The sequence below is a fragment of the Macrotis lagotis genome, chromosome 2, assembly GCF_037893015.1.
Source record: "Macrotis lagotis isolate mMagLag1 chromosome 2, bilby.v1.9.chrom.fasta, whole genome shotgun sequence".
Classification (NCBI taxonomy): domain Eukaryota; kingdom Metazoa; phylum Chordata; class Mammalia; order Peramelemorphia; family Peramelidae; genus Macrotis; species Macrotis lagotis.
The window spans coordinates 199,037,719-199,181,195 of NC_133659.1; the positions used below are offsets into that span (position 1 = coordinate 199,037,719).

The following is a 143,477-nucleotide window of genomic DNA, read 5'->3' on the forward strand; positions in this document are numbered from 1 at the left end:
ATTCTCACTACCTGAAACTGCTCTCTACAAAGTTACTAACAATTTCAATGGCTATCTTCTGTGGTATCCTTCAATAACTAATCACCTCCTCTTCCATATTCCCAAGACACTCACTGTTCTTGTCTGATAGAACCTTCCAAATCTCCTTTGCTGGATCATCATCTAGTTCTTGAATTTTATGCACGGTGTATCTTAGATCTCTTTTCATGTCTTACTATACTCTGTGATCTCAACAGCTCCCTTGAGTTCAATGATCATCTTTTGGAGATTATTTAATACTCATATATTCACTACATATTCAACCTTCATCCCTTTCATGAGCTCTAGCTCTCCCTCTCCTCCTCCACCCCTAACAGATGCTGTTGAAAAGTTTTACCTGGATATCCCAAAGGAAGTTAAAACTCAACATAATCAAAATATAACTCAATTATACAAATCAATTTCTCTTCCTAATTATTCTATTCCTTTAGTGCTGTAGTGTCAAACTTGAGAAAAGGGGGCCATAAAACGATTCCTGCAGATTCAAAATTAACTTAGAAAACTTAACCTTTTTTATAACTTAATGTATAATGTATTTTAATTTTGATAAACATTTCCTAATTACATTTTTTTTAGGTTTTTTGCAAAGCAAACCGGGTTAAGTGACTTGCCCAAGGCCACACAGCTAGGTAATTATTGTCTGAGACTGTATTTGAACCCAGGTACTCCTGACTCCAAGGCCCGTGCTTTATCCACTACACCACCTAGCTGCCCCTCCTAATTACATTTCAATCTTATTCAGGCAGCACTTCGGAGTGTTGTAGGCTTTATGTTTGACACCTCTGATATAAAGGATGACCCTGTGCTTTCTTGTCAATTATATTTGCAATGGTTATCCCTCAACTTTTCTCTATCCCTCATGCTATCACCACCAAATTCTCCTCTTCAACTCTTACTGGGATAATTGCAGGAACCCTTTAATCCATCTCTTTCCAGTCTCTCCCCCTGCATATTCCATAAAGCTGCCAAAATAACCTTTCTAAACTCCAGGTTTGATTGAATCAACCTCCTGTTCAAAAATCATCATTACTTCTAGGATGAAATAGAAACCCCTCTGATAAAGTCCTTCACAATCTAGCTCCATTTTATCCTTCCACATTTACTTCATATAATACCCTCTCCTCCCAACCCTACATTCTAACCAAACTGGCGCATTTGTTGTTCCCCATGAAAGATATGTCCTCCATGCTTTGACAATGGTTATTGTCCTGTTTCTGGGAGTGCTCTCCTACTACTCAACTTCTTAGAATCCGCTAGCTCTATTTAAGGCTTAAGTGGAGGTATTCCCACATTTCTGAGGCCCCTCTTTATTACCCCACTTGTTAGTGCTCTTCTTCCAATTATTTTCATAAAATATTTGTTTGCATAATGCTTTCCTCCATCAGAATGCAAGTTCCTTGAAGACAGGGACTATTTTGTCTGTTTTCCAGGAATCTAGTAGGTACTTGCTAAAAAGTTTCAAAATCTTTTCTTTCAATTTTATTACAGATTTATAGATTATATTTGCTATCAAAGGAATTTTTGGCAATATCAAGGAGGCTGAAGTCTAGGGAGGTACTGGGAAGAGCAAAATGTCTCTAAAACTGTACTACTTTTCTCTACTCTCCTGGGAAGTATTTGCTTACATCCCTTGTGATTGACTTCTTTGAAGATCTGAAATCATCTCTCTTCCTAGGGTTCCTTCCCACTAAATTCTTTTCTAAGTCCAGGATGACTTCCTCTCTAGAAATTGTTTCTCTTGGGGAAGCAGGATAATCCAGTCTTTTTTTTTTTTTTGGCAAGGCAATGTGGTTGTGACTTGCCCAAGGTCACAGAGCTAAATAATTATTAAGTGAGGCTAGATTTGAACCCAGGTCCTCCAGGACCAGGGGTCTAATCTATGGTGCCACCTAGCTGCCCCTAACCTGTTTCTCTAGCTCCAATCTCAGTACTTTTAAAGGCAGTTTAGTTAGTGCTTTATATTTTCATATCATAACCATTTTTAATTATGGAATGTATTCTTATACTTTACTATTTCTGATCAAAATTTGTCATTTTAAAAAGGTTATATTTTATCCCTACACTGGTAGAATAACTGATTCTAAAAAACAAGATTCTTAGAAAAAAGGTCAAGTAAGGGTGGCAAGTGGTACATTAACATCTATTAATTAGATTTAGCATTTTGTAGGAAAGGAACAGCTTAATTTCATCACTTTCACTGTGACTCATTCTAAAATACAGGCAGGATGGTGTTTCTGCAGCTTTAACAACTTGATTATAAATTGTTTTTAAAAGTAATTTATTTGAATTTTTCACATCCTTTAATGAATTGCAAATATATTAACAGAAAAGACTTTCCCCCCCAAAGACTGTACAATTTCTGAAATAAGTCAAGAAAAGCAAAAAGTAAAGACACAAAATTACATTGTTTCAATGCAAATAGTACACATCACACCCACACTTGCATCCCTCCCTCCCACCCTTCCCACCCCCCTTCCATCCCTCCCTACCCCTGTGTTGTCATGTTTTGTATTAAGAAAATGAGTCACCTTATTCCTCAGTGAATACCCATACTATGCTCTGGATCAGAGACCTCCAAACTATTTTCTTCCAAGTGTTTTTAATAGACTATACTGGTTATCACTGAGTTTTTTTGTTTAAGGTACAACAGCAGCATGGTTCAAAGGTTACTTTTAGCTCTTGGAAAAAAATAAAATTTCTTAAGTAATGAAGTATGGAGAAAGAAGGGACCATCTTTCATTGAGTACCACCATCTACTTTAGAAGAATTCCTATCCTTCTAAAATTCCAGAGTTAAGAACCCTTTCCAAGGCAATTTTTCAAAACTGAATTCCAATGCAACAATTTTTAACTTCTGAACAAAATTAAAAATACAAATAACAAAAAAAAGGAAACTGTCAAGGTATACTTAGTAATTTAGTTTAAAAAAATTTCTTCTAAATGAACTATAGTTGTTTGAGACAACTTTTTGTTCAATAAAAATGAGTTTCTTCTTTGGGTTTTTCCTCCCATAACTCCTTTTTCTACCTAATATTTGAAGGAGGAAGGGAACTAGGGGTAGGGGAAAGAATTAGAAACTGTTGCTGGGTGAGGAAAAGCTCCATAGAATGAAATGGCTTTGAAAACTGGATTAAGGAAGAAAATTAAGATTGATCCCAACAAAATTTTTGGATTCCTTTCCACAGTCATGGTTTGCCCTTAACAATGACCATTTTCCACTCATCTCCAATGGACTAGCACCAGAAATATTTCTACCTTTGGTGTAGTGGATGTAAACTTCCAATACAGAAAGGTATCCAATTATAGCTTAGAAAATAATGTTACTAATTTCACTTTCTCCAAACAGTCCAGTGTGGGGTTGTGCAACAATACCCCTGTTGAAAACTTTCTATGAAATGCTAGATGAGACAGCTGGTTTAAGGCTGGGCAACTGGGGTGGGGGTGGGGGAAAACTAAACTAAATTTAAATGCCACAAAACTACAAGTGGATAACAAAATGCAATACTCTGCTAGAAATCCAACCAGCAGCCCTTGGGAAATTTCAGTGGTGCTCCTTTCATTCAATCTGGGTTTCCTCATTAATTTTCTCAAGGAGCTTATGCTTATATGTGGATCAAGTAGAACTATTTGATGAAATACCTCTCTGGCACCAAATACCTTCATCTAGTACTCTGACTTGCATTAATTGGCAATAGGATTTAGTGCGTGTTTAAAAGAGCAGATGCATAATGAATGACAAGTCTACTCATAATCTAACATTAATAAATCCATAGATTAAAATTTTTTTCCTATCTCCTATAATCCACCTAATTTTCACAGTTTGGTAAGCAAGTACAAGTCAATGGTTGATAAGTTCTTCCTTCATCAAAATAACCCAAAACTGTATCTACTCCTGCCGTTAAGAAATTGTCATTTGATATACGCTATGACAATGGCACTAAATAAAAAAAAAGTTACTTAAGGTCCTCTAAAAATTACATACATTAAAATAAAGGAGAACACATGTTTAAAGACTAAATAGGTTGTTGTGAAATTTCAATCATTCCCAATTTATTGTGCATAATTGGTTCTTTAAAATTCTGTAATATTATAAACTTATGTCCATTCCCCAAGGACACCATCAACCTAAATTGCTGTACATTACTCTGACACAGAAGAAAATTTCTGTCACCTTCATACAGTCTGGCTTATATTTAAACTAAAAATTTCTAGTGGCCTAAATCTAACTTACAACAAACCAACAGTTTGGTGACCTATGCCATTGAAAATGAATTAGAAGCAGAGAACCTTAAAAATGGATACTACCACAACCCAAAATTAATTGCACATTCTTGCATCCTGCTTAAACAACACTTATAAAAGTTGAAAGGATACTGTCTTGAACAATATAGATTCAAGTTTATGGTAAAGGTTCGAATTATATTAAGGCTTCCACTGTCATGATCCCTTAGATTCTAGATTGATTTAGTGTTTGTATACTGCTTATTATTGTGAATTTTAATTCCTATTTTAGGGGACTTGGTTTGATCTTTTAATAGGCAACTACCCTATCTTTGAATGTTAAAGGTGATCCCACAGGGTTTAAGAGGGTTTAAGAGAAGAGGTGACAACCAACTTTTAGTCTATAATACCAAAACAACAGTGATTGACACTTTGAAAAGAGGTGAATAAATTGAAAACTCTTGGTTAGGTATAAAAACATTTTGTAAAAGTTGCTGTTCTGGGACACTCTCCTCTTACCAAGAGCAAGTTTACACTGTATGGAGGGACATTTTATTCTTACACAACAAGTGTCAGGATTATGCCCATTATATTTGTTTATAGGAGACACTGTAACTTTAAGGTAATTTACATTCCTTGGCATTCAAGTTACTCTGTAATAGGCAATGTCTTTTATTGTTCCATCTGGCACTTGCCAACACCATCCTTGAAGAACCTGGAAATGAAGGTCAGTCACTCCACTTACCAAGAACACAACTAAATTAAGACAAGTTTCTGGAGAAAGACCAAAAAATTCTGGTTCATCACTATTTCCCTTAGCTAATGGTTCCCTTAGGGCAAAACACAACTCTTCCTTCCATGATAGCTTTCCAACAAAGGGAGGTTAAAAAAAAAATTAGAATAAAAACAAAAACAAAAAAGACAAAAGAAAAAAGTCTTTCCCCCACAAACTGTCGTGTTCATATACGTGAAAGAGCCAGTCTTGGTAGCAGATGAATATATTGCACTGCCATTCATTCATTCTGTTTACAGTCTGGGTCCGATGAAAATGGCAACTTCTGGTGTATGTGATGGACAATGACAATGCTGGCTCAAGATGTGAAGACTCAGGACATGGAGGGACAAGAAAAAATAACAGCACTAGTCATACATCCAGGTGCAAATGTCTGGCTTCCAGAAGTTTAAAATTCATCACTTTCTGCTGCATGGAGTTGTGTGTCATCTGCGTCTGTCATGCTGCTCTCTTGGGATTCATCTGTTCCCACTTTAAGAAAAACAACAAAAAAATATCATGTGGTCAATAGTAAGCTATCCAAAGGATATCAAATCAGGTGAGCAATATTAAATGCAAACAAAATGAAAGCAACAAAACCCTAAACATACTTAAATGCCTATTACCTTTAAACTTCCTTGCACAGAATTAGAGAATTTACTAAGCTATCCTCAAGGATAACATGTCAAAGAAAGTTGATCTTTACTGTGAAATAAGAAAGGTTAAGGGGTTTCAGGAAAATAAAATGTATAAAAACACTTTTCTCTTGTCAGAGATGAAATCTAAAGCTTTTTACTTGAATGTCTATTAAAACAAACAAATATCAAGGAATGCAAATTCCTGCTTATTTAGTCTTCACCTTCAAAACAAATTCTCCTTGGGAGACATATCTGAGGTTTCTGGGGTTACCTGTCATAACAGAAGGGAAACTATTAAGAATGAAATAAGGTGAATTTATAATAAACATTGTTTAAATAAAAACCATTTAACTTTCTATCAACTGTATATTTTTTTAAACAATGGTATTTTCATACAACTCTCCTAAGATAATAATAATAATAAACAATTTTATATGCCTTAAATTTTATTAAATATTTTATCTCATTTGTGCCTTATAATCAATCTGTGAAGTAAACAGTGAGAGAAATGCTTTCTCTAATATTAATAAGTAATTACTGAATTGGGACCAGGATTATTTTAGAAGCCTGCAAGCTGTTCAGTCTTTGAAAGACACTGTTGATAATGAATTTAAATTAACTTTTTCCTCAATGTTGTTCAGACCCTATCCAGGTGGAGAAGTCTGTGTGTCCTACTCTAGTTTGGTTGAGAAAAAATTAAATGATTAGATTGCCCAAGGTTGGACAATTTAAAATGACATAATCAAAGTCATATCCCCAGCCCCTCATTAGAATAGGTCCACCACTCATTCATTCTTTTCATTGTTAACCAATCAGAGTTGATGGTCATCTTTAGGAATACTCCCTTCTTCAAAAGGTATGAACTATGAACTGTGAAACAATCATACCATGATATTTGAGTTTCCCCATTTTATTGGTAAGATGCTAGCATTAATAAGAAAATGATTAATTATCCAGAAACTGTCTCTTGCATTTTTAAATGTCATAGCAGCAGCATTCAGAAATTAAGTTGTTTGTCCAACGTCACATAAACCAGGAAGCATAGATTTTCTGATTCCCAATTCCAATACTTTTCCTATTTCATGTTGTGTAATCATAATACTGCAAACTGAGCATATAAAATTATTCCTAACCTCATATAGTTTATGATTTAGTTGGGAAAACAGTGCATATATATTTTAAAAAATGAATACCAACACAATGTCAAAAGAGTGGTATAGATAATAAATGTTAAAGGAATACATTTTAATAGGAATAATTTCCATAATATTGTTTTTTTAGACTTGACTGAGTTATTATTTTAAAATTCCAATTAAAAACCAATTTTGTAAATGCTATTTTATATCTACTATTAGAGATAGCTACCATAAAAGTTAAAAACAAAATAAAGCCATTGTCTGCCCTCTAATTAGGGATACAGAATCTCTTCTTAACTGAATTTTTTAACTTGGCTGTTTTTGAGCTATTTATTAATGTCTGTCAATTTACACAGTAGTACTTCAGAGTAGAATATAATACCCACCATTATTTGTACTACCAAAAAAGTTGGGTGGAACTTAATAGATGATTTCATGTTGAACTTCAAATGAAGTTTAAGGGTATTTTAAAATTAAAATACTGGCCTAAAGGAGCAACTAAGTGGCTCAGGGTATTGAGTGCTAGACCTTGAGTCATAAAGACCTGAGTTTAAATTTGGATTCATACATTTATTAGCTGTACAAGTCTGGGCAGGTCACTTCATCTTGTTGCCCTGCATTTTAAAATGTGCTGGAGAAGAAAATGGTAAACCACTCCAGTATCTTTGTCATTAAGTTGGATATGACTAACAACAAAAATTGTTCTAAATTTAAAGGTATACTGCATGGATAGAGTGTTGGGTTTAGGTTCAGGAAGACCTGAGAACAAATCTAGATTCAGACCCTTCTAAGCTATGTGTCCCTGGGCTAGTCACTTAAACTCTATCTGCTTCAGCTTGATCAACTGTAAAATGAGGAAAATAGATTAAATGTTGATAAACTTCCTCTCTTCCTTCTCTCCTTTTCACTTTATTCTTGTTTATATAGTATTAAGTCACATAGGCATTTCAATAAATATTTCCTCAGAAACATGCTTTTTATAACTTAAATAATTCTCATGAATTTTATTAAAAAGTGTATATATTTCAAAGAACTATCACTTTTACTATCTTAATTTACCTCCTTAACATGTCACAAAGCAAATAATTGAGGGAGCAAAGGATCTAATCCACATTTCCTGATTGATAACTTCACATTTTTTCTACTACTATATCTTGCTAAAATATCTACCTTGCAAACATTTCCCAGCAGAGTGAAATCCCCTAGTAAAATACATGATTCTAGTGAGAAAATTTTCATTTTTGTCTCTGTAGCCCCAGAATCTATCATATTGTCTTGGCACATAGTAGTGAATTAAATGTTGTGGAATTGAGCTGCTGGAATGAGAGAACAATGGCTGAGATTTACTTTGATTTACACAAAAGTCATGTCAGTTCTATGGATATAACCATAATGGTTGTGATTTTTTGTTTCTATTTATGTTTTTATTTTTCTATTTATAAATTTGTATATATATCTGTGTGTTTAATATCCATGTTTTTCTTGCTATAATAGTATGTCCATTCTTAAATTACCCCAATGTTGATTCCCATGTGATACACCACATTTTTTTTGGTTCAGAGTTAGAAATACAAACCTGATTCATATGGATAACACTCACTGATCTGTTCTTCTTGAGTTATGGGTTCCTCATCATCTGGAAGGTAACGCTTGTCAATAGCTTCTTTAATCTGATTGTTAGCTCCTTTAGGGTCTAAATCCATTGCCCAGGAGAAATTCATCAAGGCCAGATGAGTTTGACCTAGCTTCTTGTAAACCTAAAAATAAATATTGAAACTACATTTTTCATTATGTTGTTGGTTTCAATTGTAAAGGACACAATTTTTAAAATTTAAAGTAATTTCCTGTTATATATTCTAAATTGTCAGTGATCAATCTGAATGTGTTTTTACATTATAAATAAATTCATGCTTTTTTTTTCTTTTCAAATGCTATTTTCCAAGTTCAAGAGATCTTCCATTAGGGATTATTTTCAGACTTTGAGATCTTCATTTCCTATAATCTTAGATCTACAATACAGAACATGCTCTTTTGCTGAAACAAAAACCACCATGCAAAAACAGAGGACAAATTAATCTCACATGACTTTGGTTTTCCATACATTTGATTTCACTTTAAACTTCTATATCCTCTGCTCCCTTAATGGAGTCTTGATCTTGTGAATTTCAGTTGCTACTTTAACCTGAAATTATCAATATGTTTGATTTAGCTTTGAACACTTTGGCATTGGTAATTTTACCAGCTATCTTTCAGTGTTTTCCAGCTTGGAGATTCCAAATACTATATACAAAAAACTAGAAGCAGAAGGTTTTTCATGAATGTTATTTCAACTATAAACTTACTGTTTATGTGATTGACTAAAGAGTGCTATCTTAAAGCAATTATGCTTCTTTAAAAAAAAATGATCATAATGGATAAAGGTATATTTTGATGTGTCTTATTTTATTCATAGCTTTTATTATCTTTTGATATACTTGGTCATCTCTAACTAAGGAATTATAAAGCAAAAACAAAAACCCAACAAGGACTTTTTTAAAAAATATAATCCAATGTACACTTCTTGAGTCCTTATTACAGAGCAGTGTGTTAGATTCTAAGGATATTAAGATTTAAAAAACAAAAACAAAAGGTTCTTACCCTTATGGAGCTTATGTTCTGAGGAGGATGAATGGACACATGTACATAAATAGTACAGACAATACAAAGTATGAGCTATATCTATCTGAAGCAAGTGAAATAATTTCCAGCTGAGGGAATGGGAGAGAAATCTGGGAAGATTTCATAGAGGAGGGAGCAATTCATGTTGATTTTGACAGAAGAGGTGTAAATATGTCAAGTATATGAAGTCTACCAAGTAATCATAATGGCTAACAGTTACAATTAGGATAACAGTAACGAAGAATTCCAGGAATCTACAGAAGCCAACGTCCAAAATAGGATACACCAATAAAACCCTTGGCTTCAGATGTCTATACAAATAACAATCCAAAATTGCTCTTATTACAAAGAAAATTTGATTTTATAACAGTGAGATATATAAAATAAGACAATATTCCAAATCTAATAGCTTCGTCATTCCAAACTTCACAACCTTTTTTTACATATGTTCCAAACACTTTCTGATTAGACTATTTTAAAGCATTTTATTTAACTGGTTTCTCAGTCTCAAGTATCTCTTTCCAATCTATTCTCCAAGAAGCTGCTAAAGTGTTTTTCCTATAAGGTACATGTCCCCGGTATGTTGCCTGGAATTATTTAATTGTTTAGTTATTTTTTAATTGTGTTTGACTTTGTAACCCCATTTGGAATTTTCTTGGCAAAGATACTGCAGTGGCTTGCCAGTTCTTTCTCCAACTCATTTTACAGATGAGGAAGCTGAGGTAAACAGGAGTTAAGTGAACTTGTCCAAGGTTACACAGTTAAATGTCCAAGACTGGATTTTTAACTCAGGAAGGAATCTTCCTTTTGTTGACTGACTGGGTGCTCTCCATGACTGCCCTGACTGTGCAACTCTGATACATTTACTCCCCCAAATTTCCAAATGTAGAGAGAACCTTACTTAAGAGGAGAATTGGCTCTTGGGTGCAATCAAGAACCATGTCAAACCAGAACATATGGAGGTCACTATCTTCAGAGGGAGGATTCTTCCCTTCTTCACTCACTACTCTCTCTGAGAGTGGTGAATGCAAACTTTTGGAGTGCATACAGATTCCTTATATAGTATATACTTCCCCTGATATGAATGTTCAGCTCATTGAACAAAGTTCTTTCTTTTGTTCTATCTTTGAAGCAATCATATAATTTTGATGCATGAATGGTAGTTGAAGGAGAAACGATGAATATGATAAATTTGATGTTTGTCCTTTGTTCTTGAAGAGGACAATGACATAAGAGAGGTGATGCCATGCATGACAAACACATGGACTGGATTTGAAAGAGTGGGGGGGCTGTGTTAAGTCACTTCACTTTCTCCTCCAGAGCCATCTGGGTCCAATGGCCAGGAGATGTTAAGTGTCTGAGGCGGGATTGGAACTTGTCCTACTGACTCTAAGGCTAGCACTAGCTGCATGATAAATTTAGAGAAGCATGGAAAGGTCTATATAAACTGTTGCAAAGTCAAGTAACCAGAGCAAGGAAAACAATATACTCAATAACTACAACACCTACAACATCTAAACAGAAAGAATACAAAAAAAAAAAAATCAAAATTAAATGTTACAAAATTACCAACAGAAGAATGAAAAATGAAGAGATTCTAACCATCCATACTCTTGAAAAGGTAGAATACATACAAGTATATACATAGCACTTATTTTCAGATTTTTTTTTGATGTACTGATTAGTTTTTTGCTGAAATTTCTGCTTTTTTTATATGAAATAGTTCCTGATGAGGGGGAGGAAGGGAGGTACTATAAGGGAAGTTATGGTACTATAAAACAAAAAAAAATGCAATTTTACTTAAAAACAAAAACCAAGTACATTAAGCTCTTTATTCTATATTTTTGATCAACTATGTGATGGTAATAATGTACTCTTCTGTGGAACATCTTTTATCTCTAGAAAGATAAATGTCATTCAAAAACAACAGTTTATAACAGAGGGGGACAGAGAAGGATGGCAAACACTCAAGTTAAGAAAACTCAGCAATTGGGGAGGAAGATGTGGTAGGACTGGTGCTGGAGAAGGAAAAGAAAGTCAGATATAATCTAATATAATCTGTATTTCAGGAAAGCAAATTCCAAAGGCTTCAGAAAAGAATAATAATAATTTGAAGATTAAATGATTCTATTGAGGAGTAAATAATGGAACTAAGGTCAATGTAGAAATACAGGGAAATCATCAACCAATTCAAGTTTTTAAGACTTATACAGAAGATGAAAGCAAGAGCAGTTAAGAATGTATACAAAATATGACAGCTACATAAGAATTCTTTTAGGAATGCTTAAACTCATCATGAACTGAAGCTGATAAAAAGGTAAATTTCTTATACCCTTTGACTAGAAGCAAAGAAGGAAACAGAAGAATGGGATTTCACCTACTAGTCTTTTAAATGCTTTGAGGTAGACTCTTCTATATCTAAAGCGCATGTCAAGACTATGCTCAGACTTGTCTATCACAAACTGTAGAATAAAATAGCCACTTCTTATCTAGGCTTCCTATTATTTCTAATCTAGCAATTAATTATTCCATGTTAGTGAGGATAAGATCCAGAATAGATTTTTCCGTTTAAGGCATTCTCCCTTACTATTATTATGCTATGTCTCCATCCTAGGTTTATGATGTTTCCTTAAATCCTCCATTATTTCCCTCTTTCTCTCCCTCTGAAGTATTCTCTAATGACAAAATGCCTCCAGTTTTTCTCTCCAATGATCTTTGTGGTCTACCATCCTTCCTCCCTCTGGTTCTCAGATGTCCTCATACAAGCATACCTTAGTATTGGCTCATCTTCCTTATTACATATCCCATTTCTCTTGATTAAGTTGTACTTATGAGAAACCATGATCCAATAATGAGTTTTATTCTACCATGTCCCAGTGATACTAAGTCAAATTCTCCTCAAATGAAGAATTCTAGTTGTTCTTAAACAGAAAAATTTAATTAATTTTTACATCCAGAACGATTTCTACAGTTGTTTATATGAATTTCTTTTTTTTTTGTATTATTAAAGAAAAATTAAGATAGTACAAGGAAAAACCAAGAAAGTATAAGAAGAAATGGTCAAAGAGCCACAAAATACAGCTTCAAGCTAAGAGAGAAAAAAAAAGAGAAAATGATTTGGAGATTATATTGCTGGGTTAAATAAAGTGACTTTAAAAAAATTTCATAAGCCTTCTGACTTTTTTGCAATTGCTTCTGTGGAAAATCATTGAATTTCAATGCCTTCAACTTTTGAACAAGCAGGTACATACTTCCATTCAACACTTATGTCCTGAGTCATATTATCCAGCTTACTGAATTTTTAACTTGTTTTCCAGGTATTTTCTATTATAGTTGTTAATCCAGTCATTCATATCTTTGGTGATAAGTTGATTATTTGTGAACACAAATGTCCTGATTTTGAACCTTTGCTTTTAATTCCTTTAGCAGTTGCTTCCCACAATGCTCATTAGTTTGTCACTCAGAATGTGAACCACTTATATTTAGATCATGATTTGATCCCCATTAGAAAACAATACCTCCTTCTGCCCCTTCTCTTCCATAATTTTTGCAGGCCCCTTGACATATACAATAAAGTCTAATCCTTGGTGTGGTTGCCTTCACTTGATTTCCAGAACCTCTAGTCTCCCAATCATAGCAATAGCCCCTTGGCTTGTGTTTCCAATGTTTTGGTGGAAAAAAGAAAGTGACTGACCTTCAGAGACTGTGAACACTCTAGTTCTCAACTGTTGTTTGGACATTTGTGTCCTGTGATCTTCTGAGTATCTCAACTATTACTCTTCTTCCTTTATTTTAAGTTACCCTCTAGGATGCCTAAATTACTTTTACTCATTTTTGTTAGGTGTACTTCATCTCTGGCCAGGAATCTCTTGTCCCAATATTTTAAGCTCTGGTCCCAAAATCCAAAAACCTACACTGCCTAATTACCCAGTTGTTCATCTTTCAAAATAACCTTTCTTGCAACCCCTGCCTTCAATGTATTGTCAATATTGGGTACGGTAAGGAAAATGTAAGTTGTGTCCCCATGGTCTTCATTTTCAAATTCTATATCCCCAATTACAGTTCAATATGTATGAAGGCCTTCGAGGCAGGCACTTTCAAGAATTGGCTGTACTGTGATACATATATGCAATATAAATATATAATTAATAGTACAATAAGAAATTATGAATAAGGAATTCAGAAAAAGATTTTGATTAATATTACACTGCAGAGCAAAAAAAAAAAGGGCAAGGATGTGTACACATACACATACACTCACCCACATATTGCAATGTAAATGAAAATGACAATAAAAGGAAGCTGAATTCTAATTAACAGAATGGTCCCAGACAACTGACAATAAAATGCTTCTGTGTTCACATTAGAGAGGCAATGGACTACCAGAGAAAAATATTATAGACATAATCAGTTTTAGTTACTCTACTGGGTGATTTTACTTAATTGTTTTCAATTGTTAAAGAGAAAATTATATTTTAAGATAGGTAGAAGGGAGAAGGGTATGAGCAGAAATGACTAAGATAAAAAACAAAAGGTATCAATAAAATTTATATTAACAATACCTCTTATGTCTGTTAAAATCATATAAGTTTCTATCTATAAGAGATGTGACTAAGGCTATGATTCTATTATTAATTAATCATTTACTATCAGCTGCTCTGTTTGGTTTTGATTCCATAAGTTCAACATCTGGAATCATCATCTTGAAAAGTTTCTTCAGCATCTTCAATTGTCTTTCATCTATGTTTGGAGAACTAAGTAATTAACTCCTTCATTATAATGCATCCCTTAATAGAGGGTTCATAATTTTTCAGTTAATTTCATTTACCATCAGCAGTTCTACTTGGTCTCTCTATTAGAATTACCCTCCCTCACCTTATAATCCTTTTTTGTCTTGTCTTCCCCTAGTAAAAAAGATCTCTTCTAGTTCTAAAGCTATAATCCATTGATCTAGTATAGGAGCTGCAGATGATTTGGGCCTTGAACTGAACAAGAACCACATCCGACAGCATAATGCTTTCAACAATGTCAATTTGCTTGCACACATACACACAAAATCTTCAAAAAATGTTTTTTATATCATTTTCATGTCTAAGTATATACTTCTCCAATTTTTTCTTGTTACAAAGAATAAAAATAAAAGAGGTAAAACAGTTTAGCAAAAGTAACTATTGCATCAACTAAGTTGAGGATGTGAAATATTCTATATTCATAGTTCCCCTTCTTTGCTAGGGGGAAAGAGATAGACTTCTCATTTCTTCTCTGGGAGCAAGCTTGTAGCACTCAACTTTTATTTTTTGCTCTTGCATTTACATTTTTGTACTCAATTGTGTATATATTTCTGGCATTGCTTATTATTCCTGAAGTATACATGAGTTCAGATAAGTCTTTTCATGTTTTTCTAAATTCTTGATGTTTCTAATTGCACAGAAATGTTTCGTTACATTCACATATCAAAACTGTTTTGTCATTTTTCAATCAATAAAAACGACCACAGTGAGTGTGAGTGTGTGTGAGTGTGTGTGTGTGTGTGTGTGTGTGTGTGTGTGTAACTGGAAAAAAGAAATAAATATACAGAAGGTCACATTGGTACCCACAGATATATTAGAAAAAGTAGAAGATTTTCATTGCAATGGGCAGATCCAGATTGCACTAGATGAGAAGAAAGTATTGAAAACACTCACACCAATGATACATGAACCTTGCTGAGAAAATAAACACTGATACTCTCTGTATGAGGCAATAAATTACACTGTAGAGTGGAAAAGAAAGGATTTTCATAAGCACAGGCAACCCTAATTATACATTTTTTAATACTACTGGGTGACTTGGAATTTCACTTACCCTTTCAAGTCAGCTGAATGATGTTAGGAACATATCTGAGACATTTCTTTATGATCATGGTAAATATATCTAGTAGATCTCATATTCTAAGAAAGTCACAAGTATTTAAAAAATTGCATCACCTCAATATAAAATTTAGCTAACATTAAGAAGTATATTTAAGGAGATACTTCATCACAATGAATTCTTAGGAGCCCTGCTACTACACAGGTAAGCAAGGCTCTGAATATGAACTCAACAACTATGTATACAATTTGAGGATAAGCCTAGCTAATGTCAGAAACATTCATCATCTAAAAAATGATGGTCACAGTAACTGCTGAAGACCATCTCCTAAAGTAATTTTAATGAAAGATGTACTTTGATCCTTCATAAAAGTATTCAAAAGTATTTAACAATCATAAGCAAGGACCCCAAGTACCTTGACAAATAGGAAAAAAAAATTCACCAGTTGAAAATAATTTGGCAAAAAGTTGGTGAAGAAAGGCTAACTTTATCTTTTTTTTGGTAGGGAAATTGTTTGTGCTATTTAATTGGATTTGTTTTTGTTCATAAACTCATTAAGCAATTTGCCAATTGTCAAATGGTCAGTATATATCAGAGGGAAGACTTTAACCTTCTGGCTTTCCAGCTCTGAAAGCAGTTCCCTATCCACTAAGCCATGGTGCTTCTCAAATAAGTAAAGGTAGATAATTATGAGATCCAGTAGATAGCAAAATCATAAGTTAGGACCTCAATATAACCTGGGTAGATCTAAGGAACTCAAGAAACCAATAAATAAGTCAATTATCTGATTAGAATTTTGGATACATTAGGAAAAAAGTACAAACAATAAAGGGCATTTGAAGAAAGGATTGAAATTAAATGGGAATAAAGTAATTCAATCATAAAGAATTGATAGGTCAAAAATAAATCATAGAAACAATAGGTAATTTCATCTAAGATAATGTCAACTATAAGACAACGTGCTGAGATGAAGCCAAAGTAGTTCTTAGAGGGAAATACATCACTATAAACATTTTCATTAACAAAAGAGAGAAAAAAAAACCCAGATCAATGAAATGAGTATGAAACTAGAAAAAAATTAGACAAGCGACAAATCAAAAACTTCAACAAATACAAAACAATTCAGAAAACCAATAAAGAAATTAAAATTGAAAGCATAAAGAGTAATTATTTTAAAAAGGGGAAAAGATAATCCAGTAAAACTATTAATTCATTCAACTGTTTTTTTTAAAAAAGTGGAAAACCAAATTAGAAACTATTTTATCCAATTTTAGCTGACAAAGGTGATAGATAAAAGGGATGATTATTTACAAAAATATAAAATATGCATATTAATAAGAAATGGAGAAGTAAAACAACCCAGTCTCTGAAAAAGAAAGTGCACAACTCAATAAGGAATTCCCAACCAAATTCTACAGATCAGATGGATTTACAAATTCCATAAAAAAAAAAGAAAAATCAATTCCAATATTACATAAACTGGGTACAATGATAGGGAAAGAAGAGATCTTAAAAAACAAATAATAGTCCTTATCCCTAAAATAGGAAGAGATAAAGCATTTTTTCCTTAGCCCCAGTCCTGAATCACTAAGTCTCTATTGGGATATTTTAAATGGGATATCTCTTGACATCTCAAACCCAATACAGTCAAGTGAAGCACATTATCCTTTTTCCAATCACCCAAGTATGGAGTCATAATAGCTAGCATATAGCTTTATATTTTCAAAACACTAAAATATCACCTCATTTGATTCTCACAATTACCCCTTTTTAAAAATGAGGAAACTAAACCAGAGAGAGATTAAATGACTTGCCCAGAGTCACAGTCAGTAAGTGCCTTAGGTCATATTTGATTCAGGACTTCCTGACTCTAGCTCCAAGGTTCTATTCCTGGTACCATCAAATGCAGCCTTCCTCCTTTTTTCCTACTCTATCTCTAAATCAGTCACCAGATCACATCAATTCTACTTTCACAACCTCTCTCATTTACTTCCTTCTCTAACCCTGCCAGGCTTTCAATGCTGTGGCTAGCCTCTTAACTGGTCTTTCTGATATCTCCCCTCATGAATCTATCTTGCCCACAAACACCAAAGTGAAGGCAAAGGTCTGATACATCTTGTTAACAATCACTGATCAGCCTATCATTGTTAGTATCAAATGTGAACTTTTCAGTTTAGCATTTAAAACCAGAAGAACCTGGTCTCAATATTACTCACCTTCACTAATTCTATGGTCCAGTAAAAGTCTTTCTGTTCTTCCTTACATATAGCATACAATGCCACTCAGGATAAGCTGATCTTATTCCCATGCTGCTTGATTCAGTTTTTGATATCTACTATCTAAAACTCCCTCAGTTGCCTTTCCCCTTTAAATGGAGGGCTAGAGCAATCCATTCCTTTCTAGACTCAGATCTGAACTTAACCCTAACCCATTTTTCAGCAGTTAAGTCTTCTCTGCTTCAACTTCAAGGGCCATTATGCCCCTAAGTGCCTTGCATTCCCTTACTTTTCAGCTTTCTTTTATGTATTGTCTTCCCCCATTAGATTGTAAGCTCCTTAAGGGCAGGGACTATCCTTTTTTTTTTTATTTTGTATCCTAACCACCTAGTATAGTCTGGCAAATAGTAGGTACTTGATAAATATTTATCCTACTGAGCTGCTGGAGACTCTTCAAAAATTATCTTATATTTATCGTGTAATGTGTTTTTGAATATTTATATGTGTATGTACTGTTAATCCAAAAGAATTTAAGCTCCTAGAGACCAGAGACCTTAATGTCTGATTGGCCTTATTGTGTAATGTGTTTTTGAATATTTATGTGTATGTACTGTTAATCCAAAAGAATTTAAGCTCCTAGAGACCAGAGACCTTAATGTCTGATTGGCCTTGGGCAAGGCTCTTGCCTTCTCTGGGTCTGATTTTCCTCATCTGTGAAATAAGGGTTTTAGATTAGATGATCTCCAAGGTCCTTCATAGCTGTAAAGTTTTAAGAATTCTAAACATATTCTGAATTTCCTCATGAATAATTAGCTTCATCATGGTTCAAAGGCAGAAAAGCTAACTTTCTTTAATCAACTAAGAAGGCAAATTGCAGGGGTATCAAGAAAACTCTAAAGTACCAAGAGATTAAAAAAAAATTCTATTATTCTAAAATTTTATTGAGTGCCTGATATATGTAGACTGGGCTGAATCACCTTAGAGGTCAGATTCAGAATTCCAAAGTTAACCCACACTCTCTTACTGAGTGTTACTGAGTTACATGTCACAACTCTGAGTTTTTAGTTTCTGCAGTTCTACCAACAAGGGGATTGGACTAGATGATCTTTAAGAGCTTTCCTAAAAGTTTTCCTTTTCTAAAATTTCAGTTTTATGATCCAGGCAAGACAGGTTTTAAATCTCCCAACTATGATGGGAAAATGGAATTCTAAATTCTATAGTACCATTCCCCATTCTCCACCTCCTCCCCTCCACATCTCCAAGAAATACCACTCTCTCCTTCTTCTACCACATTAGTTATCCTAGGATTGGCAGAAACTTTCTAAGCTCAGAAGGTCTGATGGCCCTGGGACCAATGAGAGGAACAATTGAATGTGGCAGTTACAAATGCAGGTTGTTGGCAAAAGAAATTTCTACATTGAAAAGGACAGCCAATAGAAGGGAACTGACTCAATTCTAACCACGTAACCATTAAACAAGTATTTGGACAATGTAGGGATAAGGTGAAATGAACTCTCCAATTTTGTAGTTTTGAAAAATTCCTTTGCATTCTGATGAGGTTTAAATATTAACCTTCTAGCTGATTGTACTAGAAAATAAAAGGGATTGCATCTTGTTCTAGAATTTTGTTAATGTGACTCTTTGACTTTGCCATCATATTTTAGCAGCCTTTTTCTCTTGCAACTCTTGAGATTTAAAGGTTTAAAGACACAGTCGGGACTCCTTATTAAATTGACCTTGTAAACCTTTACAGTATCCCTTTGTCACAAATTATGACAGTGAAAAGTCTACTGAGCTTGGAAGAGACCTGGGTTTGAAAGTCAATTATGCTTACTAGGCATAACCTTGGGTATGCCGCTGAGCTTTGTTAAATTTTAGTTTTCTTCACCTATAAATTGGAGATAGTAATGTTTTGTGAGCTGAACACATTGTAATATTTTTGCAGTATTTGACACTTGTCAACACTGTTGAGGATAACATTGCTCTCTTGTTTTGTTTCCTACCTGTTTTGATCACTCTGCTCAGATTCAGTTCGATCATTCTATCATGTCCCCCTAAATACATATACCACTAAAACTCTTGGGAGTCCAAAGTACCATTTGGATTCTTCTCTTTACACAACAACTAAGACTCACAGGTCCATATACCAAGGCACTATCTTCCTGCCTCTGCCCTTTATCTCTTTAGAACCTCTAGTTTCTTTCATGTACCATCTTATACATGACACTCTCTGATCCTCAAGCTATCAAACCCTCCCACATCCCAAATTGTAACTCTTTGAATATTCAGGTATGTGTGTACAAGTTGCTCTCTCCTAACTAGAGTTACTTGAAGGCAATGACTATTTTACTTTTGTCTTTGTATTATATATCCAATATATAAGGCTTGCTGATAGAAAGGTTGAGAAAAGTGCTTTTCACCCCTTAAAATGAAATAAATTTGAGATAATGATAATGATGGCAATGTTATCACTAAAGTTCTTAGTTGATAATGCAACTAAATGTCACATTCTCACACGTATTAAACATATAGCCAAATTTTCAAGGTTAAGTACACCCTATTATACCCTAAATTTTCCCTTATCTATGATTTCTTATTTCCCTTCTCTTTCCAAAATCCCTAATGTGGTACATTTCTGGTTAATGAAATATATGAAGTTGCATAAAATAAATGATAACAAAAAGCTTGGTAAATCTCAAACCATTGAACCAAGTAATATTCTTCTTAACAATCAAAATGCATTTGCTGCACTAACTCTAGTGAAATTTTCTTCATTTTTCTTTTCTACTGAAATGCCTTACCTCTTAAAAGTACTCAGTTTACTTCCACAATATCATCCAGATTAATCTGCTCTCTGCATGCCAATCTCCAAATTAGAGATATAATTAATTAGGTACTTGCTTATATGTTTTGGTTGTGTATTTTTTAAAAAGATTTTTCTTTTCCTCTACAGATCTGGTCAATCTCCATCTAAAAGTATAAGCTCCTTAAGGGTGAGTGCTATCTACTTAGTTTGTATTTCCCCAGAGTACCTAAAACATGGGAACATGTTTTTGTGAAAATCTTATTCAGGATTATGGCTCCAACTTTTACCTTTCCTATTAAGAAGTAAACGAGAGACTCTTTGGGAACAATCTGTTTCAATTCTTCAAGTTCCTGTAAAGCAGACTGAAAGAGAGAAAACACAATTAAAACTCAGAACAATAGATAAAATGCTACAAGTTCTGAACAAGCAAATTCCTATTTTATAGATTTCTAAAATGATTTTAAACTCTCCAGGTGTACTTCAGTACTCCAATTCTGAGAACTAAATGCATACATCAATAAAGTCAACAAAGAAAAGGAAGGTTCTCAACTAAAGAACATTATTAACAAAATAGAAAACAAATCATTGGTTCATCATTTTAGGTTAATATCCTTTCGAAACTACTAATATTCCTGTTCTAATATGAAATGAATTTTATTCCTCTGTAACAAATTAAAAGTGCTTTCACTATTCCCCTACCCTAAACTTAAATTACCCTGGTATTCCATCTTTAAAGGAAAAAGCAAAGTGGTAGTTTCCATGTAGTTTTTTTAAATGTCATTTTTTAAAAAGTTTTTTTTGTAAGGCAAACAGGGTTAAGTGGCTTGCCCAAGGCCACACAGCTAGGTAATTATTAAGTGTCTGAGAATGGATTTGAACCCAGGGACTCCTGACTCCAGGGCCAACACTTTATCCACTATGCCACCTAGCTGCCCCAAAATGTCATTCTTAAAGCTGTTATTTTGTAGATTTTTAAAAATATTATTAGTCTTTCTGACATATAAATAAATAAATATATATCTTAAACTACTTGGAAAAACAATAAAATAAAAAGTCTTGTTATCTAAAGAGCTTTAGAGTAAAAGAGTGAATAAAAAGTTGAAAGATGGAAGTGAGTTGGTATTTGTAGTTGAAAGAACACCAATGAAAGGCAATGGCCAAGGACAGTGAAGATATCAGGTAGTTAATAAAAGTGTCAATGAATTGGAAGGTTGACTCTGGAAGGAAGCAGTAGTAAATCTTGCAAAATATACTATACAAATATACTATACACACTATGTACTCAAATACCTGCTGAATGAATGAACATAAAAATACTATATTTAATAACAGATTTTTGATAAAGTGTTAGTTTCCCGCCCCTTTTAAGTTCCATTCCCCTCACTCTCAGAGGATCTATATTTACATGAGGCTGATATGCACACATCAAATATTTAAAAACAATCTTAAGAAAATAAAAAGAGGCATTCTTTGATTTTTATAGATTTTAAAATTATGATTACAGAAAGGTCATTTAAAATTAAGAGATAGTAACCTTTGTGTTTTCCTTGATTTGCAGTGCTTTTTTTCCATTTTTGCAAGGCAAGGGGATTAAGTGACTTGCCCAAAGTCACACAGCTAAGTGAGTGCTAAGTGTCTGAGGCTGGATTAGAACTCAGGTCCTCCTGACTCCAGGACCAGTGGTCTATCCACTATGACACCTAGCTGCCTCTTTTTTGTAGTGTCCTTAGGGGAAAAGGGTGGGGAGTAGCATGGGATTTCATTGGCATAGGGACAGCTAAGTGGTGCAGTGGATAGAAAATTGGCCCTGGAGTTAGAAGGATGGGAGTTCAAATCTAGTCTTCAATACTTGACACTTACTAGGCATGTGACTTTGGGCAAGTCACTTAACCCTGACTGCCTCACATCCAGGGCCAACTCCATTCACCTTGTTGCATATCTGGACCCAGATGGCTCTGAAGGAAAAAGTAAAGCTGGTAACATAGTATAGCATTCCCTCACTCAAATCCAATTCATGTACTTGTCATAGCATCACCTCCCAGATGTCATGAACAAAGGACAAACACCATCAGGGAACTCTAAGTTAAGATAATTTCCTCTGCCCAACCAAGCTGGCAACATCTCTGGAACCTACAGTCTGACATGCTGAAAGTGACATTTTAAGTGTTAGAGAACACACAGCCTCCTAGGCTGACACTCTTCACTTCATCAAGTGAGACTGGCACTTAATAAGCATTTGCTGATCTGAATGATCAGGTGTGTGTGTGTGTGTGTGCGCCTGCGCATGCACATGCACACATGCTAAATAGCAGGTCAATGCATCTCTAATTCTTTCCCTCTTTCTAATTACTAGCTGGTCTGTAGGGAATCAAATCAAAGGGAAGTATGGGCTCCATGTGCCTGTGCAAAGGGATGGAAGATATTGATTTTCAGAATTGTTCAGGAAGGATTCTCTTGCTCCCTTTCTATTGCAAAGCAGAAGCAGAATATTGGAATGTGATGCTTTGGAGGCACAGAAGATGAAGAGGATGAGAAATAAAAACAATGTGCTAGTCTCTTGAAAATAACAGAGGTCAAACCTTATTAAATTACTACTGAAATTATTACAGGCTATTTGATATCTTCATATTCTAAAGGAATCTTCAACAAGAGATCTCAGTCCAAACAACGCAATACTTCAGAAATCAGAATTTTCCTTCTTCTGAATTTAGATTTAAAAATGTGTTCAAACTCAAGAAGCATGCATTTGAATGTACACCTAAGATAGACAGGCATTGAAGAATATCCAACAGCAAAACCAAATCATCAAATTTTAGTTATTAATTAACAGGAAGGCCAGTTTCTTTTACATAAATCTCTTCTGGCATAGACTCAGATTCTGTTCTTGTCAGTATAATAATAATAATAATTTGAAATAAAAGCAAACTTTTTGAGAAATATAGGTATCTAGTTAGAGAAAATTTTATAGATTTCAAGTTTTGCAACTGAATGACTTGATAGTCTGTTATTTTTCAATATATACAGCTATAAGGTTGTGCTTATAATAGATTTACAATAGATAATAAGGATATTTTATTTAAGCACTTGAGATCTGAAGGTATCATTTTTTTATCAACATCATGCATTATTACAATAATTACATATTTTGCAAAGTACTTTCCTCCTAATAAACATGTGAGATCAGCACTTATTAAGTTCCATTTTACAGATGAGCAAACAGATTCAGAGAGGCTATCTGACTTGACAGAAATTATAAGTGGCAAAAAGAGGTTTCCTGATTCTAAATCCAGGTTTTTTTCTCATTACATTATATTACTTCTAAAAAATATTACTTAAGTTCTTGTGAAATTCTAATTCTACTGTTCTAAGAAAATTCCATCTTTAATATTTAAGGGTATTACAAGTAGGTTTGGCTTATAAAAGAAAATGTTTTAAGAACCATCTTGCAAAACATATAAAACAAGATGAAAATACTCTTACAATTACTCCCCCTAGTGGAAAGTAGAGCCCTACAATGAGAGAATAAAATTTTAGAATGAAATCGTTAAAATTTTGGGTAGGATATTCCTGGGACCAACAACTTTTAATTGAAAGAACAGTTTGAGGCTTACTAAGCTTGGGTCCTTTACCTCTGGTTCATTTGACAGTTTTTGATCATCTGTTTTCTTAACTTTAGTTGATATTGGTGCATATTGCCAGGCAAAATATATCTTCATGACATATAGTTAAATCATAAGGGAGTGAAAGGTTTGAGATTGTCAAATTAGAGGCTATTGTCTCTAAATAGCCATATGACCACTGCTACCAACACTGTTGGTACAATATTCCTGACAAAAAGTTTCTGGAAAAATTTATTAGGGCTGATTTAATCCAGAAATAATATTTTCATACTGGTGTCATATCTTAATTTTGTTTCTCATGCACAACAAATTAAATCTTTCAACTGAATAACTATAAAAGAAAGATATGTTTTTGAGGAAAAAAAGAAATCCTCACTGAAACATAAACTGAATTAATGGTTCAAAAATACAATGATATGAGACCAAAAAATATGGTAGATCATAGTGTCTAAAAACCTCAAAGAAGAAGTACATTTTATTATATTTTATAGGAGAGGATTCTTTCTGGTTAAAAGTCGGATTAGATGGCTTCCAAGGAACCTTTCAGCTCTCAATTTCTATAATTCTGAAGTAGAAAAGTAATACTTAGATTTCTGAGAAAGGATCAAAATTAAGCAGGAAGAGATAGCAAGCCTGGTATGTCTAATATGGTCCAGAGATAGTCTCAAAAGAAGAATCTGAAGGAGAGGAGAAATATAATAGCTAGACAAATAAGAAACTAGTCTATCTATAGTTAATTCCTGGCTATGAGATTTCACTTTCTATTAAAGTTGTCATCCATGCCTTGTCATAGCAAAGAAGCAACCTGGGATTCTCAAAGTTATGCTAATTGAGCACAAATTCCTGTAGGTCCTACTTAGCTTGATCACAGGTTCAGTTACAAATTGACTAGCTTAAATCTAAGTGTGCCTCTCTCTCTCCAGAGTTGGTCAACAAATGTTGATAATTTTTGATGAGAGCAATTCATGAAATTATCCACTAAAGAGCAAAACAATTTTAGTTTACAACAGTGAAAGATATGCTAACATGAAATAATCATGGATTCTCAAGGTATGATACTCAAATGTCTTTAGATAGAAAATTCTTTTCAGTAACATTTAATATTGTAGGACAAGATAAAAACCAATGCAACAAGAACAGGAAAGAAACAAATTCTAGGGAGAGAGATTTAATTAAAATGGAGGTCTCTGGCTCCTCTTCTGTGCACTGAGTGTTTTCACTAAGAAACTTATCTGAAGCCTCAACTTTGCTACTTATAAAAGACTGAATCAAGAAAAAAAAAAATTGTGTTTAAGTCAGGTGTTAAGTTCTCTTCTCCACTTCTTTTCTTCTCCTCCTCTTCCCTCCATCTCTCATTACAACTTTTATCAAATTTTACCCTACAATTTAGCACCTTTTTGGGAAAAAAGATATACTTCATTATTACTCTTGTATTTATTTCAAGGCTTAAAAGTCTACTACACATCTACCTTTACTTGATTTATGACGGTTAATATCTCAAGGATAAAAAAATTTGTTTTATCAACTTATAAGCATCTGTGGGTGCACCAAAAAGTGAAACAATAAAAATGAAATAAAAAGAAGTCTAAAAATAATTACCTATGTAACAAAATGTCTAATGTTAAGTACTGAGAAAAATTGTAATCCTACATCTCAGAAAGAAGACAAAGTCTAATTTACTTTGAGATTATGAAAAGAAAACCAAACTTAAACTACAGAAAGTTCAGGCTAGAAAATAAAACTAATCAATCAATGAGCATTTATACCAGGTTTTATATAGAATTTTATACTAACTACACCCAGCTTACCTTATATTTTTCATTTGCAAATAAAACCGAGGCTCTGTGGAATTTGCATAGAGGATTCTTGGGATCAATAATGATGGCTTTGTTCAAGGTATCCAAAGCCTTTTCAGATTTTTTTAGTGCATGCTGAACCTATAAAAATATTAAAAGAATATAGTTTTATGCTGTTTTGATTTTCAAAAGAGTATACAATATAATGTAACCCTGAACCAAATGTATTATACAAGAAATGAACACCCATACCCATACTTATATTCATACCCATACCCACACGCACATCCATATCCATACCAGGTAAAAATGGAGCCACCTTGTACTATTTAATCAGACAGATTAGATATTATTTACTGGCTACACACAGAATTTCTAAATACCCAGATTGTATTTGCATCAAAGACTATGTTTGTGCCTGCTGGGCAAGCATCTATTATCTTAGACTATATAAAAAAAATGACATTTGTTTTCTCTTCACAATTCAAACTCCCAAATTTTAGAAATATCAGTAATGATACTAATAACTTTCTCTTCTAAAATAATGTGAAATTATGTGTATATATAATATTGCTTGTATGCAACAATTTTTCCAAAATGAAAATAAGCTTAATTTCCTTGATTTTTCTTTAAAATGTCTAGTGTAGTCTTTACCAGTCCCTAACAGCAATGTTACATGGCCAAAGGATTTTAGGCAATGTCAGGATAGGCCACTGTCCATGCAAGAATTCTAGTTTTTATTCAGGTACAGTGCTACATAGAAAGATCAGAATTACAGAAATTGAAAATTGAAAGTTATCTAATCCAACTCTTAACCAGAATCATCTCCTATAAAATATCCAAAAAGCATCATCCAGTCTCTCCCAAAAGACCTCCAATGAAAGGAGAAATTATTATCTTTTGATTTCCCTGATCCTAAATACTAGGTATTTGAAAAGAGATAAGCAATCTACTCTCGGCTACACGAGGTTTCTGATGTAAAGAGACAACAGATTACTACAGCTGAGAAGTCAGCAGACATCTGCATCACCCTTGGAACTTACATAGTGCACTACAGAGAGCAAGCAGCCAGCAAGAGTGTGTGTGTGTTTGGTTGAATTTGTTTAAATGAATTTCCATTTTTTAAATGGGTAGGGGAGAGAACAGCAATTTTTATTCAAATAAAATGTACAAAATACAGTAAGAAACATCCTGCCTATCAGGATAAGATGATCAGCTGAAATCACCACCTGAACTCAGTTTTTGATACATCACACTCAGCTGCCTCTTCCTTAAGGGGATGAAGGGTGCAGGATTAAATTTCTCCCAAATCCTTCCTTTAAAGAGGACTCAGATCTGAATTTTCCAGATAACTCAATGGAACATTAACACTCCTATCCCCCCAACATTAAGCCAACTTCCTTTTGCATTGTCTTAAAGGCAGGGACTTGTCTTTCTCATTTGTATCCTCAGTGCTTATCACAGTGCCTGGCAAATTTAAAGTGCTTAATAAATGTTTACTGAATTGTTCTGAAACAAAAAGCTACTTACAACTCCAATATGACATAGTAGAACTGAACTCTGAGGGTTGATATCAAGTGCTTTCTGAAAATGCATTTCTGCAAGGCTGAATTTTTCTTGTTTGTAATAAATCATTCCCAACCCATACCTGCAAATACAAAAGAAAGTATTACTTCATCTCAACTGCTAGGAATTTTTAGAGGTTAATCTTGCTGGAAAAAAAAAATTCATATCCTGGGACTTCAATGAAAAGGAATTAGTCAGTTGCAAAACACTGGTGATCTCATAGGGAGGGTAAAAAGCAAACTAGGAAGGTGGTAGTTAACTAATTTAGAAATATCCTGGGGGTGGCTAGGTGGTGCAGTGGATAGAGCACTGGCCCTGGAGTCAGGAGTACCTGAGTTCAAATCGGGCCTCACACACTTAATAATTACTTAGCTGTGTGGCCTTGGGCAAGCCACTTAACCCCATTGCCTTGCAAAAAAAGAAAAAAAAAGAAAAGAAATACACTGTTAGTAGAATCCATGCTGTTAGGTACTTGTCTTCAAAATGTTATGAAAAATAAAAAACATGGCTAGAAAATACTTTAACAAGGAAGCAAAGGTGTTGGAAATCTACTCTTATGTTTTTTTGCCTTCCACAGCAATGTAGTTACATGACTATATCATATAAACAGTATTTGCTGTGAAAAACAACATAAAACAACCAAGATCAACCACCTTATGAAGTTAAGGACCACATGGAAAGATAAAATTGAATCAATGAGAAACATATCATTGAATATTTACAATATCATCAAATTATAACAAAATTTTATTTAACTGGATTATAGCAATATCTCCTATTATCACTTAGTCCTTTAATTCAATCAGGCCAAATAGTAAGTAGTTGTCTGACAAATAGCGTGCTAAGGAAAGCAAAGAAAAACAAAAATCTTTTCTTTTTTTTGTAAAAAAATAAGACTCAAAATAAATGTTTCCCCAAGGAATATCAAAGAAAGGAAAATTATGGATGACATAGAAGTAAAAAAAATATTAAATGACACTGGCTGAAATAACATCAGGGATGTTTTTCTATATAGTTCAGTTGCCATTTATCCAGTTGGTGAATTACCTAGGTCTTTTGCTCCTTTCTAGTTGTTTCCTTCTTACCTCTCAACTACTGGTCCTTCTAATGCTTTAATAGAAGGGGAAAATGGAAATAACAAATTTATCAGTTATTAACAGTCCTATTAGAACTATTGAAACAGGACACTTGAAATAAAAATTTGATAGTTATGACTAAGCTCAGGTAAAGGGTTGGTTTTATATGTGCTTCATATAAAAAACAATTGGTTAAATATTTAACCACCACCAAGTATAGCAACTTCCAGAAATAAGCCAACGGAAAACTTTCCAAAATATCAATACTGTCATTAAGATGTTTTAGTATTTACTTACCATGCATTATAATGTCTAGGATTGACTCTGATTGCATTTCTAAAACAGGCTAATGCTTTATCTAGTTCTTCAGTTAACACGAATTCATGCCCAAGCAGTGTATAGGCATAAGCATAATTTGGATCAACTTGGATAGCTCTCTGGAAGAATTTAATTGCAATATCATGCTCTCTTTGCAAACTGAAACAGTTTCCTGCAGCACACCAGGCCTATTAAAACATAATAAAAGATATCTAAGACATTTGTTTATACAACAGAAATATCTATACTCAAAAAATCCTAAACTCTTTTTATACCATAGAGCAAATTCAATTAATCATTCTGAATGGTTTCCTTTATCCTAGTGCATCTGTATGAGTGTACTGTCACTATACTTTGCAGTTATTACTGAAATATAAAAATGAAAGAAGAGAAGAAAGAACAAATAGTTAAAAAGACATGTGTTCCATGAATGAATGAGTAAAGGGGCATTTCAATCAAACATGTTCTGTTTCAAGAAATATCTCATTCACACCAGTAATATTCCAGTCAACTCTCATGATTAATAATGAGATTTACTGATTTGATGAGACTTCATGTCAATAATTTAATAGTACCCATTACATGAAAGATTCAGAGCTGGAAGGTACCACAAAGACCCCTTCTCCATTTTAGAAGTGAGGAGACTAAGGTCCAAGGAGATTAAATTATGTGCCTACAGTTACATAGAAAGAAGTAGCAGAGGTAGGATTTGAGTTTGTATGTGGGTGGGACCAATAGGAAATAGCTACTGGCCTCCTGTCTCGATAGGGAGATTCGACTATACATATGAAAGTATCAACATCAACATGCCTCTGGTGAATTTTTATCCATGTCAGTTAAGTCCTTTGAAAGAACTGAAAGAGCAACATCTTTTTGAAGATGCCAAAGTGTTGTTGAATAGATTTCCAGGCCTTCTACTCGGTAATTTTCGATCCGTCTCACTTCTGAGAATATTCGTTCTGCCTGAAACAGGAATGGCAATTAGTCAGACAGAATTAAACAGACACCTCAGTGCGTACAGAGCCCATGGCCTACGTTGTCCTGGAGCAGTATGTATGGGTACTTCTTACATCTCAAGCTAAATAAGGTCTAATGGAAGGAAAATCTCTTCACTCACCCTTGTATCCCTCCCAAACTGCTTGGCACAGCATGCCACAAAAGGAGACGTGGAATAAGTATTCACTGAATGATGTACAGGAAGGACCAGAAGACAGGAATTTCCCATCTATCCTACTCTTCTGTGGCCCAGAAATTTGACATTCTTTCCCTGAAGTCTAAGATTTCAAGTTACATTAAAAAGAACACCTGCCTCTTACTTCAGTTATCTTTCCTAGGATCTTAGCAATCCATTAGGGTGCTAAGCATCCTTTGTGCAACTATCTAAATAATATTCCTAAAACATAAATCTGTCCATGTTACTTTCATGATAAAAAATTGTCCTGAGATTGTTGCCTATAGGGAAAAATACTTCTTAGCCTGGCATTCAATGCATTGCACAATGTCCTTTCCTACCCTTGTTTTACATTACTCTCTTTCATATACTCCATGTTCCAGTCAAACTGGACTGTCAGTTTTTAACAACAATAACAGAATTTATAAAGTGTTTTTAAGGTTTGCAAAGGGATAAGGTGCCAGGTTTGGAGTCAGAAACACTAATATTCCTGAGATCAAATCTGGTCTCAGACACTTAACCTGGACAAGTCATTTAACCCTGTTTGTCTCAACTCCCTCATCTATAAGAGACTGGAGTTGGAAAAGACAAATCACTCCAGTATCTTTGCCAAGAAAACCTGATATGGGTTTTCTTAAAGCACTCTGAATACCTTTTTTTTTTTATGCCTAGACACACTACTTTGTATTATATTTAACCTATGTATATGTTGCATCCTCTTCTTCATCAAGAATAATTTAAATTCCTTGAGGGTAGGGAGTGTATAACTTATTTTTGTGCCTCCAGCATCTAACACCACAATTCACACATGGAAGTCATAAATGTTTAATTACATTAAAAATATATTCAGAATGAAATGTCAAATTTAAACAAGAAATATTTTGACAATTCTGAATAAAATATCAGAAAATAAATAAAATCTATAAAATGAGGACTAATCTGCACTGTGTATTCAAAATTAGTGATACAATGATTAACAGCTCATTCAGTGAAATTATTTAGGCTTTACTCATGTCAGCTACCAATAAAATGTTAAAATTATAAGTTTTCAGATATGTCATTTTATTTTAAAATGGAAGATAAGTACAATGCAAACCTAAGGATTGTCTTGGTAACTTTTGAAGGAGGCAACCAATTCTGATAAAATTGGTTATCAAAAAATTACCATGGAATTAACAGAAGGATAAAAAGCAATGTTTTTAGATATTGACTAAAACAATTGTTCCTAAGCAGAGGTAAAATGAAAACCCACACCAAGAAGATTTCATTAAGAATATACAAAACAAACAAAACCCAAAATTAAATATTTTAAAGCCCAGACCACAATCCTTTGTGTTTTGTATGTATACCCACATATGGACCACATATGGACCACTAGGTAGTACAGTGCACAGAATGCCAGGTCTGAAGTCCAGAAGAGTCCTCTTTCTCAATTCAAACCTGGACTCAGAGACCTAATAATGTGTCACCCCTAGGGTAGGCACTTCAATCAGTTTTCTCCTCTCTGAAATGGGAGGCTGAAGGATATGGCTAGAGCCCCTCCAGTACCTCTGCCAACACAGCTGAGAGGACTGAATAGCACAAACATGGATAGCCTCATTTACAAAAGCTGCTTAGCTGGTTGATCCTAAATGCTCCTAAGGGTTTCTTCCAGGTCCAAGTGCTATGATTCGATGTATAAAGTTAAGACTCAAAAGTTTGCTCTTGATGTTTTGCTATGGCACACTATGTTCTCTAAAGTTTATTTATATGTCATGTGATCATATATATGTAAAATATAGCAAACTGGGTAATTTGACTATCAGTTTTAAATGTCCTAAGTTTAAAAATAAATTAATTAGTACTGGTACTAAATCTTTTTGGGAGAAGGACAATAAAGGAAAGAAAAGAAATTTTATTTTTGGTATATCATTCTCTTTGGTTAAAGGATGCTCCTTCCCCCCCCCCCATCAAAACTAATAAAAAAAGGTGGGGGGGGCTGGTGATGGTGGTAAAAATATAGCAGTAAAGATTTTGATCATTTTTTCATACTATGTATCTAACATGCACAACTTACTCTTACATACCAGAAACTCACTCTAATAATCAAATTTGCATAAAGGAAATCTTTAGAATATCTTCTTTATCCCCATGATGTCAGCAGTGTAGTTGATGATCCATCATATTTCATCTACTTTACAGGGGGGAATAATCTCAGATCAATGCAAACTGTGTAAGTCATTTAACTTCTCTGGGTCTGAGGATATTAGTATTTACTCTTTCTATCTCATTTAGCTATAAAGAAAAGTGCTTTATAAACCTTAAACTATATATTAGTTATAATAGATTGTCCTAGAAATATGTAATTTTTTCATATCTCTGCCATATACAACCCCCAAAGAGATAAACTATTCAATTTTTCAAAATAAGAAAATTTTCCTTAAGTTATAAATGAGAAAAATCATAATACTGTTGCAATGACATTAATATTTTAAATATTTCAGCCATATCCAGGGACAAAGCTGGAAATTTTCACTAGCCTATAGAAGTCTCTGTGTATCTATATGTGTTGCTATACTTACCTGCATGTATTCTGACAGTTCAAAGTACGCTCTTCCAATCTGGCACAGTACCCAACCAGTATTATAGTGGTGAGAAGGGAGGTGGCTCAGTATGTTTATCGCTTCTTTGCAGTTATAAGAACACAAAGCTAAGTAACCTTTCCCCATATCACGAAGAAGGCTCATCAAACCTTCTAGGAGAAAACAATACAGTAAATAAAAGAGCACAACAAAACAGTACATGAATTCAGCTACTATGAATTGAAAAGCCTCCTGGTCTTTTAAGGAAGAGGCAGCCAAGTGGTTCAGTGGACATAATGTTGAATCTGGAATCAGGAAAACCTGAGTTCAAATTCAGCCTCAGACACTTACTGAGATAATCTGGGCAAGTCACTCAACTTGTTTGCCTTAATCCACTGAAGAAAGAAATGGCAAACCATTCTAATATCTTTGCCACAAAAATCCCCTGGATAGTACTGGTGAGCAAAGAGTTGAACACAATTGAATGATTAAACAACAATTTCTAATGAAAGAGTAGTTATGGAAGAAATTTGGTATTTGAATGAAAGAAGTATAAATAAAGTTAAAGTGACAAGTGAATCTCTGAAGCAAATATAAAGACATTATAAAAGACTTAAAACAGACCTGCTGCTGCTTTCTGAATTGTGAAAGCTTGGATCTGTGGTGTTACTGTGGATATTTTTCCTTCTGAAATGATAGAAGAGTCCAATTTTGTAATTTCCAGGCTATCATTTATATTTGGTTGAGTTATTCCTCCTTTATTAGTCTTGCTCTTTGTTTTCCTGTTTGGAATTTTAGGTGGAAACTTCATTTTTAACTTTTTACTGTTTTCCTGCAAAGAGAGGCAAAAACAAAATGATTTTTTATTACACCACAGTGTGGTTTGTAGGCTTTAGCTAGCAAAGCTTAAAATTGTATAAAGACTTTGGGGCACCTGTATATTTCCTAGATAAATGGAATACAAACAGATGTGCATATGTAAACAAACTATATATAATGTTCTATGAGTTAAATGGCACTGGCTACAAATTTCTTCCTAGGACTGTCACTGTTTTTTTGTGATACAAAAACTTTTACATACATTATCTCTCAGGAAATAAGCTTTTTCACAAGGATTTATATTCTTTAGTCACTAATATCTAAATGCCCCAAAAGAGATACTTAATAATCAAAGTCATTATTATTAGTCAACAGCAGTATAGTGATGGTAAGTATATCATAAGCTTGAATTTATTGTTCAAAAGAATAAGAAAAGCACATGAAATATCACATGGGTGCCTAAAGGCAAATGAACTAACTGCCAATATTAAGTGACTTTTATTAAGAAACATACAGTAGGGGCAGCTAGGTGATGCAGTAGACAAAGCTCTGGTCCTGGAGTCAGGAGGACCTGAGTTCAAATCCGATCTCAGACACTTTATACTAATTTAGCTATGTGACCTTGGACAAGTCACTTAATCCCAATACCTTACAAAAAACAAAAAAGAAGCAAATAGTATTTCCTCTCTAGTTACCATAGGATGACTTATAAAGGACCCAACAAGGCTTATCAGTCTTTAAAACCAGGCTTGGCAGTGCACACTGCTGGTACTGGGAGAGGTTGGTAGAACTCTTGAGTTTGAGGGCTGGGCTATGTACTAAAGACAATAGTTGTACTGAAGACAATATAGTCTGGTATGAATGTGGCTAGTCCCCAGAAGTGGAACGGGGAGAGAGGGATATGGGGAGGTCTTCAGGCTGTTTAAGGAGCAACAAACTAGATCAAGGTAGAAACACAGAACAGGTTAAAGTTTTCCTATCAGTACTGGCAAGGGCCTGTGAATTATAGCTTCTGTTCCAGTCTGGGTAAGACTTGTCTCAAAAAAAAAAAACAAACACCAACCAAAAAAACTCAGAGAAAGAGTAGGAGATAATCTGGAAGTTTTCAGAAAGATTTTAATTTCCAAAATGATCCCTTAAGGAAACAATTATCTACTAGAGATGGAGATGGAGGGTTCAATGAACAATGCAGTGTAAATATTAAATCAGATACCTTGGTTGTAGAGCTGTCACTAGTAAAAAGTCGTGAGCTTCTTCGAGGCAGTGCATTGGGTGGAGCAGCAATAGTGGGGCTCAATACCTGAGGTGTTGTACTATTAAAAAAAAGTTTATTAAAGAAATGATATGCTTTAAAAAATACATCTTAAAAAATAAAATGCTAATTATTATTTCAAGTGAAGAGATATCAAGAAAATCAGATATGAACTAAAGAGGTGATGACTTTGGTTTTCTTCCCTACTTCTAAGAAAGTGCAACATTTAAATTTATGTTATAATAATAATAACAGCAATCCTTTATTTGAAATTGCTAATCTAAATCTCACAATATGCACTTAAAAACTCTAGGGCAACAAACTCATTCATAATCCATTTTATCTTAATATCTATTTTCAGCATAGTAAGTCTAAGGCAGTAAGAAAACACCTGGGCTAAGAATGTAATCTAAGCTTGTTGCTAAGATAAACACTAATGTTAAACATGTACATCAACTCTTCAAAAGAATTCTTCAATCCACACAAACAAATGCATCACCATAAGGCTTTTTAGTAAACAGAAGATACTAGACTAGGAGTCAGAAGACCATACCAAGCTCACAAGCAAGCTAAGCTTGGGTAAGCCACTTAACTGCTCTGAGCCTCAGTTTCCTCATCTGTAAAATGAAGATGCCTCATAGGGTTTGCATGAGGATCAAATGAAATAATATACGTGAAAGAACTTTAAAAACAACCAAGTGCTAGATAAATATAAGTTAATATTATTACTAGCCAATCTGACATATTTTCACTCTATATCAAACTTCAAATTACACAGGGAATCAATGCCTTGTGAAAAGCAAACTGAATATAGCAAATATTCATGCCTTGAGAACCCTTTCTTATGAGACTCTATGCTTTGTTCTAGGGACACAAAGATGAAAAAGGACACAATTCCTGCTCTCCAAAGAGCTTACAATCTAAGTACATTATGTGTAAGTTTATGGTGGCAATGGAGGGTTGGGGTGAGAAGAAAAAGGAAAGACAAGACATATACAGATAGCTAAATGTCTAAGAGAAGAACACGGGAAAGGTAAGAGTGATATGAGAGGAAATGAGGAATCACTTCTAACTTAAATTATAAGGGAAAGATTTACAGAAAAGATGACAGTGAGAAGAGAAAAAAAGGGTACTGGAAGGGAAAGTTGGGGGGGAGGGATTTTTATTTCAGGTCTACTGAAAAACAGCAGTCAGGTCCTTTGGACAACATGATGGCAACATTAAACCTATGGAGGGAATTGATTGTAGCCACAAAATCTCTCAGAAAAAAGAAAACTGGTAAGTGCTCAAGAGCTAAGAATGACACCAGAAAGTGAGAAAAAATGTAGAAAGAAAGATGGAAGAGTCATTTCTATCTCCTTTGGAAAAATAGGGACCATTGAGAAATAGATCATTTTTCTTCCTACCTCATTATCTTGTCCTTAGGAATCAGGAGTGTCAGAGAAAGTCTAGAAGACTAGAATAGATTATGGGTACAAGAAACGTAGCCCTCATCAAAAATATTTTTCCTATGCCATCATATGATTAGTTATTTGTTTGGGTTGACAAACTTCCTTTCAGAGGCGGACATCCCTTGGCAAGGTTGAACTTCCTGGTCTGTCCATCTTCAATAATAAATGATAGTGTTTTAAATCAGACCTCCAATCAGAAAAAAAAAACTTTCTGAAAGTCTCTGACGACTGGAAATTTTGGAAGACTAGGTCATTTTAGGGAAAGGGTAAGAGGAAAGGAGTTTTTTAAAAAAGAAAATCTGGGAAGGCAGGTCATGAAGAGGCTATTTGTGAAAAGGGATGAACAAAAGGAGAACACTGAGGGGTGGGGATTGGAGGAAGGGTGCTAAAACATGGAAGGTACCAAAGAGAAATGTCTTCTGCTTGGTTTTGTCCAAGATGCTGTGGTTACAAAGTTCCTGGATTGCACAGGAAAAAAAAAGATCAGCAAAATGTCAGGAATTTAGCCTATAAATATGATGTATGGAGTGAGTGAGTTGAAACATTGGTAATGCTTTATCAAGTGCAACCATATGAACAGAATGTATAAATAGGATTCTATATAACTAAAGTCCTATAAATAATACTAAATGATGGGTGACAATATTGAAATCAAAGTCAGGTTCAAATTAACACCAAAAGTCTTGGCCAAGGTAACTTCACAGGAGGAATATCGTCCTAAACAACAATAAAGGTAATTCATCTTTCCCTAATTCTCAAAATGTGCTCTCTTGGATGTGTACACCAATTCTAATTTTTTTCCCCCCATCACTGGAGGCTACAAGAAAAATCAGGATACTGCTCAAATCCTGGAAGATGTGCTTCAAAATTTCTGCTTTCTTTGTTAATGTCCTATTTCTATGGCTTTTTAATAAAGTTTGAAATGCTCTTACAAACTGTCATTAGATTTTCATGTAGAAGGAAAAAAATGCTTTGAGGGAAATTCTGAAAACAGCTACAGGACAATTTATGCATAGAGGAAAAAGTAAGCAACTTCAAATTGTCTTGGTAATTTTTTTTTAAAAGAGAAACTTGGGCTATGTGAATCACACTTAATTTTTTCCAATTATAGGAAGAGAGAGAGTTAGTAATTAAGCCTTTAATTTACTTTCAGGTTGAATTTTTGATAAAGGTATGATTGTATTTTTATACAGTCCTTATAATCGAGGCACAGAGTTAAGAGAGACTTTAGTTCAAATCCAGTGTAACAGCTATGTGGCTTAATGGTAAGTTATTAATTTATTTGAGTCTCAGTTTACTCATCTGTAAAACTGGCATACTAAGATCTTGTACATTGCCTATCTCATAAAGCAGTTATGAGGTCTAAATATTAAACCTGATAAACTTTAATGTATATAAAAATACCAGGCATTATTACTTTTATTATAGTTATGTCTAAATTTAAAATAATGCTTATTTTTTGAAATAATGGGTATGTCATTCAATTGTTGTATATTTGTATTAATCATATTTATGATTTATTTGTTGCTAAATCAGGAATGTAACTCCCATTCAAGTTCTTTTAAGGAAATTGTTTTCTTATTCCTGGCACAGATTTCAGAAAACAAACACAGGGAAGAGTAGAAACTGCCAAAAACTGACCCTTTAAGTAAAACAGGGAGAAAATATTTATCTGGGCAATCTGAAATGTTTACTTTGGTTATAAATTTACCTGATGATTAGCCTAAAGATATTTTAATTAGTTATAGCCTTTTATTTTTAATTGCAATAGGCATTCAATGAAAAAAAGATTGAAATACATTAGTCTTACAAGCTCAATCATTTTCTGAAGCAAGGACTGCATAGTTTTGCTTCAGATTCAATTTAAGTTATATAAAGATGCATAAAAATTCAAGCTGGGCAATTTTACATTTTAAAAAGTCATCTGTGGATTCTCAAACACTGGAGAAGTCAAAACCTATTCTAGATCAAGAAACTATGAAAAACCATGGTTCCTCAGGGTGAGAACTGCAAAGAAAACTATACAAATGTAGGAGAAAAATACCAATAAATACCTTGTCTGTGGGCCAGAACTTTGTGTTTGTGCAACAAGGATTGGAGTTACCTCTCGACTATTTCCACTCTGTGAGAAGACAGACTTTGTTCCAGCTTGGCTGATTCTGCCAACAGACTGCATAACACAAAATTTTTATGTTTGCTATTGTGGCAATAATTGCACTGTGAATCACAAACTTAGTCATATATTTTTCCAGATACATGTACAAAGGTCTCATAGTATATATGACCACTGCTGTAGCTTAGAGCATTAAATCATTATTTTTATTTCTCCTTAGCCCAGACATAGATATTATTTTTAATCCCTGATTAACATATTTTCATACCAATTCTTACATCAAATACAGAAAAAAGACTCCCCAAATGGAATCTATACATATTAATCATGTACTTAGGGTAAAAAATTCCTAAACTAGGGACAGAATCATCAGACCCAATCCCTGCCCTCAGGGGACTTACAATCTGGACATGGTGACTATATACATAAAAAGATAAAGAATAATACAAGAAGTATCTGCTAAGGGCCAAATAAGTAGAATTAGATAATAAGTATTACAGAAATTTATGAATTTATGAACGATATCTCTATCCCAATACTTCCTAATTTCTGAGTAGCATTGCTCCTGAACTTATCCACTGCTCTCCAACATCTCCAATCTCTCTCCTTCCACTGACTCTCCTAGATTGGAAAAAACCTTCACTTGACCTTGCTGTTCTCTCTGTATATATTCTATTTCTAGACTTCCTTTCACTGCCGAATTTCTTTAACAAATTTAATAAATTTGCTACATCCAATCCCTCTCCCTTCTCCCCACCTTACCCAATTTCCCACTCCTCAATCCAACCTTCTAAAATTTAATATTGACTGACCACATTAATTTAAAGGTTCTTTAAAGATCAACTTTTGGTTAAATCTAAATGTCTTTTCTATGTTTCCATCCTGCTAGACCTGTCTTGGTCAATGTTTGATACTGCTGACTCTACCCCTCTGCTTCCAGACCCTCCCTATAATCTTCTGGAAATACTTTCCCATCTTTACTTTAATAATGACATTATCTTTATTCTTTTTTTTCTTCCTGAAGATACCACCTATTCTTCAGCCATTTGACTACTATTTTTCTTCATAGAACTTATTTGTTCGCATGGCTTCCCCAACATTTGCTGATAATTCCAAATGGTTACCACTAGGCTTGACTCCTTTCCCTTATTTCCAACTACCTAATAAACACTGGGATGTCCCAGCAACACAAACTAACCATATTCAAAATCAAATTGTTTATCATTCATGGTTAAACCCTAAAGTCAAAATTGACTTTCTTTCGTCTATACCCTGCCACACACTTACTATCAGATTGACTATTTTTATTTTTTTAGGTTTTGCAAGGCAAATGGGGTTAAGTGGCTTGCCCAAGGCCACACAGCTAGGTAATTATTAAGTGTCTGAGACCGGATTTGAACCCAGGTACTCCTGACTCCAGGGCCAGTGCTTTATCCACTGTGCCACCTAGCCACCCCTGATTGACTATTTTTAGTTGTCTTCACTTGATGGCCTCTACTCAGGCTTGCTCAGGATCAACTCACCAAGATAAGAAGGGAAATAACAGTAACCAAGGTGCTGTTCCCCCTTTTCTTCCTTAATGACTTCACTACCTGAAATCTGATCATGTTTCTCTACATTTTTCAACTCTTAGAGGTTTTCTATTTGATGACTTTCTGCATTGACTTTGGAATTCCCATCATGCCCGACCCTATATTCCTTGATTTCTATTTATCTGGTCTTTGACCTATTATTTTTTTGACTCTATACATTTTACTTCCCAATTCCCAATTTTAACTCAATCCCTTCCATATGTTGCCATTCATGGCCTGCCACGATACTTTATCTTGTGACAAATCTGTTACTTCTTTTTTCTGAATTTCTCAAATTTAGATTATTCCTCTTCACTAGCTTCTAAAATACTATCTCTTTACTTCTACACCATTGCTATTACTCTGCCTAAAACAGTAATTTCATCACTTCTCTTCTATGCTACCTTAAAAAAAAAAAGAACCTAAACACAATTTAAACACTGATTATACTTTCAATTTTACCAGATTTTTAAGGCTATCATGATCTGGTGTTGTTACCCTGCTTACTCAAACCTGTCTTACTACTATCAAATTCAGGGCATAGGAAAAAAAAAACCTGTTTACCTAAAATGTCTATTAATTTAAAAATACCAAAACTAAGTACGATTACTTTTAATTAGATGTTCAAATTCATATAGGTCTACAAAAATTAGTTATTAATTTTGTTAACTAAAATGTATTAACTAAATTTTAATAAAAAAACTAATTTACAATAGCTTTACCTTGACCTGACTACCTTATATTTAAGACATACATTCATCCCTTGTACTACCTTCTTTCTTTCCAAATCTTAGCAGTTTCCATGAAGGCTAATCTTATCTTCTAAATTATAATCTAACTTCTTTGGGAAGGGACCATATTTTATATTTCATCTATATACTCAAAGTTCCTAAAACAGCATGAATTAGCACAATCATTCAAAAATAGTAAGAATACAATTATAGGCAATTCCTTCACATTCTTAAAGGGTTTGTTATCACCATCTAGACTACTCCCTAATACTAGAGGACCTATTAATGCATATGAGCTCCTTGGAGCTTTTTGAAAATCTGTAAGTTCATAAATGGAGAAGGGAAGAAAAAAGTGAAAACTAGGAAGAGTTTTGGGAAGTTAAATCCATGAGTAAAAATCCAGACAAGGACAGCTTACCTGGATGGTAAACAGAAACTCCTCATACCATTTAAAATTAGGCTTAACATTGAAACTTTAATTTCACTTAAATTTCACACTGACAAAATTAAAGATTCATATGGGTTAAAGATTAGAAGTCATTGAGGCTAAAAATACAGAAAAAAGACAGTCATTCACAATTTAATAATAAATATTTGAGCTTTTCTCTAATTGGAGACTAGGTAAAAAGGTAGGATTCTTGGATAAAGATAAGGTTTTCCTAGATATATGAGCACTGTCCAAAAAGTTGTAGATACAAAAACAAAAGAGAAGACAGTCCCTGCCCCCAAGGAGCTTACATTCTATGGAGGGAGACAACAAATAAAAGTGTTGGTGTACTGGGAAGAAAATTTTGATTTAGAAAGTTAAAGAAATGGTGAGTTAAGACATAGGGGAGTAGACTGACAAAGTGGGGACTAAAGGCAACAAGAGGACACTAAGTACCTGGGAGAAATGGGTAGAGAAGAAGTAGGAAGATACCAAAGCTAAATCTAATCATTTAATTTTTCTTTTCGTTTCTTTTTTTAAAGGACTATCCATGTGGTTAGGAAGGAAGAAAGAATATCTTTTATTTTCTTCCATCCTAGGCGCAAGAACTTCTTGTCTCTAGGACTCCAAATTCAGAATTTATTACCACAATTGAGCTTGATTACAGGTTAAAAAGGGTTTGGAGGGACTTATTTATGCAGGGAAACTTAATCAAGTAAACACAGTTTTCTATGTGAAAATGCAGAGCAAATTTTTAACAATGATCTTAAATGAGGAACTTCTGAAACACAACTCATTTATAAACTTAGGGACTTAGTAATTGATTTTAATTAATGAACAATTAATTCTGAGTTAATTCTTTTATATATTACAAATTTTCCCTTTATAAGGTAAAAACATTCATGTATAAATACCTATTCTTGGATTTATAATGCTTTATTTAGCCTAGAGAATGGCCCTTGACATTGTATGAATAACTCTGATGACCTTTCCTATTAACTTCAAAAGTTTCAGTACTCATTATGAGTTAACTTTAGACTAAATCTTATCATTTTTAGATTTGGAAAGGCTTTTAGAGATCAAATTCAAACTCCTCATTTTACAGATGAGAAAAACTAAGGCCCAGAGAGTTTAAATCAAACAAGTATTTATTCTATTTTAATTTTGAACACCCTGCTCCATAGGAATCTTAAACTCAACATGTCCAAAAGAGAACACATTGTTTTTCTTTGCTAAACCCACCCTTCTTTCAAATTTCTTTATCATTTCTGAGAGTAGCACTATTCTTCTACTTACTCAGTTTTGCAACCACTTTCACTTAACCCCCATTTATCAAATTTATTGCCAAATCTTGCCATTTCTATCTCTACAACATATCTCACATATGTAACTTCTCTCCACTCACACAGCCATCACCCTCGTACAGGCCCTCACTCTTTACCTAGAATATTATAATAGTCTTCTAATTGGTCTCCTGGCTCAAATATAGCCTCTTTCCAATCTATCCCTTCACACAGCCGCCAAAGTGATTTTCCTAAATCTCTTCCCTCAATAAATTGCAGTAGCTCCTTCTAGGAACAAATATTAGTCACCTGGCATTTATTACTCTCCTGCAAATACGCCTATGGCCCAGCCATACTGGTCTTCTTGTTGCTCCTTACACAGGATGCTTCATTTCTCATCTTGGTGCTTTTGCAGTGGCTCGTCCCCATATATGGATTGCTCTTCCCTGTGTCTCTTAACATTCCTGATTTTCTTTAGGACTCTGCTCAAAAGCCACTCTTTAACTTATAAGAGGTCCTTCCTGGTTACCCAAGCTGCTGTATTGCCCACTAAGGTTACTTTGCTGGTATTGTTTATGTACATATCTATTCATATTATCACCCCCATTAGACTATAAACTCCTTAGGACCTTTTCTTTGTGTTTCCAGAACTATGCCTGGCACAGAGCAAGTGCTTATTAATGTGTGCAGGTTAGTTGATTAGCTAAGAACACAGTTTTTCTAAGTCCTAACCCAATTCTCTTATCACTATTGGACTGCTATTGGGTTTTGTAAGGGTAACAAATTTTCATATCCTTGTTGAATACAAGTTATGAAACTAAAAGTGTTCAAAGTATATACTTTCATGTGACAACTCACTAGTTATATGAGTTTTATGAGAATTCTTTCATATTCCCTAACATGAGATGTATTTAAAATTATTTCCTTCCTGAAGAAAGAATGGAACATCCAAGAAATACATAATTTACAAATACATAAAGATTAGTAATCAATTTTAATACCTAAAATTTTATTAATTTCTAATAAAAATATAAAACATGGGATTTATTATTTGCAATTAATTTTTTAAGTTATAGAGGAATTGTTTTATTTCTATAAAACTGATGAAAATACTAACAGTAGGCCAAACTCCTGAAGAATAATTTGCTAAGAGTGACATTAAGAGCATCAAGGATCTCAAATATAAGTTGAAAAAAATCTGGATATATCAATTAATGAATTAAAATTAATGAGCTGTGTGACTGTGGGGTTTTTATTTTAGACACTAACAATTTATTTAGCTTTTATGAGTATGTTAGTTTAATTGATAAGAGGAATTCTGACTTCAAGATCCCAGGTCACCAATGCCTCACTCAAGGCAGGCCTCAGACCCTTTTTTAGTTGTACATTCCTCAAGTTGTATATTCCTTGATGACTAGAATATGCAAATAAATTCTTTTTAAACAAGATCAAAACATCATTTCAAAGACAAAGTACCTTCTTTGAGGGGGCTCCTGTAGATGGCACATCAATTACAGAAGATGAGTTAGTGTAGTTTTGTAGATATGATCCATCTCCAGGACTTGGAGTTTCAAGTGGCAGTATCCCAAAACTGAGAAGAGGTTGAAATCAAGGTGTTAATAAGTCATCAAGTCATACATAAAGCAGCAGTACACTTAAATTAAAAGATGTGAAAGGAAGAGAATGGCTAACTAATCTGAGGGACAGAGGATTTAAGGGGCAGCTTAGCAGTAACTAATGACTGTGAATCGAATTCTACCTAAGACTAAAGAATATAGCAAGAAAATTAAATTTGTGTAGCAATTATTTACATACAAGTTTAAAGAGATTGAGAAAATCACTTTCATAAAAGATACTCTATTGATGGGAACAATTTTCAAGTCATTGGTATTAACTGAACTTCAACCTTGTACCAACATTCTCTTAATCTCTTTGGGAGAAGACAATAGTGACTTTCTATTTCAAGGATGTGTCAAAATTACTATTTTTCACACAAACACACACACCCACACCCACCATGGGTTTCAATGGTTCTCAAACTCCTTTCTTCTTTCTTCAGCATATTTTGACAAAAACAATTTGAGAATTATTTCCCCTATTTAGCTATTTCAAAGGTAGAGCACTTTAAAAGGTTCACCATGATATACTAAATATATAGTTATAGGCATATATTAGAGTAACAATGAACATGAATTCAATATCTATGGCATACTATTAAGAGTATTTTGCTTCAATTTTTAGTAGCCCTTAAGTTAATTACTATAGTACAGCAAAGTACTGTTTACCTTACCTTGGAGTTAAAGGGCTAAGAGCAGCTGGTCCTCCTAATAAACTCCGCCCAGTTTTTGGTTTATTTTGAGCCTGTTTAGACAGTATGGTAGTTCCTGTTCCAAGGGGGACAGTGTCTGGTGAAATTACAGCTGAATCAATATAAGACACTGAGGAATCTGTGTTCAAGGAGTACTTAGAATTGGAGGATTCTAAATTCAGTCTGTTCAATTCCTGAAACAGAAAATTTCTACAATAAAAACAACAGATATACAGGGTGTTTTAAATGTTTTGCAAACAAGTTTGCAAAGCACTTTACATAAGTTATTTTATTTGACAATAAACCTGTGAGATTCTAGAAATATCATTTTCATTTTAAGAATAAGGAAATCAAGCTTTCATGATTTGTCTAGGATCACCAAGATAACAAATATCAGAGATGGGACTTGAAGCTAGATTTTTCTGATTCTCAGTCTGCCATTCTGCACACAAAATTAGACTTTCCTTCTTGTCAATATGTCAACTAACATGTATTAATAGGTTTGTGTCAATGATTCTAATTTGCATAACATTAAAATTTGAAAAGAGCAGTGTTGGAAAGACTTACAATTGTATCTTGGGGTGTTTCCATTAGAACAGTCTCAGGCTGTCGGTGATATAAATTGTGATTAGATACTAGGGTTGTGCAAGTGTTGGGGAGACAGCTGCTAAAGTTCTGTAATGATGTTAATTTAAATGTTTGGTCAGGATCTGGCTTTTCACCTGTGAAGACAAAAAGACCGCCCCCACAGCAAGGTTATTAAAATCTTTTCAAACTTAAACACAAATTACTTGAATTAATATCTAAGAAGTACATAAGCTTAAAATTCATTGACCATCGCAAATGATTTTATAATTTTCCATCTTAATCCAACCCCACCCTCATCTTTCAGTTGCTCAGATTTGCCTAACATAAAGCTGAAACTAGATTACATGAGACTATTTTACTTTTCTTGTACTTCAGAGGGAATAGGGTATACATAAATGTAATAAAGGTTACCTAGTTCACAGCAAGAAATGTAATCATTCCTAAATCCCATGGAGAGAGGTTATTATGATGTTATGAGCATATCTACAGCACATGTCAAACATATGGCTGCAAATAGCCAACACACTCAATTTCCCAAAAGGGATTAAAATATAATTAAGAAATATCAAAAATAAAAAATAAAAATAAAGGCTCACAGGTCGTGTTACATACAATTTAGTGGCCCCTGTTTCCATTTGAGTGTGACTACACTGATTTACAGTATGTGCTTGTCACTGGTTTTCGAACCATCCTAAAATATCTTCTCTCCCCACTTAAAGCACTGGCTTGTGCTTAATTCTCATAATGGTATCAGTCTGATATTCTGTGAACATATTTTATTTAAAGTTAATAAGTACACATCTTATCAGTGCTATATTCCCAATATTCAAATGTTAGAAATAGTATTGTAAAAATTAAAAAGTTCTAAATGGTAAAGATAAACAACTTAATATTTCTAATAAATTTATCACCTAAAAAAATCATAGATACTCAGAAATATAAGTAGGGTAAACTCCCTACATCAAGTCATAACAAATATTTAACCCCAATTGATGATAATGCTTTCAATCTTGTCTCAGTAGGACTTTGGAAAGAAATTTTTCCTATAGGTAAATATTTTTGCTCTTAAAAAAAGAAAACGAAAATGCACAGGGGAAAAACAAAAAACCCACCTCTACAAACCTACCTATTTCACATAATGACTCAAAAGGGGACCAGAGGAAAGGATTTAAACTAAGGCTCTTTTGGTAACATTCTGATCCTTTGGCAAGCCGATCTGTCTTGCTGTAGAGAAAAACAAATAGTTTAAACAAGAAAGAGAACCCAAAACATTTAGAATAAAGATAATTACGGAATAGAAAAAGATACACCTTATGTAAGCACAAAGGGTCCTCTTCCTCACTGCTTCCCTGAAGTGTCAATTCCCCCTACTTATCACCCTTCAACTATGACTCCAATAGGTCAGTTCAAACCAGCTGTCAGGTGGAAGCACACATACACCTAAATTAGGAGAAACTTGAATAAAATTAAATGAGCTATCCACCTCCTCCCTGCTATACAAACTGCTAGCTTTTCTTTCCTATCACATACCTAACAAATTCAAGTTCTGAAGGGAAATAATTCATTGATACCCAAACCTTATTTTTAACTTCTGAGAAAGAGTAGTGCCTATTCTTAAAGTGCAATATGTTTCACCTGACTTTACTGTGAATCTAAAAGATCTTTTGTCACAATTGAACATAACACTCATGAAAACTTTGTTTAAGGAAGGGGAGCAAGCACTTCTGCTGTCTTTACAAATTAGTTGTTAAAAGATCTAGAATACAGAAAATCTAAGACAATGTTTTGTGAGATAACTTATACAAATAAGTATTTTACAAACCTTAAGGATTACATAAACATTAGTTATTCTTATTGACCAGATAAGGACTTTAGAAGGAGAGAAGGGTTATCAAGAAAAATTAATATGGAAATGATTCTTGAAAAATTCCAAAAGAAAAATTGTCAAGCTGTTAGTTGAAATTTATAATCTCATAAATGGTCATCATGCCAGAGACGGTATCACACACAAAATAAATGCTTGTCAATGAGGTTATTTTTTGTTATATATTTTATAAATTGATATAGTTAAAAAAAAACTTCACAAAAGCAAAATAGTAAAGGTTATTTTGAATCCCAACAATACAAAATAACCACAGAATAATAGGATCCCACAAAACAGAAACTAAAAAATACAGAGATATAAAGATCATTTATTCTAAATTTACAAATGGGGGAAACTGAGGCCAGAGGAGACTCATTCAAGGACATGGAGTTAAGAACATTCATTCACTCAATTAATTACTCATTACAAATAGGCTGAATCTGTTAGGAAGGGAAATAACACAAACTACAATAAGCTGAGGGCAGTTAGATGGTACAGTAGATAGAGTACCAGCCCTGGAGTCAGAAGGACTCATCTTACTGAGTTCAAAACTGGTCTTAAGACACTTCCTAGATGTGGGATTCTGGGCAATTCATTTAACCTTGTTTGCTTTGGTTTCCTCATCTGTAAAATGAGTTGGAGAAGGAAATGGTGAACTACTCTAGTATCTTTGCCAAGAAAACCTCAAATGGGGTCACAAAGAGTCAGACATGACTGAAACAACTCAATAACAATAAGCTGATGACATATGACTTATGACTTCCATAGGTATACAATAATGTTCTGTCTTTCCACTACAGACCTAAAAGAACAGCTTAAGCATGATAATTTGAATATGTAGATAGGATTTAAAATTAAATTACTCATGAAGTGATTCACAGGCAATATAATAATTATATCTGACATTTTAAGGTTTACATACAGCAAATAATTTGATGCTTACAAGAATCTTACAGGCAGCTAGATTGGTACAGTGGAAAGAGTGCCAGACCTGGAGTCAGGAAGACCTGACTTCAAATCTAATCTCAGATATTTGATAGTTAAGTGGCCTTGAGCAAATCACCAAGCACCTGTCTGCTTCTATTTCCTCTACTGTAAAATAGGGATAATAACCTTCCTCCCAGAGTTGTTGCAAGGCTCAGATGAGATATTTGTGCCTAGCACATAGTAGGTACTTAATATTAATATTTTTCCTTCTCCATGTATAAGGTAAGTGGTTCAAGTCTCTTCTAACTCTTAATCTAATTTTTTCTTTATTTATTTAAGGCAATGGGATTAAGTGACTTGTCTAAGGCCACACAACTAGGTAATTATTAAGAGTCTGAGGCAGATTTGAAATCTGGTCCTCCTGACTCCAGGGCCGGTGCTCCATCCACTGTGCCACCTAGCTGCCCCAATCCAGTATTTTTTTACATAAGGACAGTAATCTAGTTGCTAATGGGAAGCAATGATCAAATTTAAAAATGGTTAAATTTAATTCAGATGATTGTGGGTAAGAATCTCAGAAGAAATGAAGTTGCCATCAGAGACAATATAAGGGTAAGAAAAGCAGTGCTGGGAAAAAATGAAAATATCTGTTTGAAGAGAGGCAAACCACTCAATATCAAGAACTGATACAGGTCTATGCTTCAACTAGTGATGCTGAAATAGTAAGTTGATCAATTCTACAAAGACCTATAACATCTTTTAGAAATAATATTTAAAGAAGACATCACATCCATCAGAGGGGATTGGAATGCTAAAGTAGAACTCAAAAGATAATTGTACAATTATACAAAAAGTATACAAATTATACAAAATTGGAAGAATTGGAGTACAAAATTATACAAAATTGGAAGCCTTAAGAGTACAAAATGAAGCAAGGGTTTGTCAAGATAATTCATCAATCATGGCACTCTTTAACAACAACTCAATACATGGTCAACAGAAAAATCTGACAGATTATGTACTGTGTCAATTAAAACAAGACCCAGAGCTGACTGGATCAAATCATAAGTTTCTTAATGCAGACTTAATTAGGAAAAAGTAGGGAAAAATCACCAGATCATATCTGTATGGCCTAAAGAATAACCTTTCTGAAAATATATGGAGATGAGGAATAAATTTAAGGGATTAGATCTTGCAGAACGCCTGAAGAGCTATGGACAAAGATTTAGCAAAGAGTTGGCAATAAAAATATTTCAAAGAAAAAGAAGACCAAAAAAGCTACATGGCTGTCAGGTGAGACTTTATAATGAGCTGAGGAAAAAAGGGAAGTGAAAGGGGAAAGTTAGATCTAACTGAATGTAGAATTCCAGAGAATAGCAAGAAGATTAGGCTTTCTTAAAATGAACAATGCAAAAAAATAGAAGAAAATAAGACAAAAATGGTAGGGATTTAATAGAAGCAGAAGAAATTCAGAAGTAGCAAGAATACACAAAAGAACTATAAAGAAAGATTTTATCAATCCCATAATCAAGATAGTGTGGTTACCAAGCCATAGTCAAGACACCCTGGGAAATTAAGTCAAGTGGGCCTTAGGAAGGCAACAAATTCTAGGTGAGATTTTAATAACAACATCATTAGATGCTGTTAGAAGTGTTGCATCTCACATGCAAAATGGAACTAAAGGAAGCTGATGACTTTGCAAGAAAGCAGGAAAAAAATAAAACTCTTCCAAAAAAGCCAAAAATTAGAAGAAAATGTGAAATATCTCTTTGGAAAAATAACTGACCTTGAAAACAGATCCAGGAGAAATAATTTGAAAATTATTGGACTATCTGAAAGCCATGACCAGGAGAAGAGCCTGGACTTCATTTTTCAAGAAATAATATATGGAATGCACTATTGTTCTATTAGAAACCAGGAGGGATGGGATTTACATGAACTGATGCTGAATGAGATGAGCAGAACCAGAAAAACACTCTATACCCTAACAGCAACATAGGGGTGATGTTCAACCTTGAAGGACTCATTCATTTCATCAGTGCAACAATCGGTAACAATTTTGGGCTGTCTGCAAAGGAAAGTGCCATCTATATCCAGATAAAGAATCAGAGTTTGAACAAAGTTCAAGGACTATTCCCTTTAATTTAGGAAAAAAATACCCATCTTATTGTCTGATTTTGTTATCTCTTAGACTTTTTGTCTCTTCCTTAAGGATATGATTCCTCTCTCATCACACTCAATTTGGATGATATACAACATGGAAACAAAGTAAAGACTGACAGACTGCTTTCCGTGGGGGGTGGGAAATAAGATTGGGGGGTAAGGGGCAGCTAGGTGGCACAGTGGATAAAGCACTGGCCCTGGAGTCAAGAGTACCTGGGTTCAAATCTGGCCTCAGACACTTAATAATTACCTAGCTGTGTGACCTTGGGCAAGCCACTTAACCCCATTGCCTTGCAAAAACTAAAAAACAAACAAACAAAAAAAGATTGGGGGGTAAATTGTAAAACTCAAATAATATCTTTAATGAAAAAAAATTTACAAAAAGAAATAATACAGCAAAAATTGCCCTGAGATCCTAGAAGTGGAGGGTAAAATAGAAATCGAGAGAATTCACTGGTCACCCCCTGAAAGGGATCCTAAAAGAAAAACTTTCAGGATTTTAGCCAAATTCCAAAACTCCCAAATCAAAGAGAAAATTCTAAAAGCTGCCAGAAACAGACAATTCAACTACTGAGGCTCCACAGTCAGGATTACACAGGATCTGGCAGCATCTACATTAAGGGCTCGTAAGGATTGGAATATGATATTCCAGAAGGCAAAAGATCTTGGTTTACAACCGAGAATCAACTACCCAGCAAAACTGAATATTCTCTTTCAGGGGAAAAGATGGATTTTCAATGAAACAGGGGACTTTCAAACTTTCCTAACGTGATGACAAGAGCTGAACAGAAAGTTTGATCTCCAAGTATAGGATGCTGGTGAACCACAGAGGGAGTGGAAGAGAGGGACTAACTATAAGGAACTTGATGATGTTGAGCTGTTTGTATTCCTGCACAGGAAGAAGATATTGATAACTCATATGAACTTTCTCATTTATAAGAGCTGTTAGAAGGAGCATACATAGACAGGACATAGGAAGGGGTGGAATATAATGGCATGGTGTGGTAAAGACATGGAGTCAATGGGCAATGGGGGAAAGTACTGGGAGGAAGGAAAAGGAGATGAAGAAGAAGCTGAGAGATTTCACATAAGAATAAAAAAAAAGGCTTTTTCAATGGAGGGGGGAAAGGCAAGGGGGAATGAGTGAGCCTTCATTCTCATTGGAAATGGCTCAGGGAGGAAATGACATACACACTTAATAGGGTCAGGAAATCTATCTTGCCCTGGAGAAGGTTGGGAGGAAAGGGATGGGATGAGGGGTAATGGGGGGAGGGAAGGGGGGAATAGTTGATAGAAGAGAGGGAAGATCGAGGGAGAGGATACTCTGATTCAACACACTTTTGGACAGAGCCAGGATGCAAGGAGAGAGAGAATAGAATAAATGAGAGTGGGGAGAAATAGAGTGGAGGTACAGCTAGTAATAATAGCAACTGAGGAAAAAATACTAAAGCAACTTCTCTGGTGGACTTATGATAAAGAAAGCAGCTCACCCCAGAGACAGAGCCATTGAAATCTAAACACAGACTAATATACATTTTTTCTTTCTCTCTCTCTCTCTCTCTATTCTTGAGGTTTCCCATCTTCTTGGGGGGGAGGGGGTTTATGTTTATTCTTATAACATTCAATTTACATCAATGTATGGCATGGAAACAATGTAGAGACTGTCAGCCTTTGGGGGGAGGGAAGGGAGGAGGAGGAAAAATTGTAGAATTCAGAGCCTTGCAAAAAATGATGGGTACATATTACTATTGTATATAATTGGAAAACAAATAAAATGTTAAAATCATTAAAAAAATTTTAAAAAGTGTTGCACCAATATGCCAGCAAATCTGGAAAATTCACGAGTGGTTACAGGATCAGAAAAGATTAATGTCCCAATTCTAAAGAAGGGAAATGACTAGGAATGTTCAAATTATTGAACAATTGCACTAATTTCACACACCAGTAGGGTTATGCTTAAGGTTCTGCTTGAGCACAATGTGAACCAAGAATTACCAGAAAAGGATGGTTTTATAAAGAGGCAGAGGATCTAGAGAACAATTTGTATGGAGAAAGCAACAACATCTACCTTCAGCTTCAATGACTTCACTAAAACCTTTCTGTGGATCACAACAAAATGTGGCAAGTCCTCAAGTACCAAATCATCTTACTTTTCTCCTGAGGAACTGGTATACAGATCAAGACAGAAGTCAGAATTGAACATGGAACAAATGAGTCTTGATGGAAAAGGAGTATGACAAGGCTATTTATTATCACCTTATTTAACTTATATGAAAGAGTATATCATGTGAAATGCCAGGGTGGATGAATAAAAAGCTGGAACTAAGGTTATGGAAGAAATATCAACAAATTCAAAAGGCAGATAATACCACTCTTATGGCTGAAAGTGAAGAGGAATTAAGAAGCCTCTCGAGGTGGAAGAGGAGAATGTAAAAAAGCTGGCTTGAAGCTTAACATCAAAAAAACTAAGATAATTGCAACTGGTCTTATCACTGGCAAATAGAGGGAGAAAAAAATGGAAGCAATGTAAGATTTTATATCTTTGGGCTCAAAGATCACTGCAGACAGCAATTGCAGTCATAACATTAAAAAACACTTGCTCCTTGGAAGGAAAGTTACGACAAAGATAGCATACTAAAAAGCAGAGACATCACTGTGCTGACAAAGGTCTGTCAAAGCATAGCTCTGAGAATTGGACTATAAGAAAAGCTGTGTGCCAAAGAACTGATGCTTTTGAATTATGCTACTGGAGAAGATTTTTTGGACAACAAAAGAAAATTGAGGTTATATACTACAAGGCCTAATGCTGAATCTGAAGCTGACGAATACTTTCACCACATGATGAGAAGATGGAACCCAATGGAAAGACCATGAAGTTGGGAAAGAATGAAGGCAAAAGGAAAAGGGGATAGCAGAGGATGAAATGGATAGATGTAAACAACAAATATGACAGACTTTGAGAAATAGTGAAAGGTAGAAGGGCCTAGATGTACTTTGGGAACATGGAGTCACAAAGAGTTGTATACAACTGAACAACAACAAAAAAGGGGAACAGGGAGATCCAACAGAGATAGGAGGAAAAGAGTGATGTTTGGATCTCAGATGGGAAGCTACCCAGAGTAGTAAAGCCTACTTAAGCCAATCAATTAACAAACCTTTATTAAGCACCTACTAAGTACTGGCATAATGCTAGGTACCTGGAATACAAAGACAAAATTGAAACAGTCTTCACCCTCAAGGAACTTGCACACCAATAAGAGTAAATGATTATCAAGAAAGTAGCTGCTCAGGGCCTTTATGGATAGGATATTAAGAGGAGTTGCTGGGCAGACCCCACAAAAACAAATAAATAAAAAAGGAATTGAGGAAGTTAGGTTTCCAAGATTTGGAGATAGATATATGAAACTGAGAGGTTGTAAATAGCACCCAATTAGGAGATTTCCCAAGGGTTACCAGTTAAATGGCATGGAAAATAAATATACAAGACCACAAAATAACCAGAGTTATTAACCCAAGTCAACCTATTTAACTGTAAATTACTTAGCTCAATTAATCAACAAATATTTATTAAGAGCCTACTATGTGCTGGACACCATGCAAAGAGCTGGGGATACAAAAAATTTATACTCAAGAATTGCTTCATAATATAAAAAGATATTTCTGCACTTTAAATGGATATTTAAATAAGTGGTATTATTAATACATCCAATTTATTACAACCACTCAATTTAGAATGTGCTTTAAGATTCACAAAGTACTTTCCTCCTACAGGTGAGTAGTGAAATATTAAGAAACTGAGGTTCACATAAGAAGTGACTTGCCTGAGGTCACATAGTCAGGATTTAAACTCAAATCCTGCATTCTCACCATCTTCCCTCAGAGCCCAGGGTGGTGTGGGGAAGGGGCATTCCAAAACCCTGTGCCCAAGAGCCTACAAATTGTACCAACTTACTTCCAGACTGTCCATGAAGTTGTTTTCTAGGGAAGTAAACTTTGCCTTCAGCAGTCACAGCTACTGGTTACATAGGAAAAAAGTTCTCACCATTAAATTCCTTGCTACTGTCAACAGTTTAAAGTCAGGGATAGTTTTATCAATAGGACTAATACTAATGATATAGCATCCCAAGGACCATGGATTCTTTCCATCTGCCCTAAATTCAGCCCTCCTACATGAATAGTCCTTGACAGCACAGAGCTTTGAACATAGTAAATGCTTAAGTAATGCTTTTACATTCAATCTCAAGCTCTCATTCTAAAGGGACAGTCATTCTAAGGCTCTGATGATGGTGGAAATTAACTTTAAGTGATGATTCAGAAAGGAATCTCTAAGATTCATTCTATTCCTTAACATTAATGTGTTCTGACAATTCTCCACATCACTTCTTCCTCTCTATCCCCTACTTAACCCTCCCCCCAAAAAGAATAAATCAAATGCTGGGCATTATCAGAAATTATACTGAAAACAAAAAACATATTATAACCCCTTGTATTAAACTGGCAGAAAGGAAACTAGAAAACTTGTATGAAGTTTTAGTGTAAATAGATCTGTAACATAGAAGATAAAAATTTCTGGGTAGGACTGTCCTACTTTTGAAATTCAAATCATTTCCATTAAAATAATAAGATACTCCAGAGAGGAGGAAGCTATTTTGTTCTCTCTATATATGTATCAGAGCTGCTTAACTGTACACCCAGACCATTGCCACCTCAAATTTTTGAAGTATAACAAAGCTGCCTATTTTCCCTTTAAGAACAGTATTCCTGGGCAGCTAGGTGACGAAATGGATAAAGCATGGGCCTTGGAGTCAGGAGTACCTGGGTTCAAATCCAGTCTCAGACACTTAATAATTACCTAGCTGTGTGGCCTTGGGCAAGCCACTTAACCCCATTTGCCTTGCAAAAACCTTAAAAAAAAAAAGAACAGTATTCCTTTATAGATAGAAAAACAATATAGATATAACAAAGTCTCATAGACCTCTGCCAATTCTAGGGTATTCCTTTGTTATTGTAGCTCCTCAATACCCACTTCTCCAGTTCTTCATTATGTCTTCTTCCCCACCCCCCCACCCCAAGACAAGAAGAAAATCTCAACTCCCTCCCAGAAATGACATAATTATTTGGGGCCTTAACATGCCCTAATCCTCCATAGATGATCACAATTGGTGAAATGCCATGGAGTTTTCACCACTGAAAAAGCAAATCTCCAGGATTTAAAATTTATGACTTGAACTGTCATTGTATCTGCTATGTACCTGGCACTGTGCTAAAAATTGGGAGTATAAAGAAAGGCAAGAATAGTTTTGATTCTCAAGGAGCTTAGATTCTAAAAAGATAGAAGGTAATTTGAAAGGTGAAGGCTCTACCTGGGGGCAAAGGGAAAGACTTATTGATGAAAGTGGGAAGGCTCTGAGCTGGGTCTTGAAGGAAGCTAAGGTAGAAGTGAAAAGGAAGAAAAGCCAACGCAAAGGCACAGTGATAGGAGATGAAGTGTCACGCTTGAGGAACCAGTAGATCATTGGGTGGGGATGGGGTGTGTGTCCATATGTCTATGCCTCTTTCCATCCCTCTATCCACCTTCAAAAGTGCACCTCCTCTTGGTCTGATCCTATCTGCTCTGAGAAAGTCACTCTGGCAGTTTAATAAAGGTTGATTACAGTGAGTAAAGACACAAGATAAGGGGACCAAATTAGCTATACTAATGGTAGTACTGTGGTACTGTGGATGGCATGCTGGGTCTGGAATCAGGAAGATCTAAGTTCAAATCTACTCTCAGATACTTACTAGCTATGTAATCCTAGTTAACATACTTGAATTATTTGCCTCAATTTTCTCATCTGTAAAAATGGTGATAACAGTACCTACTTCCCAAGGTTATTGTGAGGGTCAAATGAGATAATAAATGTAAAGGCCTACCCTAGTGCTTGTCACACAGTAAATGCTATTTAAAACTTAGCTATTATAATTATTACTATTATACTCTGAAAGTGATGAGGGCCTGTTGCTAGGTTAGAATTGACAACACTGGTCAACAGACTGGATATATAAGGGTAACTATGACATCACGGTTTTGAGCCTAGGTGAATGAGAAGATGGTAATGTCCTTGACAGTAATAGGGAAGTTACTGATGGAAACAAAGGGGTAGAGGTCTTTTCCTGGAGTGGCCTGTGGAAGTAAGATGGCCATACTTCCCAGAATGTCTAAAATTTTAAGAGTGCTTACCCTCCTTTTTTCCCCTTCCTTAAATTTGAACATTCCCCCTACTCCCCCCCCCCCCCCGGAATTATGATCAAATCAATTCTACCCTTGATCCTGGATTGGATATATCATTGTGGCTCCTAATGCTCCGTTCAGCAACTTCACAAACTTTCAGGACCAAAATATCCTTGCAGGGATTGGCTTTGATTTTGTATTTGTATCCCTGTTGCTTAACACAGTATTTAACACATGGTGTAATAATTAATAAATCCCTTTTTAATCATTCACTAATTCATTCATGGCAATATGTGGGAAGGAAGAGAAAAGGAAGAGACAGATCAGTGGTAGCATAATTTTGGTATTACTGATAAATTTTTAGGTGAGACAGTGCATCATCAGCCAAGGGAAGAAGAAAACCCTTCCAAATGGTAGATATATTGAGACCAAATTGAATTATGTACCAAAAGGATGTTAGTTTCTCCAGACTGAAGTGATTTTTTTTTAAAAGCCTATCTTATACCCTGCACAAAGATTAAGGAAATTTTAGAATGGGTTCTTCAGACACTAAAGAGACAAAATCATATAAAATCCTTAAGAATCTTTCACTGAATTATACTAGAATATTTATCACAATCTTTTATAAGCTGTAATACCTTTATTTTCATATATGAAACTAAATTAAGCATCCTACCATTCACTCCAGAACTCTTTAATTATGAGCTCCAATAGACCTAATAAAATATTTTAAGAGATTAAAAAAATGTATTAAAGAATATTTCCATAATGATTCCTTCCCAAATGAAATTCTATCATCTTCCAAAAATTACATTCTCCTGGACATTGCTCATATCCTCAAAGACCTAGAATAATGAAATATCTACTTGCCCTGTGGAGGTGACCAAGGATCTGAGATGTGATTCCCTTTTTCCTTTGATAAACTGGTTGATAAGTGTGTCAAATCCCTCCATCCTTCCAATCTCAACCTTTTAAGAAAGTACGTGACTGTCTACATTTAGTCAATTTCTCCAAAATGTAAGTAAGCCTTCATTATGGCAAAGTGTATTCAGGTCCAGTTCCAATTTATTATAATTATTTTTTAAAAGTCACTATATCATTTTTGTTTCTAAAAATATTCTGTGCCAGAGTATGGAGCTAAAATGGATTACTGGCAATCCAGCTGAACTCGCTGAACATTCCCCTTCAATTAACTTTAAAATAATACCTCAAATCAAATTTTGGAGCAGCAGAACCAACAAAAGGTCAGGGTGAGCCATTTTTCCAGACAAAGAAAACTTAGGAGGTTGGCAGAAGTTTGTGACACTGGAGTGGAAGCCTACCTGGAGCCCATATACACTTTGGGCTGCAATAGCAACCACAGGATTTTTGGAAGTTCTCAGCCTAGAGACAGTAAGGGTGTTGGACAAGCAATCAGAAACACATTACAGGGTAACCATTTCTAGCCCCGGGTACAGCTATTGCCCATTTACAATTTTGAGTTGATTTGCAACTGTGAGTTGGGCAGGGAAGCCACAAGGGAGCAGGTGGTCTTAGTGCCGTTCCAAGCAAAAAAAAAAAAAAATGCTACCACCTGTGGATGTAGGGGACCAGAGAACCTTCCTAGGTAAAAATCAGACTGGGAGAGTAGTGACCATATTTTCCCCAGGACCACACTACTTTGGAAAAAAAATGTTAATTGACTCCAAGTCCAACAAGAATTCCTGATTTAAAGAAAGAGCTGAATAGTAGAGGAAAAAACTGGAAAAAGATATGAGGATGTTAGAAGAAAATTATGAAAAGCGAAGTAATAACTTGTTAAAAGAGGTATAAAAATATTTGAAGAAAATAAATTAAAAAAACAGAATTGGCCAAATGACAGAAGGGACACAAAAATTCACTGAAGCAGAATTGGCCAAATGGAAAAGAAGTATTTCCTAAAATTAGAATTAAGTAAAATGGATAATTTTATATAATAATTATATAAAATTAGTTTTTGCACAAACAAAACCAATGCAACCAAGATTAGAAGGAAAGCAGAAAGTAAAAAAAAAATTATAGCAAGTATCTTCGAAGAAAGACCTCAGCTCTCAAATATACAGAAAATAGAGTCAAATTTGCAAGATGAAACACTCCCCAATTGATAAATGATCAAAGGATATGAATAGGTAGTTTTCAGATAAAGTAATCAAAGCTTTCTATAGTAATATGAAAACATTTTCTAAATCACTATTAGAGAAATGCAAATGAAAAGAACACTGAGGTACTACCTCACATCTATCAGACTTGCTAATATCGCAGAAAAGAAAAATTTAATATTGAAGGGGATGAGGGAAAATTACCTCATTAACGCACTGTTGATGGAGTTGTGAACTGATCCAACCATTCTGGAGAGTAATGTGAAACTAGGCCCAAAGGACTATAAAACTGTGCCTACCCTTTGATCCAGCAATACTATTAGATCATATCGCAAAGAAGTTTTGTAGAAAGGAGGGGGAAGGAGGACCAATGTGTATAATACTATTTATAGCAGTTCTTTTTGTGGGGACAAAGAGATAGAATGTTCATCTTTGTAAAGAAAAAAAGCAATGACAAGCAGGATGGTTTCAGAAAAACATGGGAAAAACCTGAAAAGTGAAGTGAGAAAAACTACGAAAACATTATACAAAGTAATAATATTGTACAATATTCAACTGTGAGTGAATTAGCTAGTCTGATTAATATAATAATCCAAGACAATTCCAAAAGACTTATGATGAAAAATGTCATGCACCTCCAAAGAAATGATAAAGAGTCTAAATGCAGCTAAAGCATACTTTTTTAACCTTATTTTTCTTGAGTTCTGTTTTTTTATTTTGGGGGGAGGGAGAAATCTATGTTTTCTTTTGCAACTATGCAAATATTTTTTTGTGACTTCACATATTGTGATAATCTATATCAAATTTCTTGCCTTCTCAAGGAGGGGGAGAGGAAGGTAGAGAATTTGAAACCAAAATTTAAATGTTAAAATTTTTTTACATGAAACAGTAAGATAAAGTAATAGACTGTTTCTGTTAGGAAGCACTAGGTTTCAAGTCTTATATGCATATTGGCTCTGAAACCCTAGGCAAGTCATTTAACTTCTTAATTTTGAAACAAAGGAAATAACTGAGGAAGGAAGAATTCAAGGAAGGAAAAAGAGAAGGGGAAGGAAAAGATGGCAAAAGAAAAAGAGGAAGGTAGAAAAGAAAGGAAGAGAAAAGGAAGGAAGGAGGAAGGAAAAGAGACATCTCCAGAATGCTAGCAAACTCTGAACCAAAACTATTTTGCATGGAAAAAGGAGGTATTAAAACATAAAAGAAAAGCTTTAGTTTTTTTACCCTCTTCCTTACCTTTTTCTTCTCTTTCAATGACCTACATTTTGGCATTTTTCCCCTCCAAGGTGAGGAAAAGGTCTAATTTATACTCTGGAAATTATAAAAAGGAACATCTAGAGAGTGAGGCCTAGAAGCCAATATCTCTACTACATTTATAAAGACAATAGCCTGGGAACCAGATGATGATAGCAACAGTAAAAGGTATTTGATAAAAAGAAATCAATACTACCTTTTAGACCTGTAAGAACTCATGTGTTGCACCCAATTAATGTGCAATTAAGTTAACTTGGGTAGAACTGTCATTTTTATTATAAACAAAGATTTCTAACAATTGAAATAATTTTTACTTACCAATATACATGTCCCAACAATGAAAGTGTGAAGCAAGCTGAATCACCAAACTCTGTAACAATGTCATCATGGCTTTTCTGCTTATTTAAAACTCCACCAGATAAGATCTGTTCCCCCTCAGCAAGTCTTAAAATAAAACACAAATTTAGGCACAAAATAATAAATTACTGTATACAAAGATATCTTTCCTTACCAACCTCTACTAGAGATAGAAATAGATAGGGCAATGGTCTGTCAAAAACACACCAAGGAACACTCATTTGAATTTATTCTTTTTTAATTTGAATTTATTCTTAAGCAGGTTAGGTTAACCTGAGGTTCTGGGCATTTAGGGAAGAAAGTCAGGAAGGTTTTTTTTAAAATAAATTTTCCAATACCTTTTGGTTTATATAACCATTCCTACCAGTATGACTCTTTCTCCCTCTACCCATATAGTTTTTTAAAGAAAAGAAGAAAAAGAGGGAAGAGTTAACAAAACCAATCAGTACACTGAAAAGGTTTGGAAATTTATGCAATATTTCACATCTATGAACCTCTAATCTTTGCAAAAGTATGGGATGAGAGTATCTTATCTCTTCTTTGGGACCATGCTTAATTGACATTACTACAGTCAGTGTGCACACTTGACTCTGCTTTAGTTCACTCTCTTTTTTCCCTTTTTTTACATTTTGCAAGGCAATGGGGTTAAGCAGCTTGCACAAGGCCACACAGCTAGGTAATTATTAAGTGTCTGAGGTCAGCTTTGAACCCAGGTACTTCTGACTCCAAGGCAGGTGCTCTATCCACTGCACCACCTAGCCACCCCTTTAGTTCACTCTTCATTATTTCATGTAGATCTTTCCATGTATTTATCAATTCTTTTTCTTTTTTCCCCATTATAATACTTTTTTATTTGATTCCCCTGGTTCTATGATATCAGAACACTTTTCCTTGATAAATGCATGAAATATGATATCTAGCATCTTTCTCTGATAATGACTTTTCAAAGATATTCAATAATAAAATGATCTCTTCTCAACATTTTCCAGTTCAGTTTTTTTCCTGGTGAAGTATTTTACATTTCCTTTTATTTTTTTTTCAGGATTTTATGGTTTCTTGATGTCCCTTAAAGTCATTACCTTTTTCTTGGTCAATTTTCAATATTCATCACATGCATATACAAATTTATAAGTTGCATAATTTCCTTCTACCCTTCTTTCCTGGCCCCTTTCCCTCTGTGGCAAACAGTCTGGAGAACATTGCACATATACTTTTGTGTTTAACATGTTTATAGATTAGTCATTTTGTATATGAGGAATTAGGACTAAGGGAAAAGAAAGAAAATCAGGAGATAAGAAGGGAAAACATAAGATAAATTTTTTAAAAAGTGAACAAAGTGTTCATTCAGATTCTGTAGGTTTTTATTTCGTTTTTCTTCCTCTAGATCTATAATAGGTCTCTTAGGGTTGTCCAGTTCTCAGAAACAACATATTGTAGGATGCTAGTTTTAATCCATTCTGCTATCTACTTCCATTTTAATGGAGAATTCATCCCATTCACATTTACAGTTAAGATTACTAATTCTTTATTTTCTTCCATGCTATCTTTCTCCCTTTGTACTTTTCTTTTTCCTTTCCTCTTATTCTTCCTCAGTGTTTTTGCACCCTTTGCCCTTTGACTTTTCTTTTTTAAAAAAATTTATTTAAGACAATGGGGTTAAGTGACTTGTCCAAGGTCGTCTCACAGCTAGACAATTATTAAGTGTTTGAAAGGCTGGATTTGAACTCAGGTCCTCCTGACTCCACAGTCCGTGTTCTATCTACTGCACCTAGCTGCCTGCCCTTAAACTTTTCTTTTAAATTTTAATTCTAAGTTTACTTTCACTTATACCTTTGCCTACCCTTTTATCAGTCCTTTCTTCCCTTTTCTGTCCCTTCCTCCCACTGGGTAATATGCTATTCCCTCTCTGGGTCAAATATATATGTATATGTATATGTATATGTATATGTATATGTATATGTATATGTATATGTATATGTATGTGTATATGTATATGTATATATATATATTAGGATTTACTCTGAGTTCACATCCTCCCTTCTTTCCCTCTACTATAATAGATCTTTGTGCCTAGTGGTATTATTTATCCACTAATGCCTAGCCCTCTTCTTTTTATGTTTTTATTGTTTTAACCCTATCTTATATTTACATCTTTTTTTTGTCAAATTATATTCCTTTTATCTGACCAGTGCTCTAAGAAATGATAAATGGATAGATCCCACCAAAAAAAGAAAAGATCGAAACAAGTTTCCAACTGTAGACATCATGGAGGATTCAGTGAAGGTCTGTCCCCTTGGGAGGCTGGGGAGCAAAGCCCAGCTAGACAGGACAGCAGGAAAGCCAGTGTGAAGCTTTTAGCAGTCCAGATCCTGGCAGCTAGATAAAAGCATGGATCCCATCAGCTAGAGAGCAAGCCAGCAGAGAGGGTCCCAATCCCAGAGAAAGTCTGAACTTTGGAAACACTGGAACAAAAAGCAGGACTGAGGTGGGACAAACCAAGGCAGAGCCTAGACATAAAGGATTAAACAAACCAACATCTTGGCCAGTGAAAGTTTTCAATTCAATCAAAGGTTGTTTGATTACTTGATTGATTGATAAGTAGCATTGCCTTATAGTCACTAAGTACTTTCCCCCCTTCTGTCTCATTAGAAATACACTTCTGGGGGCGGCTAGGTGGCATAGTGGGGGGCAGCTAGGTGGCACAGTGGATAGAGCACCGGCCCTGGAGTCAGGAGTAACTGGGTTCAAATCTGGTCTCAGACACTTAATAATTACCTAGCTGTGTGGCCTTGGGCAAGCCACTTAACCCCATTTGCCTTGCAAAAAAAAAAAAAAAGAAATACACTTCTCAAGAGTCATGAATCATATCAAATTATCATTGCTTTATACCTTACTCTCTTTTCAAGTACTCTCCATGGACACACAATCCTCATGAGTCAAAGCAACATACAAAGTCAAATCATTTCATGAGTCATTTGTACCCCTCTCCCAAGCATACTCCCTTCCAATTATAGCCAAAGCATCAAGCTAAGTAAAATCTTTTCACGATGTATTCATGTCCAGTTCCTCTAATCCATCCATCTCCAGAGTACTCCAACCATAGTCCTATATTCTTCCCCATCCAAAGTATCAGGTACTCTCTCTCCCATATTCCCCACCTTTTAGCTCCCCAACTATGATACTTAACTAAAATACAGATTAAGATAAAATAATTTCCTAATCTCCTTAAATCCAACCCTACTAAATAGGTTCCCACCCTCTGCCCCCTAAGGTACTAAAAACTTCTTTAATATCTTATTTAATTAAGAATAAAGCCTCTACAATTTGGAATTATGCCCAAAGGGCAACAAAAATGTGCATACCCTTTGATCCAGCAATACCACTACTGGGTCTATACCCTAAAGAGATGATGAAAAAGGGCAAAAGCATCACTTGTACAAAAATATTCATAGCAGCCCTGTTTGTGGGGACAAATAACTGAAAAAATTAAGTGAAATGTCCTTCAATTGGGGAATGGCTTAACAAACTGTGGTATATGTATGTCAAGGAACACTATTGTTCTATTAGAAACCAGGAAGGATGGGAATTCAGGGAAGCCTGGAGGGATCTGCATGAACTAATGCTGAGTGACATGAGCAGAACCAGAAAAACATTGTACACCCTAACAGCAACATGGAGATGATGATCAACTTTGATGGACTTGTTCATTCCAACAGTGCAACAACCAGGGACAATTTGGGGCTCTCTGCAATGGAGAATATCATTGGTATCCAGAGAAAGAAATGTGGAGTTTGAACAAAGATCAAAGACCTTCAATTTCAGGGAAAAACCTATCTCATTATGTAATTTTGATATTTCTTTTAGGTTTTGTTTATTTATTTTTTACAAGACAATGTGGGTTAAGTGGCTTGCCCAAGGCCACACAGCTAGGTACTTTTTTGCTATTTCTTATACTTTATTTTTCTTCCTTAAAGATATGATTTCTCTCTCATCGCATTCAATTTAGATCAATGTATACCATGGAAACAATGTAAAGACTAACAGATTGCCTCCTGTGGGGGGTGGGGGGAAAAATTGTAAAACTCTAAATAAAATCTTTCTTAAAAAAAAATAAAAGAATACAGCCTCTAAGTACTCTTAAGTACTGGGACACCCTGAAGGTCTCTTAAGAACTTTAGAATTGATTGTAAGGTATGGGAAACACTGGCATAGGGTCACCCAGCATAGGATGCCTTCCTCAGAGAAAGTGCTAAGCTCTATAAACAACAGAATTAAAGTAGGTCAAGGAAACATGAGATTCATAAGTTTAGAGTAAACACCCCGGTTTTTCACCTGGACTATTTGTGTACAACCTAAGGTTGAGAATTCTGATCAGTCACAACTGGACACACTAATTTGTCTCAATGTAGAGATGTCAGGGCAGCTGAGTGGTGCAATGGATAGAGCACTGAACCTGGAGTCAGGAAGACCTGACCTCAAATCCAGCCTCAGACACTTAATAATTGTTACCTGTGTGACCTTGGGCAAGTCACTTAATCCCATTGCCTTAAATTAAAAAACTAAAAAAACATAGAGATGTCATTTTGGTTATCTTTGATAACAAGGACCAACCATACCCATATCCTCTAAGTACAATCTCTTCAACTATATTCAACCCTTCAACTAAGTGAAATACAATTTTCAAGAGTTACAAATGTTATCTTCCCTTAGTTTTTTTCCCCCTCTTTCCATTTCTCCCTTTATTCATCTCAAGTCTTGTATTTGAAGATTGAATTCTCTGTTCAGTTCTGATCTTTTTTATAAAATTTTTAAAGTTCTCGATTTCACTAAACATCCCTCTTTTCCCCTGGAGAATATGCTGAATTTTGCAGGGTAGTAAATTCTTGGTTGTAATATCAAAAGTCCTTTGTTCTCTGAAATATATTCTAGATCCTCTAATCCTTCAATGGGGAACCTGATAAGTCTTGTATAATTCCTTTATATTTAAATTGTTTCTTTTTGGCTGCTTGCAGTACTTTCTCCTTTGAGAATTCTGGAATTTGGCTAGGACAGTCCTAAAGAGTTTTTATCCTGGGATCTCTTTCTGGAGTTCTGGTTATTTTGTCTTCTTGATCAAGCAAATTTGGATAGTTTCCCCCTGCTAATTTCCTGAACGATATTTTTTCCCAGGCTTTTTTTTTTTTGATCTAGGCTTTCTGGTCGATCAATAATTCATAAATCATTTCTCCTGGAACTATTTTCCTGGTTGTTTTTCCTAAAAGGTACTTTACATTTTTTTCAAAGTTTCAGCCTTTTGCTTTTGTTAGAATCTTAGTGTCTCAAGGATTCATTGGTTTCTATATGTCCAATTCTAATTTTTAGGGTTTTATTTTCTTCACTTAGCTTGTGTGTTTCTTTTGCCAGGTGGTTAATTTTACTTTTTGTTGGGTTGCATTCCCTTTCCAAGTGTTTGATTTTATTTTTTAGAGAGTTACATTTTTTCCAGTTGATTATTTTTACTTTTAAAGGAGTTTATTTTTTTTGGTCAATTTTTCATAATTTTCCTGCATGGCTCTCATTTCTTTTTTCATTTTTCTTCTTCCTCTCTTTTTTTTAAAATTCTTCTACATGAGGTTTTGGATTTGAGTCCAATTCATTGACTCCTTTGAGACATCCAATATAGGTTATTTGTCACTGTTTTCTTCTTCGGTGGTGGCATTTTTATCATCTCTATCACATAATAAGCTCTTTTTTTCCCTGAATTTGATCGTTTGAGCTCTTCTCCTAGGGTATAAGGGAGTTTAGGCCCAAGCTTTTTGTGCTAGGGCTGCACTCTTATCCCTGGCTTATCACTGGCCAAGATGTTGGTTTGTTGCATCCTTTATGTCCAGGCTCTGCCTTGTTTTGTCCCAACTCAGTCCTGCTTTTTGTTCCAGTGTTTCCAAAGTTCAAACTTTAAGAGTTGGGACCCTCTCTGCTGGCTTGCTCTCTAACTAATGGGATCCATGCTGTTATCTAGCTGCCAGGATCTGGACTGCACTGTGGCTAAAAGCCTTCCACTGGCTTTTCTGCTCTCCTGTCTAGCTGGGCTTTGCTCCCCCTCCCCCCCTCTCTCCACCAAGGGGACAGACTTTCACTGAATCTTCCATGATGCCTACAGTTGTAAACTTGTTTTGATCTTTTCTTTTTTTGGTGGGATCTATCCATTTATCATTTCTTAGAGCGCTGTAATTATATTCAGGTACTACATTTTTCCCTAGATATTTGTTCCCCAATTGATGGGTTTTTGTTTTCAACTCTTTAGTACAAAAAAGTATTGAATGGAAACATTTTTGTGTAGATAGAGACTTTATATAGGCAATTATTTCTCAATTTGAGGGTTAGGGGACCATGTTATTTATTAAATTTCAGTTGTTTTTGAATAAAGAATAAGTCAAATTAATCTCAGAATGTTAGACTCCAGAGGAAGTGGAAAGACTTGTTCCAGTTTATTACATAGCTAGAAAGTTGCAGAGTCATAATTTGAACTTGTCACCTGATTGTAAGGCTAATACTCTGAATTTTGTGAATCTATAGATTTTTTTCCAGATAGTGAGTACAAACTGACCAATATAAATTTTTACTTGGGAAAATAATTAAGTGGTACAACATTAATAATAAGATATTTAGCAGTTTTGTGATTTTTTCAAAAATTAGAAACATGAACTAAATTAAATTGCTAAAATGTAAATTACTAAATGTAATTTCTTGACATTAAGCAAGTAGTAATCAACCAATTACTTATTACTATTTCTTTGAAAACATGATACATCCTTATATCTTCCAGTTATCTTTTTCTAAAATGATGGAAATAATAAACTTAGCATAGTATAGAGATTGTCAGATCTAACCTTTTTATTTTTTAATGAAAAAACTCAGCACAGAATTGATTTGAATATAAATTAAGAATGTCCAATCTTAGAATTTTGTTTATAGAATCAATAAGCAAAATATATACACAGAAACACTTTTAGGATTTAATTTTTTATGTTTTTTTGGAGTGTTAAAATAATTCTGACTTTTGAGTGGACTATTACTGCACTGTAGGAAATGATAAGAATTCAATGAAGCATAAGAAGACTTGATACAGAGTGAAATAAATAGACCCAGAAAAACAATACAAAATTATTATAACAATGTAAATCAAAATTACAAAAAAAGAGAAAAAGCATGATGTATAATAATAATGACCAATCTTGGCACTGGATAAGAGATGAGAAAATGTACCTCCTTTGCAGAGGTGGGGAATCTATAGATAAGGAACATTCCAGGGGCCATTAGATCCAGTTAATGTATTGGCTAGTTTTGCTAACTGGTTTTTTTTTCCTGTTCTTTTTAAATCTTCATTACAATTTATCCTGGATAGAAGGGAATAAGGATAACTGAAAAATGAAGATAACATAAAAATAAAAGATAGCAGCTGAATTCTTAAAAAAAGAAAGTTTTTAGTAATTTTCTCATTCTTTCAGTTTTTTTTAAATAAAAAGTCATCAGTTTAGACTATGAACAAATAAATACTTTGGTTCTTAATAGTATGCTTTTCTTGGGAGATCTATTAATAAACCATCAATGAATCATCAAAAATAATTTAATAGAACTCAGCTGCCTTCACACATAGAATGGAGACAGTCAAGTCACAAGTGCTACAACTGGGTAAAGTAGTTAGAAATATACAGTAGTATTAAGAATTTACCACACTATTTACCTTGCTTGATAGAAATAAAAAAAAGGGGGGGGATTGGCAGAAAATTGTCTCCTAATTAACCTTCCCAGTCACAGGGAATGGCTGGAAATCCATATATTTATTAGACAAAAGAGGCACCCACCCTGCATGTGAAGGCAGATGCTTATTTCCAGGTTTATTCCATTAAATCCATATATGAAAGCAAGGGTAATACTTGTGAGACCAAGTGAGAATTTGTAAACTGTAGGTTAAATTCCAACAAATATTGTTGCACTACTACCTTTGCTTTAGAATAAAAACATGACAATTTTTCTCAATAATTATTACAACAAAATTTTAATACAGAAGAATCTGAACAATAATATCAAATTAATAACAGCACCTGAAAAATAACAGTGTTTTGTCTAAATATACAGCATTAAAAAGGAAAGTTCTGTGACTTACTTGCTGAGATCAACGCAACATTTTGCAAGAAGATATTTACATTGTGGTGTAGTACAACTGTGTCCCTTCAAGAGTCTATATGCTTTATATGCCTTTCCTGAGCGATAATAACAGGTTGCCAGTAAAAACAATGCTTCCTCTGAGTGTACTGAAGGAGAAAAAAAAAATTACAAATGGTCATTTTGTCCTTAATAACAAGCAAATGGAAGGAAAAAAAAGATTCCATTAGACAATAGCTAAGTCAGAGATCACTCACTATTAACTAAAAAAAACCCCAAAGTGAATTTAAGCAGTTACTCAATATTAAAACAGTTCATAAATTTCAAAGAGGATAAAATGTTTATCAAACAATAGTTGAACAGAGCAATTACTTTTCAGAAGCATTGGGAAAAAACACAGATTCAACTGTATCATTTCTACTTAAAAACTTGAATGGCACAAGAGCTAAAAATCTTAAGAGAAAGAATGAAAAATGTAGAAATGAAGGGGAAATGGCCCTTACAAGTTTCAAACTATATTACGAAGCAGTAATTATCAAAGCTACTTGGTAATAACTAAAAATAGAAAAATGAATCAGTGGAAATGACAAATAAGTAACAATCAGAGACAACTGATCCCAGTAGGCCAATGCTAGTTAAGTCCAATACTATCAGGGAAAGTAATATCTATTCAATAAGAACTAATAGAAAACTGGAAATCAATTTGACTACAACAAAAGTTTAGACTAACATCTCATAATACATTTTAGCAATTTCCAGGCAAATATGCTATCTAGCTATAAAAGGTAGCATTATACACAAAATGAAGAAAATTAAGAAAAATGCCTTTCAAACTATGGGGAGAAAATTCTTAACCAAATAAGAAAGATATTATAATAAAAATTTTTTTTTAAAGACTCATTCCCCAAAAAGCAATGGTAAAAAGGATACAAACAGTTCTGAAAAGATGTAATTATCCACGACTTTATGAAAAAAAGAATAAAATATACCTCCCTTCTTTTGTTGTAGAAGTAGGAGACCATGACCATGTAATATGACATATTCTTTCAGATACCAGTAAGTCAATAAGCATTTATTAAATACCTACTATGGTCCATGTACCATGGTTTTGGTTAACTTTTTTTGTCATAAGAAAAAATTCTGGGTGGTGAATTTACATCCTGAAATAGCTGATATTAAAAGGCATCAATACAATTAAAATAATTTAAAATAATAGTTTAAAAAATGGAAGACTAGAATAACTGGAAGAATTTTCATTGTTCATGTTGATCCGCATCAATATAATATGAAAATTAAAACCATTTAAATTAATTTATAAAATCAATGCCATATCAAGTTAACAATGCTTTTTAGAATAGACAAAATAACAAGATTCTTTTGGAAAAACAAAAGATCTAGTATCTCAAAAGAAATAAAAATATGGGGGGCATGATTTTATTTAACTGAAAATGTATATTTTATCACTTATGATCTTTACACCTTGTTTTTCTTAAAGATCTTACTCATTAACTATATTCTCCTCTAACTTCTTAATTGATGTGATCTTTAACTTTTATGTTATATATCTATTTAGAACTTATTTTGGTATGTGGTATAAATGATTGTCTGAGGTTGGATTTAAACTTGGATTTCCCTGACTTCAGGTCCAGTATTCTATCCACTGAGACATCAAACTGTTTCACTAACTCTAGTTTCTTTCCAGTTTTTTCAGCAGTTTCTGTCAAATAGAAATGGAGTTTTGGAAATATTGTTATGAATAATTTATTACTAAAAAAAACCAGAAAAGTAGTTTAGTAAATTGACCAGACAAGCATGATTCAGAAGCAATCAAACGGGAGAGAGTTTCCAATTTATTATTAGCAAGATTAATTGAAAAAACAGAAAGCATTTTAATGGAAAGTAAGTTTAGACCCTCAATTATACATATACCACAAGAGTATATGAATGCTAATAAGAAATAAAGCTGGAAAGGAAGAGAAAGAGTGCAAAGAATGAGAAGAAAGCCCAGGAAAGAACCTTGAACGACACTTTCTTAGGGATGGAGTAGGTGAGAAAGAGGGAGAGGAAAAATTTCCAAACTAATAAAAATAATGAACTAGCCAAAAAAACCCAAAAGGAGCAATCAAGTAGAAAGAGAACTGTAATAGAAACATTTTTTATCTCTTACACTAGTGATACAAAGACAAAAGTAACAGTGATTTCAAAAAGCTTATTTGATGATAGGTACAGAATACATATTAAAATGAAGGCAAGATAGTCTGGGAAATAGCAAGTAGGGTGTGCCAGAAAAAGTTTTATGAAGAAGGTGGTGCCTAGCCTGAATCTTTAAGGAAATCAAACATTCCAAAATGTAGAATGAGGAAGGAATACATTACATGCACAGAAGACAGCCTGTGCAAAGAACAGGAGATGAAGTGGTATGCTTATGGGATAGTCAGTAGGCACAAAAGGAAAGGTCACCCCTTTCTCAGAGACTAGAACAAAAGACAAAAAGAGTATAAAAATACAAGAGTTTTTAAGAACAGAATAGGGGAATAAGAGGGAGCTCAAAAAAAGAACCTAAATATTTTTCTTTGAAATAAGAGTTAATGTCATCTGCTCCTGAAAAGAAAGGCAAGAGGGCAGCTAGGTGGCACAGTGGATAAAGCACCGGCCCTGGAGTCAGGAGTACCTGAGTTCAAATCCGGTCTCAGACACTTAATAATGACCTAGTTGTGTGGCCTTGGGCAAGCCACTTAACCCCGTTTGCCTTGCAAAAAAAAAAAAGGCAAGAAACCTTATAAAAGGCTTAAGGAAAGAAGAAATCTGAAAGAACCACAGAAATCATGAAAATAGAGACTCAATTGAGGAAGAAAAAAAAGATTTCCTCAAAGTAGCAGTAGGTCTCAGCTACTTGAATCATAATAGGCACACGTGCATTAATTCCTTAACTGTTCAGCACCATAGAAAGAAGAACAGAGAAGGCAAGTGTTGGGTGTGATATAGGGTTGGGATCCAGGGTTGTTATTGTTCAGCCATGTCTGATTCTTTGTGACCCCACTTCATACTTTCTACAGAGTTTCCTTGGCAAAGGTATTAGAGAAGTTCACCATTTCACTCTCCAAATAAGATAAACACAACTAGTATGTATCTGATGATGGATTTGAATTCAGGTCTTCCTGAATCTGGCCCTGCACTCTGAGCCAACAAATTACTTTCTGGAATCTAGGGCAAAGAAGAGTTAATAATAGAAGAATAGAACAATGAAATGAGAGGGCTGAGAAAGCTATAGTTGTAGAGGCATAGAGTTGTACCAGATATGAGACCTAACAAGGGAAAATGATTTTTGCCTCAGTAGACAGTGATTGTGAATTACAAGGTCAAGGGTAAAAAGAGGTACAAATTTATCAGCCATAGGATAGAAAATAATTAGATCAATTTTGAGAATAATGACGTTAGTGTCCATAGGCTATCTCACTGTATACACTGGGAAGCTGAGAAGACAGTTAGCAGGTAGAGGTTACAGAGCATTCTAGTCTGTACTCTGAATCAACAGATATCTGATAATTTTCTCTGGGTTGGCTGGTTCCCACTCAGCAACTGCTTCATTTCCAATAGAAGACACCTTCTTCAAGAAGTGAGCTTCCAGTGTTTTAATCCTGAGAAGCATAAGTCCTTCAGTAAGATCCCTAAGATTCAAGATCTTGGTTGGGTATAAATCTACTCTGGCACAGTTACTTACATTTTATTCTCTAAAACTGAATCTAACAATAAAACAAAAAGTAACAAACCCTTGTCTACAAATTATTCTGTAAGATTTCTGTCACAAATATTTCTTCTGATTCCTACTAGTAAATAAAAAGAGAGTCTGAAACTACAAATAATATTAAAGATCAAATTTAAAAACAAATGAGTCACATTACCTTCAGCATACAGTCTTTCTGCAAGGAAAACTGCATCTCGGAAAGCATAGTGGTTTAGTGCTTGCCATATAGCAGCCTGCAGAGAGAAAAAAAAGGCCTCTGAGATCTTGCATGGTTTTTGCATATTTCAAAGAGCTTATTTCCACAGTGTCTATGCCTAAGAGTTGTTAATGGTTGAGTTGAAAATTTCAAATTAGCACCCACAATTCAAGAAATAGCAGCATTTGGCTAGTAAAACTGATGCCTTGGCTAAAATTGCTTTGGGACAATTTTTGGGTGATTTTAAAGTGATTCATTAATGTGGGGAGAAGCTCAGTATTTCTATTTTAGCAATAAAACTTTCTCATTAAAGATTAAAATAGGGCAACTCTTCAAAATAGGTAACTCTTCTGATTCCTCAAAATTACTTTTTTGACTCAGTTGTCCATTAAACCTAACCTTATTACACACACACACACACACACACACACACACACAAAATGCTCAACTCCACACTTCTTTTCAAATCAATTCAGAGGAAAGTTGAGAAGAAGCCCACTAAACAAATCAGACTAGTGAGAAGGTTCTAATGTCATTGTTATTGTACCTCCTGACCACCCGTTCCTGTAACAAACCAATCATCAAACTAAGATGGAACTCAACAAGGTAATAATACTAAACAGAAGGTTCCACCACATTAACTACTTCCAGCTCAATGCCACTACCATTCAAAGAACTAAAGGAACATTAAGAGTTTATAGCTATTTGTCTTTAGTTCTTTCAGGTCCTTTCCTTTCTTAGTGGCTATCCATAAACTCATTAAGTCAGACTATTTAAAATATTCAAACTGATTGAGGAGGAAATTTGAGTAAAAATTATATATTGAACAGATTGGAGGTACATATATTATTCACTCAAGTCAGCTTGTTTCAGTTTTAACACAGGGTTCTGATTTCCCTTTGTCAACTGGCAGGTTGACCAGTTTACTTTATATTACTTCACTTGACAATCACATTAGTGCCCATGGATTTTACTACCTTTCTTGCCCCAATCTCTCTGCTGACTTCCAATCTTGAACAGGAAATACAGTATCATCTTAAATTTAAAATGTTGAAAATAGAACTCATTATCTTCCCCTCAAACTCAGCTGCCCTATTACTATGGAGGGAAATATCATCCTTCCAGTCCCTTGGGCTAACAATATGGGAGTAAATCTAGGATTCATCACTATCTCTTACTATCACATATTGCTAAGGCTTATTGATTTTACCTTTGCTGTATCTCTCCAATATGTTCCCTTCTCCTCTTATATCAATCTAGTGCAAACTCTCATTGTCTCACACTTTGATTACTGCAGTAGTCTGCTCAAGGATCTGCCTGCCTGAAGTGTCTCCCCACTGCAATCCCGCTGTCCATTCAGCTAGCAAAATGACTTTCCTAAAATGCAGGTCTACATGATTCCTCTTCTCAATAAACTCCAGTTTCTCCCTATTGCCACCAGAAGCAAATAAAAAAATCTTTTGGCATTCAAGGTCTTTCACGATCTAGCACTTTCCAGTCTTCTTATAGCTTACTCTTCCTAACATGTACTCTCTGAAGAAAATAATTCCCTAAAATGTAGAATGGAGCTAAGGGAAGCTGATGACTTTGTGAGAAACCATGAAACAATGAAGCAAAATCAAAAGAATGAAAAACTAGAAGAAAATTTGAAATATTTCATTGGAAAAACAAATACCCTACAAAATAGATCCAGGAGAAAGCATTTAAAAATTATTGGGCTACCTGAAAGTCATGACTAGAAAAAAGAGCCTAGACTTCATTTTTCAAGAAATTATCTAGGGAAAACTTCCCTGATATCCTACAAGCAGAGGGCAAAATAGAAATTGAGGGAATATGCCAATCACCTCCTGAAAGAGATTCCAAGATATTATAGCCAAATTCCAGAACTCCTGGAGAAAATATTACAAGCATGCAGGAAGAAACAATTCAAATATCATGGAGCTACAGTCAGGAAACACAGGATTTAGCAGCTTCTACATGAAGGACTTGTAGGACATTAGAATATGATATTCCAGAAGGGAAACGAGCTCAGATTACAACTGAGAATCAATTACTCAGCAAAACTGAAAATACTCTTTCAGGGAAAAAGATGAATCTTCAAGAAAATAGGGGACTTTCAAACATTCCTGATGAAATGACCTTAGTTAAATGGAAAAACTGATCTTTAAGTATAGGACTCTGGTGAAACACAGAAAGGGTGGGCAGGAAGGGCAAACTATGAGGGATTTAATGACATAGAACTGCTTGTATTCCTGAAGGATATTTGAATTGAGCTAATGGAGGAGAAAGGGAAAAGAGAGGTGGAATGGGCTAAGCTGTTTCAATAAAAGAGGCAAGAAAAAGCTTTTGCAATGGAGTGGAAGAGGGGGATGGTGAGGGAGAAGTGAGGGAGCCTTTACTCTCATCAGAAGTGGCTCAGACAAATGGTCAAAGGATATGCAAAGGCAAATTACAGATGAGGAGATCAAAGTAATCCATAGCCATATGAAAAAATGCTCTAAATCATCAATTATTAGAGAAATGCAAATTAAAGCTTCTCTGAGGTACCACCTCACACCTCTCAGATTGACCAATATGACCAGGAAGGATAATGATCATTGTTGGAAGGGTTGTGGGAAATCTGGGACACTATTACACTGTTGGTGGAGCTATGAACTCATCTAACCCTTCTGGAGAGCTATTTGTAACTATGCTCAAAGGGCATACCCTTTGACCCAGCAATACCACTACTGGGTCTATACCCTGAAGGGATGAGGAAAAAGGGTAAAACCATTACTTGTACAAAAATATTTATAGCAGCCCTGTTTGTGGTGGCAAAGAATTGGAAATCAAGTAAATGTCCTTCAATTGGGGAATGGCTTAGTAAACCGTGGTATATATATGTCATGGAACACTATTGTTATATTAGAAACCAGGAGGGATGGGATTTCAGGGAAGCCTGGAGGGATTTGCATGAACTGATGCTGAGTGAGATGAGCAGAACCAGAAAAACACTGTACACCCTAACAGCAAAATGGGAGTAATGTTCAACCTTGAAGGACTTGCTCATTCCATCAGTGCAACAAGTGGGAACAATTTTGGGCTGTCTGCAAAGGAGAGTGCTATCTGTATCCAGATAAGGAGCTGTGAAGTTTGAACAAAGTTCAAGGACTATTCCCTTTAATTTAGGGAAAAAACAGCTATCTTATTGTCTGATCTCGTTACCTCTTAGGCTTCTCTTCTTTAAGGATATGATTTCTCTCTCATCACACCCAATTTGGATCAAGGTGCAACATGGAAACAAAGTAAAGAATGACAGAGTGCCTTCCGTGGGGGTGGGGTGGGGGGAGGGAAGCAAGATGGGGGGGGGGGAATTGTAAAACTCAAATAATATCTTTAATAAAAATAAATTTAAACAAACAACAAAAAAAAAGAAGTGGCTCAGAAAGGAAATAACTTACACATTCAATTGAGTACAGCCTATCTTACCCTAGAGAAAAACAGGAGAGGAAAGGGATGGGAGAAAGGGGATGGGGGGGGGAAAGAGTATAGGTGCTAGAAAATAAGGAAGAACCTGGAAGAGGGTAGAAAGATACAACAAACTTTTGAGGAGGGACAGGGTAAAAGAGAGAGCATAGAATAAATAGGGTTGGGGGGAAGAGGATAGGAACAGGAATAGGAATAGCTAGCAATAGCAACTGTGGGAAAAAATATTGAAACAATTTCTCTGATGAACTTATGAAGAATGCTATTCAGCCCAAAGACAGAACTAATAGTCTCTGAATATAGAATGAAGTATACTTCTTTTTCTTTTCTTCTCAATTTTTCTTGAGGTTTCCCTTTCTTTGTTGGGGGAGGGGGAGGAAGGGATTATGTTTACTTTTACAACATGACTACTGTAGTAATATTGTTTCATGGCCATACATTTTTTAATAGTAAATAATTATCCCTGCCTTTTATTAACATTTGTAATTGTTAAATAACTGTATATATTGACTTATTTAAATGTTTAATCATTTTTTAAAGATTTTATTTATTTTGAGTTTTACAATTTTTCCCCATTCCTATTTCCCTCCCCTCATCCCCCACAGAAGGCATTCTATTAGTCTTTACATTGTTTCCATAGTATACATTGATCTCAGTTGAATATGATGACAGAGAAATCATGTCCTTGAGCAAGAAAAATTAAATATAAGAGATAGCAAAATTACATAGTAAGATAATGGGTTTTTCCCCTAAATTAAAAGTAATAGTCTTTGGTCTTTGTTCAAACTCCACAATTCTTTCTCTGGATATAGAAAGGAGAATACGATCTGTACCCAGAGAAAGAATTGTGGACTTTGAACAAAGACCAAAGACTATTTATTACCTTCAAATTAGAAAAAAAAACTGTTATTTTATGTAATTTTACTATCTCATATTTTACTTTTCTTCCTATAGGCCAAGAACTGGGGTAGGCTCTGAATATACAAAGAAAGAAGTCAAACAGTCCCTGTTTTGAAAGAATTCACATTTTTTTTTTTGCAAGGCAATGGGGTTAAGTGGCTTGCCCAAGGCCACACAGCTATGTAATTATTAAGTGCCTGAGGCTGGATTTGAACTCAGGTACTCCTGACTCCAGAGCTGGTGCTCTAATCACTGTGCCACCCAGCCACCCCAAGAACTCACATTTCAACAACTTAAGAGACAACACACACACACACACACACACACAATATTTTATACAAAATATATACAAGGGAACTTTGGAAAGGAAGATGCCAGAAAAAGACCTCATGCAGAGAACAGCACTGGAGCTAAAGCATTGAAGGAAATCAAGAATTCCAAGAGAGGAAAGTAAAAGTATGATTAACTTTTTCTTACATTTATTTACATTCACATTACATTACAATAGTTTTGTTGTAAAAGTAAACATAATCCCTCTCTCCCCCCAAAGATAAACCTCAAGAAAAATAAAGTGAGAGAAAAAGAAAAAATATACTTTAGTTTATGTTCAGATACCGTCAGCTCTCTCTTTGGAAGGGATTGCATTCTTTATCATAAGTCCATCAGAGAAGTTGCTTTAATATCTTTTCCCACAGTTGCTATTGCTAACTGTATTTCCCTCAATTCTATTCTTCCCCACTCCCATTTATTTTATTCTTTCTCCTTTCACCTTGTCCTGCCTCAAACGTGTGTTGTAACTGACTACCCCTCTCCCACAATTTTCCCTCTCTTCTATCATTTATGGGCAGCCCCCCTTCTCTCCCTCTGTCCCCTTTCTCCCATCCCTTTCCTATCCTTTTCCCTCTAGGGCAAGATAGATTTCTATACCCTATTGAGTGTATATGTTATTTCCTCTCTGAGCCACTTCTGATGAGAATGAAGGCTCACTCATTCCCCATCACCCCCCCAAGCCATTGTAAAACTTTTTCTTGACTCCATTGTGTGAAATATCTTAGCCCCTTCTACCTTTACTTTCCCTTTCTCCTAGTATATTCCTCTCTTGCCCATTTACTCCATCTTCATAATATATTATGCCTTCATATTCAGCTCTCCTGTGCCTTGTCTATATATGCTCCTAATTGCACTAATACATGAGAAGGTTCATATGAGTCATCAGTATCACCTTCCCATACAGGAATACAAGCAGTTCAACATCATTAATTCCCTCATCATTTCCCTTCCTGTCTACCCTCACCTGAGTCCTGTACTTGAAGATCAAACTTTCTGTTCAGTTCTGGTTATTCCAACAGGAAAGTTATAAAGTCCCCTATTTCACTGAATGTCCATCTTTTTCCCTGAAAGGCGGATACTCAGTTTTGCTGAGTAGTTGATTCTCAGTTGTTATCCAAGCTCTTTTGCCTTCCAAAGTATCATATTCCAAGCTCTACAGTCCTAATGTTGAAGCTGCTAAATCCTGTGTAATCCTGAGTGCAGGCCACAATATTTGAAGTGTTTCTTTCTGGCTGCTTGTAATATTTTCTCTTTGACTTGGGAGTTCTGGAATTTTTTGTTAGTATTTTTGCTGGCGGGGAGGGGGATCTCTTACAGGAAGTGACTGGTGGATTCCCTCAATTTCTATTTTATCCTCTGCTTCTAGGATATCAGTATACTTTTCATGGAGAATTTCTTGAAAAATTAAGCCATGACTTTTTCCTGGTCATGACTTTCAGGTAGCCCAATAATTTTTAAATTATCTTTCCTGGATCTGTTCCAGTCAGTTGCTTTTCCAGTGAGATATCTTACATTTTCTTCAAGTTTTTCATTCTTTTGGTTTTATTTTATTGTTTCCTGATTTCTCACAAAGTCATCACTTTCCCTTAGTTCTATTCTACATTTGAAGGAGTTATTTTCTTCAGAGAGATTTTGTATCTCCTTTTCTATTTGATCAGTTCTACTTTTGAAGGTATTATTCTCCTCATTGACTTTTTGGACTGCTTTTTCCATTTGACCTAAACTTTTTTTTAAACTATTACTTTCTTCAGTATTTTTTTTTGTATCTCCCTCACCAAGTTGTTGACTTTGTTTTCATGATTTTCCTGCATCTCTCTCACTTCTCTTCCCAATTTTTCCTCTACCTTCCTTACTTGATTTTCAAAATCTTTTTTTGAATTCTTCCACAGCCTGAGACAATTCCTATTTTTCTTGGAGGCTTTAGATACAGAAGCTTTGACTTTGTCATCTTCTGAGTGTGTATTTTATTATTCCATGGGACCAAAGTAATTGTCTTGCCTGGTCAGATTCTTTTTCTTCCATTTTTTTACTCATATCCCCAGCTTATGAACTAATTTTAACACACCTCCCAAGCTTTTGAGTGTTTTGAGGATACATCCCCAGGGACCTCAATTCCTTTAAGGTCTTATGGGAGACTATTCTCCTGGTTTGTGGATGATCACAAGCACTCCCCTCTGTCCTGTTACTGAGAAGGGTTCCTGCTCCACTATGGCAATATGGGGCCTCAGACTGTGATTTGGATCTGTGTACAGACAAAGTAACAGAGTCCTGCCCCCGGGAAAGTGGAAAGACCTTTACAGTCTCCCCTGACCTCCTTACTGTCAGTGGGCTGAGTGCTCTACAAGCTACTTCTAGTTCCCAGGGCTGCGTCTGTACTGAGACCTGAGCTGCATTGGGCTCCGCACTCACTCTGGTGGCAGAGGTTTTCCTTGTTGTCCTTGGTGATCCCTGGGCTCAGACGTCTGGAAACCTCTCTTGCTGCCACAGACCCCGACACCCCCAGGGACCTAGGTTGCTCCTGGAAGGCTGGAGCTGGTTCACTCTGGCTGTGACCCTTTCCAACACTGGTGGAAAAGCCCCTTCTTGTGAATAATGTAAGTTGTCATGGGCTAGAAAATTGATTTACTCAGTCTTACTGGTGGTTCCGTTACTCCAGAATTTGGTTAGAATCATAATTTTAAGGCATTTGGAGTGGTCTGCGTAAAGCTTCTGGGATTTCCTGCCTTTCACTCAGTCATCTTGGTTCTAACCCTGGCAAGATAACTTTTCAAGCATGGTGAATAACCAGTGTAAAAACAAAGAGTGTTACATGTCATAAATAGCAAAAAAGTCAGTATGGCTGTATTGCAGTAAGTGAAACACCTGGAAAGAGTGAATGAGGCCAGATTATGAAGAACTTTAAATGAAAAAAAAAAAGGGGGGGGTGGGGTTTAGATCTGATCCTAGGGGAGAAGTGGAACCACTGGAGTTTACTGAGTGATGAGATCAGACCTAAGCTTTAAGAAAATGTTGTGGGCAGTTGTGTAGATGATGCTTTGGAGCAGGAAGAGATCTGAGCCAGAGGTTACTGCAACGACCCAGGAAGGAGATGAGAAAATTCGAATTAAAGTGGTGGCTTTACAGGAAAAAAAAGTTGATGTATGAAAGAGATATTACAAAGATAGAAAATTTAACATTTATTAAGAGAAGGTGAAGTGTTAAGGATGGCACTAATTTTGAAAACTTGAGTATTTAAAAAGTGGTATTCTTCATAGAAATAGTAAACTTTAGAAGAGGGAAGTATTAGAAATGGAGAAGAAATCAAGCTATGTTTGGAGCATGGCATATTTGAAATGTCTATAGAACATCTAGGTGAAACTAATCAATAAGCAATTAAGACTGTATGATCTGCTGGTACCTGAAAACTAATCTGAAAAAACATTTCACCTCATAAACCTTGCTATTCTTTCCAATTTTTCTACTGAAATGAATTCTCATCTATGACTCCTTCCTCTCCTTTATACTCTCATATTCAACTGATTACCAAGAGTTACCACATCCTCTTGAACCTACCTTTCCAATCTCTTATACTCATTCAGTCCTGCCCTTGTATTATTACAAGAGCCTCACAATGGACATTTCCATCTCTAGTCCAATTCATTCCTTACACAACTGTCAAAACAATCTTTTTTTTTTTTAGGTTTTTGCAAGGCAATGGGGTTAAGTGGCTTACCCAAGGCCACACAGCTAGGTAATTATTAAGTGTCTGAGACTGGATTTGAACTCAGGTACTCCTGACTCCAGGGCCAGTGCTTTATCCACTATGCCACCTAGCCGCCCCCAACAATCTTTTTAATACATAGGTTTGATGTAACATCTCTGCTCAAAACACTTTCAGCACCTCCCAACTACTTGCAAAATAAAGCCTAATTTCTGAGTCTGACATTTAAGTTTTCCAAAATCTGATTCCAACAAACCTTTCTAACTTCTTTTGCCCATAATACTCCCTTTTACACATTTGACCTTCCAACCAAATTTGATCATGTGCTGGCCTTGAATCTCTAATGCTGACTCCAGTGCCTAAATCACATAACCTTTTCTTTGTCTACCAGTTCAAAATTTTCCCTTTCTTCATGAATCAGCTTGAGTGTCCTCTCCCATTAAGTATCCCTGATGGCCATCTCTAGTTCCAATGCAATCCTTCCCTTATCACATATTTATGTACATATAGTCCTCAGTTAGGAGGACTAGATTATAAATTTCTTGAGGGCAGAACCAGTGTTGTTTTTTAATCTTCACTTTCTTAATAGGCCTTAAACGCTATAGGTACCTAATAACATTCATGTTGCATCACTGTATCTCTAACACTCAAAAGTGACTTTTCCATAGTAGGCACTTAATGCCTGCCAAACTTAATAGAATATATCTATTTCTTCTGATAAATGGCATACTTCTTTAAGGCAGGGATCCTATCCAATTTATCTTTGTACTTTCTGCAATAGCTTCCCTAGAATACAGCTGAGGATTAATAAAGTCACAATGGATTATTCTAACTCACACGTTTTCTAAATAACCTCCACTACATTCTGTTTCCCTCCCCCTCATCATCCCTGGTTACCAGTTAGCATATACCCAAACTTTAGTCAATCATTAAACTTCTGAAACTTCCTTTTACCCATAAAAGGCTTACCTTTTTAATGAGGAGAGGGTTCTGGGGAGAGATTCTTTTCTTTAAACAACTCTGAATTATTCTACCATGTAAGAAAAATGTAGCCCTGCACCTTGCCTTAGAAGGCAATTTTTTTTTTTTAGTATTTTTGCAAGGCAATAGGGTTAAGTGGCTTGCCCAAGGCCACACAGCTAGGTAATCATTAAGTGTCTGAGGCTGGATTTGAACTCAGGTACTCCTGACTCCAGGGCCGGTGTTCTATCCACTGTGCCACCTAGCCACCCCAAAAGGCAAATTTCCAAAGCAGTACTCAAGTATTATCATTAGACATTTTTGTCCCCTTAAAGCTCAAAGCTTAACCTAATGCCCATGAAAAAAATTTTAAAACTACTTCTCTAGGGGAGAAGCAGGTAATAAAAGACAAAATTAGACTCTTAAGTTGCTGTAGGTTGGGGGAAAGATTAGAATAAAGAATGATGTTTACTTCATATGGCTCTATTCATCTCTCAAAGCATGCTTATAGGTTTCAAGATAAATTTAGCATATAAGTAGTTTTCACCTTCCAAATACCAACATATAAATAATCTGTACAGGCAATAGGGGAAGAATCCAAACTCCCTGCTCCTACTCTCCTTTCTTGCCCCACCTCTCCCCAACAATTGTCTTTTGTTTCCTAAATAGGAATACTCAGAAACTGATCTAGTACAGCTGAAAAAACCTCTTATACAACTGAAGGATCTAAAACCTATTAGACATTCTGAAGCAACTAGCCAATGCTCTTGTCATGCAGGTCTCTGTACTTATCTCTTATCTTTTTAGGTTAAGGGGTAAGAACTACATAATGTGAGGGAATCAGTACATATTTTTTAGACTTTTAAGTTACTCAGGATAAACTTTGTCAGTTATAAGTAGTGCTTAAGGGAAGTGGAAATTATTCATAAAACACTGAAACTGAAAATGAACTTTGATCATTTAGTCCAACCTCTTCATTTTACTAATCCCAAACCATGGGGTCACAAAGCTAAGTGCTTCACCCAAGGTCTTACAATTGTTTACTGCAAGAGTGAAACTAGTACTCTTATCTTCTGTTCTACTTCTTTCCCCCACTACATTTAAGTTGCCTACCTTTTGGGTATATTATGGTTAAATGGGGCTTTTTTATGAGCTGATCTAGAAACCTAACTACAGTTTATTTCCCATTAGTCACATAAGATATATTTCCAGAGTTTCAACTAACAATGACAACCCCTAATCAGATACTGCTTGTGATGCAAAGTTTTCAAATAACGATTCTGTCAGTTATCAATGTTAAAGAAAGAGACTGTCATTATAGATATTATAAAATGGTCATTTCTTTCCTCAGAGTCACAGAATAAGCCTCAAAGACAGTTTTAATAGCAAGAATAAAAAAGTCAGGAAGGAAATTGGGAGACGTGACTTTTTGGCACAGTCCTCTATGAAAGTCTTCAGACAATTGGAAGATATGTTCTCTTTTATTATTAGCAACCATCTAAGAGATTACCTGGTAAAAACTTTAGGAAAATCAATCTCTCTCTCTCTCTCTCTCTCTCTCTCAAAATGTCAGTATTCCAAATAATCAGGATTTGGGAAACTGAATTCTTTGAGTGGGTTTATTCAGTCTTGATTTTTGGGGAAGATGAGGCTCTATGAACAATGGTAAATTAAGAATTAGCAGAAGAAAACTCAAGACAGGAACTTTTCCGCCATAGTTATAAGGACTGACTTTTATTAAAAGACAGATGGACCAAAGATAACAATTAGGCTACAACGTAGAGAGGATACAAGAGAATTGCTACATACACCTTATCTACACTAGGCTATTAGAAAGAACTGTCTTTATTTTTATATATGGACTGAATGAAGCTAGAGAAAATCAAGACATTGTACTGACTGGTTTCACTATGTCACATAGTTTCAACTGGGCTCACACTCAGGCAAGGCTTTTTACACTAATTGATTCACCATCCCACTTATCACAGACTTTTAGAAACCTCAAATCTCTATAAATCCTCTCACGAATCTCCCTCCCCTTTTAGCTGAGATCTTTGCCTCATATTTGAAGCTAAGAGTTCCCTCTTAATTTTCTCATTTCACATCACTTAAGATTCTACCACTCTATTTCACTTTAGCCTACAACCTTTTAAGCCCAGTCTCACAATGGCAGACCTTCTTCTTGACCAAGCTAACCTCTCTATATGCACAAATGATCCTATTTTATCTCTCTTTTCCTTCAAATTGTTCCCTCTGTCATACCCACTCTGTCAGATATACTTTAGTCTTAACATTTCTTCTAATCTCTAGATTTCAATTGCTTATTGGACAACTCAAAACTGTTTATCCCATAAATCTCCAAAAGTGAACTCATTCTCTGGTCTCTACTATTACTCTTATCTTCCTTACTGTGTGAATTCTCTCTATTCTCCATGCTTGGAATTCTATTCCTTCCCATCTCTGTCTCTTGACTGGCTTTCAAGAAAGTCCTAGTTCAAATCCTACAATCTTCAAAGAAACCTCTCTTCTTCTCCTTTAATATTACTAGTGCCTTCCTTTGTTGATTTACTCCAGTTTTAGTCTGTGTATCTAGTTTGTGCATGGCTATTTGTGTATTGTCTCCTCCATTATAATGTGAGATCCTTGAAAGCAGGAACTGTCTTTTTGCTTTATACTGGGTCCAGCATATAGAGGCTATTTAATAAATGCTGACAATATTAAATTCAACACAATCAAAACTTAACTCATCTTTCTCCCTAACGCTTCCCTTCTTAATTTTGCTATTCCTGTCCAATGTACTACTATTCTCCCAGTAATTTAGTTTCACAATCCAGAAGTCATCCTCTACTCTTCACTCCAACCTTAATCTGTTACTAATCCTTTTTGACTTCCCCTTTGTTAACATCTCTCCTATATGTTCCCTTAACTCCCTCTTTCATTATCACTATCCTCATCACCTCATGTCTGTACTACTGCCATGCCTTCCTGGTTGGTCTCCCTCAAGTGTCTTTCCATTGCACTCCATCTTCCACTAAACTGTCAAAGAAATCTTTCATAAGGGGAGGCCTGACCATGTTACCCACTATTCAATAAATTCTTGTGGATATTATCTTCTGAATCAAATATAAAATTCTTTGGTTTTTAAAGACCTTCTAACATCCTTCCTATCTTTCCAGTATTATACTTTAATGCTCTCTATGATGCAAATTGGCTTTGCTCTTCCTCAGAGAGGACACTCCATCTCCCTACTCTTTGCATTTTCACTGACTGTCCTCAGTAGTGCAATGCTCTTCTCTTCTTCCTGACTTCCTTCCAAGTCTAATTAAGTCAAGACCAAGCAAAAACCACACTACTGCAAGAAGTCTTTCTCCACTCCTATCCCACACTACTTAACTAGTTAGTGCCTTCACGCTGAGATCACCTACAGTTTATCCTACATATATTTTGTTTCTACATAGTTGTTTGAATGCTGTCTTCAAGACTATGAACTTCTTGAGGTCAGAATGATTTTTTGCCTTTTTTCTGTATCTCTGGCATTTAGCACAGTGTTTCAAACATAGTAAATACTTAATAAATCTGTTGACTTGACTTGGCTTGCCCTTAAACAGATCCCTAGAAGCTACTGCTTGTACACTGTAGGCAATTCAAGAATTTGTTGAATGGAGAGAGAAAACTGGTATGGTAAACTCGAAGTCAGTGATTATAATCACCAAATAAAATGAAAAATATGGTCTAGCATTCTTCTTGTAAAGACTTAAAAATATACATTCTTTTCTTGTTCAGACCTATGTTTGAGAAAATTATTTTGGCAGTTGTGTGAAAGATAAGGAGTGTTTTGGATGCATCCCCAAAATTTCAGTATGTTTTCAAATTATTGTCATTTTCATTGATGATATCATCTATTGTTTCTATTTGTTATCTATCATTTCTTTAGGACTGAATCCTTTATGAATACAGGCATTTTATAGTCATAAAATACTCTAAATCACTCAGAGAAATGAAAATTAAAACAACTCTGAGGTACCCAGGACTACATTTTTAAGTTTGTTATCTCAAAGAGATCAAAAGAAACAGGAAAATGACCTATATGTACAAAATTATAGCAGCTATTTTTCTGGTGACAAAGAAGTGGAAATTGAGAAGATGCCCATAATTTGGGGAATAGTTGAACAGTGATCATAATCATAATGGAATATTATTGCATTATGATAAATGAAAAAGGGGCTAGTTTCAGAAAAAACTGATAAGACTTCTATGAGCTGATAGGCGAGATGTTTATGAAGATATAAGGGACAAGATTTAGCAATAAACAGGATATGTAGCATGAGTGAAAGTCTATGAGACTAAGAGAATGGAGGTACCCTAGACATAACAGGAAAGATCTGAAAAGGGGAGGGGAAAGAGAAATATGGGAATAATTCATTTGAAATGCACAAAGTACATCCATTTTGAGGTAACCAAGAGGTAATTAGAGTTGCATGACTATAGCTCATTAGAAAGACTTAGAGCTATATAAAGCTATCTGAGAATCAGCAGCAGAGATGATAATTAAACTTACAAGAGATAATGAGATCACCAAACATATAGAATGAAAAGAAAAAGACAGAACCTTGAGGGTCACATACAGTTGCAGACTTGACATGGATAAAGAACCAACAAGGTAGAATGAGAAGTATTGGCAAAGACAGAAGAACCAGATTACTACTCTCTTACCCTTTAAGAATGTAATGAGTAGGGGCAGCTAGGTGGCACAATGGATAAAGCACTGGCCCTGGAGTCAAGGAGTACCTGAGTTCAAATCCGGCCTCAGACACTTAATAATTACCCAGCTGTGTGGCCTTGGGCAAGCCACTTAACCCCATTGCCTTGCAAAAAATTTAAAAATTAAAAATTTTTTTTTAAAAAAAGCATGTCTCTTCCTACTCTGCTCAATTTAGATAAGATATGATATCTACTTTCCCTACTCCTTTTGACATTCTTTTATTCTTTATTTTTTTGCAAGGCAATGGGGTTAAGTGACTTACCCAAGGTAATTATTAAGTGTCTGAGGCCAAATTTGAACTCGGGTCCTCCTCACAGACTTCAGAGCTCTATCCACTCACTGTGCTACCTAGCTGTCCCTATTCTTTATTTATTTTTTTAATCAGTTTTTTTTTTTTTTGCAAAGCAATGGGGTTAAGTGGCTTGCCCAAGGCCACACAGGTAACTATTAAGTGTCTGAGGCCAGATTTGAACTCTGGTACTCCTGACTCCAGGGCCGGTGCTCTATCCACTGCACCACCTAGCCACCCCTATTCTTTATTTTTTAAAAATTCTTCCCTTAATGAATTTTCTATCCAAGACCATCAAAAGAGAATAAAATTTTCCCTAGTCCTAGGAGAATTGAGAAAATGGTGGGAATTGAATGAAGCACACTGACACCAGCTTCAGACTCAGTTTTAGAATTAACTTGGTTCCCTTTCTATTCAATTGTGGGATCAGTCTAATTTCTGTCTTGTGAGAAAACTTTATTCAATTGTGGAAATTTGGAGAACACTGTATTGCACTGACTGAATCTAGCCTTGCATGGCTGAGAAGCTAGACCACCTCTACCTTTTGCTGAGAGATCCTTAACTAAGGATCTAGGTTATGACTAAAAAGTCAGTCAGATCCAAAGATTGATGCAAAGAGTATTCTCACATTTATACATCTCAAGAAAACCCATATGTCTTATCCAAAAATTAGACCCATACTGGTCAATCAGTTTCTTTGTTCTTTTGATTAAATACAAACACTTGGAGGAGGGAGAACATTTTTTCCCCTGATTTCAAGGAATTGCACCTATTTACTCTCCCCCTCCTAACTTGGAAAAGTCCTAATCTTTTCCTCTAATTAGAAATCAGATTACCTAATCTTGTATCCTAATTTATATGTTATTAATTGTTTTAATGTATTCATTGTTCAATGTCAAACAGAGGAGGTCTGGTCTCAATTTGTTATGCAATTGGTATGCATTGATTAATACATCTAAACACTTACAAACTCAAACTTTTGTTTCCTCACTTATTTCAAATTTTACCTGCCACAATTCCTATTTCCCTTATTTTTAAAATGTGACACTAAAAAGTGATTAGGCTTCCGAAGGGTCTCTTATTCTCCTAGTAATATATAAGCACTATATCACTGTTTAGTCCCTTCCAATTGCTCAAATATATTTCTTTCTATTTCCATTCAACTCTGGTCTTTTCATTAAAAACATTTGAAAGTTCTCTATTCCATCAAAAATGCATTTTTCCTTATAGTATAATACTAAATTTTGCAAGGTGCATCATTATTCCATTTCCACAAATGAAGACATCAAAGAGACTGCAGTCCACCACGTGGAATTATATATACATTTTGTGTCATCACTATCTTACAGAAGTAGGTTCCTTAGAACCTCTGTGCTAGCACCAGATCCCTTTAAAATTTGTCTTTAGAGAGTAATATATTATAAAGCTTTTCTCTCATTTAAGTGATAGCTACAAGTGACAATGACTGGTTAGTCAGCAACCACTTACATAGGGTTTACAATAGGTCAGGCATCAAGCTATACACAAAAGATTCAAAGGAAGGCAAAAAGTTTCTACCTTTAAAGAGCATGCCACCTAATGGAGGGAGACAACATGTAAATAACTTGGTACACAGAAGATATCTCTATACTAGATGAAAAGTTACCTGAGAAGGCACTACTTGAACTCACTCTTTCTGACTACATGCAATAAGTATTTACTGTATGAAAAACACTGGAAATACAAACAGAAAAGACAATTCATATTTTTAAGAGCTCACACTCTAATTGGAGAGATATCACATATGGAAAATTTCAGTTGCAAGTCAATATGATGGAAAGTTCTCAGTCCTTGGGATGCAGTGGCAAAACAGAGTAATGACTCTTCTTAAATGCCATTTCTATTGATAAACTCAACTCTGTTTCTGATGTATGATGACAAATGCCAAGGACTCTGATGGCAAGAATTTTCTTTCCTAGGTTTTCAGTAGCTATGACTATAGTAACTGTAGGAACAGTGGCCAGACTGTATCTCCATAGAAGTTGATTCTCAGGAAGATGGTTGAAGGCAGTGAGTTGAAAGTACTACTATTCCTGAGGTTCTTGGGTTCGAGGTCCTGGCTATCTCTATCAGAGGAGACTGTGGGGGTCTTTCCTGAGACATACTATTTTCTTTCTATGCCACAGGATGCTTGCTGTTTCCACTAGGTTGGCATGCTTTCCCTGTGCATAGCAGTTAGCTGATTGTCAATTGGTGGAGATGGTTGCCCTCCACAGTTCTTTCGCTCTAAGGGCTGGGCTGAAAACAAAATCAAGAGAGTGATACCACTTCAATGACTACTGTGACAATCTACTATTTGGTAGATGGTGTTATTGATATTTTTCTGTAAATTTCTGACACTTCAATCTGATATCCTTGTTTACATCATTTTTATAATAAAAGTGGGTGCATGAGGCTCCTTTATGACGTTTCACATTTTAACATGAAGCTCTTGACATACCTTAGAGTCTCTCTATGTTGGGTAAAACACTAGTGGCCAAGTCACTGCAAGAGTATGCTTTTATAAGATATTTCTTTTAATTTCATAATCATCAAAGCAAACATGTTACTGTGATAGACAATAATTTTTTTTGGTGGTGTTTAAACCAAATGTAACTCAAATTACAATCTGTAATTCCTAGCTCCCTTAATAGCAAGGAATCTACTACAAATCAAAATAAAATAATTTGGATTTATATATTAATTTAAAGTTCACATATTACTTTCTTTATAAAAATCCTAAGAGATGAAGTAATTATTACTATGCCTATTTAATAGGTGAGGAAACTGAGGCATAGAAATTTTTTTCTTAACTGCTTTGATAGGCAGCTAACTTTGGGAGAGTTATAAAGTTCTCTTCAGACATTAGGTCACATCCAAGTAAGAGTAAGAAGATATGCAAGTATTCAGAATAATCCAATAGTCTGCACAGGCAATTTCAAATTAAAATTGTATTATTGTTTGTTACCTTTAAGGTAAGTTACTGAGTTTGCCATTCCTTTTTATTTGCCATTCATTCAATTTGCTAATACTGCATTATACAACTGATAGAGGAGACAAAGATAAATAAATAGGTAGGGGGAAAGCAAAAACTAGAAGCTGACTGATTGGTCACTGTTTGGAAAATGGTGATCCAGGAAAGGGTTAGACAAACAGGTAAATTTCTAGAAATAGAACTCTGGAAAACCAGGCTTTGATAAAATCCATTTGGATTCAAACAGACCTACTGACTAAGCCTTAGACCCAAATCTCTCTGGCTACAATGTTTGGCTAATAATGAGACCCAAGTCAAATCTCACTAGGTCATAATTTGGATTTATTTGACTCAGAGTGAGTATAAATAGTACTTGTTTCTGTTTCTGCCAAAAACCCTAAGGGTCTTCTCCTCCCATACTGATTTTTTTTTTGGCTTGAGAAGATAAAAGAGGTCATTTTTTGCTTCATTTCTTACCTAACCTTAATTACTGACCCTCAGACAAACTTAGACCTGGGAAAGACCTTAATTTAAAAAGGCCAAGATCTCCATTTGCATCCAGGCCATTTCCAGATCTCCTGATCTATATCTTGCCACTGGACTCAGGTGGCCCTTGAGGAGAGAGAGAGGCTGATGATTTTGCACAGTCTTGTTTCATTTAAATCCAAATCACTAGCAAGTCGGGATATCACCTTCCTGATGTTATTGGTCCTCTTCAAGCAAAAGGCAACAAGGAAACTGATATATGGAACAAGCAAGTTGTGACTCCATTCCATAACTCTTCTCACTCACTATATTTACATCTTTGACACTACTGCCACTGCCTCTCAAATTCCAGTCTTTCCCCCACATGCTACTGATAAATTCATCTTCCTAAAACCATTCAGTGAATATTTATTCACTATCTACTAGATGTAGACTTAGAATTAGGCAACACAAGAGTTTTAAGAAACCATAAAGAAGACTATACTTATGCTTAACCTCTTGCTCCAAGACTTTCAAAGGCTCCCATTTCATGTGCAAATCAAAATCAAGTCTTTACCATGTAAATATCTATCTTACTGTTATGTTCTGGTCCATATATCAGTTTATCTTTCTCGCCTTCATTTCCCACCACTACAATATGTATACCTTAAATTTAAGGTTCAAAATGTTTTCCCTACACTTAAAGTCAAACTGCTTTATCTGCCATTTCTTAGGTAAGCCCTGTCCTTTTCTCCCTCTATCTTTATTCTTGCCATGCCTCTGGTTAAAAATTTCTCTCCCTTCCATCTCCATCAATAGAAACAATACCCATCCATCATAGGAGAGATAACATCCAAGAATGGAACTTGAAATTCTTGTGCACAATTACCTCACTTGGAGTTAATCTTTCCCATTTTTGTATATCATTGGTACTGTCACATCTGAGTTATGTTTAATTCCCTCATTTTTACAATTCTTGGACCCAGAAATAGTTTCTTATTCATTCTTGTCTTTCCCAAAATTCCTAGTGCATCACCTTGTACAAGTTAGATGCTGAAACAATGTCAATTTAATTTAAATAATAACATTAAACACCTTCAGTTTACAGAGCAGTTTGCAGAGTTAGGTGCCAATGGAAAAACAAAGTTTTGATAAAAAATGGTATCAACCTTCCTGGTACTCATATCCCAGAAAATGGGAGGAGAAATAGAAGAAAATATAGATTCCATATGAATCTAACAGAAAATTACATAGGCACCTAAGAAAAGTATTATAAAAACACTATTGAAGAGATGATAAACTCAGGTCTTTTCAGTTTTTCTCTTTCTTGCCTTTAGGTAATACTACTGAGTGGTACTCGATGACATTCATAGGAAATTCTTAGTCCCACTAGTAGAAATCTTAAATAAAGATAAAAAGTTAATATCTATATCAGAAAAAAAGATTTAGTTATAGAAGTTATGGTGGAATACGTTTTCAATTCACTTGAATATTTGTAAATGTAACTATTTAAGTATCAGTTAAGCAAGTTAAAATGCACTACTATAAATTAATAAATTGCCACAACAGGGATATTTAAATGTGTACAACTCTTTTAACTATTCAACATTATATTTGTATTATATACAGTACAATGACATAAAAACATAAAAGGTATTCTTGAATACAACTAGACTAAGTTTGTCTCAACTCAGCATAATTTAGATTATATATTTAGTGTCTACTACTGAAAGGCACTATATTGTGCTCATCACTAAGGAGAAATGAAGATATGATTCCTGGCCTCAAACAGATCCAAGAATTCATCAAGTACAACCCTCCTTATTTTACACCTAAAGAAACTAAGGCAAAGAGGAGTAAAGGGAACCATAAAAATAAACCAACAAGTACTTTAACAAGTCACTTAACAGTGACTATTTTTTTTTAACAATTTGGGGGCAAAGTATTCAGGAACAAAGCAACCCTTACTCACAAGGAGTATATGTTATGATGGAGGAGTCAATTACATAGAAAATATATAAAAGAGGTTTTTCATGATAAGGAAAGACTATTCTAGGCTTATAGGACAACCAGGGTAAAGGGATGGAGATTAGGGAGGTGGTTATTAAATGACATGTGTGAAGAACAGAGAATATGTTATCTTGGCTGAATTATTGGTAACTTTATTTTTCATCAGCAGCTCTGCTTGTTTGGATTCTGGAACCTCTTAGTAGCCCTTCCCCAACTCCTCATCAGTTTCCTTTGGTGTACTGCTTCCCAACCACCTTGGGGGCAAGGACAATTTTTCTTTTTCTTATTTGTATCTCTAGCACTTAACATAGTGTCAGGCACAAAGTAGATGCTTAATAAATGGTTGTTTTTAACTGAATTGAATTGCAGAGCAATGTTCAATGATGATGGAAAGATAGGTAGGGGTCAAATTTTGTATGGCTTTAAAAACTAAACAGAAAAGTTTGTATTTTAGCCTAGAAGGCACTGGAGTTGAATGAATAGGAATCACATGGTCAGATTTATCCTTCAGGAAAATTAATTTGGTAGCAGTTTGTAGGAAGGAATGGAAGAGGCAGAGATTTGAATCAGAGAAATGAGAAGAAGCTATGGCAATAATCTAGGAGATGAGGGTTTGAACTAAGGTGGTAACTGTGAGTGGAGAAAAAGGGTCATGATGCAAGAGATGTCATGAAAATAGAAATGGCAAGATTTTGTAATTAACTAGATGTGTGTGTGTGATGAGGAAGAAAAAAGAGTCAAATATAATACCAAGATTAAGAATGTAGGAGACTGGAAAGATGGTGGTGAATTCAAGAGAATAGACTTGGAAGGGAAGATTTGGTTTTGAGAAAAAGGATAATAACTTCAGTTTAAGCTGCATCATCCATTCTGACATATTTAATAGATAATTGGTGATTGAAGTTCAGTGATAAGGGCTAGACATATAGTTCAAGAAGTCATCTACATAGAATGATGATTAAAACCATGGAAGATAATGGCACTGTGGAGAGATAATATAGAAGAAAAAATTATCAAAAAGAGTCTAGAATACTCATAATTAATGGCTCAGATATGGCTGTTGTTGCTACTGCTGCTGCTGTTCTTTTATTTCAGTTATGTCCAAATCCTTGTGATTCCATTTGGAATTTGAATGATCATAGAAGGTGATCTGGATAAAAATTTTGTCACAAAAACCCAAAGAAATTTCTGTGGTCATTCTTTTTCCTCTCAAAGAATTCAGTCTTCTTTAAAAGACACCAAGACCTTTTATTAGGGAATTTTAACATACATGTTCAATATTTCTTCAAGTATCTTGGCTTTCTAGTTCTTCAGTCTTCTCATATTCCTTGATCTATGCCTTCACCACAATCACACAAAAGAATGACCATATCCTTGATCTCACAAGTTTTCTATTTCCATCATTAAGAATTCTGGGGGCAGCTAGGTGGCATAGTGGATAAAGCACTTGCCTTGGAGTCAGGAGTACCTGGGTTCAAATCCGGTCTCAGACACTTAATAATTACCTAGCTGTGTGACCTTGGACAAGCCACTTAACCCCATTTACCTTGCAAAAAAAAAAAGAATTCTGAAATTACTTTATCTAATCACAATCTGCTATCATTCCATCTCTCCCATACTTTACTCCTCCTAGATTTATTCTTTGTCCTCAAGATGACATCCAAGTCCCTTCTTCTCCCACCTGATTTTTCTTATCTTCCCTTTACTTTGATTTTTCCTCTTCTCTTTCCCATTTCTTCCTTATCTTGACCCTGTCTTGTAACCTTTAATCTCTTGCCTGCTTGTCCTGCTTGTCCTACATGCAACTAGAAGCATGGTCCTGAGGTATGGTGTTAAACAATACTAGTTACTCAACTCAAACAAAGTGGGTCCCCTTTCAAATATATGTTGCCATCTTCAGTAAGGTAATTAAACTTTTTCCTTATCAGTCCTCTATCACTGTGGCTGTTACTTCACTTCTCTCAAGTCTTTGTACTATTTTCCCTCTGCCTCATTCCCTGCTCCCCCAGTCTCTCAGAAGAGGACTAATACTTGATTGAGAAAACAAATGCCAGATGTTGTGAATGCTCCTCTTCTCTCCATCTCAAAATTCCTTTATATCATCACCTCCTTTACTCTGGTCTCTGATGAAGAAATGTTTCTTCTATTCTCCAAAGCCAACCCCTGAACATGCATCCCTGATCCTATTCCCTCCTCTCTACTATATTATGTAATCTTGCCTCTCTAATCTTTGATCTCTTCTTTTTTTATTGGCTCCCTCCCTACTACGTATAATCATATCCAGTTCTCCCCCAACCTGTTCTTTATTTCATTCATTTATTTTTTAATATTCCAAGCAACAAGTATTTTTTTTTTATTTTGTCCTTCTTCCATGGCATCCATCCCCACTCAACAATTTTTAAAAAATAAACAATAGGGGAAAGAGCCATGATGGCAAAAAGAGAGGATCCTCTCTTAGGTGCTCTCTCATAAAACTTAGAAAGAGACAGAATCCACAGAGGGACTCAGTGAGGCAGTTCTCCTACTCAAGGTAACATGGAAAAGAGCAGAAAGGCTCTGCTGCCCGGGGTTGGAGGGGCAGCCCATCAGAGCGAAAGAGAACTTCAGCCTCCTGGAGGCAGCCACAGGGCGCTGGGAGCCATGGGTCACAGCAGTGGGGGAGTTTCCTGACTTACACCCCAGGGGACCACAGGCACAACTGGGAGGAACAAGGGTGGGGGGACCTGTGCCAGAGTGAGCACGTGAAGCCCAGCCCTCAAGGCACACAGCGAGCATGGCCAAGGCAGGCAGAGCTGGTAAGCAGGAGGCCCCAGGGCATGAGCCCATTGAACCTAGGGAGGGGAGTGAAGAGAGAGAGACTGCAGAGCTGTCCTCTGTCCCTGGAACAGGACACTGGGGTTCTGACCTCATTCAGATCCTGATCACAGTCTAGCCCCCCGACCACCTCAGCCCCGTGGCATGGGGGGGGGCGGCGCTTATGGTCATTCACAGACCAGGAGGGAGGACAGAGCCTCACATACTGAGATCCTTGTGGAAGTGTCCCAAAAGCTCAAGAAGCACCCCCAAAACAGGCTTAGGCTGGGAAAATGAGCAAGCAGAGAAACAAGAGGAACACCATTGAGAAATATTTTGCCTGTGAGCCCAAGAAGGATCAAAACACTCAGTCTGAAGATGAGGAAGCACAAGCTCCTGCATCTAAAGACTCCAAGAAAAACAGAAATTGGGCTCAGGCTATGACAGAGCTCAAAAAAGACTTTGAAAATCAAATGAGGGAGTTAGAAGAAAAACTGGGAAAAGAAATGAGAGAGATGCAGGAAAAACATGAAAATGAAGTCAGCAGCTTAGTCAAGGAAATCCAAAAAAATGCTGAAGAAAATAACATGCTAAAAACCAACTTAAGTCAAATGGATAAAACAGTTGAAAAAGTTATTGAGAAGAATACTTTAAAAAGCAGAATTGGTCAGATGGAAAAAGAGATAAGAAAGCTCTCTGAGGAAAACAAATCCTTCAGACAAAAAATAGAACTCAGGGAGATTGCTGAATTTACGAGAAATCAGGACTCAATACTTCAAAACCAAAAGAATGAAAAATTAGAAGAAAATGTGAAACATCTCACTGAAAAAACAACTGATGTGGAAAACAGATTTAGGGAAGATAATTTAAAAATTATTGGAATACCTGAAAGTCATGATCAGGGAAAGAGCCTTGACATCATTTTCAAAGAATTACTACAGGAAAATTGCCCTGATATCCTAGAAGCAGAGGGCAAAATAGAAATGGAGAGAATCCACCTATACCCCTGAGAAAGAGATCCCAAAAAACTAGCCCCCAGGAATATTATAGCCAAGTTCCAGAACTCCCAAGTCAAAGAGAAAATATTACAAGCAGTCAGAAGGACACAATTCAAATACCATGGAGCTGCAATCAGGATCTCACAGGACTTAGCAGTAACTACATTAAAAATTATACCAGAAGGTAAAAGAGCTTAGAATGCAACCGAGAATCAACTACCCAGCAAAACTGAATGTCCTCTTTCGATGAACCAGGGGAATTTCAAATGTTCCTGTTGGAATGGCCAGAGCTGAACAGAAGGTTTGATCTTCAAATACAGGACTCCGGTGAAGCATAGAGACTGGAGGAGAAGGGGAAAATATGAGGCACTTAATGATGATAAACTGCATGTACTCCTGTATAGAAAAATGACACTGATAATACTCATATGAATCTTCTCAATTAACAGAGCAGGTACAAGGAGATTTTATAGATGAAGCACAGGAGAAAGTTGAATTTGAAGATAAAATATGGTGTAAAAATGGAGTCAATAGAAAAAGAAGGGAAATGTAATGGGAGAAAGTAAAAGGAGAGAGAGAATAAGCCAAGATATTTCATATAATAAGATTTTTATTACAATGAGCTCCTGCAATGATATGGAAGGGGGGGAGGCAAGGGGGAATGAGGCAATCTTCACTCTCATCAGAGGTGGTGAGGAGAGGAAACAGCATATATACTCAATGGGGTATAGACATCTGGAGGAAGAAGAAGTGGGGGGACAAGGAGAAGGGATAGGGGTGTGAATGAAGGAGGAGAGGATGGACCATGGGGGGAGAGTGGTCAGATAGAACACATTTTCTTTTTTTACTTCTTGCAAGGGGCCGGGATTGGATGGCCTGTCCGAGACCACAGGGCCAGATGGATGATGGGCCTAAGGGGTGGTATGGGGGCTCAGGGCCTCTTGGCCCCAGGGCCAGGGATCTGTCTGCTGCACCACTCAGCTATCCTACAGCAGAGTCAGAGTGAAAGGAGAGAGAAAATATAGTACATGGTAGTGGAGAAATATGAAAGGAGGGAGCTGCGATCAGCAGTGGCGATGGTGGAAAAATATTGAAGTAACTTTTGTGATGGACTTATCATAAAGAATGTGATCTACCCATGATTGGAACACAGACTGAAGCACATTTTTTATTATTATTTTCGGGGCGGGGGGTGCAGGGCAAATGGGGCTGGGTGGCCTGCCTGGGGCTGCATAGCAGGGTGATCATTGGGTGTCTGAGGCCGGATTTGGACCCAGGTGCTTCTGGACAAAGACAGTGCTCTGTCCGCCACCCAGCCACCCCTACTATTGTTACTGTTTTATTTTATTTTATTTTGGGTCTTTTTTTTTTTTTTTTTTGGTTTTTGCAGGGCAGTGGGGTTGGGGTGGCTTACATGTCACACAGCTGGGTGATTATTGGGTGTACAGGGCTGGATGTGGGCTTGGGTACTTCTGGCTCCAGGGCTGGTGCTCTGTCCACTGCACCACCTGGCCATACCTACAATTATTACTATTATTTTTTAATTTTAATTTTTTTCTCTCCCCTTTACTTTATCATTCAAGTGAGTATATTTTTTGGGGGAGGAGGTATTTTGTTTACTCTTAAACAAGAATATTTTATTAATATATAAAAAAATTAACTGTACAAAATGAAAATAGACAAATATTAAATTAAAAAATATAAACAACATACCCCCCCACTTAATACATATCTATATAGTCTGGCCAAACAAATCTATCTATCTGGATTTTAATTTCATCACCTCTTTTAAAGTATTTAGACTCATAATTTATCATCATGTTTAGAATTAAGGCTAATTTTTTCTATAATGTTATCATTGTATAAAATGTTTTTCTAGTTCTGCCCAAATCAATTGGCATCAGTTCATAAGAATCTTACCAAAATCCTTTAAAATGTCCATTTCATCATTTCTTATGGCATAATAATATGCCACTATATTTATCCATATTTGTTTAACCATTTCCCAATAGGAAGATATTCCTTAAGTTTGCAATACCAAGGGGCACCTAGGTGGCACAGTGGATAAAGCACCAGCCCTGGGAGTCAGGAGTACCTGGGTTCAAATCCGGTCTCAGACACTTAATAATTACCTAGCTGTGTGGCCTTGGGCAAGCCACTTAATCCCATTTGCCTTGCAAAAACCAAAAAAAAAAAAAAAAAAAAAAAAAAAAAAGTTTGCAATGCCTGCCAACTACCAAAAAAGCTACTATAAATATTTTTTACCTGCTAAAATAATTTTCCTTCTTTCTTTCATATCTCTGGAGTTATGGACCTGGTAGTGGCATAGCTGGATCAAAAAGTACTTATCCAGGGATAGTTCCAAATTGCTTTTAGGAAAGGATAGATTAAATCACAACTCCACCAAAAAAGGTATTAGTGTACTTATTTTCCCATTAACTATTCAACATTTGTCATTTTCTTTTACAATCAGATAGATATGAAATGGAACCTCAATGTTGCTTTTATTTGCACTTCTCCAGTTATTTGTGATTTAGAGCATGTTTTAAAGATGATTACTGATAGCCTGCATTTCTTCCTCTGAAAACTATCTGCTATATTAATATCTTTTGGTCATTTATACATTGAGAAATGGTTTTTACTCTTATATACATTTAAATCAGTTATACACACACACACACACACACAAACACACACACATCTTGAATATTTGACTTTTATCAGAAAACATCTCTGCAAAGAATTTTTTCCAAGTTCTGTTCTCTTCTAATTTTTACATTAGATTAGTTTTAAAGATCTGTTAAAAAATGCAAGTTTTAAATTTTATATAATCAAAACTGTTAATTTTATCTTATGTGATCTCTATCACTTAATTAGTCATGCACTAATATACATAGCTCTAAAGGGTAATTTCTTCTGTTCCTCAAATTTATTTATAATGCAAGCTTTTCTTTGTATCCATTATGCTTGGTATTTGGAAATGTTAGTCTAAACATGATTTCTGCCAGACTGCTAGCTATTTTTTTGTCAAATAGTAAATATCAAACACTGTGTTATATAATCTATTTCAGAATCTGTTCTACTGATCAATCTTTTTTTTCTTTTAAAGCAGTACCAAATTGTTTTTAATGGTTATTTTTCTGCAGTACATTTTGAGATCTGGTACTGGTAAGATTCCATTCCTTCCCACTTTTGTCATTATTACCTTGGAGATTTCTGACCTCTGTTCCTCCATTTGAATTTCTATTTTTTTTTTAGGTCTATAAAATATACTTTGGGGAGTTTGGTACAACGATACAAGTGAATTAATTTTAAGTTTCACTACATCAACTCTATCCATGAATAATTAATATTTATGCAAAGTATTTTATATTTAGCTACATGACTAAAGGTTGAAGATATACCCAAGCTTTTACAGCCTCTGTAGTTTTGGTTTTGTTTTTTTTGCAAGGCAATGGGGTTAAGTGACTTGCCCAAGGTCTCGCAGTTAGGTAATTATTAAGTGTCTGAGGTGGCATTTGAACTCAGATCTTCCTGACTCCGGGGCTGGTGCTCTAACTGCTGTGCCACTTAGCTGCCATCTGTAGTTATTCTGAATGGAAATTTTCATTCTACCTCTTCTTACTGGATTTTGTTGATTATTTATGTGAATGCTAATGATTTATGTGGCTTTATTTTGTAACTGGCAACTTTTCCAAAGTTACCATTTCAATTACTTTTTTAGCAAAATTCTTTAAGGTTTCCAAAATACACCACCATTTCATCTGTAAAAAGTGATCATTTTGTTTATGCCTATTACATCAATTTCTTTGTCTTGTCTTATTGCTGTAGTTAATATGATATAGCTAGTATGTCTATCTAGTTAAGTAGTAGTGATGTTCATACCATGTAAACGATGTAAAGACTAACAGACTGCTTTCTGTGGGGGTGGGGGAAGGGAAGCAAGATTAGGGGGAAAAAATTGTAAAGCTCAAAATAATAAAATCTTTCTTAAGTAGTAGTGATGATAAAGCGGTATCCTCATTTTACCCCTGATCTTACTGGAAAGGCTTCTTGTTTCATCTATTCTTTAACCAAAATCAAAAAAATCCTCATTTGATCTGCCATCCCTTCAGTCTTCGCCTATATCTCTTCTTGATTCTCAGACTTCTGAAAAATGTTGACTATTCTTATCGTCTCCATTTTCTCTGCACTCACTTACTTCTCAATCCCATACAATTTGGTTTCCAAATTCATTTCTCAATGAAACCTTTTAATGACCTCTAACTCTGATGATCTTTTTTCAGTCCTCATCCTTTTTTATCTTTTTGCAGTTGAAACTATTGAACCTCTTTCTTTTTAGGATACTATCTTCTCTCTGGGTTCTCTTTCCTTCTCAATCTACTCTGCTGGATCATTATCTTAGCATACAAGGGTGGGCAACTCCCAAAGACTCTTCCCTAAGCCTTCTTCTCTTCTTTCTCTACACTATGTCATGCAGTGATCAGCTTTCATGAGTTTAATTATCATCACTATGCAAATAATTTATAAATAGATAATTTATAGACCATCACCAACTGCCTCCTGGATATATATTTCTTTAACAAAATTATCTTTTCCCATCCCAGTCTTTAAAACTTTGCTATTTTTGTCAAGCAAACTTACTTCCCTATTTCTGTCAAGTATACCACTAACATAAGTAACTAGGTTCAAAGTGACAGCCTAAATGATTTAATCTATACTTCACCTTATACATCCAATTAATTTTCAAATGTTGTTAATTCTCACTGTAACACCTTTCACATTTATAACTCCCTTCCCATACACAAAGCTATCACTCTATTTTAAGCCCTTATTACATCTTATCTAATGAAATAGATCCAATTGATATTCTTGGAACCTGTCTCAAGTCTTTCTCCTTTCCAAGTCATCTTCTACATTGATGCCAAATTAATCTTCCTATGGTAGAAATATGACCAAGTTACTCCTCTGATAAATTAATTTAGTCTGTCAATTTCCTTTGGGATCAATACAAATTTGACTGGTGAGCATTTAAAGCCCTTCCCCAACATAGCTCTAACCTACCTTTCCAACTTTATTACATATTATTCCCCTTCACAGACTGTGGTCTAATTAAATTGGCCTTTCTGTTATTCAAATAAGAACTTTGAAATCTTCTCTTTCTATGACTTTGTATAAGTTATTTTTGCCTTCTCTTCCTACTTCAATGCTTGAAATGTACATCCTCCTCTCATCCCTACTTCTTAAGAACCTCTTGGCTCCTTGAAATTTTACTCAAGAGCCACCTTCCAGAAGGCCTTCCCTAGCTCCTTTCTCCTCAACTAGTACTTCTACTCCCAGTAAAATAAATTTGTATATATTTTTAATGTGTATATTTGCAACCTAAACTGAACTTGAGACCTAGATTCTAGCTCATGGTCTGTGACCCTCTGTATGACGTTGAACAAATATTAAAAAAAAAAAAAGTCCAGGGATGGCTAGGTGGCACAGTGGATAGAGCACTAACCCTGGAGTCAGGGGGACCTGAGTTCAAATCTGACCTCAGACACTTAATTACCTAGCTATGTGGTCTTGGGCAAGCCACTTAACCCAATTGCCTTGCAAAAAAAAAAGTCAAGATTGAAAGAGATTATAACATTGTATGACTTTACTTAACTCTATAATTCTAATTAAACTTGACAACTCTTAAGATTTTACTTTTGGGAGGGGTGGAGCCAAGATGGCGACAGGAGAAGAGCCTCTCTTAGGTGTGCTCTCTCTCTCTCTCTCTCTCTACAATATTTCAAAAATCATAAAATAATGACTCTAAACTTTCAAGAGACAGAATCCACAGAAAGATCCATTCTCCAGACAATTCTCCAGAACAAAGTAACCTGGAAAATAGTGGAAAGGCTCCACTCTACGGAGTTAAAGGGGCAGCTTGCCAGAGTGAAGGAACTTCAGCCTCCCGGAGGCAGCCCCAGGGTACCTGGGAGCCGTGGCTCACAGCAGCGGGGGCAGTTTCCTGACCTACACCCCAGGAAGCACTGGGCACAACTTGGAAGATCAGCAGGGGGAACCTCTGTCAGAGCAAGCACATGAAGCCCAGCCCTCAGAATACTCAGCAAGCAGCTGTGTCCAAGGGCAGCCCAGATCCAGGAACTGGAAGCAGGGGGAGGCGGCAAGCAGAAGCCCCTAGGCAACTGAACCTTGAGTGCTCAGCCTACCAAAGAAAGGGGAGTGGAGAGAGACTTTTGAGGTCTGTCCTCTGTATCTGGAACAGTACTCTGGGGCTCTGACCACATTCAGATCCTGATCACAGTCTAGGCCCCCCCATAAGAACAGCAGGGCTCTCCCCCACCTCAGCCCCGTGGCAGAGGGGTGCACTTGTGGTCATTCACAGACCAGCAGGGAAGACAGAGCCTCACACATGGAGATCCTTGTGGGGGGAAGGGGTCCCAATAATACTCAAAAGCTCAGGAAGCACCCCAAAACCAGGTACAGGCTGGGGAAATGAGTAAACAGAGAAAAAAGAGGAAAACCATTGAGAAATACACTGTATATGATCCCAAGAAGGATCAAAATACTCCATCTGAAGATGAGGAAGTAGAAGCTCCTGCATCTAAAGACTGCAAAAAAAAAAACAACAAAAAAAAAAACCAAACGGAAATTGGGTTCAGGCTATGACAGAGCTCAAAAAAGATTTTGAAAATCAAGTAAGGGAGATAGAAGAAAATTAGAGAAAGAAAAGAGAGAGATGCAGGAAAAACATGAAAAAGAAGTCAGTAGTTTAGTCAAGGAGATCCAAAAAAAAAAATGCTAAAGAAAATAACATGTTAAAAACCAGCAAAGGTTAAATGGATAAAACAGTTCAAAAAGTTATTGAAGGGGCAGCTAGGTAGCACAGTGGATAGAGTACCACCCTGAAGTCAGGAGTACTTGAGTTCAAATCCAGCCTCAGACACTTGATAATTACCTAGCTGTGTGGCCTTGGGCAAGCCACTTAACCCCATTGGCTTTCAAAAAAAAAAAACAACCCACCTAAAAAGTTACTGAGGAGAATACTTTAAAAAGCAGAACTGGCCAGATGGAAAAAGAGATAAAAAAGCTCTCTGAGGAAAACAAATCCTTCAGATCTAGAATGGAGCTAAAGGAAGCTGTTGACTTCATGAGAAGTTAAGACACAATACTTCAAAACCAAATGAAAAATTAGAAGAAAATGTGAAACATCTCATTGAAAAAACAGCTGATCTGGAAAACAGATTCAGAAAAGGTAATTTAAAAATTATTGGGATACCTGAAAGTCATGATCAGGAAAAGAACCTTGACATCATTTTCAAAGAATTCCTACAGGAAAACTGCCCTGATATCCTAGAAGCAGAGGGCAAAATAGAAATGGAGAGAATCCACCAATCTCCCCAGAAAGAGATCCAAAAAAAAAAAAAAAAACCCAACCCCCAGGAATATTATAGCCAAGTTTCAGAACTCCCAAGTCAAAGAGAAAATATTACAAGCAGCCAGAAGAACACAATTCAAATATCATGGAGCTGCAGTCAGGATCGCACAGGAATTAGCACCAACTACATTAAAGGCTCACAGGGCTTGGAATATAATATCTCAGAAGGCAAAAGAGCTCAGAATACAACTGAGAATCAACTACCCAGCAAAACTGAATGTCCTCTTGCAGGGAAAAAGATGGACTTTCAATGAACCAGGGGAATTTCAAATGTTGCTGTTAAAATGGCCAGAGCTGAACAGAAAGTTTGAACTTCAAATACAGGACTCAGGTGAAACATAGAGAGTAGAGGAGAAGGGTAAAAATATGAGGGACCTTAACGATGATGAACTGCATGTATTCCTGCACAGAAATATGATACTGATAATACTCATAAGAAACTTCTCATTTAATAGAGCAGATAGAAGGAGCTTTTATAGATGAAGCACAGGAGAGAGCTGAATTTGAAGATATAATATACTGTAAAAATGGAGTCAATGGCTAAAAGGGAAATGTAATGGGAGTAAGAGAAAGGAGAGGTGGAATAGGCGAAGAAATGTCATATGATAAGATTTTTATTATTGCAATGGTATGGAAGGGGGGAAGTTGAGGGGGAATGAGGAAACCTTTGCTCTCATCAGAGTTGACTCTATGAGGAAACAGCATATATACTCAATGAGGTATAGACATCTAGAGTAAGGAGAGGAGGGGGACAGGGGCAAGTGGGAGGATGTGAACGATGGAGGAGAGGGTAGACCATGGGAGAGAGTGGTCAGATAGAACACATTTCTTTTTTTATTTCTTGCAAGGGGCGGGGATTGGATGGCCTGTCCAGGACCACAGGGATGGGTGGTTGCTGGGCCTTAGGGATGGTATGTGGGCTTGGGGCCTCTTGACCCCAGGGCCAGTGATCAGTCTGCTGTGCCACTCAGCTACCCTACAACATGTTTAAGAAGAGGGACAGAGTGAAAGGAGAGAGAAAACATAGTGTATGGTAGTAGAGAAGTATGAATGGAGGGAGTTGCAATCAGCAATGGCAACAGTGAAAAAATATGGAAGTAGCTTTTGTGATGGACTTGTCATAAAGAATGTGATCCACTGGCAACAGAGCTGGTGGTGTTGGAACACAGACTGGAGCACATTTATTATTATTATTTTTTAATTTATTTTCTTTTTGGTTTTTGCAGGGCAATGGGGTTGGGGTGACTTGCCCAAAGTCACATAGCTGGGTGACTGTTGGATGTCTGGGGCCGGATTTGAGCTTGGGTGGGTGCTCCTGACTCCAGGGCTGGCGCTCTGTCCACTGCGCCACCTAGCTGCCCCTATTATTATTTTTTTAATTTTAATTTTAACTTTTTTCTCTTTCCTTTTCTTATTGCTCATGAAGGTCTATATTTTTTTGGGGGGGAGGGGGTATTATGTTTGTTCTTGAACAAGAATATTTTAGTAATGCATAAAAAACCATTTGTAGAAAAATAAAAATAAATATAATAAAAATATAAACAAAAATATAAATATAAAAATATAAACAAAAAACCCCCAATCCAATTGGTTTATAGGATTATTTTAGTAAACAACTATGTCATTACTCTCCAATTCACTCTGCATGCCATTAATTTCCTTCCCCAGCCCTCACTCTCATAGTCCAGAATCTACAATGGCTTCCTAATACCAGACTAAGTCAAAACTCATAAACCTCGATTTCAAGATTTGTCATAACTTAGTTCAACCCTATCTAGAAAATATCCTTCCAAAAAAGAATAAATTATGCAACTAACTCTTGCCCTCCACCCCTACATTTATCTTTATGGCTTGGTCAGGCTATGACATGGGCCAGAAATATGCTATTCATTCTTTTCAACCTAGCCAAATCTGACCTATTTTTAAAGGCCTGACTCTATATTCTATCTTCTCTATTAAGTGAGATAAAATTTGTAAAGGACTTAGTATAGTGCCTGGCACATAAAAGTACTACAAAAATACACATTCCTTTCCACTTCCATTCTCCTATTAAGTCTTTCCCAATTAAAACCACTAAAGAGTAGAATAACTAGAATTTATCTTAGAGACCATCCAAACCAATGGTCTTTTACAGTGGGGATCTGTGTCATGATCAATACAACCTTACAAATGCCTCCTTACTCATTTCTGCCAACACTCTCCTTTCAAGGGGTGTTTCTTTTTTAATTGACAAAGCAACCTGTGCAGGGACAATTTCTCCACCACTAGCTTACCCCACCATTCTGCCCCAATCACCCTGCAACTGTGGTAGTTGTCTCTCTTAAAGGTTCTATATTCTAAGGTAATGGTTCAGAGCCTTAGCCTCACTTTTTTCTTTTAATGAAAAGACAGGTCCCACAGGCTGAGATATCTCTACTACATTATTTTTTTTTTTTTGCCCCAAACCCACTCATCCTCCAAACTTCCCTACATCTGTTGAGGGCATCACTATCCTTCTAGTCAACCAGGTGTGAAACCCTGGAGTCATATCTCCTCTGTCTCAGTCACACCCCATATCAAATCAATGTCCAAACCTTATCACTTTTCACTCCCTTCTTCCCCCCCCCCCACTTAGCATCCTATTTTGGGAATGGGTGATAACAATAATCTCCTAATTGGTCTCCTTGACTCGGATCTCTTTCACCTACAATTAATCTTCTAGGGAAGTGCCAAATTGGTTTTCCTAAAGTCAGGTCTAGTCAAGTCACTCTCTAACTCAATAAACTCCAGAAAGTTTTGATTCTAGGATTAAATATTATTTTATCTTAATTTCATCGTTATTATTCAATTACTATGTAAAATTTAAAATAGATATAATTAGTACAGTATTGCATGTATATAATATATAAATAATATATAAAAATGTATATACACATACACTGAGGATGCATGTTCAAATTTTTTTTTAACTGATGGAGTGCATGATCAAAAAAATTTTGAAAACTAGTGACTATCTGCTTTATTTTGCAGATAAGCAAACTGAGGCCCTAAGAAATGATTTGCCCAAAGAGGCAGAACTGACGCTAGAACCCATGATTTTTCATTCCACATTCTAGTCCACAATCTGTCCCTTTTTTGCTTTGCAAGAATATCATCTATAATGAAAAGAAAGGTCCCATCCGATTTAAAGACTTAAGAGTATGCCAGCTACTAGTCTTTGACATTGGCCATCACTTCACAGAGTCTGCAAGTTTGAATAAGGTGTACTATTTAGCCTCCATTTCCAGCCAGGAAACTGAGCCACCTTGGCTGAATTATTACCTTCAGGCCCACAGCAGTTTTGTTAAGGAAGGCTGGGGTTAAGATAGCTATGATCTCTAAGAAGATGGAGAAGCTCTATACACAAGTCAACAAGTTTGCTCTTACCTCTTACTTCTTTTGGGTATTCTGGACTTTTATCCAGAACCAGTTCTTCACATTGACTTTGACTTCCTCAGATACACAGTAATCAGATTCAATCCAATACTTCAAGGTGAAGCTTCTAGTGTCGGCCTTGGAAATATCAAAGTGATCAAACTCCTGTTTGGTTCACCCAGCCAGACTTGCTCTCCTCAGGGTCCCTGCTTGGTTCTGGGTCTCAGGCCAAAAGGACCAGGTCAAGAAAGGGATGCCAGGTGGGGGTCTCTCTGATTGGACAGTCAAGAAGTTTATGCTCTGTACCTCTGACCCCAATTTAATGCAGCCATAAACTTCCCTGCTATATGACCTCAGTTTCTGGGGCTGAAGGAACCAGCTCAGAGTGTCCTTTCCCCTTCGATTCCTTCTCCTAAATTCTAGTGGAGATAGTGGAGTGCCTGTAGAATGGCAGGTGTGACCAACTTTCTAAGGTAGAGATGAAGATAACCAATGAACCATAGAAATCCTTCACATTACCCTCATTCCTCTTTGCCATAAGGGTACCTTATTTATATACTGGACCATGTTTAGCTTAGGTAGTGGGTAGAAAGGGCTCCTTTTTAACCAATAATGCCCCAAGTATCTCTAAGTAAACCTCTTCTTCCCAATCCCCTACTTTTTTCAAGCAGAAAAGTAATGAACTCCCTTTTCCCAAAAGTAGGAACACTAACACATAGGTAAGCATGTACATATGTTGGATGGAAAAAGCCCAGGTTGAGAATGGCTCCCCCATTAACAGCATTTTCTTATCTCCTGGCATTGCTCCCAATCTTTTATTTTCTTCAGACCTAAGTACTACCTCCTAATCTCACACACCTCCAATACAATTTTACCCTACTTTCCACACAGGTCCTAGGGTATGTGTTCTCTCTATAACCCTAGGCCACCATCTGTTGCCAAGTGAAGACTGAATAACTAGAGAGCTGATATCTCACTCCCAAACTGTCACCATATTCAGAATTGCCTGGGAGAATTATGGAGAGCAAAGCCTAAGTTAGTGTATCTAGTTAATTTTGATCCTCCAGTCTACAGTCCCACTCACTCCTTCAATCCAATATGCCTATCCAACCTTGTCTTTCTATTGTATACACTGGATCTGAATTAGAGGTACCTCCCACTTTCAGGGTCAGACCTGGGTAGCACGGATACACACACACACACACACACACACACACACACACACACACACACCAAAAAGCAGAAGCTCCAGAAAGCTAGGGAATTAGTGGGCCCCCTGGTTAGAATCTGACCTGGACATAGGTAGGGTATGTCCTGACTTCATTTACCAACTACCACTCTCCCTTAGACAGCAATTGACTCTCTCTCCTCAGACTCATTCCTGACCCCAGAGCTCCTTGGAGGATCTTTCTCAGCTCTGACTGAAATTCAGGGGGAAAAAAATCAGTATTGTCATTATAGAGATGGAGTATAGTGTAGGAAAAGAGTTGTTCTCAAATTTAGGAAATCCTGAATTCAAGTCTCACTTTAAAAATTTTTTTTTATTTATGGAAATGGGGTTAAATGACTTACCCAAGGACACACAGCTGGCAAGGGTCAAGTATCTGAAGTCATATTTGAAATTGGGTCCTCCTGACCAGAGTGCCAGTGGGGTCTCTCTGGTTGGACAGTCAAGAAGCTCATGCCCTATACCTCTGACCCCTATTCACTGCATCATTTAGCTGCCCCTCCTTGAATACTCCTAAAATGCCTATCAATTATAAATGACTAACAAAAATTTTTGCTCATCACTTTCTCAGCAAGAATTCTTATCATCCTGGTTATTCTTCTTTAGTGGTTCCATTAGTAGACTAGTTCACATTAATTATAACTTTTCAGGGTTCTATACTTATTCTTCCTGCTTGTAAAGGACTCTAGGCAATGTTAGCCATTCTATTAGATTGAATTAGCCTAAATATTAATTATCCAGAAATTTACTTCTTCAGATCATTATTGTGCTATATTTAATATGTATCAGGCAGCTATATTTTAACAATGGAATCACCAAAAACAGAGCTGCTGACTTTCCTTGACCTTCTCCTTTGCTAAGTGGGTAGCATTATCTTCATTTCTCAAAACAACTCAGGCAAGGAAAACTCAAAAGTAATTGTTCAACTCATCTTTGTTCTTTCAATCAGTTGCCAAGTCACAGTTCTTTGATATGTCTGTCAGTTGTTTTCAACAATGACTTACTAGGTAGGTAGTGGTGGAATATATGTGATATTTCAGAGAATGGAGAGGAATGGTAAGGGAAATTTCTTCTAGCTATGCATACTGCAAGTGCAAAAATTACTTGAAGTCTATAATGGTATCCCTTCCAATTATTCAGGGAAATCTGACATCTGCTACTACAAAAAATGTTCTACAGTTCATTATAGAAATTTAGAACTGAAGAAGAGGGAAGGATCCTTAAAGAACATCTAATCCAACCCAATTCCTTCATCTCCTATTTTACAAGAAACTGAAACCCAGAGAAAAGAAGTGACCTGGTCAAGGTCAAAGCTAGAAAATGACAGATCCAAGTCTTGAACACATATCTTCTGTCTCTAAGTTCAGAATTTTTCCCCTTAAATTATGATAATCTTTTTTTTAAACCATGTTACATACTGAAACCCTTAAAGTTACCCTAGGTTTTTCTTTCTTTTTTTTAAAGATTTATTTTGAGTTTTACAATTTTTTCCCCTAATCTTACTCCTTCCCCCCACTCCCAACAGAAGGTAATTTGCCATTGTTTCCATGGTATACATTGATCCAAATTGTGTGTGATGAGAGAGAAATCATATCCTTAAGGAAGAAACATAAAGTATAAGAAATAGCAGGATCAGACAATAAGATAGCAGTTTTTTTCCCCTAAATTTAAGGTAATAGTCCTTTATCTTTGTTCAAACTCCACAGTTCTTTCTCTGGATACAGATGGTATTCTCCATTGCAGACAGCCCCAAACTGTCCCTGATTGTTGCACTGATAGAATGAGTGAGTCCATCAAGGCTGATTATTGCTCCCATGTTGTTGTTATACCCTAGGCTTTTCTAACTAATGTACTACTGACTACAGGAAAGGTATATAGGAAAAATAAAAGATACAAGACCTTTAAGGAGAACTAAATTGTTTCCTCACTGGTTACATTGAAACTAGATTTCTATTCTCTATCAAAAGAAGGATTCTGATCGACATTAACTTAGATGGGAAAAATTGGGCCCTGACTCCACTGCTTCCCTGTTTGTCTGAAATTGTGTTCTTTGATCTCACTTAGCAATTTCACTTTCCTTTCCCCCCATTTCTTAGGTCTGTTTCCCAAATCATCCCACTTTCTTCCTCTACTTTCCATAAGCTTGGGAAAGGAGGAAAAAAAACTGAATTCTTCCTAAAGTTTAACATGGCATTATATTGCTTTTGGATTATGGGATGAATTGGTATAGAAATAGTAACCTTCCGGTATAATAACAGTCCTTCAAATTATCAGTTCATTAATTTAGGAAACAAATGGATGCCCCTCTCCTTAACCAACCAAAGCCAGTGACTCTTCTTCCTTTTCCTGGGATTAGCAATTTGACATCGAAACTTTAAGGCATAGCCTTGCTTTTTCTAAAAGCATTTGGAATTTTAGAGGGTGCCAATAGCTGATAGAAACAATTGAGTTCAACATCTAATTAGCAAGACCAATTAGTTACAACAGGAAGCTATCAGATGGTGGGTGGTCATAGCCCAGATGATCTCTTACTAGTTTTCCAGTCCACTACTTCCTCAATGACCCTTCTACTCCTAATGACTTCTAGAACAACATTTGATGATATTTTAGGTCACATGCCTTGAGTGCAAAAGTGACTAACTAACTTACAGATCTACTTTGCACCCTACTTCTGAAATGTGATAATCCCTGGTCTAGGTAGACAATTGGACAAATTCAAATAACAATCTAATCCAAGAGTTTACTGGTCCTTTTTATACTTTTCCAAGGGTGGGGAAGAGGAAAAAAAGTTAACTGTAAACCTGAACTTTTAGATCAAAGAAAATTGCATAACATGAAGGAACTCTGGAAGATTTTCTCCCTCCTCAAAGTCCATCCCAGAAAATAAACACGTGGTATATTAAGGTCACACTCCCTCTGGCAAGTCCTCAGTTTGTATCATAAAAAAAATTTAATTAAAAGAAAATAAGAGATCTTGAAAGAACACTTTTAGCTTCAAATACAAATAGAAAGATACAGATATATTCCCAATTATAAATAATTCCTTTCAGAGTTTGCTCCCCTCCTACTCCCATAAGAATTGTCTTCTCCAACTTTCCCTGTGAGCAGGAAAGTCTCTAGCTTCACAACCAGGTCCACAATTCATGCAGTTTCTTAGGTGAAGTAAGGTGACTACATCTCTAGGGTCCATCTTTCTCATGAAGAAAAGGAAAATATTTTCAGAATCTTCTTCCTTTTCTCAGTTACTATCATTTCTTTCCTCTACCTTCAGTTTCCACTAGCCCCTATCCTTCATCTCATTGTAATTTCAAATACCTCCCCCCTCCACCTCAAATGGCAAAGGAAGAAGGAAAGATAGCCTCTGTGGCTCCAACAATCTAAGTGTTCTTATTTGCAATGGCTTCTTTCCTGCTAGTCCAAATCAATGAAGCAGGTGAACATATATATATATATATATATATAAAAGCTTTTACTCTTCTTCACTCCCCTTGCAAATAAAGGGGATCTTGACAGGAAAAGAGAGACATTAGAGTAGCATGGTAGTAGTGGAGAGGTCAGCTGAGCAGTCAGGCTGAGCAGGTTTCAAGAGCTGTTTCTGCTACATAAGAGCTATGTGACCATGGGCAAGTCACTTAACCTTTCAGGGTCAATTTCTGGGGAGAGGAGGGTTTCCATCTTGACGAAATCACACATCTCAAGAAAAAGAGACTATTTCTCAGAGGCAATAGGTCAAAGGTACATAAGAAAAGTAGAGGGGTCTCTGTTTGGAGGACTGCCCACAATGCTGGGAAGAGGAAGGCAAGCATACTATTCATGTGGTCCACTGTCAGCCCAAGGCCTTAACTTTTCTGATCTAATCCAACCTACCAAACATTTACTAAGCATTTACTATGTACAGGATATGATGCTGGATTCTAGAAAAATTAAATTCCCTAAAGGAATTTCTATTCTGCTGAGGGGTTAAAATGTACAGTTACAAGCCATATACATATACATACATGTAAGTGAAATAATTTGAGAAAGAAGTACTGATGACTGGGTTTTCAGAAAAGAGTTCCCATAGAAGTGGCCCCTGAGCCAAATCTCTTGATGGAAATTAAGGAGTTTAAGAGATGGAGGTCAGAATGGAATGAATTCCAAGGATGGGGGGAGGGGGGAAAGACAACCTGTGCTTGAAGGTAAGGGACAGAATGCCAAATTCAGGTACACAAAGCAAGCCAGTTTTGCTGCATCATTGAATATGTGAAGGAGAATAATGTGCAATAAACCTGGAAAGTTAAGCTGGAGTCTGAGTAGAGATTTAAATACCAAAACAGGGAAGTTATTATTTTATTCTAAAGGCAAATGGGAGCCAGCAGGGGGAATAACATTGGCTTCTGGTTTTTTTTTTTGTTTGTTTGTTTGTTTTGCAAGGCAAATGGAGTTAAGTGGCTTGCCCAAGGCCACACAGCTAGGTCATTATTAAGTGCCTGAGACCGGATTTGAACCCAGGTACTCCTGACTCCAAGGCCGGTGCTTTATCCACTATGCCACCTAGCTGCCCCTGGCTTCTGTTTTAAGAATATTATTTCAGCAAATGTGTGGATAATAGACTGGGGAATGGAAAAAATAAAAGCTGAAAATCCAAAAAAGAAAGTTGTTGCAGTGTTTAGGCAACAGGATGAGGACCTGAAATAGAGTACCTAAGTAGGGAAAAGGGGAATAGATGGAAAAGATGTTTTGAAGGCAAAAATGACAATTGACTGAAAATGGATGACAAAGGAGAGTAAAGAGTCAAGGGTGACAGAAAAATGTGAAACAAGGAAAATGGAAAGATAATAGTTTATTCACAGATTTATGGGGAGATTTGTGGGAAGGATGAGTTTAGATGGGGAGATAATGAGCTCCTCTTGAGATACTCTGAGATTAAATTAAACATGAAGCATCCAGTTAGAGATATCTAAAGGTAGTTATTCAGGACTACAGCTGGACATATAGATCTGAGAGTCATCTGCAAGAGGTAAAGTCATAGGAAGCAATGAGATCCAAAAGACACTGGAGACAGAAAAGGGGGCCCAGGACAAAAAGGACACTCAGGGAGGTTTGAATAAGAGTGATCTGTAAAGAAGACAGAATAGTCAGAAAGGGGGGAAAAAGCAGTAAAGAACAGTATCATGGAAATCTTGAAAGGACCAAGACTATCAAGGAGAATGGGTTAGTCAGTGTTGTCAAGTGCTGCAGAGAAGAAAAAAATGATGAGGACCAATAAATTTAACAATTAAGAGATTATTTTGTGGAGAGCAATTTCAGTTGAGTGGTGGGAATGAAACCAGACTTCAAGGAGTTGAGAAATAGAAGCAATAAGTAGAGACAACTTTTTCTAGGTGGTTAGTGGTACAAAGGTAGAGAACAAATAACTTGGGAGTATAATAATTAAGTGAAAGGTTTGGTTTGTCTTTTTAAGGATATAGGATTAAGTGAAAGCTTTGGGGTTTTTTTTTAAGGATGAGAAAGAGCAGGATTATTTGAAGGTTAAAAAGGATGGATCTAGCAGGTAAGGAGAACTTGAAAATTATAGAGAAGGGATGATTGTGGAGACAAGCTTGAAGGAGGGTCCTCTTTCTTTTCAAGGTTACTCCCTCTACTTTTTTTTTTTTTGCAAGGCAAATGGGGTTAAGTGGCTTGCCCAAGGCCACAAAGCTAGGTAATTATTAAGTGTCTGAGACAGGATTTGAATCCAGGTACCTGACTCCAGAGCCCGTGCTTTATCCACTGCGCCACCTAGCCACCCCCACTCCCTCTACTTTTACTGGAGCAAAGGATGATAGAGTTAGGGATAATGCTAGGGACTTGATGTAGAGAAGTGGGAAGAATAGGGTAACTGATAAGTAGCCTCATTTGTTTCCATAAAATATAAGGTCATATCCTCTGCTTAGGAGGGCAGAAGGGGGGTTAGGTTGGCTTGAGGAGAGCAGAGATCTGTACCAGAGACAGTGGGGATAGGATAGCAGGTTAACAAAGAAAAATAAAAGATTTCTGTATACCAGTAGAGTCAGTTGAGATTATGTAAGAAATCTTCTCAACAGTCCTATATATGACTTCCTCTATTTTTATGGACATTACCTTCATATAGGTATTTATCTTTCTGTTACGCTACTACAAAATTTTCTTTCTTGATGCAGTTCCAGTCCCAGTCATTAACTTCTAGCAACATTCCATTTTGACTGATCCTCACTGGGGTTTGCTCCTGACAATACCACTTAATGAAAACTTGGGTAATGGACTCATAATGCTCTACAGATCAAAACCTGGGGGGGGGGGGGGGAGGCTCATCTAGAAAAAGACCCCTGAAGCAAAGGAAGAGAATGTTTGATTTTTTTTCTCACCACATGAATTTAATATGCTACTGGATTCTAAGGCTTAAGAAGGGCTGAGGTGCATCCTTGTCAAAAATGTTTGGATGGAAAGGAAGGAAAATTGGTTTGTATCATCCAGGGTTTCCAAACCACAAATTTCCTTGCCTTTTTGTTACATCTGATGCTCTTTAAAGAGGTTGTAGTTATTAAGTAATAACTGGACTTTAACAGTGACACAAGCCAATTACTTTAAGAGAAAAATAACAACAGCTAATACTAGTAAGAGCTAACATTCATATATCACCTAGTATTTGCCAGGAGCTATGCTAAGCCACTTACAAATATTATCTAATTTGATCCTTATAATCCTGGGAGATAGGTTCTTAAAAAATATTTTGAACAAATTTCTAACTCAGTATCAGAAATTAATTTGAAAAGCAAATAAGGTAAAGAAGCAAGAGTATGTATACTCACCTCCAAAAGGAGGACTTCTAATTTAACTCTGTTGACAAGAGAAAGACTGGTTGGACTGAGATCTCTTTGGATTTTCTTGTATTATTACACTAGAGTATCTTGTATATGGGTACAATCCTAAATTAAAACCCCATCTTATACTGAACACTAATGGTTCTGAAACTAACAAATGGGGATGACATTATTTAAATGTTTATTGGTAGTAACAGGTACATTAAAATCATAAGAATACTACCAAGTCTTTCCTGGTCATCATTATCTGCTTTGAACCCATGGAGAACTCCCATGACAGAGGTCAACTCATTTGACATAATGTGGAACCTTTACCCTCCCCCCCCAAAAAAAATCCTGGTGCATCATCAAAGCACAAAGGATTCATTTCTTTCAGAAAGCATAGCAAAAAATGATTTGGCATTATATCACATTCTTCAGACCCAAAAGTATTTCTATTCCAATATTACAGTGTGAATCCAATATTACAGTTAATGACAGTGAAGATTTAAGAAGGTCTTAAAAAAGAGGTTAGGAAAGCGATTTGATTTTTTTTTAAATTTCACTTTATGTATATGGCAAGAGGAAGAAACACCCCGTGGTCCCATCATTATCTGTGAGAGAAAAACCTGGCATGGATACCATCCCCGCCCTGCCCTGCCCTGCCCTATCCGACGTTAATTAGGCAAGTGTCTGTGTCTGATACCTGAACCCGGCCGGGGTGAGCCACATGTCCAGGGTGACTTCCCACTGAAGGCAGGCAGCAACAGGGGCTGGGGAAAGGCCGAGTTCTCATTTAAACACCATCCCACTCCCTGTCCCGCCGCCCCAAATCTGCAATCGCGCCAAAAAAAAAAAGAAAGCGGCCATCCCCAAACTCGCGGGTCCCCGGGGGAAGCCGGGCCACCCCGGGGCCGATCCTCCGCCCTCCCCTCCCCAGACCCATGCGACCCTCCCGCCGGCAGGGCTCCGGCTCCCCGGCGGCGTACACGAGGCGTACCTCTTCCTTGAGGGCCCCCGGGGACTGACAGGAGGTGCAGGCGGGGGGCGCGCTCGGGACCCCGGCCCGGCCCGGGGCCTCCCGGGGGCGGGGGCCCCGGATCCGGCGGCCGGAGGGCCGGGCCGGCCCGGTCCGCAGAGGAGGAGGAGGAGCAAGGTCCCGGGGCCTAGGCCGCGCCAGGCCCTGCCCGAGCCCGAGCCGCAGCCCGGCCGGGGCCGAGCGTGGCCTCCCCGCCGCCGCCGCCGCCGCCGCCGCCACCGCCGGCGCCGAGACTGCCTGGGGATGAGGGGGGCGAGGCCCGCGTTACCTGGACGGGTTCCTGCAGCACCGTCATTCTCAAGGCTCAGGCCCGCTGTCCGTCGCTCCGCAGGGCCCCCCGTAGCGGCTCCGGCCCGGCCCAGCCCCGGCTCATTTAAACTCAGCAGCGACCGTTACCGGGGGATGGGGGAGGCCGAACGGCTGCCGAGCACCTCCGAGCGCCGCACGGAAACCGCCGAAGCGGGGACTGGCCGGAAATGCCCGAGCCCGGCCGGAAAAGCACGAAGGCGGGCGGAAGTGCCGGGGCGGCCAAGAAGAGCCGAGGCTGGCTCCGACGGCGGAAGCGCACGCTGTCCCGAAGCTCGGTTACCCGCGCACCGCCGGACCAATCAGCTGCGAGCGAGCCGCCGTGACGTCACGGGCCGGCCGCTTACCCGCGCGGGCTCGTAGCTTGCCCCCTTCTAATCAATTGCGCTCGCGGCGGCTTATCGGGCACTTGGGACTGGAGCCGGGAGCGCAGCGGCTCTGCGAAGTATTGGCACATGGACCCGTGGGAAGTTCAAACCGGGATTCAGTGGAGGCTGTGCAAGAGACCCGGGACCCTGGTGAAAATCCCCCGGCCCCTTCTAGCCAACATGGCTTTCATCAAATGAGCCTCGAGGTCTTCACCCCTTCACCCCCTTCAAAGGGGACTGGATGGGATGGCTTCTGAGCCCTCTTCCAGTATGAACATCCATGAACCTGTTAAGCGCCCACCACGTGCAAGTATGGCCCAGGCCTTCTTGGGGCTCTCCATTGAATCAAGCCCGAAAGTTTGATTTTATTTCATGACCGTTTATTAAGTACTTACGATTTCCAAATATGGCTTAGCCCTTGAGAACCTCCACAAGCTGAGTCAGGCCCTTTCAATTTAATTCAATTTTACAAGGCATTCATTAAGCACCCACAATGTGGCTTTATGGCTTAATCCAGGGCCCTACATAAATTGAGCAATTATTAGATCCCTACCTTTGTTCAGGGCTCTGGATTAAGAGAAGGGGGGGAGAGAAAAAAAAAAGAGTCATGCCTGTTCAAGAAGCTTGCATTTTACTTGGTGAGAAGGGAGATAATACAATATTTACATAGAAAATAAGTAGATGATTTGTTTGAAAGGACCCCCAAAAGTAAAGGAGTCAGCAAGTCTTTCCTTTTTTTTTTTAGGTTTTTGCAAGGCAATGGGATTATATGACTTGCCCAAGGTCACACAGCTAGGTAATTAGTAAGTGCATGAGGCTGGATTTGAACTCAGGTCCTCCTCTATTCACTGTGCCACCTAACTTGCATTTTTTATAATCTCACTCTAGACTTTCAAGTCCTGGGGAATCTATGGAAATGAACCAAACTTAAAAGTAGACAGATTTATCCTCTAGAATGCCAAAATATTAATCTGTACTTGGAGATGTCTGGCAAGGTAAACACCAGTCATTTACTCCAGTGGTCAAATTACAAATCAGAGCTCTGCTTGGTAAGCATGAGAGCAAAAGGAATTGGGTGTCCTTAAGGGATGTTTCCATCAATCTATGGTGGCCTGATAAACTGTTCTTTTCAATTCTAGCATAGATGCATTTGAGAAAGAGGTTTCCAGTCTTTTGAATGAGAATATTCTCCCTCCTGTAAACTCACGGATACATTTTTACTTTTTTTGCTTTCAGTGTATGCAGAGCACTTCCCTACTCACCTCCATCCCTTAGAATCCCTGACTTCCTTTAGGACCTCATCTCAAGCAACACCTTTTACAGGAGGTCCACTGCTTCCTTCTCTCTACCCTAAGGTTACCTACTCCAAGGCCACCTTTATATCAAGCCATGGTACATAGAGCACTAACATTGAAGTCAGGAAGAGTTGGTCCAAATCCAAGCTCAGACACTCACTGGCTGTGGAACTTGGGCAAGTCTCTTTACCTCTGTTGGCCTAAGTTTTCTCAACTGAAAAATAGGGCTATTGCCAAACTGTTAGTAATTATCCCTACCACCCTGAATTATTGCAAAGATTAAATGAGATAGTATTTGAAAAATATTTTTTAAACCTTAAAGAACTATATAAACTATTAAATGCATATTACTACTTCCATTAGAATGGGCTAAATTTTTGCTCCTCGTTACTGTTTTCTCAATGCTTAGCATGGTGTCCAGCACATAGTAAGTGCTTATTTGATTTACCAATAGATTATAAAGACTGACACCTCCTTATTTGTGTCAATGTTACCTTAGGCATGTTACATTAGGTTGATCGTGACCCATCTTAGTAACATGAGAGGCAACATAATCCAATGGAAAAAGACCTGAACTGGAATCTCAACTTGGATACTTATCAATTGTGTGACCATGGACTAGTCATGTGATTTCTTTGAGCTTGAATTGCTTCATCTGCAAAAAAAACCCTATAATACTTTATAACAGGAGTGGGGAACCTTTTTTCTTCCAAGGGTCATTTGGATATTTATAATATCATTTGAGGGCTGTATTTGATCAAATATTTAATTAATTCATCCCTAAAAAGCTTTTAGATTTATTGAATTTTAAGTCCTGCCTGAGGTTGCCTTGGCAATGCCAGACTAATATGGCCTTCAGGCTGGAGTAACCTCATCCCTGCTTTATAGGTAAAATGCAAGGATCAAATTAGATCCTTTGCAAACCATTTAAATACTATATGGACATCAGTTATATTTCTTTTCTTTTTTTTTTTGCTAGGCAAGGGGGTTAAGAGACTGCCCAAGGTCACACAGCTGGGTAATTATTAAGTGCCTGAGGTCAGATTTGAACTCAGGTACTCCTGACTCCAGGACTAGTACTCTACCCACTCCACCACTTAGCTATCCCTAGTCATATTTCCTGTATGTTATGATAGATATAATACATATGAATTATATATGTATCATATATAGGGTTTACCTATTGATTCTTGTCCTTCATTATGGAAGACCAAAACGACATCACTATGTTTGAGACAGATTATAGTGTGTCTGACTGTGGCCGATAAGACCAATATGAGCTCAGAATGTTCTACCACAGATTGGGCACAAATAGTCCATATGAACACCTGGGGTGGGTACTCTAAACTTACTTAAGTCATGTTTCCTTTGAGTTGCTTCCATTCTGCCTTCTTCATAGAGTGCAGCCCACTCACTGATGAGGGCATGCCATGCAGGGTAGTTCTGTGTCAGTGTCTCCCATGCTATACAATCAATTCCAAAGTTCTTCAATGAGACCTTTGGGGTGTCTTGGTATCACTCCTTCTAATCCCCTTGTGAGTACTTGACCTGTGTGAGTTCTCCATAAAATAGTCTTTTTTGGCAAGTATACATCTGTCATTCTAACAATGTGTCCAGTCCATTGTAGCTGCACTCTGTGTAGTAATGTTGTAATGCTAGGTAGTTTAACTAAAGAAAGGACCTCAGTGTCTTGTATCTTCTCCTGCCAGCTAATTTTCAGAATCTTCCTAAGACAATTTAAATGGAGCAATTCAGTTTCCTGACATGGTGCTGGCAGACTGTCCAGGTTTCACAGACATATAGCAATGAGGTCAGCATAATGGCTCTGTAGGCTTATTTGCTAGTCAGTCTTAACACCTCTTCTCTCCCACACTTTCTTTTGGAGTCTCTCAAATACTCTGGCAATGTGTGTGTCAACCTCATTGACAGTGTGTACCTCCTTGGAAGAGACACTGCCAAGGTAAATGAACTTGTCCACAGTACTCAAAACTTCTCCATTTTCTGTAATTGATGGTTCCATGTATGGATGGTGTGGTGCTGGCTGATGGAGAACCTGTATTTTCTTAGTGTTACTAGACCAAAATTAGCACAGGTAGAAGAGAATCAATCTATACTTTGTTGTATCTCAGCTTCAGAGGCTGCATTGAGTACACAATCATCTGCAAAAAGAAGATCATGCACCAACACTCCCTCCACTTTGGTCTTGGCTTGTAGCCTTTTCAAGTTGAAGAATTTGACATCAGTGTGGTAGCTGACCTTGAGGCCATGTTCATCCTCAGTTTGATAGCATGGCTGAAAACATCATGCTAAAAAGTATGGGAGTAAGGACACATCCTTGTTTCACACCATTGGTGACTGGGAAGTCTCAAGAGCATCGTCTACTAGCCAGGACATGGGTAAGCACATCATCATGAAATTGTTGTACAATACTGATGAACTTCTCCGGGCAACCAAATTTTAGCATAATTTTCCCTAAGTCCTCACAACTTATGGTATCAAAGGCCTTTGTCAGATCTACAAATGTTGCATACAGACCTCTGTTGTGTTCCTGGCATTTTTCCTGGAGTTGTCAAGCAGCATAACATATGTATCGTATATAGGTTTAACTTATATAACATATATAGTATAACTACATGAGCTATATAAATTATATTTGTATAAGAATAATTTATAGTCTCCTTAGTGAGATTGGAAAGATACCCTGGACTCCTTGATGGAGAATCAGGAATGTTGGGCCCCTAATAATAAATCTCATTGTCTCAAGAGTCTGCTGACATCCTGGAAGAGAAAAATTCACATTTGTGGAGATCTTGACATAACCAATAAGGCACAAAGATGGTTTTGGGGAGCCATCACTCCTGGCATAGCCTCCTAGACATACCTCCTAGTAGAGCCCCATCCTAAATTGAAGACCACTCCCTTCCTTGATGAAGAAGTAGCTTTTCAGATCCCACCTTCTGATAGTGGAGTGAATAAGGATCCTTGTTCCAAGATCCCATCTTTGGGAGTTTTCTAGTCAGACCCTCCCACACATATCTGCAGTCAGCAGAGAGCTTGAATTGCTTCATCTGCCTTCATCTAAGAGAAATATTAGTAAAGGTGTTTGTTAATCTAATTCTGTTTTGCTCTTTCTTGAGACCAAACCCTGGAGGTTAACGTTTGTCCTTTATTAGGATAAACTCTGAAGGTTAACATATTATAATTTAAGGCCAAACTCATAAAGATCCTCAGGAGAAGCTCTTTACAAATCACTTCCCCTTTAGATGGGTTTCAACCTTCTGAGGATGCCCTTGTTTGGTTCTTCCACTAACCTATGCATTATCTATATGTAGACTTTAAATACATATAAAAGTGTTTTAAAAAAAAGTCATATAGAAAATGCTTTTGTACATCCAGATTACATGGCATTATGAACTATTACAATAACCTTCTTCCCGCCTTAGATCTCTCCCTACTCTAATATATCCTCTACTCTGTTGCCAAGGTGATTTTTCTAAAGCACAGATCTGACCATGTCATCCCTCAGCTTAGTGAGCTCCAGTGGTTCCCTATTACTCCCAGCATTTAAAGCTCTTTCAAATTAAACCCCTTTCATCTCAGCACCAGGACCTGGCACTTAGTAGGTACTTAATAAATGCTAATTAACTTGACTTTATAATCTGGTTTCTTGAGACCTTTCTAGTCTTCTTATTAATACTTTATTGGCCTACTTGAATTCCTGCTGCTTCTTACACCCAACACTCTTTTCTGTATGTCTTTGCACTTTCAGAAAGCCTTTCCTGATTCTCCTGCTGTTAGTGGTTCCTTCCCCTCCCCTCCCCAGATGACCTTCTAGCTACATTCCCTGATTCTCAGTAGAGACAGCTAGACAGACACAGATAGATAAACAGACATAAATAGACTAATAGATAAGTATGTAGATAGATATGAGAGAGAAAGAGGAAGAGAAGAGGATGAGAGAGAAAGAGAATGCCTTAGGATAATTTTAAGTATTCTATATGTTATAGATCCTGTGTGCATGTACTTATTTGGTTTTTTGGGGTTTGTTTTTTTTTTTTTAGATTTTTCAAGGCAATGGGGGTTAAGTGGCTTGCCCAAGGCCACACGGCTAGGTAATTATTAAGTGTCTGAGGTCAGATTTGAACCCAGGTACTCCTGACTCCAAGGCCAGTGCTCTATTCACTGCACCACCGAGCTGCCCCTGCATCTACTTATTTGCAAATTGTCTTCTTCATAAAAAATATGAACTCCTTAAGGGGCTTTGTCCTAGTGATTGTTAGTTCTCCTTGACTCACTGATTGATCAGGAGATGCAATTGACTGGAAATGCTGAGAAGCAGTGTGATACAGTGTACAGTGCCAGATCTGGAGTCAAAACAATTTAGGCTCAAATCTCATTTCCTATGTTTACTAGCTGTGTGTGACCATGTGTGTATTTGTGTGAGTATGTACACACATGTGCGAGTTTGACGTGTGTAGTATATGTATAATTAGGAGCTTGGCCTCAAAAAACCTTAGTTTCTTCATTTAAAATGGGATAATACTGACTTTGGTATCTGTCCCATATAGGCTTGTTGGGAAGCTCAAATAACAGTGTATATAAAGCACTTAGGAAACTTTTCAGTTAGTTCACTAGGATGTGTATTGTGGACAGATGCTAGAAATAAACAATGATTGGGCCCAGAATCAAATAGGATAAGGCAAGCTAATGTAGTATTTAAGAAATTGTATTGGCCTTTCAAAGATCTTATTGCTAGAAAAACCTACCTTTTTCACACTAATATTCTCCTATGGATGATCAATGACTGTTGATCATGTACTACTATGATCCCAAAATAAACAGGTCTACTTGCTGAACCTTGATTTCAGCATCCTAGCTGCATTCTTTCATCTTTTCTCTGAGGATTCTTGACTTTCTAAAATATTCATCTACAGTAATTGCTCCTATAGAACCTAAGAGGCCACTGAGATTTGATGGGATGAACCTATGAGTGGACTGAGATTCAAAAATAACAATACAAAACAAAATAGCATAGGTGAAAGGGAATGGGGTAGATGAGGTAGGATTGTATATTAAGAAGATTGAGTCATATGGGAAAATCTAGCAAACAGAAGAAAGAAACATGACAAAGAGTATTTGGATGAAGATCAAAGGAGGGAGGGATAAAGGGGAAACAGAAGTCATTGGAGTATACTAGAGATCACCTAAGACAGAAAGAGAAAATTAGATGGGAAATCTGGGAAATAGATCATAAATCTGAAACAGAATCATACTATGGTAGAAGAGAATTTTAATATCCAAATGTATGCTAGGGCTCTCTCTCTCTCTCTCTCTCTCTCTCTCTCTCTCTCTCTCTCTCTCTCTCTCTCTCTCACTGTAGTGATAATACTTAAGAAAGTCAAGAATCCTCAGAGAAATGATGAAAGAATGCAGCTAGGATGCTGAAATCAAGGTTCAGCAAGTAGACCTATTTATCTTGAGATCATAGTAGTTCATTATTACAGTCAATAGGGAGCTTTAACTACTTCATCTGAAAATTGTTCATATTTTTTGATCATTTATCAATTGGGAAATGACTTATTTTTATAAATTTGACTCAGTTCTCTTTAAAAGGCCTTTAAAAGAGAAATTAGCTTCCAAAATTTTTTCACAGTATTGCTATGTTTCCCTCCATCCTATTTCTCCCCATTTATTCTATTTTCTCTCTCCTTTCACCTTTTTTATCTTTAATTGTTTTGTCTCTGACTGCCTCCTCCCCTAATCTTCCCACCCTTCTATCACCCTCCCCTCTCTTATTCCCCTCCCCCCTCCCCTGTAGGATAAGATAGATTTCTATATATAAATGAGTATGTACATAATTCCTTCTTTGAATCAATTCTGATGAGAGTAAGATTCACTCACTCACCTTCCCCCTCTTCCCTTTCATTGTAAAAACTTGTCACCAGAAGTTTGAAAGATCTTTTGCTTTCTGAGATATCATATTCTAAGCCCTCTAATTCTTTAATGTGGAAGCTGCAAAATCTTGTGTTATCTTGATTGTGGCTCAACTATACTTGAATTGTTTCTTTCTGACTGCAATTGCTTGACCTGGGAGCTCTGGAATTGGCTATAATATTCCTGGGAGTTTTCATTTTAGGATCCCTTTTAGGAGGTGACCAGTGAATTTTTTGTTTCTATGCCACTCTCTGTTTCTAGAATATCAGGGCAGTTTTCCTTGATGATATCTTTGTTTGTAACTAAAAAAATTTTTTAATGACTGCAAACAATTTTTTTCCCCAACTACATGCAAAGGTAGTTGTCAACATTTATCCTTTTGCAAGCTTTTGATCTCCACAATTTACCACCCTACCTTCTAAGACCCCTCTCCATGGCAGCAAACAATCTGATATGGGTTGCACATGTATAATCGTGTTTAACATATTTCTATATTTGTCATTTGTGAAAGAAGAATTAGAACTAAAGGGAAAAATGAGAAAAAATAAAAACAAAAGTTTTTAAAAGTGCTTTGCACTCAGAATTCATAGCTTTTTTTCTAAATGTGGATGGCATTTTTCCTAAAGAGGTCTCTTAGGATTGTCCTTGATCACTGAACTGCTGAGAGAAATTGTATCCATCATGGTTGATCATCGTACAATGTTCTTGTTAGTGTGTACAATGTTCTCCTGGTTCTGCTCACTTCATTCAGCATCAGTTCATGCAAGTCCTTCCATACTTTTTTTGAAGTCAGGCTGCTTATGATTTCTTACAGAACAATTGTATTCCATGACATATACCATAGTTTGTTCAACCATTCCCTACTTGATGGGCATCTCCTCTATTTCTAATTCTTTGCCTCTACAAAAAGAACTGCTATAAATATTTTTGTACATGTGGATAATTTTCTTTCTTTTATGATTTCTTTGTTATATAGACTTAGTAGTTCCATATTACACTCCAGAATGGTTGGATCAGTTCCTATTGCTTGCCTTCTCAATAGGTGGGGGAGGGGCAGATGGGAGCAAGAGAATTTGAAACTCAAAGTTTAAAAAAATTTTTGAAGTAAATAAATGAACATTTTCTTAGCTTGTAAATTCTTCATCATTTTGGTTTCCTACTCTGAACCTATTCTGATTTATTCATTTCTTTTGTTAAATGGTCAAACAGTATTCTAGATATGGCAAAATAAAAGGGGTTATAATTTCCTTTGATATATATATATATATATGTATATATGTATATATACACACACATATACATATGCTAGTTTATACATGCAGCCAAAGATTGTATTAAGTTGTTTTTTGTTGTTGTTGTTTTTAGGTTTTTGCTTAAGACTGGGGTCAGTTAAGATCTGTAGATTAAAAACCATCTGGTTGTGGTACAGTTATGGTTATTTGAACTTAAATATGAGAGCTTACAACACTGAGTACATATATTATCATTATGAAGATTTTATGTCAAATATTAGTGACTACATCTGTGAATTGAACATTGTCTCCCTGTGATTCTGACTCCTTAGGCTTATATTTGGTTCATTTAACAGAGAGAACATACTCTGACTTGCCCTTCCAAATGAATTTTATACAAAGAAGATATAGATATTCCCTCTTGGTTTAAGTCTATCACATTTAACTTTGGGGAATTGGTTTCTGACCTTCAAGACAGAAGGGCTTATTTTGAATAATGTCAAAAAAAATTTTTTAATTGGCTATAGATTTCAAAGAGCAGTGACTCTCTGGCTCCTGATCCAGAGCTAAATAGGTATACAAAAAGGGTGGTCTGCCTCTATGTCACTCTTGTTCTTCTGTAACTATGGAGAGAGGAGATTTCTTTGATCCACCTTCTCAGGAGCACCTGAAAGGACAGCTGTTTTGTCTCCTATTTGACTATACTACTATGAACACATTGTCATCTCTTTCCCTTTGTATCTACTCTTTCCTCATCTTAGGTAAATGTATTCTGAAATGGCTATGTCTAGGCAATTAAGTGAGATCAAGAGAAATATCATTAGAAATCAAAGCAATTAGAAGTCAGAAATAGTGGCCAATGGAAAAAAAAGTATTTTCAATAGATATAGAAAGATAATTTCTAGAGGATGGCTGCAGAATGACCATGATAGAGAGAAGCACCACTTATGGATTAATTAGGCACCTAGAATTTCTCATTCATGGAACCCTGAAGAGAGATACAACTCAAAGGAGTTGTATACATTTTATATATTAGGGAAAGGGGTTTCCAGGGTCAAGATTTAGGAGGTACTCCTTTGCCATACTTCACTACTATTATATTTTAAGTTTGAGACTGCTTTCCTGGTAGATGTTGTAAATATTTTTGGGAGATTGCACTTCAAGTTTGGGGAATAATGTTTTATACTGACACTTCTTACCATAAATCTTAATAACCACCTTTATGAAAAGTTAATTAACTCTATGACTGGTTGTTTATGGAGTTCCTGAGCAACAAAGTTAGAGTTACTGTGTCTCAGGGTATCCTTAAAAATGCTGAGAATAGTAATAATCACCCCTCAGGGGACCTAACCTGGCAATTCCAGGGTGAGTTAGGGAGTAGGCCCTAGAGTGAATATTAGGCTCAGAGCCCATCCATTCCTGATGGTTATATGCTAAGACAATTTATCTGCTCTGGAGTTCCCCAACTAGTTATTAATAGACTGTCTTCTTTGAAGTTTTATCTCTGGAGATCAAAAATAATTTTCCCTGTTGCCTTCTCTTTTCCTGGTTGATCCACGTAGCATTTATAACAATTATAAAAAAGAATTCATAAAAATTGAGATAGAAAAAAAGGAAATTATCAGAAACTATTTTGCCCAATTATTTTCTAATAAAACTGATGGCTTAGAGATGAGAAACACCTGAATCTTCTTCTTATCAGACTTGGCTTGAAGTCAACTCACACATACTTAGTTAACTTAAAAAAATCTAACCTTTCAAGTATTAAAAGGGGAAAAGGGGAGTGGGGATGGAGAAAGGGAGGGGGCGGGGGGAAAGGGAACTAACAAAAAGAAGGGAAGGGAAAAAGGGAAAGGGGAAAGAAAGGAGAGGGAGTGATATAGGAGGGCAAACACACTGAAGGGGTGATATTCAGAAACAAAATACTGGGAAATATAGATAAGAGGGGGAAAGGGGGGAAAATACAGAGGGAAGATAGCATAGAGGGCAATGAAGAATTAATTATCATAACTTTGAATGTGAATGGGATGAACTCTCCCTTAAAACATAAGCAAATAGCAGAGTGGATTAAAAATCAGAACCCTACAATATGATTTCTCTCTCAACACACTTAATTTGGATCAATGTACAACATGGAAACAAAATAAAGACTGACAGACTGCTTTCCGTGGGGGGAGGGAGGTAAGATTGGGAGAAAAATTGTAAAACTCAAATAAAATCTTTAATAAAAAAATAAATAAAATAAAAAAAAAACTGATGGCTTAGGTTCATCTTACAACAGTAATGCCCTTATAGTGAGTTTAGCTCAAAGGAACTGTAATTTGGAGAGCTAGGTGGCAGAATGGATAGAACAATGAACTTAGAGTCAAGAAGACCACCCCAATATCCTTGCCAAGAAAAATCCCAAATGGGGTCACAAAGAATTGACTATAACAGAAATAATTCAACAATAACAATAAAATATTGAACCAACTCTGCATTCTTGGTCTAATGAACTTTATCATAATGCCTAAGCTTTCTAATATGTTATTGTTCATTTGATAACATTTTATTTAATAATTTTCTGTCAGTGTTCACTAGGGATATTAGTCTACAGTTTCTTTCTCTGGATTGTCCCACTTCAGTTTTGGTGTCGTGGCTATATATACATATATACATATATATATATATATATATATATATATATATATACATGTATATATATATATACATGTATATATATATATATATGAAATTGGAAGAGTCTCTTAATTTTCTCTTTTTCAAATAGTTTATGTAATATTAGAATTAGTTATTCTTTGGATAGTTGGTAAAATTCATAGGAAATTCATCTGATCCTAGAGTTTTTTCTTTTAGGATTATAGTTTTGACTTGTTTATTTTCTTCTTATGATACTGAATTATTTAAATTAAACACTTTTTCCTTTGTTGATCTGCTTATTTTACCCTTTTCTAAGTATTCATCCATTTTTTCTAAGCCATCAGTTTTATTAGAATATAATTGAGCAAAATAGTTTCTGATAATTTCCTTTTTTCTATCTCAATTTTATGAATTCTTCTTTTTTATATTTGTTATAAATTATTTAATGTTCTTTTCTTTTTTAAATCAGATTACCTAATAATAGCAAACTATTTTACTGGGCTTCATTTTATTTTTTTACCCTTTGGAGCTATTGCATATTTTACAAATGGAAAATTTGTAACAACCCTATGCTGAGCAAGTCTATCAGCACCATTTTACCAATAGCAAAAGCTCACATCTTATGGTTGTGTATCATTTTGGTAATTTTCTCAATATTTCAAATTTTTATATTATTATTATTATTATTATTATAATTATTATAACTCTTATGGTGATCTGTAACAGTGATCTTTGATGTAAATATTGTAATTTTTCTGGGTCACTACAAACCTTGCCTGAATAACATTTTAAATTTAATTGATAAGGGAGTGGCTAGGTAAAGCACCCACCCTAGAGTCAGGAGTACCTGGGTTCAAATCCGGTCTCAGACACTTAATAATGACCTAGCTGTGTGGCCTTGGGCAAGCCATTTAACCGCATTTGCCTTGCAAAAAACCTAAAAAAAAAATTTAATTGATAAATGTTGTGTGCCTTCTGACTGTTCCTATCTCTTTCTATCTATTTGAATCTTTCTATTCCCTGAGATGCAACAATGTTGAAATTAGCCCAAATAATAACCCTTCAATGGCCTATAAGTATTCAAGTGAAGGAAGAGCCAATAGTTGTGGCAAACTTCATTGGTGCCTTAGTTTAAGAAATTGCCACAGCCATACCAGCCTAAGTAGTCAGAAGCCATCAATGTAGAGGCAAGATTCTCCACCAGCAAAAAGATTACTCACTAATGGTGCAGATGATAGTATTTTTTATATATTTTTCTTTAATAGTATTTTATTTTTTCAATTACATATATAGTTTTCAACAGTCTTTTTTGTAAAAGTTTGAGTTTCAAATTTTTCTCTCATATCCCTTCCTTCCCTTCCCCCTCTCCAATAAAGCAAGCAATCTTATGTAAGTTATACATGTAAAATCATATTAAACATATTTCCATATTAGCCATGTTGTGAAAGAAGAATCAGAATAAAAGTTTAAAGCCATGAGAAAGAAAAAAGATAAAACGAATTTTTAAAAAAATGAAAATAGTATGTTTTGATGTGTATTCAGATTCTAGAGTTCTTTCTCTGAATGTGGATGGCATTTTCCATGACAATCTTTTAGAAGTCTTGGCCTTGGGCAAGCTACTTAACCCCATTTGCCTTGCAAAAACTAAAACAAAAAAAAAAAACAAATCCTTTGAAAATACAATTGGACAAGTGCAAAAAGAAAACAATTCTCTCAAAATCACAATTGGGCAAATGACTAACTCCTTCAAAAATAGAATCAATCAACTGGGAAAAGAGTTGCAAAAGGTGAATAAAGAAAATTCTTCTCTAAAAAGATGAATGGAATCTGTGGAAACTAATGACGTCATGAGACAACAAGAATCTGGTAAACAAAATGAAAAAAATAAAAAAAAAAAGGAAAATGAAAAATACCTCATTGGCACAATCCACTGACTTAGAGAATATATCCAGGAGAGACAATGTAAGAAACATTGGACTTCTTGAAAATTTTGAGGATAAAAAAAGCTTGGATTAACATTTCAGGATTTAGTGATGGAAAATTGCCCTGATGTCATGGAACCAGAGGCCAAAATAGTTATTGAAAGAATACATTGATCCCCTTCTGAAAGGGATCCCAAAATGAAAACAACAAGGAATATTGTAGCCAAATTCTAGAACTATCAGATAAAAAGAAAATCTTGCAAGCAGCCATAAAGAAACAATTTAGGTGCCAAGGATCAATGTAAGGATTATACAGGGCATGGCTGCATCAGCATTAAGGGATTGAAGGCCTGGAATGCGATATTCTGGAGAACAAGGGAGCTTGAAATGCAGCCAAGAATTCACTGTCTGGCAAAACTGTGCCTTCTCATCCAGGGGAAAAGATGGACATTTAGTGAAATAGGAGACTTCCAACTTTTCCTGATGAAAAGACCAGAGATAAGTAGAAAATTTGGACTTCAAACAGGAGACTCAAGAGACACATGTAAAGGTAAAAAAGGGAAAAGAAAAAGTTAAAACTGGTTCCCCACCTGGGAGAAACATTCTCATAACTCTGGAGAATTGTAGCCCTATTAGAGAGAATGTACTAAGCCAGAAGTAATGTACACTCTGATAGAATGATTTAAAAACAATATCTCCTTAAAAAAGGTGGGACAGTAAAGAGACAGGAGGATGGAGGAGATTGAATAGGGTAAATCATATTACATGAAGAGGTACAAAAGACCTATTACAATAGAGGGGAAGAAGGGAGGAGGCAAGAACTGCCTGAATCCTACTGTCATCAGATTTGGCTCAAAGAAGGATAAACATACATACACTCAGTTAAGTTAAGAAACTTATCATACCTTTCAAATATTAAAAGGGGAAAGGGGAAGGTGGGAGGAAAAGAGGAGCTACAGAAGGAAGGGAAGGAAGAAGAGGCAAAGGGTAAGGGGAAAGAAAGGGGAGGGGGTTGGATATAAGGGGGCAAACACACTGAAGGAGGTAGTATTCAGAAGCAAAATACTGGGGAATATGGATAAAGTGAAAAAAGGGGAAAATGTAAACAGAGGGAAAATAGCATGGAGGGCAATAAAGAGTTAGTAATTATAACTTTGAATGTGAATGGGATGAACTCTCTCATAAAATGTAAGTGAATAGCAGAGTGGATTAAAATCCAGAATCCTACAATATTCTGCTTACAAGAAACTCATTTGAAGCAGAGAGATACTTCTAGAATAAAGGTAAAAGATTGGAGCAAAATATATTTTGTTTCAACTGAAGTGAAAAAGGCAGCAGTAGCAATCCTTATCTCAGACAAAGCAACTGCAAAAATAGATCTCATTAAAAGAGATAAGGCATATATCCTTCTAAAAGGTATCATAGACAATGAAACAATTTCAATATTAAATATGTATGCACCAAGTAGTTTAGCATCCAAATTCTTAGAGAAGAAACTGAATGAGTTACAGGAAGACATAGACAGCAAAACTCTACTGATGGGAGACCTTAACATCCCTCTCTCCTTTTTCTTTCTCCCATTACATTTCCTTTCTTTCTATTGACTCCATTTTTACACCATATTTTATCTTCAAATTCAGCTTTCTCCTGTGCTTCATCTGTAAAATCTCATTCTACCTGCTCTGTTAATTGAGAAGATTCATAGATAAATATAACCGTAAAATAAACAAGAAGGAAGATAAGGAGGTAGAATATTAGAAAACCTAGACATGATAGACCTTTGGAAAAAATTGAATGGGGATAGAAAGGAATAAATTTTTTTCTGCAGCACATGGAACTTACACAAAAATTGAACATGTACTAGGGCATAAAAACCTTATAATCAAATGTAGAAAGGCAGAAATAGTGAATACTTCTTTCTCAGATCATAATGCAACAAAAATCACATGAAATAATTGGCCATGGAGAGAGAGATCTAAAAGTAATTGGAAACTAAATAACCTTTTAAAGAATTAATGGCTCAAACAATAAATTATAGATAGAATTAATAATTTCATCCTAGATAATGACAACACATGAGATAACATACCAAAACTTATGGAATATAGCCAGGGTGGTTGTTAGGAGATATATGTTTAAATACTTATATGAATAAAATAGAGATAGAAGAAATCAATGAACTAAGCATGCAGCTAAAAAATTGAGAAAGAACAAAGTAAACCCCCCAATTAAATACCAAATTAGAAATTCTAAAATTTAAAGGAGAAATTAATAAAATCAAAAGCAAGAAAACTATTGAGCTAATAAATAAAACCAAGAGATGGTTTTATTTAAAAAACAGTGAAATTGATAAACCTTTGATTAATTTGATTTAAAAAAAAGAAGAAAATCAAATTGCTAGTATCATAAATGAAAAAGGTGAACCCACCACCAATAAGGAGGAAATTAAAGTAATAGTTGGAATTATTTTGCCCAACTGTATGCCAATAAATTTTATAATCAAAGTGAAATGGATGAATATTTACAAAAATATAAGTTGCCAGGTTAAATGAAGAGGAAACTAAATACCTAAATAACCCTATCTCAGAAAAAGAAATTCAACAAGCCATTATTGAACTCCCTAAGAAAAAAAAATTTCTAGGGCCAAAAGGATTCACAAGTGAATTCTATCAAACATTTAAAGAACAATTGGTTCCAATTCTATATAAGCTCTTTGGAAAAATAAGTGAAGACGTAGCTTTGCCTAACTCCTTCTATGACACCAATATGGTGCTGATAACCTAAACTAGGAAGAGTCAAAACAGAGAAAGAAAATTATAGACCATTTTCCCTAATGATTATAGATGCAAAAATCTTAAATAAAATCTTGGCAAAGTAATTACAGCAAGTTATCACTAGGATAATACACTATGACCAAGCAGGATTTTCCCCAGGAATGCAGTGTTGGTTCAATATTAGGAATATTGTTAGTATAATTGACTATATTAATAACAAACCTAACAGGAAATCATATGATTATCTCAAAAAGATTATCTGAAAAAGTCTTTGACAAAATACAGCACCCATTCCTACTAAAAACACTAGAGAGTGTAGGAATAAATGAATTGTTCCTTAGAATGATAAGCAGAATCTATCTAAAACCACCCACAAGCATATGCAATGGGGATAAGCTAGAGGCATTCCCAATAAGATCAGGGTGAAACAAGGATGCCTATTATCACCACTACTATTCAATATTGTGTTGGAAATGCTAGCTGATATCATACCTAGAGAATCCTAAAATATTATCTAAAAAACTACTAGACACAATTAGCAATTTTAACAAAGTCGCAGGATATAAAATAAACCCACATAAATCCTCAGGATTTTGATATATTGCTAGCAAGAGCTAGGAAGAGAAATTCCATTTAAAGTAACTTCAGATCATATAAAATACCTGGGAATCTACCTTCCAAGGCAGATTGAGAAATTCTATCAACTGGGCAAATATCAACTGCTCATGAATAAGCCGAGCTCATATAATAAAAATGACAATACTACCTAAATTAAACTACTTATTTAGTGTCTTACTAATCAAACTTCCAAAAGATTACTTTAATGAACTGCAAAAAAATTGTAACTAAATTCATAAGGAAAAATAAAAAGTCAAGAATATACAGGGATTTAATGAAAAAAGTGCAAAAGAAGGTGCCCTTGCCTTAACAGATTTAAAATTATATTATAAATCATCAGTCATCAAAACTGTCTGGTACTGGCTATGAAATAGAGTGGTGGGGGCAGCTAGGTGGTACACTGGTTAGAGTACCAGATGAGGAGTCAGGAAGACCTGAGTCCAAATCTGACCTGAGCCACTTAATAATTGTTTGACCTTGGACAAGTCACATAATCACATTACTTTAAATAAAAAAAATTAATTAAAAAAAGAAATAGAGTGATGGATCAGGGGAATAGACTAGGTGCAAAAGAGATAGCAGGAAATGATTATAATAATTTGCTGTTTGATAAACCAAAAGAGTCCAGCTTCTGAGATAAAAATTCTCTCTTCAATAAAATCTGCTAGGAAAATTAGAAGTTAGTATAGCAAAAACTCAGATTACACCAACATCTCACACCCTATACCAAGATAAGATCAAAATAGGTACAGGATTTAGACATATAAGACTATTACAAGCAAACTAGGAGATCAAGGAATAGTTTTCCTGTCAGATCTATGGAAAGGGAAACAGTTTATGACTAAGGAAGAAATGGAGAATATTATTAAAAACAAACTAGATAATTTTGATTACATTAAATTAAAAATCTTTGGCACAAACAAAACCCCTGTAACTAAGATAAAAAGAAATGTAGTAAATTGGGAAACAATTTTTATGATTAGTATTTCTGATAATGGACTCATTTTTAAAACATATAGAGAACTGAGTCAAATTTAGAAAAAAATAAACCATTGCCCAATTAACAAATGGTCAAAGGATATGCAAAGGCAACTTACAGATGAGGAAATCAAAGTTATCCATAGTCATATGAAAAATTGCTCTAAATCATTACTGATTAGAAAAATACAAATTAAAGGATCTCTAAGGTACTACCTCATACCTCTCAGATTGGCCAATAAGACCAGAAAAGACAATGATCAATGTTGGAAGGGATGTGGGAAATCTGGGACACTAATACATTGTTGGTGGAGCTGTGAACTCATCCAACCTTTCTGGAGAGCATTTTGGAATTATGCCCAAAGGGCAATAAAAATGTGTGTACCCTTAAATCCAGCAATACCATTGCTAGATCTATATCCTCAAGAGATCATGAAAAAGGGTAAAAAGGTCACATGTGCAAAAATATTCATAGCAGCTCTGTGGTAACAGAATTGGAAATCAATTGAATGTCCATCAAGTGGTGAATGACTGAACAAATTGTGGTATATGTATGTGATGGATGTTCAGAAACCAGGAGGTATGGGAATTCAGAGAAGCCTGGAAAGACTTGCATAAACTGATACTGAGTGAGATGAACAGAACCAGAAGAACATTGTACACCATAACGACAACATAGGGTTGATGATCAGCTTTAATGGACTTACTCATTTCATCAGTGCAATAATCCAGGACAATTTTAGGGTATTTGCAATGGAGAACATCATCTTGTCCAAAGAAAGAACTGTGGAGTTTAAGCAAAGACCATAGGCTATTACTTTCACTTAAAAAAAAAAGTTGTCATATGTACTACATAATTTTTCTATGTCTTATGTTTTATTTTTTTCCTCAAGGATATGATTTTTCTCTCAACACATTCATTTTTGGTCAGTATATAGCATGGAAACAATGTAAAGGTTATCAGACTGCCTTCTGTGGGGAGGTGGGGGGGAGGAGGGAAGGGAGTTTGGGGGAAAAATTGTAAAATTCAAAACATTACAAAAATGATAGGTAGAAACTATTATTGTATATAATTGGAAAACAAATAAAATATTTATATAAAAAAAGTCAAGTTGTCTTGAACAGCACTGATTAAGAGACAAAAAATTTAAAAGAAAAAATATTTTGAGTAATCCAACGAAATGTCTATCAGATATTATGCACAAAAAACAAAACAAAACCCCAAAATGGAAAAATCTGAGTGTGGGCTATTTGTTGTGCTTTTTTGTTTTAATTGTATGCTCATTTATTGATTTGTTCTTTCTTTCTTGTGCTTAGTAAAGCATTCAGAGATATAAAATTTCCCCTCTAGACTACTAGAGTTGTATCCTCTAAGTTTTAGTATGTTGTCTTATTATATTTTATTTGATGAAATTTCTATGATTTCTGTATTTTGTTCTTTGACCTATCAATTCTTTTTTTTTAAAGTATATTCACAAATGTTTAATGGCTGAATCAAGTTTTGGGGGTGACCATGGATGCACTAATGGCACATCTCCATACAACTGAATCCTCCAAGTGCATTAAGTTTTAAATATGGCTACAGATGTAGTACTAATGGTACATCCCTAAACTGGACTCTCCAAGTGAATATACCACTGCTATTCACATACTAAGAACATGCCTGTAATCTTTCCATTCAACAGGTCTTCGGGAGATCCTATCTCCAACTGAACTCCAGCAGGGATGGGATGACCTTTACTCAGTCCTTAGACAATACACTGAAATGCCTTTCAACAAGTGAAAGGCAGTATTTTAATGAAATCGTTGTAATTTAAGTTACTTATGCACAAAGTTAGGGAACTTAAGATGGGATTCAATAGGACTGGCCTTTGGACAGGCTGGGGCCTAACCCCCCCCCAGAACAATCCCCCCCACCCCCAAAACCGGTAACAGGTAAAAGTCATATGAAATTATTAAGTAGGCTTCCCCCAGAGTTTGGTGAAGGAAGCCAGATTTAATTAAAACTTTTCTAAGACGTGGGGCACGGGCACCTAGCCCTTGCTTTAAAAAAAAAATTGCCTAAATCTTTTAAAAAAACGAATATTCAAGTGTGACAGCTTGGTGGTGACCGAAACAGAGAGAAGGGAGATTTCTAACCCCAAGCCTACCTAATCTGCATAATTTCTCTATTGGAACAGCCATTCATGATCGAAATGCTCAAGGCCATGAGACCAATTAAATAGGGCCGTTATGGTACACGTACAAAAAGGAAAGGAGTCTCCTGGGCTGCTTCGGACAATAAATAAGGCGGCGGCGCGGCTACTCGCTGGTGACCTTCAGGTAGGCTATCAAGTCGGCCCGCTCGCCCTTCTTCTTGATGCCCGCGAAGATCATCTTGGTGCCCGGGATGTACTTCTTGGGGTTCTCCAGGTATTCCATCAAGGTGTCCTCTGCCCAGGTAATGCCTTTGTTCCCGTTGGCGTCGGTGTAGGAGAAGCCGGCGGCCTGGCCCGTCTTGCGGCCGAACAGCCCGTGCAGGTTGGGGCCGGTCTTGTGCTTGCCGCCCTTCTCCACCGTGTGGCACTGGGCACACTTCTGCACGAAGATCTTCTTGCCCTTCTCCACGTCCCCCATGGCGGCCCAGTCCCCGGTCCGGCCCGCTGCGCCCCGCGCTGCCTCTGCCCTGACCTATCAATTCTTTAGAATAAAGTTACTTCCAAATAATTTTAAATTATTTCATCACAGATATTTAGTTGGGTATAGTTTTTATTGCATTCTGATCAATAAATTAAAATATGTGGTTAGCATTTCTGCTATTCTGAATTTTTGGTGATTTATTTATTGTTCAAATACAGGGTTAAATTTTGTAAAAGTGTCATACATAACTGAGATAGTATATATATATATATATATATATATATATATATATATATATATATACATATATATATATATTCTTTTTATTCTCACCCAATAATAATCAGAGAGCAGGGGCAGCTAGGTGGTGCAGTGGATAGAGCATCAGGCCCTGGAGTCAGGAGTACCTGACTTCAAATCCGGCCTCAGACACTTAATAATTGCCTAGGTGTGTGGCCTTGGGCAAGCTACTTAACCCCATTTGCCTTGCAAAAAACCTAAAAAATAATAATAATAATAATCAGAGAGCTAACAGGTTATTTTGAGTTCTTTTCAGAAACTTAGCTTTTGTTTTCTATTTTGGTTGGATTTGTCTAGATCTGAAATACACCATTATAGTTTCATCACCTATTTTTCCATTCAGTTAGATTAACTTTTTCTTTAATTATTTAGATACTATACTGTTTAATTATGTGTTAATTATTAATATTAATTGATGGTACTTTTAAGCATAAATTGTTTCCTTGTCTAATTCCTTTATCATGTCTGTTTTTATTGTAGCTTTATTTGTCATTTCTGTTTTTGCTTTTAAAAAAATTTTAATGAAAACATTGATTTTCCTTCAGCCTCTCATTTTAAGTCCAAGCGAATCTTTAACTTTCTTTTTTTTTTTTTTGGTGGATATGCAGATTTTATTTATTTTGAGTTTTACAATTTTTCCTCCCCCCATCCCCCAAAGAAGGTAATTTTCCAGATTTTACATTGTTAACTTTCAAGTGTTTCTTGTAAACAATGTGTTGTTGGATTTTATTTTCTAATTTTTTTCTGTCATCCTCTAGAGTTTTATGGGTGAGTTAATTCTATTCACATTCCAGTTATAATTGTTAATTGTGTGCTTACCTCCATCCTGTCTTTACAAATTTTTCTTTTATTCCTTTCATCTCTCTCTTATAAAAGGGTGGTAAATCACATATGTGATCCACAGAGTCACAGTTGAACACAACTGTATGTTAACCCTAACATGTATGTCAGTCCTAATCATGATGTCTTCAGTTCTCTTCAAGTATCAAGGATGAACAATATGAAATGATTATTGTCCCTCTTCTCTTTCTCTTACCCTATTCACATTCCTAAGTTTTTGCTCTTTCTTCCTTTTCTTTTATACATCTCCCCACTGAACATTCCAACATTGCAGCTGGAATATGTATGCCAACATTGTAGTTTGTTTTGCTTATACCTATTTCTTTATCTCCCTCTTAAACCTCAGTCTCCCCCAACCCCCCACTCACTCCTATTTCCCTTCTGTGTTTAATTTATTTCTATTTAGTGGTTATTATGTGTGCAAGTATGTAATTGTGTGCAATGGTCTTTTGTTTGGTTCAGATAAAAATAAAGTTTGTGGGATTTTAATCTCCTCTAACCCTTTTCATCTGTTTAATTAAATTTCCTTCATTTTATGCACCTAAATTATGACATTGATGTGTCTCAACTACTTCCTTTCTTCCCCAGTACTGTCTACCACTTCTCCCATTTCTATCTTCTGAGACCATCAAAATAAAACAACCCTGAGATATTGTCATATTTTTATGACTCTTCAAGATTTTAAGAAGATAATTTGTTTCTTAGCTTATTAAAAAAAATCACCACATTGTTCCTTCCAGTTGAACAAATGTATGTATCTTTATATTTTTCTCCTAGTACCTGCATTTCTGTTTCAAAATGTTCACTTAGTTTTAGTCTTTTCATCAGGAATGCTATTATCTTATTTCTTTAAGGTCCATTTTCTCTCTATAAACACATTAACTTCAAAATTATCCTTAATGTGTATATTTTCTTTTGAACTTCTTTATATTCATATCTTTGATATTTTTAAAAAATTATTTAAATGTCCTTCTTGTCCTTTTTTTTATTATTGCTAACTCCCTCCTCTCTTACCTGGTCCTCCCCTCCTACCATTAACTAAGAGAAAGGAATTAAAATCCTTGTAACAGATAAATACGGGAAAGCAAAATGAATTTAAACAGCTACTATATCCAAAATATGGGTCTCTGTACCTTGTATCTATCATCTCTTTGTCAAGAAGTAATATACTCATTATCATCTTATGGAGATATGGCTGATCAAAGACAGTTCTTAAATCTTTCAATTGTTTTTCTTAATAATGTAACTGTTCTTGAACAAACTGGCTCCTGGTTCTGCTCCCTTCACTCTATATCAGTTCATACTATTCAGATGCTCTCAATTCATTTCTTTGATCAGTTCTTAGAACAAAATAATATACATTACATTCATTTATACTACAATCTCTTTAGCCATTTTCCTATACTATAAATTAATCCCAGTCACTCCCTTAAATTATAGTTTTCTTCCTTGAGAATTGGGAAGTTTGTTTTTTCATGTGATTATTCCAACCCCAGCTATGTCCTTCCACAAAATTGAAAATTGATTTTAATTCTGTCTTAATCAAGGTAGTGTAGGTTAATACTCTTTCATACAGGGTGAGTATAAATTTGTTAACCTTGCAAACTTTATCCTTCACCTAGAATTCTGGAGGTCTGCCTAAAGATCAATCTTTTTGTCCTCTATATTTTGTTTTTGTTGTTTGTCCTTTGTTTTAAAAAAAGACCAAAGACATCATGGAATGATGTCTTGACTTGCACATGAATTAGATTTAAGAAAGGCATAGTTGCATATGGTCCTTAAGGTACACTATCTTTTCCTGCACCACTGAAGTTCAGTGACAGGAAACAGTTTATGTGATCTTCATGGCTCTCATCTGCCATGGGAAGTTTTCACATGTCTGGGGTATAGATCCCCTCTAAATCAGTAATGTGTTTGAAGCCTGTCAGTTATTTTCAACATTATATAGGTGATTTGGTGGGTTGTGGTCAATGCACACCCTATGGCTTCTTGGAGCCATGAGTGAGAGTTGGGTGAAAGATAGTTACCAAAAGGTAGTAGTCCAGCCCTGAAAGGGCTTGGCAAGCGCTTAGACTAGTGCTACATGGGACATTTAAATCTCAATTCTACTTTTTGCTTTGTATCTCTACCCTGGTATTGTCCACCTTGGTAAACTCACCTATCAACCCCTCAACCTAAATTCAAGTTGATTCAGTCAAAACCATTGCAGGCTACAACCATGCTCTGCAGAGTAATTCTATCACTTGAGGTTTATTCCTCTCTCCCAGAGGAAGCAATAGGGAGGAGCAGAAGTAACTCTTAACCCAACTCCTCATTGAAATGTCTATTGATAATGATTTTCTTACATTTGCCAGAGGAGGCTTAAATGATGTCAGGTCAGCTAGAAGAAAGACAGAACTAGGTTTAAAAATACTATTGGCTGTTCCTCAGGCTCTTTGGCCCTTGAGAGAGACTTTTGTCCCAATTTAATGGTTACTGTTAGCCTAATCAGAAAGCTAGGTGGCACAATGGCTAGAGAGCTAGACTTATAGTCAGGAAGATTCATCTTCCTTAATTCAAATCTGACCTCTGACACTTCCTAGCTTTGTGACCCTGGGCAAATCACTTAACCCTATTTGCCTCAGTTCCTCATCTGTAAAATGAGCTGGAGAAACCATTCCAGTATCTTTACCAAGAAAACTCTGATTGGGGATCACAAAGAGATGGAAATAACTGAAAAACAACTGAACAACCAAAACACCAAAAACTAGCCTGATTAATTCATCATGCTCAAGTCACTGACCCCACACAAGAGGGAGATCGTTTGACCCACTTTATTATTTAAATTTTTTTTTATTTTAAGGCAATTGGGTTAAGTGACTTGCCCAAAGTCACACAGTGAAGCAATTATTAAGTGTTTGGGGTTGGAGTTGAACTCAGGTCCTCTTGACTCCAGTGCCAATGCTTTATCCAGTGTGCCACCTAATTTCTCCCTTGACCCACTTTATTAATAGCTATATGCAGCACAGCTAATAAATTCTAATCTTGCCCTGAAGAATATCATGCCTCAATTTGCCTCAGTGACATTTTCCTTAGTATATATTTCTTACTACTGTTAAGTGTAATGTATTTCTATAACAAATTGCAGGGTCATAAGGAGTCAGATGTGACTGAAATGACTGAACAAAAACAAAAATATTAAACTATGTGTGCATGTTTAACCCCTCTTTGTTCATTTCATTTACCTTTCAGAATATCAAGTTCCATGATTTTTTAATGTTGCAGTTGTCAAGTTCTGTTTAATTCTGATAATGACCCTGATATTTTTGATTGTATCTTTCAGGTTATCTGACTTGGTAGCTCTAGAGTTTTTCTTTTGGGATCTCTTTCCTTAGTGGATTCTTTCAATGCATATTTTGTACTTTAGTTCCAGAATCTCATGACAGTTTTTTTTTTGATACTTTATTGAAATATGCTATTTAGGTCCTCCTTTTGATTTTGGCTTTCAGGAAGCCCAATGATTCTTTTTTTTTTTCTTTTTTAGGTTTTTGCAAGGCAAATGGGGTTAAGTGGCTTGCCCAAGGCCACACAGCTAGGTAATTATGAGATGTCTGAGGCTGGATTTGAACTCAGGGACTCCTGACTCCAGGGCTGGTGCTCTATACACTTGCGCCCTAGCCACCCCAAGCCTAATGATTCTGTTATTGTCTCTCATGGATCTATTTTCTAGGTCAGTTGTTTTTCTGATGAGGTATTTTATTTTCTTCCATTTTTTCATTCTTTTGAATTTGCTTGATTAATTCTTAATGCCTCATAGAGTTATTAGCTTTCACTTTCCCAACTTTAATTTTTAAAATATTGTTTTTAGCTTTGTATTTTCTTTTCCATTTGATCAATTGTACTCTTTAGAGAGTTATTTCCTTCGGTGGATTTTTTTATCTCCTTTTTTCATTTGATCAATTCTATGTTTTAAGTAGTTTTCCAATTTGTTGTTTCTTTTTTTTTGTAATTCTCTTGAATCACTCTCATTTCAATTCTCATTTTTTCTTCTATATATCTTATATGATTTTAAAAAATTGTTTTCAAAAGACATGTAAAAATAGTTTTTAACATTCATTTTTTTGTAAGATTTTGAGTTCCACATTTTTCTTCCTCCCTTCTTTCTCTCCCCCCTCTCCTCTTGACAGCAAGCAATATAATGTATGTTTTTTATATGATCTTTAAGCTCCTTTAGAAGCTCTTCTATTAGTTCTTTCTGGACTTGAGACCATTTCCCATTTTTCTTTGGGGCTTTGACCATAGGCGTTTTGACATTGTTGTCCTCTTCTGAATTTGTGTCTTGGTCTTCCCTGTCACCATAATAGCTATCTTTGGTCTTTTGATTATTGTTACTGTTTTCTGCTCATTTTAGAGCCCTTTTTTTTTCTTTCATTTAAGTATGAATTCTGTTCCCAGGGTGGGAGGGCACTGTTTCAGGATTTTGTGTTAGTAGCTGCAGGCCCTGGCTGTTTACCTGGTGCTACAATGATATTACCTTGAGACCCCCAGGGGGGCCTTTGTGTTTGGTGCTGTGCTGAGGGGTTGGAATGGGAGGTGACTGGTGATGCTAGAGGTTGGTGAGGTCTGTCTGATACTGAGTTGGGGTCCTAATGGTGGTGTCTGGCATGTGCTGAGTCTGGTGGGGTGTTTTGGGGTTTCCCTGGAGCTACACTGAAGCACTTGGCTGACTGACCTTAGAAGGCTGTTTGCTTGATCAGAGGTCTTGCTGTTGGAGGATGCCTGCTCTTTAGGGAATTGTGTTGATGCACGTAGTGGTCTGACAGTAGGAGATCACCTGCCCACTTGGGGCTACATCGAAACACTGGGTGACTCTGGTAACCATAGTCTGCAGGCTCTCCTGACCATGCCAAATCCCCTGAGGATCTTGGTGTTGGCACCTGCCTGCTTCACAGCTCTGGAACTCAGTATCTACCACTGGTTTGCTGAGATGGGGCTTGCTGCTGGAGTGAGCTCCCCCTTCACTGGAGGAAGACAGACCCTTCCTGCTGGATGGACTTCCAAGTTTACTGGACTAAAAAAACTGATCACTGTCATCTTTTCTGGTTCTTCCATTCTAAGATCTATCATGGGGTGTCACTTCATTATTGTTCAGGTGGGGGAGTGAACTTGAGAGTGCTACAGCAATTCATTATTTACTCTACCATTTTAGCTCACTGAAGTAACTTTGTTCATTTCGGTTAAAAGTAAACCCACTTCTCTCATACTTTTTCTATCTGTATATTTTTCTCACATTCTCCATTATGAAAAACAGAAAAATTTTCCTACTTTGTCTTCCTTTCTCCTCTAGTATTATGTGAGGTTGCTGTAGACATAACACAGAGTACTAACCATTATATGATCACAGGATGTTCAGGGAGAACTAGCACTTCAGGTATGAGGGCTTGCCAAGTCCTGTTCAGGGCTGCTCATCCTGCTTTGATGTCTATCTGTCACTCCTAGAAGTAGCATACAAAGAGGCTATATCCCAGGAAACCATCTCAGCAGACAGGCTAAACCAGGTTAAGGGTAACCCACAGGCCACAAGAGCGATGTCTACCTCAAGCTGGTGAAGACTTCCTCTGCCCAGAAAGTCTGATGAGAATAATTTGTTTCAATGGCCATGAATGCAACTGAAGCTGAGGCTGTGTATCACTTAGAGCTTGGTCAGACATGGAAGATGCCAAGGTCCGTCCACTATAACCCAGACCATCACAAGTTGTTTTGACATTTGTCCTGCTGCTGAAGTTCTATGACTGAGGAAGAGGATTAGGCTGCCTCACTTAAATCCAATTCATGTGTGAGTCAAGATATCATTCCATTAGTTCTCTTCAAAAATGAAGGAGAGGGGCGGCTAGGTGGCTTAGTGGATAAAGCACCGGCCCTGGAATCAGGAGTACCTGGGTTCAAATCTGGTCTCAGACACTTAATAATTACCTAGCTGTGTGGCCTTGGGCAAACCACTTAACCCCATTTGCCTTACAAAAACCTAAAAAAAAAAATGAAGGAGAAACAGCAACACTAATGTACTATTACTTTTACCTATCCATTTTTTTCCTCTTAAAGCCCCCAGAAGAGAATCAATCTACCCAATAGAACTTCTGTTTTTCTTATT

At 36.1% G+C, this 143,477-nt stretch overlaps 1 protein-coding gene and 1 pseudogene across 4 annotated transcripts; both read right to left on the minus strand.

Moving 5' to 3' along the window:
* Positions 1-2,523: 2,523 nt before the first annotated feature.
* Positions 2,524-115,956, minus strand: CDC27 (cell division cycle 27). 4 transcript variants are annotated; one of them, XM_074224401.1, is made up of 19 exons: positions 115,790-115,956; positions 71,924-71,999; positions 68,023-68,170; positions 59,838-59,963; positions 46,113-46,210; positions 44,966-45,120; positions 44,381-44,592; positions 43,567-43,681; positions 38,020-38,135; positions 34,476-34,575; positions 33,068-33,275; positions 32,444-32,613; positions 29,522-29,674; positions 28,691-28,899; positions 27,282-27,399; positions 25,764-25,892; positions 20,623-20,697; positions 8,406-8,562; positions 2,524-5,523 (listed from the first exon to the last, which is right to left on the minus strand). In XM_074224401.1, the coding sequence occupies exons 1-19, from the start codon at positions 115,814-115,816 to the stop codon at positions 5,441-5,443; spliced, it is 2,475 nt and encodes an 824-aa protein (XP_074080502.1). In that variant the 5' UTR covers positions 115,817-115,956; the 3' UTR covers positions 2,524-5,440. The 4 variants fall into 4 exon arrangements, with proteins under 4 accessions (XP_074080502.1, XP_074080500.1, XP_074080501.1 ...); XM_074224399.1 differs by having other exon boundaries at positions 8,382-8,562; XM_074224400.1 differs by having other exon boundaries at positions 32,444-32,616.
* A 19,724-nt stretch (positions 115,957-135,680) lies between these two features.
* Positions 135,681-136,241, minus strand: LOC141511399 (cytochrome c, somatic pseudogene; annotated as a pseudogene).
* Between the last annotated feature and the right edge of the window lie 7,236 nt (positions 136,242-143,477).

Coding starts and splice junctions, on each gene's coding strand:
- CDC27 (XM_074224398.1), bottom strand. CDS start 115,816: ATGACGGTGCTGCAGGAACCCGTCCAG. Junction 32,617..33,067: donor AATTCAGAAAGCAGCAGCAG/GTCTGTTTTAAG, acceptor GTTTTCTCCTAG/AAGGTTTGATGAGCCTTCTT. Junction 29,675..32,443: donor AACTGTCAGAATACATGCAG/GTAAGTATAGCA, acceptor TTCCTGTTTCAG/GCAGAACGAATATTCTCAGA.